The sequence below is a fragment of the Diadema antillarum genome, unplaced genomic scaffold (assembly GCF_040938485.1).
Source record: "Diadema antillarum isolate AM-2024a unplaced genomic scaffold, OU_Dant_1.0 scf00000028, whole genome shotgun sequence".
NCBI classification, from domain to species: Eukaryota; Metazoa; Echinodermata; class Echinoidea; order Diadematoida; family Diadematidae; genus Diadema; species Diadema antillarum.
The window spans coordinates 143,652-267,884 of NW_027270917.1; the positions used below are offsets into that span (position 1 = coordinate 143,652).

A 124,233-nucleotide genomic window follows, 5' to 3' on the forward strand; every position below is an offset into this window, starting at 1 on the left:
TTAAATTTGAAATTGACACAAGTACAAACTGAGTGCACCCATACTTCTACTAGGTGTTACAAAAAACATTTCCCACTTTTGATCCTTAATAGTTCAAAAACTAAACATCAGATAACACTGTCATTGATACGAATAATAGCTGAATAATGTATAATTTAGTTGGAGGTGATTTGAACATGAGAGCATGAATCATTTTCGTTAATTCATGGACCTATTGCACACATGTACTAGCAACAAAGGTCATTCTTCGATCCTATCATCACTGCCGCCACCTGGGGGGTGTTTCACAAAGCTATTCGTAAAGTTACAAACAACTTACGAGCGACTGGTGATCAGTTCTATGTGCTATACTTACCAGAATTTCCATAATTCAGCACAAGAACTGATCACCAGTCGCTCGTAAGTCGTTCGTAACTTTATGAACAGCTTTATGAAACACCCCCCAGATCATGTGCATCTTCATAAGTACATTCAGGTGCTTGGATAATGACGATTGTGACATCGTGCATCGTCATTGACAAAAGAACCATTTCCCTCATTGCTGTCTTTTTTTGCTGAGGTGCCTTTTCAGACTCAACTGCCTTTGAATAAACACCGATGAAAGGGAGCAGCAAACTCGAAAACATGACAGTTTTCTTATCACAAAATTGAAAATTACTGACACTTGTGGACAAGCATGTAACATGGCTTAATGATAAGACATATATGTCATCTACGGTTACTATCCATGTTTACTCTGGAATAATGTGCGAAAAATGGGAAAAATTAGATAACAATTTACAACCAACCTGACAAAATCATTGCTTTCTCTTGTAAAGTAAGTGCATTTCACAAATGAAATTACTTGAACGCTAATTTCCCAGTGTACACTACAACTGCACATGCATTTTTCTTGGATTCAGAGAGTAATTAAGTTCTGTGCATGTAGTTTTTAGATTTCTCAAAGCTCCATCTTGTTTTTATCCAGGATCCAGGCTGGCTGTCGGAGGTGATGATAAGATCAAAGCAGGAAAGTATGTTTAAAATGCTTTTGTGCCAGTTTTGACAGAAACAGGTGCATGAATGAATTAAAGAGCAATGAATGTCCATGTATAGTAGATCCATGGTTAAATCCATCATTAATCTTTAAGTTAAGTTCCAGAGTTTGATCAAATGTGACCCCTCTGTACAATATTGAACTTTACACAAGAACCAATGATGAGCATGTGAGTGTGTGCTTACAATGACCCTGAACAATAGACATGAATATCACGAATACCACCTTTTCAGAGCACTGCTGACTAGGCTCTCTTGCTCCAAGGCACATGAATGCTTTATCAATAACTCATGTGAATTGCCCTGGGCACTGCTAGTCTGAATTCATGGTAAAGGGTGAAATGTATGCATTAGACAAAAATAAGCAAATGTTTTCATGTGCTTGCATAATACTACATTTCAGGATGAATAAAGACTAGCTGTGACAGTGTAATTCTCTTGAATATGTTATAGGGTATTCAAACCTTGGCCATTGTTCAGGACCATTGTCTGGGTGTTAACCACACACTCCCATACACACCAATTGACCCCTGTGCAAAATTAAAATTTTGTACAGAGGGTTGAAAACAGCAAAATCTGAAACCTAACTTAAAATTAAATCTTGAATTTAATGAAACTGATTTATGCTATCATTTTTAGATTACCTCCAACAAAATTGTACACTATTCAGCTATTGCTCATATCAATGTCAGTATTATCTGATATAGTTTTTAAACTATTAAGAATCAAAAGTGGGAAATGTTTTGGTTTTTTTTTTGTCACACCTAGTATACATCACATTGATCAGTATGATCAAGGAAGTGACAGGTACACACATACCACCAATATCAAATCAAACCATCGGAACATTTCACCAAAGTTTGCATCTTTTTCCTGCAATTCTTTCCAAGTCTAAAGAAAATCTGATTGACAGAAACTTTGAGGAATGAAGGGCCATACTAGTGGGCACACAGGGTGCCCTCCTTCTAATAACTCCTGCCAAATCAAAGGAAAATCTGACCATAAAAAGAACAGAAAATGCATAAGAGTTTACAGACAATACAAACACACACACAAAAAGAGACAACACATTACAAACGATAAACACAAAGCATTAAAAGAGGATAAAAACTGCAATATTATAACTTTTGCGAGATAAATATTGCATGATACTGACTCATAGAATAACAGTCATTTTTGTATGGCACCTTTGACTACTACCACAATGATACCTGTACAAGCAAGAGAAGAAATAAGAAATGGTGGCTTGACAGTATCACTAATATATTCAAACATTGTCTCTCAATCTATCATAGACATATGACATCTACATTCAAGTAGTTTGGTATTTCAAGAACCTTCTAGGGTACCAGCTTCATAAAATTCTTTGTCACAGCCATATTTCTCTCAATTTGAGTGAAATACAGCTTATAGGTAGGATAGAATAACTTATGTTTCTGATGGGGCACTTTCAGAGGATAACACACCAATTACAGTCTCCATAATTATGCTAACTGAACACTAACTAGAACTGCAATGCATGATATTGAAAACTTGAAACATCTATTTAACGACTTACACATCATAATTTTTCCCTACATTTTTAAACACTGACAAACATTCAACAATACTATCATAATTTAGTATATGACCAGCATATTGACATTTTATTCTTCAATAAATACTAAATCACAAACCTTTTTATGTTTAATATTGTTCTACATAGTAGAACCGCACCAAAATTTCTTTAAGCATTAATATTTTCCCTTGGACCTTAGTTCAAGCATGATGACATTTTGCATGACTACACATGGCCAAGTTTGGCAAAATACAAAGGTTAAAATGTGCACAAGATGTAGGAGGGACATCCACTGAACTTTCTTGAGAAATTTAGGAAATATTATTATCAGTTTCTATCTGATTTCATTAGCTGCATATTGTGTTATATTGTTAGATCTAAAAAAATATATATTCAAGATAACACAGCTGGGTCATAAATAGTTTCTCCTTGGCATTTGTTTTTCATTTGTTATTACATATTTCTTACAGAAAGGATTTGATCAACATCTCTTGTAATATGCAACAAGCTATTTTTTGATCAAGGTTTACAACTATACACAAAATTGAGAGATTTAATTTGACACAAATGATACCATTGTTTCTTCATCTTTACTTTCATTAAATCCATTCCTGGATAGTGTGACATAGACAGAATGCTTGCTGGAAGGTGATTTGCTACCAGACGACTTGCTTCCAAGTGACTTGCTGCGAGGCCTCTTGCTTCCACGTCGGCTAGACTTGGGACGAATAAGGGGTAAATCATCAAAACGAGGGTTGTCCATGCTACTACTGAAGAGAGACCAGTGCTGCTTTTGGTCAGCATAAATATTGTCTTGGGTGGCAGCCTTTTTTAAGAGTTTGCTGAATGTTGTCCCTGATGGTATTCTGTGCAGAAAATGGTGTTCCAGAGTGGCTGAAGTTTTTGCTCTTGCTCTATTCATTGCTGGAGGTGCACATTGTTCCTCCATGGCTAATATGCATGAGTCTTGTGATGTTGAGGGACAACTTGTAGTAGAGGAGAGAGATGTAGAGGGTGCATTTGATGAAGAGCTAACGAGAGATAGGCAGTTCATGTCTGGGTCTGAATTTGCCCTTGATCGTGATCCACTTGGACCGAGTTCATATGTTGGCCTTGTTAAGTTGCATTTGTTAGATCTACGTTTTGATGCTCTGAAGATATGGCCCACACTAGCCAGGTGTCCAGTCAGAAACTCTTCATCATGGTCGCGACGAAAGTCTCTTCCCATAGGCATATCAACACTGCTGTTACTACGAGTGCTACGTTTGTGAGCAGGGTGTTTAATATTTGAAGGACTAAGAGGAAGACCTGTGCTGTTTAATTCCTCTGGAGGAATGCTTCCTAGAGGTGCACCAACACAAGGAGTTATCAAGTTGGGTCGCTGGCGCAAAATATCTGTGACATCCTTAGCTGTAGGACGATGGTTGGGTTGGATGGCCCAGCACTGCATCATTAGCGTTGCCCTGTCAACCAAATAGAACACAAAATATTTCACCAAAGTTGCTGCTCTGCATTCACTGTTTGACAAATTAAACAAATGGTTAGCCACTAGTGTGGCTGTTCCTTTAAGAATATTCCAAACAAACATGACTTAACCCATCGAGGACGGGCTGATATTGCTACAACACGCATTTTCCACAGACACCTGCCCAAACATACTCGGGACTCGTCTTCAATGGGTTAATAAACTACCATGACTTCTTGGTGAGACTTGCCTGCAAGGAAATTTGACAAAATTATTCAGGAAGTTAAAGACAACACATATCTATCTGCCAAATATATTACAAAAGAAAACTCAAAGCAATAATTTCTGTTGAACGTTTTTTGAATAAGTTTAGCATTGATATTTGCTGCTTTGTATAACTGACTGCCGTTTGTAAGTCTTGAAGAGTGTCTTACACAGGCAAACACTGATTGCTACTTACAATGCTGTGCTACATCCATCTGGTGGCTGGAGAGAATTTTGGGCCCTGATGTATTCCAGCACCTCAGAGTTAGACAGCTCTTGGTAAGGAAAGCTGCCCAAAGTCACAACTTCATATATGACTACACCCAAACTCCAGACATCACTCATAGTGGTAAAGATACCTTCAGTCAGACTCTCGGGAGCCATCCATCGTACTGGAAGTTTGCCTGTATCAATCAGAGTGAGGTATGGGTTACAGAGTTTTTACAAAACATATATGCAGTCATTTCTTAGCTTTGGAATCATTCCAGTTTGAGCAATTCATCAAGATCGATAATTGTACCTGTCAGGAGTATCAAACTCAGTCTATTTTAGTACAGAATGAAGCATAACACATAAGACTTATGAAATCATCGATAATTTTACCTACTGAAAGTGTGAACTTGTGAGATGTGAAATAATCTTACTTCTCTTTCCAAGTCTGTAGTAGTCCGAATCATAGAGGGCCCGAGTCATTCCAAAGTCACCAATCTTAACAACATACATTGCATCCACCAAGCAATTTCTACAAGCCAGATCTCTGGGGGAAAAAAAAGAAATTGAATATCATAATCACACAAGGTCAATGACATACAGCATTTCATATCAATATTTCATTTCTCATATGCAAGCTGAAGTTACAGAAAAATATCTATAGTGCTGCCAAACAGCAGCCTGGAGTTACCTTCGTAACTGTTCCTGTTTATATTTCGGTCTCCTATAACAACTAGTCATATAAATAATGGTTGTATCACAACTAGAATCTATACTATGAAAGATTTTTATCTGTTGTCTTTCAATGTACAAATGTATTTGTTAGATTGCAACTGCTGATCTATATCTGTTCCAAGTTCATCATGTCTCTTTCATCAGCCAGGGATAGCCTGGTGGTAGTGTTACTGCCAGGAAAGCAGTTGATGACAGTTTCATATCACGAGTTCCTTTTTCCGACACGTTTGTTAAAAATGTAGATCAACTGCTGCGATCTTACAAACACATTTGCAAAGACAGAGACAACTAATAAAAATCTTTCATGGAATATCTTCACCCCCCTGCTTTAATAATCTCTTACTTTCATTTGACTAGAATGTCATTTTCTTAGTATTTGGAAATACTGCCCCTCAATATTTAAAAGGTAAGTTGCCCTTTTAGAACTTTTCAAACAATTCTGAAGCCTATAACTTCCCTGAATCATATGCCCTGTTAACTGTCTCAAGAATTAATGGAATAGAATAAAGTTTGTATTCAATTAAAAAATGTTTTACACTCTGATTCTTCAATCTGTGACATCAATTTTCAAACAACACAGGTCACGATGTTGCTAATTATAACACAGGTCTCTTTCCATCACATATGACATAGATCTACATAATTTCCAAACCTGGTTTAGTTCATGGCATAAATATATACCTCAGCAAAAAATGTGGATATGTTAGGCTGTATGGACCATTTTCTCACCTGTGTACATAGTTGATACTGGCTAGATAGCTGAGACCACATGCAACATCTAGTACCATTGAAGTAAGAAGCTTATCAGTCATTACACTGCCCTCACTGGCCTCTCCTACAAGGTGGCGACGTCCTAACAGAAATGTTTTCAGATCACCTACGTGCAGAGAGACAATGAGAAATATTCTATTATTCATAAAATACCTATCTATCCATCTATCTATCTATCTATCTATCTATCTATCTATCTATCTATCTATATGTGTATGTGTGTGTAGAGTTACATATCCTTCTGAAGTTGATAATCTCCTCTTTCAGAATTTGACCCAATCAAAAAAACAATCTTTTTAAGCTACTTTTTTGAGGGTTGGTCAAACAAGATCCAATTAAATGTAAATCACCAGAGGACTATATTAACATGATGGGAGAGATAGAATGGTGGCGTCTTGTGACCTGTAGTTCTTTTCTCATGAATTCAAATACTCGTAATGAACTTTGATACAAAGATATATATGACAAGTAATCTTCAAACATTCATATGAAACATTGATATTAATATTCTGCGAGGGTTACTGAATCCAAAACTTACCATAAAGCATAAACTCCATAACTGCATACATTGGTTCACCCCGTGTGCAGACTCCAAGTAGATTCACCACATTTCTGTGACTGAAACGTTTCATCATTTCTGCTTCACTGAGAAAATCCAGCTAAGACAGAGAATAAGAGACTCTTTTATTTATTTATTTATTTTATTTATTTATTCATGGTTTAAAAGACAACTACCATGGCAGCCTAACAAGGCCGAATTGAGGTAGTTTACACAGTGATACAACATAACAAAACAATATCACATACAAATTGCTTATAAAAAATTAACTTACATTACGGAACAGATACAATCATATGATAACATTGTAACATTGCTTTAATGAACACCTACAGACTAAACAGGAGAAACCGATTTTACGTCACTCATGAATACACATCTGTTTCAACAAGTATCTCTTACAAAGATATGTGTGAAAGTAGGCTCTAAAAAAGCTATATTCTCGTTAGTTTTGCACACATACATTTTGCATACAGTTCTTTGTGAGACTATCAATTAATACAAATTGCATCTGCCATGAAACACACACACACACACACACACTGTAACAAGTTAGTAAGTGTGGGTTCAAAGTGTTTTTTAAGTTACTTAACTTCATGTGATGGAGGATGAAGTGAAACCCTCAGATATTTGAATCTTTGTTTATGATGCAGTGAAAACTGTTGCATGAACATAATATTTGTGGCTAGGTAGCCTTGACACATAGGTATATGGGTTTTACAGGCATTTCTGATAACTGTACAAAATATTTCAAGGTCCTAGCTTGAACTCCTACCATTGAAAACTTTCAGGAATGGGACAGCTAATTTAGAATTAAAGATTTTGTGCAAGTAAAGAATCCAGTCCACCCACACATTATATATCGGAGTTAGCATGACTCAGGGTTTTACATATGACAGAATGTGAAAAGAGCCTGTGAGTACTCAGAAGACAATACAACTTGTGTGTACAGCTCATGAAGGGGAGACACAACAAGTGGTGTGGAATGCCATGGCAATAAAGGCTTCATCTTCTGTCACTCTCGACATTTTAGACTAAAAAGCGGAGAGGCTTTCTTATGCAATGTTTTTTCTCATGCTCAAAATATTGGCTGTACGAACTTGACAATAATTTGTGAAATGTAACAGTTTTACAATGGTATTAGGGGAAGACAGAGCTCGACAGCTATCAAAAAGATTGCTTGACCTGGATCCCCCTAGTGGCATGGAAAATATTTCTCAATAGTTGCCTGTACTTTCCAATAGCTGCATGTATTTATTCTCAATGGACTTTTAGTTGTTTGTATTTCTCAAAGTTGAAAGTAATGAGGAAATGCATGCCTTTCACACAAATTTGTGCAATTCCTATTGTATTTTCTTCTACAGTACTTGCCTATAACCACAAACCATTGTAGATTTCCCGTGCCGAGAATAAAAACCTACAAAACATTTGTAACTTTTAACAGATTGTAAGTACGATTTCCTAACCCTTTTACTGAGTATTTCATTAATCTTTCTGTATTCACTGAATTCACATGTATGTTCATGTAACTTTCCTAGTCTGTTGAAGACCCCAGCTGATAGTATTAATATCAATACCTTTAAATATTTTGCTTCACAATCTCCTACCTTTTCTGCCACAGTTGCTCCAAGCTTCAGTGTCTTGACAGCGACTGCTGCCCACTTACAGTTGCCTAGCAATGCTTCCCCTCCATAGACAGTACCAAAGGCACCTTCCCCCAGCTTACGATTGAGGACTACATTCTCTCTAGGCATCTCCCATTCATCAAGAGTAATGAGGGAGTCCTCTCCTAGCCCCATCAACGTCAGCTGCTTGATATGCTGTTCAGTGCGCTTCACTTTCTTGTCATACCTTGTAAGAAGACAAGAGTATCACATCATTACTTGTGCTGAATCTACTCAGTACTTATACTTTTAAGTGAACTGCATATATAGATATTGCATTAATTGCTGCAATTAGTAGATATGAACATTTCTTCAACAAATTAAAACTCAAAATGCTATTCGGTCAGCTCAAAAACACATGTTGCGTTCTTGAGAAATTCTATTAAGATCCATTAAAGTCTGATTAATATAAAGACACACTCTAATCTTAATGCTCATGAAATTCTTACTATGATCCTTCAAATCTGCTTCTGAACTCCTACCACCCTCCTTTCGAACTTGTACCAAACTCCTATAATATTTCTTTCATACTCAAACTATATACCCCTACCAAACTTTCATCATACTTCTTTCAAACTCCTGCAAAACTTATCTCAGATTCCTACTATAATTATGTTCATACCATACTCAAAAATACTGCGATCATACTCAAACTCAACATACTAAACACTTATCTACCAAATTTCACTCCATTAATGTATCTCTTAATGAATCAAAAGGTCATGCTAATTCTGTGCACTAATTATATTCACCAAATCCCTTATTTCTGCAATTTCGATTTGACTCTCCTGTTTCCATAGTTTAACATTCTTTACTCACTAGAATGGTTCATGTAGTCCTCCCTTTTTTGGCAAATGAACTTCTTGATTTGCTGAATATGGCACAATACCTCACTCCTTGTAACTTATGGCACAAAAGCAAGTGCAATACATACAACCCAGTGTTTTCTTTTCTCACTCCTACACTTGCACTGAGCAGACCTGTAACTTCTACTGAAAGCAAAGCTTTGTTGTCATTCACTGAGTGACTGACAGGATAGACAAAATTAACTCAGCAAATGAAATCAGGTAATCTTTCATATATCAATCTGCAATGAAAAAGCAAGTTCCTGGTAACTCTATAAGAATTCTTTGTTGCTGTTTTGTTTTGTTTTGTTGTTGTTGTTGTTTGTTTTGTTTTGTTTTTTTTTTTGGGGGGGGGGCATGATATGACAGCAAATTTCATGTTATGAATGCCCCTTAACATCAGATGTTATGCACTAAAATTATCTTTAAAATGTCTCTCTGTGTGAATGAAGGTAGCTGATTCACAGCTATGGCAAACTCTGTCCCATTAAACTCATTGGTATAAACACTAACAGTCTATGTAGAAGTCTGAAGTTTCATGGCACAATGTACATTGAGTAAATTCTTGTTGTGTGTGTTTCTTTCTATGGTAAATACAAGTGCTATGACTTTATGATGTATGACAATCTCTTCTTGTTCAATGCCTACAAAAATTGACAGGCCATATAGCAGATATAAACAGGAAGTTCAAGTAAATACAAATTCTAACCCCCTTTTTCTTACATTGTGAAAATTATCAGTGAACAAGAGCTTTACTGGAATACACAGAAATAAAAAGCATACAGATATATGACTGATTTGACTTTAATACTATCAGAAGTTGAGCGTGGGGATAAATCCTGTGGTACCTGCGTTTTATGAAGACTGCCAAGATAATGGTTGAGATGAGAATGATGATAAGGAGCATAGTGTTCATGAGAGCTATGGCAGTCCTGCAGTCTGATCCTAAGGCTTGTCTCAAGCCTTCTACCATGCACGTTGGCCCTGGTCAGATTAAAGGGGGGAAAATGACAATCAAAATCTGCTAAAGAAGAACTAATACTAACTCTGACTAATATCATTGTCATCATACTGTTAAGTATGGTTATGTACTTAATTAAGTAAAATACTAAAAACACTGTACAAATATCACATTCAACAACAAAACACTCGGGCTCTGATTTCTTTCAAATTGTGTTTCATGATTTGGTTGTTGTTTTTTGTTCTCATATGAGTGTTGAGCATGGCCGCAAGTAAAATTTATAAATAGACACCCCAGCATGTGACACTTAATGCTGTTACAAAGTATCTGCACACAAATGATGCTTAAAAATAAGTCTGTGTGATCTCTGTATCATTACACATCAACAAAATCTATGCAATAGAGTTAAATCTTTATATGCCATGGTGTAAACTCCCTGTGTGCCACATTATTCTGAGACAGCAACGTAGTTATGCTTTGGGGAAACATTCTGCTTTTCAAATCTATGTAAGTTCAATAGATTTTCGTTACCCTGGTCATGTAATAACCAAAGTTGTGGAGAAAATGCCAAGCTTTCCTTTGATGTAAATTGTATGACAGATCTATGACTGTTTTTCTTTTAAATGACCAGTAGCTACATTACTGTAGAGGCATGATTATTGCACTCAAAACAGTTCCTGAAACTTAGAATTTATTCGCAAATCCAGTAGGGAACACCACTCGATAGCCAATCATCACATAAAATGAAAGCCACATGTGGCAGGAATGGAATCGCGAGAAATGCTTTCATAGTACTGTGGCATCTGGCTATTTATCAATCGATTTGGGCGGCTTTGTGCATTTGAGCAGAAAAAGCGAAGTTGGCACGCCGTCGACTGAGTCTGGCGTGCGAACGTGGCATATAAAGAGTTAATAACCACAGGTACTGTTCAGTATACATGTTGACGTGCAAGCAAACTAAAGAAAATATGTAAACAAACAAGTTCAAGTGTCTTGTCTCTGGCATATCAAAATGTTTCACTCAAAATGTTTAACTCATATACTATATGCACTTTGAAAAGTGAAGTAGATTTCCATCAGAATTTGGTGTACTGGAGGAGTTACTGCATACCGCCATCTATCGGCTGGCTGCCTGCAGCCCATAGGATCCCTGTTGTATTTACTGTTAGGACACCCTCATCCGTAGTGTCCATGTCAGGCATATATGTTGCAATGATCTGTGGCATAAGAAGAAAGAAAAACGAAAACATAAATAAACATTTTGATAAATATCTAAAAATCAATCAGCTTGGCTAGCATTATAAAGAAATATCTTCAAATTCAGATAAACTACCTTCCCCTCTGCCATTGCACAACCTTCAGATGACTTGAGACAGGAAAGTTATGGACACAATGTAAATATTCAAAATTGTTGATAAGTTTGATGCAAATATTCAACATTACATTTGTGCATATGCAGAACATTGAAAGAAAGTAATACTTGATATTCATTAGAAAAAGCATGCAGATACTGGAGGCAGTCAAAATTGATTCATTCACAATGATCTGGTGACAGCTAGGGAATCTCTATTTCAAAGGGAAAAGAGACAGGCCAACAAGTTAAGTAACAAATAATATATCTTTACAATACTGGATGTTCATTTACTGAACTTTTCTCTAATTCTGTCACAAATGTCTGTGACTATACTGTGTTCATGAAACTGTTACTCAGTCCCTTATGAGACTAGTTTGAGGCAATGACAAACTGGAATCTCATGACCAAAGACTGACCCACATGTTCAGTTGTCCAGCCTTCCTGAGACAAGGTTGTTGGCTAACTCTAAGCAGGATGACCGCAAAGAACCAGACTCTTCCAATTAGTCAGATGATTTCATAAAATGAGCTTTTCCTCCCTAATAGAGCGGATTATGGTCTGTTCAAGTGAAATCTGAGACCTACCCAGGAAAGAGTAAAAATAAGCAGTGGGCATACGGCTGCCTTCCATTTAAAATACAATCTATACAACTGTCAATCTAGACACTCTGTGGTATCTGAGAAGAATTTTATATCAAACATTTTAGAAACAGAGAAGAGAAAGTTCTGAGTCAATGTGTGTGAATGATGAAGCTCATTATCTTCCAAGGCACCAGCAACAGACAGTAACAAAGCAAGGTCATGTGGTTCCACAAAGTGAATTAGACATACAGACAGCCACTCATTCCGTACCATGAACTCTAGTCATTATAAACTTCTGATTTGCTTACTCTGGATTGCAAATTTAACAACACACAAAAGTGTCCCATGCGCTAGGGGAGTAGTGCATTCATCATAGTCAATTAGTGAAAGCAACATCTCGTGAAAATGGCTGTAACCTCCTCATTTGCAAAAATATCTGTATGTGAAAATAACAACTTATACAGTAGTTCAGATCTGTTTTCATGAACACATAATTAGACAGGAGAAAGGGTGGAGTTAGGGAGTGAGTAGGAACTAAAAGGATAGCATGATTATTATGATATCTCAGACATAGGGATTCTTCTCTTTGTGTTCAAAGGATGATGAATAGTGAGTCACATCATTAACTAACCAGAGCTTTTTACTCATGGCAGCTGACAGAACCTCATCCCCCCTCTCCCCCCCTCTCTCTCTCTCTCTACTTGAATGACATTTCTTTCATCATTTGCACATAAGATTTCCTTCATTTTAAGGGTGACTGCTATTCCATACATTCCTTGTAGCTCACATTCAAGAAGTTCATAAGATGGCACATGTTGAGGAGGTATAATATCAATTATCCATATGAGACATAGTGAAACACAAACATAAGACATCAGAATTCTGAAGGGCTCAATATCAAAATCTAAAAACTTCAAAACACATCTAGACTGAAATATTCTGAAATAATTCAAATATTGAGCCCTTCAGAAATCTGATGTCTTATCCCATTACCATAGTAACAAATAATCTTTCTGAAAAACATATAATCTTATTTCCTATCAAACCATGCTAAAATGTAAGAAAAAAAGACTAAAATAATAGATTTGGAATTATTTGTTCAATTGCACTTAAAGTCCTAGTTCTTCTCAGATGTGTTTTCCTGATGCAATCATGAAATATTGTTTTTGAAAAATAGACATATTTCCCACTAACTCGTTGAGGACGGACTGATTTTGCTACAACACGCATTTTCTATAGATACCTGCCCGAGTTTACTTGGACCTGGTCCCAACAGGTTAAACAGTACTGAAAGGTAATAAAAGTAACTAGATCTATAGATTTAGAATTACTCATTCAATTGCATTTAGAGTCCTAGTCAATTCTGGTCTTCTCCAGTTGCCAGGGGAAAAAAAATTGCTTGAAAAATAACACATACTGCTAATTTTACAGTACCAATAAGACAAAAGTGACTAAATCTATAGACTTAGAGTAACTTGGGTCATGGGAATTTAAAAAAAAAGTCTGTCGCCATGGTAACACCTGAAAAATTCAGAAACTAAAACATATATATATATATATATATATATTGAAATAATGTAAAAACATAATAAAATTGAGTATGTCTATTTCATGTTGAAACTTAATTTGCTATTCACACCTTGGTCAAACAGAGTCACATTTCCTCTAAAACACGGCAGTTGCTATGGCAACAACTTTGCAGAAATTGCTGTTGGAGAAATAAGAGCATTTCTATATCACAACATCACACAAATCACTAAGTACACAAAGTTGGCTTTACTATCTTATCTGTCCATTTGCTGATAAATTGGTGATAGGCAATGGTCCAAGAGGTATTGTCAATGGGGACAAATCAATTAAATAATAAATTCTGATTTGAAAAGGAAATAATTGTGCCTGTGCAAAATTAAATATTTTAACAAATAAGAAATGTCAAATTTCATTTCTTTCAAGTAACACATAAAAGGAAACTCTTCACATTCTTTTTTTTATTGTTTACTCTTTCTTCAGGTAGGCAAAATATGCATGAACTATGGTTGCACAAAAAAATTGCAACACAAAAGCAGAATATGTCTATTTGATGGGAAGCAGCAGATATGATATGAACACATCTAGCCAATTCTAAACAATGAACCTATATCATATTAGAACAAACATTCACATTCATCAATGAACAACTGGGGTTGCATTTGTTATACATTCATTTTACTGCCTTGTCAGTATAAATGCAAATAGAAAACATTTACAACTCTTTTGTCATCATAAAAGATTGAAAAGTTGCCAAAATATGAGAGGTATCTGAATAACACCAGGAGTCATCTGCATGTTAAGAATATGAAATAACGAGATATCAGAGAAGGGCATGACATTGGTTGGCCCAAAGTTAAGAAGGGATTTCAATCAGTCATAAAAACAATCTACACAGTTAATAAACTATTTTGAACAGATATATCATAATGCCCGAAACACTTCCAGGCACAAGCATTTACTCAAAGGAAAAACACACCCAAAATAAAATGAGAATAAAGAGACAGTTAGCATTTCCATTTGACATCCTCTCCTGGATGTTTATTTAAAAAGCAACATACATACACACAGACTGACAAACGCACACATACAATCTGCACACTTTCAGGAAAAAAAAACAACAACAACCCAGATTGTGGCCTCGGACTTGCAAGGGTCACACAAGTTTGATGATTTTTTGCCCCCTGAATTCAGACCAGAGGGAGTCGGTTCGTCTACTTTACCTCATTTCCTGGACTGATCTGTTTTTCTCACGATCCCTTTCCATGTTTGTTTTAACTACTTCATCTCCAATGAAAAGGGGATACCTTTCCTGAATGTCACCAGCTGTATTATATTCAGCCTTCTTCAGGGCCAGTCAGTATTTAGGGACCATGATCGTTATCGATCAACTCCTCTTGAGATTAGACATTAAATAATATCATGTGTCCCACTCATGTGAGAAACATCCATCTACCCTAACAGGTTTCCTTGGAGGATGTATCATTGCAAACAAAGATTATGTGACTCTTGTTGCTAATAAGAATGTGACCTCACAAAGTATTTGACAGCAAAGATCATCCTCATGATAAACATACAAACACACACACACACACACACACACACACACACACACACACACAGACTATTGTCTTTTCAAGGGACATCAATGTCTGAATGGTACATGCCTAATACCAGAGATTTTTCTGAAAAAAAAGGAAATACAATTGGTTTAATAGCTGAATGATTATTTGCCTGAGTGTAGCTGTCTGAACAAGTCACTTGTGTCTAAGCTTGGCTATCTCAGTCAACAACATCTACTCATGTTTGTCCTAACTTGCCTGTCTGAATGACTTTATGTCTAAACTTTGCTATTTGAACAGCTCTTGTGTTCTGGCATTGGCTATACGTGGAATACATCTTAGTCATGGTATACAATACTTCATCAATAAATAGCTGGAATAAGCCCTATATATTGAAAAATAATTCTTGTAACATACTACACTGTCAGACTTTAAATTCAGTAAGAGATTTCCTGGTTTATGAACTTTCATAAATCTTATCTTATCCACTTAAGAATATTTCATGCTGATGTCCAGCTAGTTATTGCCAGCTCCTATCACGTCTCTCCTATACACAGCAGAATACAGTATGCAGATATTGACATCCTGGCCAAAAAAATAAATAAATAAATGAATAACAATAACAACAACAACAACAATGACAACAACAACTCACACACAGAGAAAAACACAGAAAAAACACAGCATGAATAAAAAAAAATCACCCCTTAAAATGTGTGTTTCTTAAACTCCATAAGTCTTTCATTTATGTTTGCCAATATATCAATTTGTAAATGTTCACTCATCTCTGACAAATGACCCCTAGCTGGGTATCACACAAAGCATGATATTTATATAATTTTTAACTCTTATTTACACTTACATTGATCTGATTGGAGAAGAGACCAGCATGTCTCACAACACGGAGCAGAATGTGAGAACATAATATACAGTCAAACCTGCCTTAACAGCCACCTGTCCACAGTGGCCACTCTTTCATTTCCCTTAGGTGGTTGCTATAGCCATGTTAAGGACCCTGTTTACAGCAGCCACCTGTCTATAGTGGCCACTCTTTTCATCTCCCTTAGGTGGTTGCAAAGGACCCTGCTTACAGCAGCCACCTGTCTATAGTGGCCACTCTTTTCATCTCCCTTGGGTGGCCGCTATAGACAGTTTTCAATGTACATACTAACAACCTAAAAGTTTTAAGTTCAAGCAAACTCCCGTTGGTTTTTCTGCCAGCCTAAACAGTGGCACAAAAGCCAGGTTTCACTATATTTGGCTTACACTGATCTAATAGAGCCCACTAAATCCCAAGATTCCTTCATAACTGCACCTAAAGTTATCTAGTAGAATAGGACTCTCAAATTAATCAGTACAACACAGAAGACAAGTGAAATGTAAGTATTTAATACTGCCATTCTCTCTAGTATTGTATCACAAAGGATAGAGGTTTCAAAGGATGGTGGGTGCTGAGAACTCTCTGAGTGGGCAATGGGGGATGGAGCCTGTCATGGACCAGACATCACCCACACAGCTTCCAAACTTCTCTCTGAATAGAAGGGAGTGTGATGCATACAGAAATATGTCACAACCAGTTAGTTACAAATCTCTGGCAGATCCCAGATGCTAAAAGATAATGTTGTCATTAATTTCTGGTTTCTTCAGGCCACCACTGGCTTCAACATCCTAGCAGATCAAAGCAAACTCTGAAACCCATCACACATAAACACTCCTTACATGAAGCTAAATCCAACACATCTGCCAAATTTGAACAAGAACTACAGTGTACGATCTGCTCATTGTAATTTTAGTGAATAGTATTATTTGCCTTCCACTGCACACTGTGAAGGCTTTGCACTCAGCATCTCATATTTGCTATTACATTTAGCATTGGTGGAATACATGGAGAGTTTTGTGCACTTTATCTGATTAGAACATAGACCCATATCTGTTTCCTGTGTTTACTATCTATCATGGTTGGTTGTATATCACACACAAGCCAACTGAAGAACAAAGAATGGGAGTCTGAAGCAGATACCACGTTAAAATCGAATGAATTAGATGTGATTTTTTTTTCATATCTTAATTTTTGAGGTGTTGTTTGATGTTTAAATCAATTTTCATGAGGTGATGTCCTTTAACTATAGAGCCAATGCCATCTAAGTCATGACTTTGTGCATGAAATACTTTTGTGTATGTTTTTTTTTTCTGCATAAAACCTATCAATGTATCTAAATACATGTACATATTCAACTATAATTAATAGACTATCACAAAATCTGCCTTACATTTCTGGAATGCCTACTGGTGCAACTATCAAAAATTAAATTTGGTAAAATGTATGGCACTGCACTGCCACAACTCTGATGAAAAAAGGGAAAGGAGGATAACAGCATCACAGTTAACCTGTGAAGATTTGAGACAGTCATGCAAGGTTGTTCTCATCTAAATTGTCTTGATCCCAATGTCAGCCCCAGATGTCTGGTAGAGGCTCCCCCTTCACCCTGTCCTCAAATCAAGATCCCAGTGATAGTACCTTAACAATTGAAGGTTATGGTCAGGGGAGTTTCAAGTCAGCCTCTGTTATGAGGTGTAAAGCTCTTTAATTGGTATGAAAGGGGCAAAGCCCACCTAAGAGGTACCTGGAGTCCCTAGTTACCGTATCACTTCTCTCCCACATGCCATCCCCATTCCCTCTCCTTCATGTCCCTCACATGTAGCTCTAGAACATTCTGCAAATCAAACCTGACAAGCATCATATCCAATTTTGACAAGTCTGTTTCCGAGAACATTGAAGCAGGATGACAAAAAGAGATGAGAGGAGACGAACGGGGCAAAGAGGGCTCCCTTGCCAATTACTTCCCTTCTTCATCTCTTACCATCATCTGAAAGAATTTTTTTGATGCTGCTTGACATGCATCAATACTTATTTTGGCTCAACACAAGCAACTCCTTTTACTGTGAGCACAATGTTCCGTTTCTTTAAGTCTAATATACCAAAGTCCAATTTTATTATCATCTGTTGTAGGTGATCTTATATGTTTCATATGAATAACATTGCACATACATTTGTACTACTAACAGAAAAGCAATGGCTTGAGTAATCATAATAATGGTGTATACATGTTTTCTTTTTTTCTTTTGCTTTCATTCTTTCTCTCTCTCTCTCTCTCTCTCTCTCTCTCTCTCTCTGTGAAGAAATATAGCATACTTTTGAATAAAATCTACTAAAAGTGTAGCAGATAAAGCACACCAGAAGTGTGACACAATAGCCTACAATGTTTGGAACACAAAAGGCAACATTACCAAACACTCTGGGAACCTACAGGAGCCAGCTATACACACACCTCCATTACAAGCTTGAATTAAAGGAAATCAAAACCCATATATAAATGTGGATTGATTGAAAGCAGCAGTATTAGTAGCACACATCAGTGAAAGCTTGAGGAAAATCAGGCGATCAGTTCAAAAGTTAGTGTTGTCATCGTTGAATAAGAAGATTACTGCAGTTCATGACAACATGTATAGACAACAATATAAGAAAACATAAGGAAACTTCAATATATTTTTTTTTTTAGCATACAATAAAAGAGTTCTTGATTTAGCTCTTTCAGAAAGCCGGGGGAATAATATTACCATAACATATGTCATTAACAAGTTGATGGAATGTGTACTTTTCATGAAAAATACATTTTTTAAAACTCTTCTTATATTTTCTTTATAATGCTGTCAATACATCAAATATCACATTTTAAGGCAATAAAAAATAAAGAGGAAAAAGGTAAAGAAAAGGGGTAAAGGAGAGAAGGATGGACAAATGCACATTTACTTTTTTGGTTGCTTGTTTTTCTGTATAAGTCACATTTATATGTCAGACATGATACTCTCATCTGACGTAGCTCTCTCTTCCCTACTGAGTCCCATCTGTTTCTCATATTCAGTGTTCCGACACAATGCTACTCAGCAAGCTTCATAGACCTTGGCTTTCATTTTAGTTTCTAGTTTTCTCTGAAAGCAGTGAGGCCCCTTTGTGACATCATAAAAACCAGGGCATGCAACAAATCTGGAAGCAGACAAAGTTCAAAGCATTGTTTTCCTCCTATGGCTGTGTCAGGCCCTAGCAGCTCTAAAAAGAGTTGAAAACATAATGATCATAAATCATAATATTTCTTGACAGTTTGATAAAGGAAGACTTATCATCAACACTTTTTTTATATGACTGGTTCCATGCTTGGCGCTATTTCCAGTTTTATTTCGTAGTTCATGAACATGAAATGAATGCATTCAAATATATTAGTAACAAGACTCCAAAGAGATTATCTACATAGCAAATATGAAGCTTCTTGCGAGGTGATAAATCAGTAATTTCTACTAAATTCAAGCATGCAGTGACCAACATGTGATTTAAACAACAAGAAAAGAATGACAATATGCTTGAAACAAATCTTTCGATGTTTGACAAAGGACAAGTAAAACAAGAAAACATTGTCATTTTCAAGACTCATTTGAAATTTGTCTTTTTTTCATATCCGACATCCCTGCATTACCCAAAGCTAACATAAATACTTAATGTATACAAGCTTATCAAATAATTCCTCATTTCTCACAATGGATATACAGAAGTTTGAGAAATAGGGTGTATTTATCAACTCACTTCTGGCATAGAATTAAGGTTTCCAAACAACTCTCAGGGAGATTTGGGCAGTTGATAAACACAATAGGTTTCACTATGCATCTCAATATTACGAGTTATTATATTTTCATGTCAAGATTCCTTAAGATCTGGTTTTATCTACATCTCAAATAATTTTGATTATAAAATCTTGGTAAAAGAATTTCACAGTCCAATTAAACACAAACAAAATAATTAACTCAAAACATATTTTGATTATCACACAACAGAGAAAAAAAATAATGCTGGCATCAAGAAAAAAGATATTGTATGCTAAAGGAATATAATATAAATCTTAACTTAAGCAAGTTAATCTATTAATATTTTAATGTGAAACTAACAGGATCTGGATGAGAATTTGTGGCTGGAGTGCTGAGGAATTGCAGCTCAGATTGGAGTTACAGGTCTCTGTCAGGCCATAATCCATGCCTAAGCTCTGCCAGACTTGGCTCACGTCCTGTGGTGGAGGTTGATGAAGAGGCATGCTGGGAGACTAATTGTTGGCCAACCACATTCTGATCTCTTCTATCCGTCAACCAACTTTGGAAAGCAAGGAAGAGAATCTTAAGCCCAAATGTTGCAGAGATACCAATACATTGCCAAATGAGTAAGTCATATTTGTCTCCACCCTTTTCTCTAGGTGACTGTCAGACATGTGGTTGTTGAGTGTGCTTGGATCATCGAAGGTCCATAGCCCAATCAGACTGGTAACTGTTTTACCACAATAGGCCCCTGGTGATGCTGTCAGGGCTATGCTAGCTAGTGTGGTTGATGCCACTTTCTTTCCATGCCAATGCTGTGGTTTTCAGACATGCCCAGGGTGTTGCACCTCACACAAGATGCTGACTCCTGTCAGTGTGTGGGAGGCAGGTGGCATTAATAGCAGGCCAGCAGGGTAGGGAACACTCTTTTCTCTTTTGTCAACCAGTTCTTGCAAGTCATGGGGTGGTTGATCAACAGTCAATTTAAATACCATTCCAGTCTCTAGCTGTCTGTAAGAGGCAACATTCATCCTACCAGCAGGCAGGTGCTGGTCAGATTCATCACATTAGCTTGTTTCTATGTAACACATGCTGTTCCCAAGAAATTCATGAGACCAAGCTATAGATTCATTTTGTCAAGAATCAATACAATATTTAAGTCGTGAAACAAGTAAATAACTTCAATGCTGATAGTTTCAATAAGTATAAGGCATACCTACTTAAACAAGAAATCCTATCAGATATATCATGATTTCAGCTCATAACCACACTGTGAAAATGCAATATATACTTCATGGAGTTTTTACTTTTCCAAAATTTCATGAGTCAACTGATTATTGCCAAATTAACAACTTGAGAAAAACACTGTTTCATGCAACAAAAATGAAATGTTTATTATGAATAAGGGAAATCATTCCTTTTTATCTCAAAGATGGAAGATACTTGGTATTAATGTCTTCACTGTGGCTATTGAAAACAAATTCAATAACTTACAAAATTTATGCAATTGCTTTTTCCTGAATGATATGGTTCATGTAGTATTCAAATCTATCATTTATTCTTGATGGTCACTGAACAGTAGCTGGTTAGCTTTAGAGAATAATTGGGAGTCAAAATACACATCTCCCTCCTACACTCACAGAATACATCCAAGCCAACACGAGTTAAGCATTGCCAAGTGCTAAGGATGGGGAAATGTCTGTAATATGCAAATACTCTCCAAACATTTTTCAAAAATTTTAAAATTTCAAACTCACGACCTTTCAAAAAAAATTAAAAAGAGCTTTGGAATTCTTACATAATGTCACCCTATAAATACATACCTATACAACTGACAATTTGTCCTAATTTCAAAGAGTAGCCTGCCTATCTATAGTGGTTTCGGGTTGGCCAAGAAACCGATAGCAAGGCCTTTGGTAACGAGAAGGTATACATAATATGTGACTGTGCATCACAAAACGAACAAAAAGTCGCACGCACTGATTTTGTGTGAGAGCGGAAAATAGGTGAAATAGGTCAACCTAGCCAATCTTGACTTTTTCATATTTTCTGAAAGAGCAAGTCTTCTTCTACATCATACTAAAGTTTGGTATCATAAAACGAAAAGAAAATTTGGTTATCAGCAGTTTTTCTCAGTGGAACACTTTTTAGTGGAATAGTGTGATAAGGTGTTTCTGAAAGAGTCCTCTTTTCATTTGTTAAAAACCCTGTCCATGCCTATCACTTTTAACTCCAATAACTTTAGAAGGGATAACGCTAATGCTTTAAAAGATGACATTTATCATCAACAGAATGTGTTAATGAGGCATGCACAATTTCAGCTTAATGTGGTCATCCCTTAATTGTTATTGCTCTGGTGTTTATCATCCTGTTATTTGTTCCATTCATCGCACAGCTAGCGCAGCTTGGTAGAGATTAAACGCTTGAATAGACCCTGTTCTTCAGAGCGTCTTTTCTCAATTCACACTTATCCAGGGTGTGTACTTTCTTTCCAATATTTAGATAGGTTAGGAGAGTCCATTTGGATTGAATTATATATCATTTTAAAGCTTAGAGTCTGCTCTTTCAGAATCTGACCTTAACTAAAAAATCCATGTCTGGCGATTTTTTGTTCGTTTTGTGGTGCAGGGTCACATATAAGAAACTTGTACCAAGACATGAGCTTTCACTGCTGGAATGACATCTAAAGCCCATTTGATCTTTATCAATATATGTGTTTACTGTCCATGAACTGTCTCCATGAACAACAGTGTTCAACTCACTGATGGAGCAACCCTGTGAAAACAAGACTAACTGATTAATTAATCAACAAAATCTGATGGGATTGACCTTGTTCAAGACTTTCACTTGCAAGAAGAGTTGGTTTAACCCCTGCTATGACACTTTCATGTGTATATGTATGCATACCTTGGAATGGTAAGTTTGAAAAATAAAAGGACAAGAAGCTTCTTGATATTACTGTATTGTGCATGGTATACTGCAGGTGACCATGAGCCAAATGTTTTGACACATGTACCTCCATCTTACTATGTCGAATAACAGTGAGAAAAATATTAAGAGTTATCTACATCTCATGTTAAATAACACCTGGCAACAGAAAAATATGAAAACAGAGAATTGAAGAAGTATGATAAACATATCTGTCATATACTCTTTTTGTTCTTTTTGACAGACAGTACCATTTTCCTGGTATACTTTCATTTGTTTTGAGGCTACCATCCTAGTCAATCTTTGCATCATATGATGGCCTACTCCAGCATTTGTTTCTTTAGTGCTGCATTGGTAAGATGCTATGAATTGTGATATAGAAGAAGTTGTCAGATGAAGTTACAAATCCTGAGTTCAGATGATACTCACTTTATAGCTGTGTTTAATCATACAATCAATCTGTGTGATTTCACTGTTATGTTTGTATTCACATTTTGTGAAGAAAAAAAAATGCAATGATAAAGCAAACAAATTCATAGCCTTGTAACTTTCAGATCACAGCATGATCACAGCACGAGTATCAAGAGTCACAAGACAACAATAATTGATTTAATGAAATTATGCTAATAATGTCAATAATTAAAGTATTTAATAGCAATTATGAGGCTGCAAATAATATTGTTGAATCTAAACCAGGAAGGCTTTTGAAGTGTTCAAACCATCATCCAATATTTCCTGTCAATTTCATTGTCTATGGTACCCATTTGTACCTCTGTGTTCAACAGGGACATGGCAAGTAAATATATCACGCATGGATACAATTCAAGGGAGAATCTGGTGTGCCTTGGATCTCTTGCTACTAGTCTAATAATAATAAGCATAATAAGCATAATAATAAGCATAATTACTAGCATAATCTAGGATTCTATCTAATGCACTATGATATTTCCATTGAATTCAACACAAAGACACACACACACACACACACACACAAACACTAACAAGAAACCAATGTGAAAAATCCATTGAAAAGTTACAGAAAAATCCTGATGACTTGCATAAATGGTTGCTAATCCCTTCTTCAAAATCATAAACAATCAAATCTATCTACAATGACCACTCACAGGAAACTTAAATGTGGTAGTTAGACAGAAATGTGGTAGTTAGACAGATGGGTATTACAGAATAGTTCAAGGTTAAGTCATCGTGATAGATATTTTCAATGTCCCATATAATTACATGTACCAAGATACCACTTATCGATGGTGGCTTTACGAACTGGATGTTTGATGTTATGAATGTTCAAATTTTGGTCAATTTTTCAAATTTCACTTTTTCCCATTCTTTAAATGTCCATATCAAACTCTATCCATCACAAAAGTAACAGATCATGAAAATCACAAAAATACATAATTGCAGTAGTGGCAAATGGTAAAAAAAGCACAAATGTTGCTATTTGCCATTTTTTGTGGCAATATGAGGTGGCAAATGTGCCTATTCGCCCTTCGTAAAACCTATTAGGTGAACACTTACACACAGCTCCATAAGAATACCGGTCTGGCAAATCTGGTGCTTTCACAAATATTTGTGGAAGGGATGGAGACTGGAGGAACTCACAATCTTGTGTTACATTTTGTCACCTTAATTCATTCCATGTAAAAAGTGAGTTTATATGATATTACCATAATGTGTTCATTGTGATGAGGTAAACTATGTTACGTATTTCCTGTGAACACCAATATATATATATATTACGCGCAACATTCATGGGCGAATGATGCATTCTTCGTTTTATGTAGTGCTCTCTTTAGTACTCAATATTTGTACAACGCAAAAACGTGTGGCTTTACGAATCGACGAATGGCTTTTGCATCAGTACCAGAGAGCAGAACATTCCACTTTCATCACTCTCATAAAATAAACATCACTGGATGAATGTAAGACACATTATTTTATGTTTAACAAAGTCATGAATCATTGAATGCAGTTAACTCATAATCACATTTCTGCGCAAAATCTTACATTTGCCAATTCATAATGTCAGCGATGATACAATGCTATCTACCAATTGCCTTGCCCTTTCAAACAATCACCAGTTGCTTTGATGAGCTGAAGACAAGTTTTAGCAGCATTTGTTGGCTGGTCACTCAGACACTGTGCTCCACTGGGCAAAAGTTGTGTATACTTTTGCTTCATCCAGCATGAAATCTAAGTTGTGGTTGCTGGTCACGTTACAAAAGTAGTTGCCATGCACAGGTTCTCAACTACATGTTTCTTTCTGCTGAATTTCCATGTGGTCACACTGGGCAGACGGTAGTCACAGACAGCTTTTAGAACAGGTTCTAATCTATATAATATCACATGGGTACTGGCAAAAGCAGCTATGTGATATTGCATAATTTTAAAAGCTCACTGACATGAACATTGGAAATATTTAAGAAAGGATGGATATACAAGGAGATAGACATGATCAATGTCTTCATGACATTTGCTCCTGTGACAATTGCTCCCATGAAATATCTGCACACTAAGCCAAACATAAATTCTACCCACAAACATAACCCTAACTCTAATCCTAATCCTCACATCAAACTAAAACTAAAACCCTATGACAACCCTTACACTAACCCTAAGTCCTTGGAAAAAATAAGACAGCATCAGAAATTGTTACAGAAGCAAATGTCGTGTCACTAGGATCAACAGAAGGAATAAGAAAATACCCAAAAAAAATACATATATACAAGCTGACATGCACAGAAACTGTATAAAGACATCACTGATGATAAATACAGGGAATTAGAGACATATGAGATTGAAAAGATGAGAAGGGAAGAATTTAGAATGGTTGATTAAGGATAATATTGACCCGTTGAGGACGAGTCCCAAGTATACCCGGGCAAGTGTCTATGGGAAATGTGTGTTGTAGCAAAATCACACTGTCCTCAATGGGTTAAAGATTACTGAAAAATGCTGTATGTGAAGAGCAAAAAGAGAGGCTGGAATGAATGTATAAAGACATAAGAGATCTTATGAATGTCTTCCATACAAAATATCTAATAGTCAACATAGAAACAGGAAAATAAAGGAAAAGGTTTTGGGGGAAAATGGCTGATTAAAAAATATCAGTAAAAGACAGGAAAGGAAGGAAAAAACTGCAAAGGAGAAAATGACAAGAGAAAGTTACATAGAGTCATATTAAAGATACTGAAAAGAGAATAGCAGGAGAGCTACACCAGAAAGAAAAAAAATGAGCAAAATTAGAAACAGCAGATTCAATGATATAAAAAAAGATATAAGGAAAATAATATCAACAGATTATAGCAGACAAACCAAGAAGGAGACATCTCTCTCTCTCTCTCTCTCTCAAGCTCCTATAGGATCACTTGGGAAAGAAGCAAAAACAAGGTGGAGAGCAATTAAAAATAAAATTAGTAAAAACTCACTGTGGTGCTTGGAGGATGATGTTGATGGATGCTGACTGGTCCTCTCCTATCTTGTCCAAGGAAGACAACCTGTCCTGTTACTCCACTGAACGATGTGTTACTCAGATGTTTCATGTACGCACTGTAGCACACAATAGAGCATAGAGGCCAAGTTATGCTCTGAGTGAAGATGTTTTATCACCTTAACCAACTACTTCCTGAACACTCTGAATGACGTACTTTCAAGACAAGGGTTCTGAAGTCTCAGCTTTGATTGGTTAAAAACTTTATGCAGGTGACATGAAAGTTTATACTTGTTTTTGACGGTACATGTAACTACTTCTAAACACTTGCAGAATTTTTTAAAAAGGCCATTCTCATATCAAAGAAAAACAAGGAACTTGACAATACCAGGCAAATATTCCTGTACCTAAATCAGAGATGGAATTTATGCTCAAACTTGAATTTCTTGGTCAATAATTACCATGAAAGTAATTCACTGTGCCTTTGTCTATACTAGAAGCTTCACACTCAATGTACACACATATACAAAGTGAATTTCATATATTCTGTCACTTTGTAGAATCAATGTCATGGTGAAATTGAGCACAGGAAAGACAGGCCACTGGTTTTTCCTCTTTGATTTCGTTGTTTATTTCTCAGGAATCCAAAACATTCATTCTAGGAACAAATATCATAAAAAATAAACTATGACGTTGATATCCCACAACTCCACTACATCTTCAATGCTTTTCCTTTCTGCTTTCACAAATCAAATGAGAATACATGTTTTTCTATGTTTCTTTCTATCACATTTTACTTCAAAATTATTCTGGTTTTGTTGTTGTTGTTGTTCTTAAGTTGCTCTTCTTTACCATATTGAAAACTTTCGCCCTAATTCACGCAGAAAATCCGACGTAGCAGACGCTGGAGAAAGTGAGTGCGTGTGGGGCGAGTGGCTAGTCGACACGTTAATGGGGGTGGCCTGCAGCACCGTGCGTGGAGGGACATCATGTTCACATAATTTCACGCGTATTGTGTTGTGTGTAGGCGGCAGAAATCGGATTAATCTACAGTTGAGATATAATCTAGGACCTTATCATTCCTTTACAACATTATTTCAGTTGATTGCCTGTGCACAACACGTGTATATAAGCACCCAATTGCAGACAGCAGGTGGCAAGCGACCGTTGCAACTACTTACATTATTACCACCTCCGAAGAAAATGCACCAGTCCGACTAGAGCCATCATCGAAAAATGAGACGGAATATGAAATATATTTGGTTGTTTTTGCTCCCAAACTTAACAGTTATGTTGCTCATAAGGCTGCTACGTATCTAGATAATGTCTCACATACAACTGTATCTTGATATTGCATTGAAAATGATATTTGGCTAGAAACAAAAGCTTGAAATCACAGGAATTCACACTGCTGACGACGGCAGACAGTGAAGGTCAACGGCTCAAATTTTCGTTGGTAGTCTCGTCACGTGATAGCTCTGTGTGGATTGTACACGTTCCCTATGACAGCAATTGTGACTGGGTAGTCTAGCTTTACTGCTTATTTGCGTCAGGACTGCCCAACCAATGAACAAGATTATTATATCACAAAAATGGGCAGAATCTCTACTTTCTAAAACCGTGCGACTTTCCGTTCTCGAGATATCCCGTGTGGAAGAATTGCAAGACGGCAAAATATGCTCAAATTCGTCAAATTTGGACTGTTCGCCATAGACAAATCTACTCATAAGGTACTTTTCTGATCAAATTTGCGTCACGACTACAAATGTTGCAATAATGATATGTACACATAAATAATCCCTAAAGTGTCTACATTCAGAATCCGGGCGCCCCAAGTTTGCTTCTTAAATAGTTTAAAAGTTATGGCAGATTTTGTGGAAAAATGCATCGATTTTTGACCCGTTTTACGTGTTGTAGCGTTCGCGCGGAAGCGCGGCTTCGCAGATGACCGAAAGTTTTCAATATGTCTCTCCTTACTACTTTTTACCTATCTCCCTCAAATCTGGGTTGATAGTAGAAGTTTCTCATCAAAATTAAGCCTTTAACTATGAAAATTCTCTTTTCCTGGATCAAAAATAGAATACCACAGCATAGGCTTAAACTTACAAGACATAATGATAAAAATCTCATCATTCTCTTCCTCTGCATAAAAAAAATGTATGATGCACAGAAAGCCAGAGGACATGATTTATGTTGCATCACATCGTATTATGCTGTATTGAGATTCTTTCTCTTCGTCAGTATATCCATTACAAGGGATCACACTGAATCAAAATCACTTTGTTGAATACTGCATAGGAAAGAAGGGTTCTACACATATCCCCTCCTTCTTCATCCACCCTTACTGAGACTACTAGCTGCCCTAGTGTAAGGTAGTGACTATTGTCCGTGCTAAAATCCAGCCAGCCTGTGCCAAGCAGACCTCATGATGAGGGAGTCACTGAGTCGCAACACTCACACCCCCCTGGGATCCCCAGGGGGATGGGGATGATAGATTGGGGGGGGATAACTTGGCCCCATTATGTTGAAACATCACGAAGCCTGGAGAGTACGGGTGCCATGTGTTCACCAAATTCAAGGTTACATCCGCCCATCAAATAACATGCTAAGTGGGTTAGAGCAACTGCAAGGGGAAGGCTCATGTTACATAATGCAGTCTTTCCTCTCAGCTCGTGCAAGGAGTGACAGATTGATCTTTTATCCTACTCAGCTACAACACCACTAGACAGAGACCAAGCTTCCAAGGACAGGCTGCCATCCTGGCACATCTCTGATTCTGTGTAATTATGAAGAATGAGTTGCAGTCCTCAGGGAATCTGTCAAGCTATATGATACAGATTCACTCCCAATGCACTTCCCTACTTAGAAAGATCTCCTTTGCTACACCTGACACTCTGTTACACCTGACACGTTCGGTGCAGAATTAGAGAATCTACTGTCATTATAACATCATGCATTCAGAAGGAAAGATATACTTAGAATGTAGCAATTATACATTCTTTGGAATCTGTTTCATGCATTTTATGGACTGTCCCACTTACAATATCAGTGGTTGGGGTGGTGTGTGGTGAGCCACGATGAAATCTTACCTCACTGTCTGCTGAGATGACAGTGTATCCAGGGCTGCTGCATCATGTCTCAGAAGTCTATCCAAAGCAAAGGCATATGCCCAGACAGTATCATAGGCATAGGCAGCATGGGTGGCTGGTTGCTTGCCCTAGAAGTATAGACCAGAAATCATGTTTGATGTCGTCATTTTGAGTGATTTAAAGGAGACTGTTGAGTCCCTACCTGCACAATTTTATGATCAGCTTGTCATAAATACTATTAATGAATATTGCTACTATAATGACATCATACATGATTTTAAGCTTTCTACCTCCTTATAATCGACCATTGAAAACTATTCATGATAGCTGATTGTGCATCTTATTACACACAGCATTTACCAAGAGATCCTATGAACTTAATAGTGCATGAACCACAAACTTTCCTTTCTTGTGGCCAATTATCACTCTGATACATGTTATGAAACAGGCTGTTTATGTTAAGCTCTGCTTCGTCTTCATAAATATAGTAGGCATAGTATTTACCAGCACAGCTTAAGACCAAATTAATCCAAAACATTTTTTTTGTTTTGTCTCAGTATCAGCTAATTACTTTCTAAAAAGTTCACTTCCATGGATGTCAGATGGCTAACAAATGTGCAGAGCTACCTAAGTCTGTATAGATGACACTATCCTTATTCATGTAAAATGCAGATAAAAAAGAGACTACAAGATAGTAATAATCATGTCAGCAGCACAGTTTGATTAATGCTTCATTCCATAGCCACCACCTCCCTATCTGTTCCTTGTTTCTTATCTCTCACCTCTTTCTCAATAAGAGAGTTATATTGGGTAATCCATTGTTCCACTGTCAGTCCTCCAGGCACCTGCTCATCCCAGCTGGCGATGTATGCTCGAGACAGACTGATGTAGCCTCTAATGGCTTCCACCATCTCAGCAGTGGAGCAGGTGATGTTGTATGAGGAGGATGGTGTAGTGGTATAAGGAAAGGAGTAGGAGGAGGAAGAGGAAGCTGCAAGCTTGTTGTGGTAGTCTGTGTCCCACCAGCCATCCTCATACCAATCTGGCAAGAACCACTGATAGCCTTGTGTTCCAGTCACACCCTAATCAAAACAAAATGAGTCAGTTGTGGTTAATAAACCACAGCAAATAAGTTTCTTAATACATGGATAAACACTAATAGAACAGACTCCTGGGTTTTGTAGAGTCATTGCAGCAAAGGGTCATGTATTGTATAGATTAGCTGTGCAAAGGCAGGCATATTATGTTATCATACTTGTTTCACATTTGGAACCAACAATTTTGAGATGGATGTTTCAGATTTTCTAGGGATGACTAGGGTCTAGGGGCTAGGGAAAGTTTATCTCGGAAAAGTTATTCATTTTTTTTCAACTTGATTAAATCAAAGCTTTTATCACTGATATTAGATGGTTTAAACAGAGCTATATCTGCAATGTTTAAGAAGTGGAAAGATCATATGTGAGCACTGTCTTTGGTGCTTAATTCTAATATGAGTAAATAACTTCATTTGCTTGAGTTCCAGAGGGCAAATCTCTGTATTCTTTTAAACTCAATTAAGCAGGGTATCTCTGGCCTCCATTGATCTGTACATCAATTTTCCCCCAACCACCATCTATAAACTGCATACATCTCACCTGCTTGTAAGCTTCACACAGTAGGACCCGTGCCTCATTCTCTGGAAAGAGACCTACCAGGATACGGGCATTCCTGGACAGAATCTCTCCCATGTACGACTGGGCCACATGCTCTTCCCCGACATCCCCTCCGATGCGGATGTTCATGACGACGTCGATGCCCCCGGCTGCCATAACCTCCTGCATGTTGAAAGCAATCTCCAAACTGACCTTGTCACCTGCAGAGAGCATTGCATAGCGCCCCCATCCAAAGTTTTGAAATAGTTTCACCATGGCATAGCTGTAGAAACAAAAAATACGGTTGAATTGGTACAGATGCAGCCTTAGCCATAAAACCCATCATTGAATCTTTAACCCTTTCATCACCACATGTATTCTTTTTTATGTCTCTTGAGATTCAAATGATTCTACATTCTGCCCATATATACAAACTAAAATCACAATAACATGCTTATTCACAAAGGAAAAATTCATATTTGTGCCGCAAGTGAAAAGATAAACTTAATAAGACCAATGTTTCCTACATGTGTGTTTATATAATATATGAATGTTCAAAGGAAAGAGTGAAAAAAAGACATTAGTTGATAACATACTCAATTCATATCTTGCTGTAGACATCAATGACAAAGCCTCAATGATAATTCCTTTCACAGTTGTGTCAAGACAAATTCACAAACATTTTGACCAAGTAATCGTATCTGAATGTACACTAATTAAGCTCCAGTTAATCGTGACAAATACTTTGGATATCATCATGGTTTGTACCAACAGTCAATTTAGTTAATAAAGCATCTTATCAGTTAGCATGCAACTTGCATGAGTGAAGAACTTTTCAGCCTTCACAAACACTACCCTTAACCCACTGCAGTACATTGTCTTGCCATCACTGAACAACATGGAATATTTTACTTTTGATTTTCATTAGATCTGCCCTAAATTCACTACAGGCAATTGACTTAGCTTGGCTTATAGTTTTAGCCAATTGAACAAATTAAAAAAAAAATAGAGAGAGACTTTGTGCTGTTATCTAAACATTGTACCATATCCCTCACCTAACTTTTGAACACGTAAGCCACAATCTCAAGTGTCTTCAGTTCTACCCATGGTTGCAGCGAGAAAATTAATGAGGGCAAACATTTCTGTATATCTTGCACAACAGTTCTACTGTATGCATGATTATGTTCTACTTATAGATCTAAAATTTAATTTCATATCATTTTGTTTATCCAGTTTCCCACAAATAACATTGGTATCATACATCTGAAGATCAAACTTGAGTAAAAAGAATATGAAAATCCCATTTATACAGAATGAACTTGACAAAATAATTAAAGTTACAGGATCCACACTTAAATCAGTCTAAAATAAGTCATTTTTAATGCTATTTCAATATGGTAAAAAAAGAAGCCCACCATCAGCCTTAGGGATGACTTATATATAGTGTGGCCACACAGCATAAAACAATGTATAATATATATATCCACAATAAGAGAACATATTGGCAATGTGAAGGAATACTAGAGCTTAAGATAAAAGAAGTACATATATAAAGCAACAACAAACAATAAATACAATGAAGAGGAACATAACTATTTGCAGTATCATAGATCATGTAACACTAAATTGTATCAAAATTAATGACCTGAATACAAAGAAATTTAAAAAAATCATATTTGAATGAATGACCAAATTTCACATTACAAATTAAAACACTGTGTGGAGGAATCTACAGGAAAGATGCTTATGATGAGGGTAGGTAAGTCCCAGAAAAAGAAGTCAGCACACACTCACACTCACACACACACACACACACACACACACACTCACACACACACACACACACACACACACACACACACACTCACACACACACACACACACACACTCACACTCACACTCACACACACACACACACACACACACACACACACACACACACACACACACACACATACCCGGACATGCAGGCATGCAGACATCAACACACAAGAGAGATGAAAGAAAAAGAACACAGAAAAGACCATCCTAAAGATAGCAGCAAAGATAAAATAATGTGGGTATTCGAGAGAACAGAAAACATTGAACACTAGGAATTAAAGAAGAGACCTCATGGACTTGTTTAATAACCACACCAAGCAGTTATCAATGGTACTGATTTTGAATAATTTATTGATTTATGCTGCCACCAGAGCACAGTTAAAGTAGTTCAAATCTCTGAAGTGCAAAGACACTGGAGGTGTTATTAAAGTACTAAAATTTGATGAATGTGAAAACAATACTGGTCCCAGGCCCAGATGCCCCAGTTGGAATTTGCAAAAACAAAGCTTCATCACCTTGTCTCTAAAGTTTTGAGAAATACCCACATGATGATTACCTGTGGCAGGTACACTGACATACATGTAGAAATGTGATGATTCAAAAAGCAAACAGATCAAAATCACCGTGAAACCACAAAAGAGGAGAAAATTTCATCAGGGTAGCCCACTTTTATCTATGCCAAAGGGTGTCATGTTTCAATCCCTGTAGGGAGGTGCCTAGTGGGGAGCAGATGAAGAGGGTACTGTAGTGACTAAAGAGAAGGGGGAAATTTTTGAGCATGTGTGAGGGAGAGAAAAAGAGGGGTGGGAGAAAAAGAAAAAAAGGAAAGAGACATGCACCTATATACAGTTCACGACATAAGATAAGTGATAGGCCAACAAACAAACCAGAAACCTTCAGGTAGATCAAGAAAACCAGCTATGACTGTGGAACATTTCAAATGTAAGATATGGAAAGTATACATCTGAGGAGCAAGCATAGGAAAGACAAACAAACTATAGATATGAAAAGAAAAAGGCTAAAACAGCTACTCTCCCTTAAAATATAACATAAAAAAATGACATGAGTTCCCTTAATATTGAATATTTACATGTGCACACATATCGAAACTTGACATGGACAGAATAGGAAAACAATGGGAAAGACAAGGAAATGGGGGGGGGGTAGTTAAGAGCACATTAGATACAGGGTGAGTATATGAGAAATTGTGAGCAAAAGAGTTTACATTGATATATCCACAATAATTCAACACAGATACACTGATGACATAAAGTGCTTTGGGAAGGAACTAAATCAAGCATGGAAATAAATGACAAGAAGAAAAAATACAAATTGACAGAATAATTTTTACTTTAGAGAGGGAAGGAAACATAGTATGTATTAGATTGTAGAAGAGAGAGAGATAGAGATAGAGAAAGAAGACAACTAGGATGAGATAGAGGAAGAGAGATCTAAGGAATGAGACATAAGAAGTGATGACATACAGTCAAGCCTCTCTGTGCTCCACTCATAGCAAGCAGCTCAAGATCTGGAAAGTTTCAGGTTGCAAAGAGGGAAACACTCACTTCCTGAGAGGGGTGGGGCAGGTAGAATGTCAGCCTTGTCATGGGAGGGTTCAGGCTGGCATGACAGGTTCCTATCCAATGATGTCAAGCCTTTCAGACGACTACTACCTGTTCCTATCAACTCATCCACACCTCCAAATCAAACCAAGTCTGCCAGCTTTGTATTGCCATGGCAATCAAATTGTTTCAAGAGCAGTAAGTCAAGTGTTTCTAATCATCGTCATTAGAGTGATCACTTATCATTTCCATAATCACTTAGATTTTTTTTTTAATGTACAATCATAAATGCTAGTCTCTATGGCAGTAGCCTTTTGTCAAGGCCCTCTCGCTGTAATGGTTGAGTGAAGCGAGCCCAGCCGAGCATGAGGGCCTTTTGAGATCTGTTTCACACACTATTATTAATGACACATGAACCCTACTGAATATTCATATCAACGGGTTCCGGTCGACCAATGAAATGGCGCGCTCCCCACATCCTCCACCTTGGCGTTGTCATGCTTATTTGAATGCATCACTGACCACCCGTGGAGGTCTCAAATCGGGTTCGAGCAGACAGACACGCTGATTGGTCGACTTTTGCTGCCAAACTCGGGGAGCAAAAGTCAGTAATTCAAAGGGCTAACAAAAGGATGCGAAGAAAATCTCAAAAGGCCCTCGAGCTACCCCACTCAGTTGGGCTCTCTTCACCATACAGCGAGAGGGCCTTGACAAAAGGCTACTATGGCAGTTGAGGACACACACAGTCTTTGTTTATTTTCAATATCCCACAGCCAACAATTAATGTTTTATTGCCTGTGGCTACGGTAAGACAACATGGCAGAGCAGCTGCCCTCTCTGGCACCCTTTGTATGCGTGGCATTTAGCAGTGTCTAAATGCAAAACCTTACCCTATGGATACAAATTACTATTCTGTGAATCAATAGATTCAAGTCAATTCATTTCATACCTAATCAAAGGTCAGAGTGGGTTGGTTAATGGTAATAACTGATACATTAGACAATATCTTACAACTAATCTAGCACACAAAAAAGGCTATGTGATTTGAGTTTACCTTTTCCAGGACAAACCTGAAAAGCTGTATCAAGCAATAATTTATGTATTTATGTAGCATTAAGTATACAACAAATCCACACAAAATGGGATTCCAATATCTTTGACAGTAAAGAGAGCTGTTGTACGTTGGCCGAACTGTGTGACTAACTACCAACATCTTCTTAGATAATCTTTTAAAACATTCAAAATTTGTAACAAACTCACAAACAAATGACATTACGTAGCATGCTGCTACAAGACTTATCTATAAAAAAAAATGCTCTTAATCACAAGAAAACTAAACAGGACATGATGCTTTTGCTGGTGTTATTCATTTAATGTTTACACAATATAAAAGCTGGCCATCAACCTGGATATATATATGTAATTTTCCTCCATGATCTAGACTTCATCATGAATCTATATTAAGATATTCCTGACTTCGGCTTAAGACCTTCTCATCGAAGCTGAGATAAATCTGACAGTAAGCAAAGAATCCCAACCTGATGTCTGTTATCACTATTATCATGACCTCATCTAATCCTTGGTATCATCACCATGACGTCTTGGTCTCTAGGGAACCAGCCTCAATTTTCATTGACACTCATCCAAACTGTATCAAGACTCTGTCTCCTCATCCCAGCCTTTGTTCTACATACCCCAGTACTCCCTTTTGGCTTCTGATACTTCCCATTCATCTTTTCACACGACCCAATTCAATGTATTTACCTGACCTACTCATGTTTCACAATTCCCTCTAGTTCCTAGTTTATAGTAAAGCTGTCTACTACGGTCACAGAGTGGCATGGATTCATAATGACAAGAAATGAGAGGCAAACTTTACCCTCCTTCAAACATGTCCTCAGGAAAGTGAAGGAATCCTGACACAAGATTAAACCATGTAACTATATTGAAAATCCATTATGGTCACAAGAAATATATAAAGAGGTGACAAAAAGAAGAAGTATGATAAATACTGATAATGGGGAATAGTCGGTAATGAAAAGGCATGTATTGTTAATTCTCTGTATTTCGGATAGTGCAGATTATCATGAAATCCAGTCAAAATCCCATAACACCCATGGCATTGTGTAATAACTTTTTAGCGCACCTACTACCTACTACATGCATATTTCTCACCACAGTGACCACTGCTTCAGTGTTGAAGAGGCCCACTGATTCTCATACTCAATGATATATGCCAGTGGTGCATACATAGCACACAAGCACAATCATGGCTCAAAATGAAGTTATGCAACGACCAACAATGTTTCATGGTTATGCTACGTCAATCTAAGGTTGTTGGTTCTTATTCTCTAACTTCATTCAGAGCGGTGACAATGCCCACGTGCCACATACGCACCACTGGCATATATCATGGAGTACAAGAATCAGTGGTGAAGTGTCTGTGTTGTTCAGTTGTTCAATGCTTAAACTCACCTTTCTTGTGTTGTATCTGGATAAGTACGGAAGAGGAATGGATATCGGTCCTTGCTGGACAGACTGGGTGAGTCTGACCGGTAGCTGACCACCACTGTGTTGAGAAACTTGGACACACTTGCCACCACCTCAGTCTCTGCAGAACACATCGGACCAACTAGTCCTACAGAAAGAGAGCATTGAAGTCATTAATACTATATGTTGCAGAATTGACTCTGGTTTGTGAGCAATTACAAATAACCACCCAGTATTGATGACAATTCACATACCTCACAGACTCAAGAGCTAGATTTGAGGGAAAGGGATTTACACATTCATTTCTATCATTTCTATCTCAAAACCACACAGACTACTCATTCTGAATTTTATCCAGCTTTACTATCAGGACCCATTTCATTTCTGCACTATAAGACCATGCTTCTCACTATGACCACAATCAATGCAGTAATTTAAGAGAGGTAGATTAAGCTGCTCTTCTCTACATTGAAAATGACACTCATTATTTTAATGAGCGCCTCTAATACAGAGACTTTGTGTTACATGCCTGAAATTAAAAAAGGAAGGAAATCAAATGTAGGCTATCTGATGAGCTACATGTCATGAGCGTTCTTGTTATCATTATTTACAATTTAAATGACCGACAAATTGGTTTGATGTACTTGGATTCTTTAAAGAAGTGAGTCCACTTTGACTCAACTGCCTATCCCCCCCCCCCCTCCCCACAGATTACTACTCAGTCAAGGCCACATTACACCTACAATTACAATCATGAACTCAGTAGTTAAAAGTCAAAATCAATACCTTGAACACAATTTTACGCTATGTGATGGATTCTCAACACAGCTGTACAAATAAAATGGTTTCAGTAATAAATCTAGTCGTCTTGAGAACTGTAGAAAAGCTATGTACCCTTACAGATATTGCAAATCACAAAGCCACAACAGTGTTACAATCATGCATTTCCTGCCAAAAGGAATGTTTTCAATTTTCTAAAGGAAATGATTGGTGGGCAGTAGAGGTATCAAGTTTGGCACAGTGCTTTCTACTGATGAGTGACTGGCAGGACCTTTAGCTTTCCTTACCTGCAAGAGACTGGCCCCTGTCTTCATAGAACTTGAAGTAGGAGAGGAGAGATGTTTCTGGATCGCATCCTGTTTCCATGGCAGCAAGCTCCAACTTGAAGCTCTGGAGGATACTTTGGTCAGCATTGACGGCCTCCACTGCCATCCTGGCTCCTGGCTCAATGCCAGAGTGGCTGGACAGGGGGTTGGTCAGGCTGTTAAACAATCCGCCCAGCAGAATGGTACGACGGATACCCACTGTGCCTGTGATAAACGTTTAGCAATGTCAAGGTTACTACAGAACCAGAGAAGTGGTCAGTGACATACACCATAGCCACTAGTGATAAGAGATTCCTTCTCTGATACAACCTCTTTTCTCATTCCTTCATTATGCTTACTCCAGATCTTCAAGATGATTTCACCCCAAACTATTTGGGAGAATTACAATTCTGATTCATCAAAAAAATTATAGACAAAATGGTAATGCCCAAAAATCTGAAAGTGGAAGATAGAATTGTGCATCTATGGGCACATGAAACACTACAAAGAATACTACAGAGATATGCATTCCAGGCATGTGGTCTTAAAATGTAACATACAGATGCAATGTTAGAAATCCCCCATGACATTTTTTTTTCTTGTTTCTATGACTCACAGGAAATTCCAGGAAATTTTAAGAACGTGTTCCCTTTCTTGTTGTAAAAGCCACAATCTATGCCATATTGTAACATCAGCTGTCCTCATTTCAGATGTCATTTTCAGCTGGAATCAGAGATCAATTGATATTACCTCAGGAGAAGGTTACTTCCTAAAATGACAGAAAATGAGACAAAATTTAAAAACGGGGCTGAAAATTATCTGTTTGCCCAGGTTTACCCAAGAGAAAAATATCCAAGGTTAAAATTAAAGGAAATTAAAAGTTTATTAGAAAAATATGGACATCACTGAGTATCTGCCCATTATATGTCAGGGGCTTGAGAGGATGGGCATGGTTTAACCCATTGAGAACGAGTCCTGAGTATACTCAGGCAGGTGTCTATTAGATGGGAAATGCGTGTGGTAGCAAAATCAAACCGTCCTCAACAGGTTAATGGCAAGTTCTGTATCATACATTGTAAAGGGAGAAATCTTGATAATATTAAGAAAGGTGTCTGAATCAAAGACAGATGCAATATAAATGACACTGATGAAATCAAAGAAAGCATTGAGATGAAGTGAATTTGGATAGACACAGAAAACAGTCCCACACTTTAACCAGGAGTATGAGGCTTTGTACTGGTAGATTTCAGGGTCACATGACACAAACAGATTCTCTCAAGGTACCCATATATTCCAGCAGCTATAACTTCCCTTATGTTTGCTTAATCCTGATGAAATTTGACTGACTGATAACTTTGAACTTTTACAAAGTTTGGTTACAGTTTCTTATTCTGAAGATTTGTAATTGCAAAAATGACATAAGGTTTGTTATTCTGAAGGTCTGCTAATCTGAAAATGTAATAAGGTTCAGTACTTGTAAGATTTCTTAATTAGAAAAAATGAAAAAAAAATGTTATTCAAAAATTTCATTAATCCAAAAAGAAAATAAGGTTTGTAATTCTAAAGGTTCATTAGTATGCACTATTTTGATTTTTGGATTTTCAAACTTTACAAAATTTTTGGACCATCAAACCTTCCATATTTAATTTTCATATAAACTAACACTTCTGACGAACCTTCAGAAATTCGAACATTGCCCACAAATTTATCCTTTGGTGTTTTCTTCTTCAAATCACATATTATAACTAGCAACAATGTTCGAGTGTCAAAATATGTTTATTATAACTGTCAAGTTTATTTATTTCACCATAAGGCTCCTTAAAGGCTATGACAGTTATGGTGGTCCCTATCTGGCATTGTAACATTACTAGCTTTATTCTGTGAGAAGTAAAAGTACAAAAGCTTAGGAAGAGTCCATGATCTCACCACTTGGTATCCATGGTTCCCAGGTTCCTTCGTTTCTCTGAACCCACTGACACGCAAACTCAGTCATATCTAGCCGACTAAAGTAAAAGTTGTACATAATGGACTCCATGCGAGAATTGGAAAATCGCACATCCTTCAGGAGGTCATAGACGTATGGAGCACCTGTCACCAGAGGGCGCCACACTACTTTGTGTACGTTCTGCCACGGGGCATCACAGCCGCCAGTATCTTCCACTAATTCAAAGATTTGTAATGGGGAAAGAACAAGCAAATGAACATGATTATGATAATGTTGATAACTGATCATATAACCTGTATACACTGGCATTCGATCTAATAACATTTCACAATACTTTTCATGCTTTTGCAGTCAATCAGTATACCTAAATGTGTTGTGATTTGTTGGTTGTTGTTGATTGTTGGTTGTTGTTGGTTGTTGTTGTTGGTTGTTGTTGTTGTTGTGGTTGTTGTTTATGGCTTTTATGAGGTTAGCATTTGTTACATTACATTGAACACCATTGTTCATACATATATGGACTCCTTTGACAATTGGCCTTTAACTGAAAGGGCAATCCACCCTGTGAATAGAAATTAATTAACTTTCCAAACAAAATCTTCAATGATTTTGCAAATTGCATGCTTTTTGCATTTCATATTGGTATAGCAGTTCTTTGTTGAAATCTACAGGCATCAGTCATAGGGAGGAAAACCAAATGTATGAAATGAAACAATAGACAAAAAGAAATGACTTACTAGTTTGTTCCTGTTGGCATGATGGGAAGGCAATGCGACTAAAGGCACCAGCTGAGGTGATGTCATTAGGTGTCCAGTTGAAGAACAGTGTAGGCTGACCATTCTCTTGTCTCTCCTGGATTGTGGACACAAGGTTGGCTCCAATCCATGCCACGCCCACCATCAAACCAAGACTCTGGATCTGGGTTGTTAGCATCTCAAAGTTAGACTCTAGGCATCAAATGAAATCAAAATGAAATGTATGGATGAAAGAGGGCAATTTGTTCTACACACTTTTGCATTTTAGGTTGGACGTAATATACCAGTGGCGGATCCAGAGGGGGGCGCACAGGGCACGTACCCCCTTTTTATTTGTTGGTAAAACAAAAGAAAATAAAAAGAAAAAGTGAGATGAAACCCAGAAGTAGCACCAATAATATTGTTTGCACCCCCATTTACGGAATTCCTGGATCTGCCCCTGTATACCCACAGGCATTGTACCCTTCATTCATCTCTAAGGTGACAGGGAAGTGTCACAAATAACGTCAAGGCTATATAGAAGAGACAGTTATACAAGCTCTAAAGAAAAAAAAATGGAAAAAATACAAGATGGCAAATTTTATGATATGTATAGACATCAAATATCTCTAAACTTCACAATCAAATTCCTTGTAATTATTGCATATCCTCATAGGTTATGTCATCACAAAAACTGCATAGAGTCACTAGACATGAACTTTCTGAATTTGATATGAACAAACTTTTTAGAACCTGGGATTTTTTTCCCATGACATATTATATTCTGCCCAGATACCGAAATGGTATGTAAGCTTCTAAATAATAAACACAGCTTTGAGAATCGGCTATAAAGTCAAAATGCTCACAAGCTCAGTTTCAGTTTCAGTTTGATTTTATTCCTGGTTTGTTTGTTTTGTTGTTTGTTTGTTTTTCATGCAAATAATAAATGAATTAGCAGTACATGTATTTAAACAAAAATGTACAGAACAAAATTCAGTGTTATGATCAATCTTTAAATTTTAGAACAAAAAAAAATGAAATCAAAGAAGTCGACACTACACTCTTTGACAGAGAAAAGAAAATAATGTAGTCTGCTATCTTAAGCACGTGCTTGAAGTGATGATAGCCTCAGAAAAAAACAAGATAAAAGGAAACATGCACAAAAATGGAAAATTTGCCATTAAAACTTGTCTTGTGCTAATCTAAACCACCAAAACCTGTCGTAAGTCAATCACTTCATCTTGCAATTTCTTAGCTTTGATTTCTACAAGTTGACAGTAATGTGATCATACTTGATAAATTATAGCTACCATGTCCTTAAAACCAGAGGCCTACAAACTACAGTCATGATTAGTGGCCTGGGGCAGACAGAAATCACTGCAAGGGAAATGTGAGGACATTTGGCACATATATTTTACTTGGGCAAAAGGGAAAATGTTTTCAATACCACCATTTCTTTAGCTGCTCATTTCCATTTATTTTTCATTATATTTTTTTTCCTTCTGAATATGCTGTAGCTGCTAAATAGATATAAAGGTAACACATAGGGGTGATATCTGGCAAACTTATAAAATAGGCCGACACAAAAACAAAATTGCATTTTGATGCACATTGCATGTGAATAGTTATAAACAGTTATTTTTTAAAATTCTCTGGCAGTAAGCCCTATACCTTTTTCTACCTGCATAAAAATCTTCCAACAAGTGAATACACACACACACACACACACACACACACACATGCACACACACCCTACTGCCGCTATGTTAGTTGGTGGAAGTCCTGGTATTGCTAAGGTTCCTTCCACCCAATACTATTGCTTCCTTTTCACCTAATTTGATTTTCCTCCTAGTTATCGGCCCTCCCTTCAAGCCGAGTTTGAGGGGAAGGAGAAGATCCCTCTCAATCATCCATCTGACAACACTTTTCTCATTCTCACTTGCCTGCCTCATTTCTGACTAGGTTTTTCTTCTACACTTGACTGAGCTGTGCTCTACACTACTCACTATAATCACAAAAGTATGAAGTTATTATTGAAGAATGAAAGAAATGCCATCACTTCAGGTAAGGTTTTGACTGAAAAATTACTCATTATAGATCTGATATGAAATGAACATCATTCCCTAAACTGAGAGAGAAAATACAGATCAAATAAAAGAAAACATTAAACATATTGGATTTTTTTAAACATTAACTGTAGACTCAATGTTACCAACAACTTGTCTAATACTGGTATACGGGTAGATGATCATTTACAACAAGAAATATTTATTAGTGGAAAAATGAGCAAAGAAAATGGGATTCCATCGGGATCTATGTGATATAACATGAGCACACGACATACCATGGTAATTTTTTTTAAATAAAAGACAAACACGCAATGATGGGGAAACATGTGGCTCATTTCTTGGCTCAAGCACTGTCAAACTTTGTTGTTCATGGCTTCGTGCCAGAAAGAGACGACACAATCAAATTGAATTAATTACATGAGACATATGAGACCAATCTATGGCTGACAGACTGATGAAAACCTGGCTAAAATACAAAAGGTGTTCCCTTTACAAAGATATCCAGGCTCACCACATCTTCGCTTAAACAAAGACTTGTCCATTAACACATTTGTTTCATTTTTAACAATATCATTGTCAATGTCCTAGGCATTAGCAGTCAGGGCAGATAATAGTTTGTCTGCTGAGAATGAGAAGGGCATTAAGGTGCCTCAAACACTATATGGCTTTAGTGGCAATTTAACGCCCTTATCAATCTCAACCGATGAGTTGAAATTTATTCATAAATCTGTTAGACTGTGTATCCTCTGGAACAAGGCAGCTGGAAAGATGGTATTAAGAAGTTTGAGAATACACCCAAAATAGATTAGTTATAAGTGTGTAGTCTGTGAAATACAGTAGACAGTATTTCACTGGAAATTTAGCAACACAAATAAATAATAAGAAAGGCTTTATTGCTCAATCTTATTGTTGTTCTTTGATATTATGATTTTTTTATGTGCTAATAATTCATATTTTGCTTGTTTGACTGTTTTTAATGAAAATGTAATTAATATGAAGAGATTAGTCAATTTCTATACCTGAAAGTCAAATAATTTGCGATGATATATACAAAGGAACAGTTCAGAACTGACATTAGCATTGACAAGACTAGCTGTCAAAGACACCTGTTGGAGATGTGAGAGAAGTGTGAGTTGAATCATAGACTGAAATTTATTGGTGGATCCTGCTTTCTTCATAAGGATGGCAATGGATAAGACTGCAGTATTATTTCACAGCATCATTAAAGGACAAGTTCACCTTCATAAACATAAGGATTGAGAGAATGTAGCAATATTAGTAGAACACATCAGTGAAAGTTTGAGGAAAATCAGACAATCCGTTCAAAAGTTATGAATTTTTGAAGTTTTTGTGCGGTAACGGCTGGATGAGACTAATGAAAGACTAATGCAGTGTATGTATAACTTAGATGTCACATGCGTACAACAATATAAGGAAAATATAAAGAGAATTTCACAAAATTCCATCTTTTGAAAAAAGTACACATTCCCCTGACTCGTTACCGACAAATGTTATGGGTAATATTATTCCCCCCGCCTTTAGAAAGAGGCAAGTCAAGTGCTCTTTTATTATGCGAAAAAAAGTAAAAATATGTTGAATTTTCTTTTACATTTTCTTTATACTGTTGTACGCATATGACTCACAAGCTGTAGTAGTCTCCTCATCCAGCGGTTCTAACACAAAAATTTTCAAAAATTCATAACTTTTGCATCGATTGTCCAATTTTCCTCAAACTTTCACTGATGTGTTCTACTATTATTGTTGCATTCTCTCAATCCTTATGTTTATGAAGGTGAACTTGTCCTTTAAATCATATTGTTGCTAATGTTGAGTGCTACCTATAGAATTACCATAACATTGACATGTCTTAGCTTAATACACAGCTGTGTGGTGCCTACACTCAGTTCAATGACTGCAAATCTCATCAAAACTAATCAGGGCATTTTGACAGAAATCAATGTAACTCTCTTTTTCTTTACACAAATCTTTGCAGCACAAGTCCATAATTTTCAAATTTGTCTAATTTTGTTATTAAAGAAGTACCAAGTAGATTTAAAATTGAGCCATATTTGAGGACATGTTTCCAGTTACCTTGTCAGATGGCTGTAAGCTATGTTAGTGTTAATGAGAAGGGAATTCTTTCTGTGGAGAGACTAGTGAAGGCACAGAAGGTTGTTTGGTTGGTTGGTTGGTTGGTTGTTATTTTTTTTGCTCTTTCTCTGTGTGAATAGATTGTATACTCAATCTATATCAGTATGAAAACCAAGTGAAAAAGAAGATATTACGTTGGGATTTGAATCCGCATAACCTACTGCTTTTCAGCTTGGCGTTCATAAATAATACAGATTGCTCATACGATGTTATTCACAGAGAATAACAGCAGCAAAGAAACCAATGTGTTGTAATTGTTAATATTAAATATTCATGCAGAAAGAGCACAAGCAAAGGATGATAATATTTTCATGATAGTGCTTATAGACTTCCTTTTAAGACTGCCTGGCTGTCTTAACAGTTAAAAATTACACCACAATCATAATAATTCACAGGTATGCTGCAGGACAAAGTGATAACTATCAGGGCTTTATATTTCTGATCTAGATCAGTTCTTATCTCTGCTATGTTGCTATCCTCTCTGTGAAGAGATTGATATGCTGTACCCTGACTTGATTCTTGTATTTTGATCGTTACCTCTTTCAACTTTTCATTTCTCAATATCCAGAAGCGAACCTGTGCAGAAAAGATGGTATCTTCATACAGTGTATGTCATCCAGGGCTGTGTCTTTCAGTCAGAAGCTAAATTCTCCGGTTTTCTAATTACAGTACAAATCACAAAGTTTTTTGTATTAATGTAGGTGAATGGACCAGTGAGATACTACCTCCAGTCTTACCTGGGTAGTCTGCTAAGAGCAAGACACACTCTGAGGTATTCTTGCACCAAGGAGGATAGTACACTCCATTAGTACACTCTGGTCGGTCACAGTATTTCTGACCGCGGTACATGGCAGTGGTCACAGGTTCACGGGTCAGTATCTCAATCTCCTTAGTGGACACGGTCACATAGCTGGCCATCTGTGAGCCCTGCAGGATCCTCCAGTGGTCAATCACTAGGCTCTGTGTCATCCAGAGATTGCTGACCAGAGCTGATGTCACGTACCAGCCAAACCTAAGATGACAATGATGGTGAAGTGTTGGTAGTGGTAGAGTTCATGACCTCAAACATCGTAACATCTCATGCATCTTTTACATCCTTTTTGGTCTATGCCCTAAAGATGATAACTTCTCATCTATACAGGGAATATATCAATGTCAGAATACTTAATTCTATTAAGCACTAGTCTGTCATACGTGTTTCAATGAAATTATTGATGGTTGATTCCAACAGAAAGGATAAAAACCATTTGTTAATGATGGTGATATTAGCAAGAGTGTCAGTAGTAGAGCAATGAGAGAAAAGATTAACATCTGAAAGGGAAAGAGAGTAGGAGCATGAGGGTGACAATGACATTAATCAATGCATCCAACAGTTTCTATCTGACCAGGAGATTCATTGCAAGCATGTTTCAATTTCATGACACTCATTCAATTCACAGATGACACTTTTATTTCATTCAATTTCTCTTTCTTCACTCTGTGTAGACCCACTTGTTAAAAAAATACATGGAAATTGTTCTGTTCACAAGAAGAATGAAGATCATCATATACATGATATGACATGAAGACATGATGACATAGACAGGAATGTGAACAGATTGCAAAAAAAAAAATGAGATGAACGGCATAGTACTTTTAAATCCATTATTACTCAAAATGTTATGCTGTTTTTGGTGACCCAGGATACCAAATAGAAATCTACACCTTGGTTGAAGTATTTTCTTTTCAGTGCTGCACCCTGGGTTTAAAATAAACTAGAAATGTCACTATGGCGACTGGTATGCCTCCGCCATAATGCATGATTCTCCTAATAGGTCTAGATCATACATGTGGACAATGTGAGATTACATTTTCAAAAAATTGGCAAAACATTACAATGACAAGTTTGTCACAAAGGTGTTGAATGTTCACCTTCCTTGACCTAGGTTTAATTGGATGAATAGGAGAGCATGTATTTGGGATTTAAGGGTTTTAACTTGACTTTGACCCATTCATATGTTTATGCATTGAGTAATTTTCAAGGTATGGAGAAAAAGTGCAATTTCTGTATTGAATAGTAAATTGTTACCATTTCATCTGGCCTTTGACCCTAAAGTTCATAAGATAATCACTGTAAGGCAGAAGATGCATAAATATGTAGTACGTTTTAAGATAACTTGAGCCACTTCCGAGATTTGGAGGAAAAAATTAGTTCAGCACTTTCACTTGATCTTTGACCTTTTGATCTTTGCGGCAAAAGCAAAAAAAAAAAAAAAAAACTTTCCAGAGAATCTCTTTTAGGTTATACATGCATACACCAAGTGTAAAAAAAAAATAATAATAATCCTGCTGGCATTGCATAAACATGAGGGAAATAGTAAAATTTTGAAGCGTTGCCCTTGACCTTTGACCCCTGACCTTTGACCCCATAAACCCTGAATTCTCTAGATAATCACTGCTAGTCAGTACATGTATATAAATAGTATGTTCCAGGAAGATACCTTGAAAAATTTCCATGGTACAGAGAAAAAAGGTGAAATTTTCATATTTTTACTTGACCTTTTGACCTTTTACCTTTGACCTCATGACCCAAACTTTCACCAGAGAATCTTAATTGGGTAATACATGTATACACTAAGTTTCAAGAAAATATCTTCAGGCATTGCATAGATATGGTGGAAATAGTGAAATTTTATGTATTTGACCTTGACCTTTTGACCTTTGACCTTGAGCATGTGCACCCAAAAGTTGATAGGCACAACTTCACCCCCTAATACACATACATGCCAAGTTTTATTAGGATACCTCAAAAGGTTTTGATAGTTACCCTGTCCACAAAATTCATTACGGACGGACGGAAGGACGGACGGACGGAAGGACGGACGGACGGACGGACAACCCGAAAACATAATGCCTCCGGCACCACTTCGTGGCGGAGGCATAAAAACATTTGGTAAAACTAATTTCTAGTGCACTGTGGAAGAAAATTACTTTACAAAGATGAGCTCAGCAGTGCAGCTGCATCATAACATTGGCACTTATCAAACACTCTCCACCAGTGACCTCAGTGTCACACACAGATGACTACATCGCACTATGCATTTATACCAATCCATGGGAGATGTACAGATAAGTAATCGTACGACAGGTTTATGGTTCCAAATGACCTCATTCTGAAATAATGTTCAAAATTGTAATAACATGGTTTGAAAACAAAATAAAAGTATCATTATTATCATACTATTACTATTGTAATTACAGTTAACCAAAAAAAAAATCTTTTTAACTAATAGGCTGAATATAGCATTGGGATCATTATCGCAGAGTGATAATGGCAGTGTGTAAATATATATCTTACAAACACAAGATGGCACCATACAATGCAGTACCCTGGGGCATGGCGGTACTCTGGGGTACCACCTGGTGCATCATTTGATTCATTAGATAAACTTTACATCTCACCTGGCTTGCATCCCGATGGGTCCTAGGTCCAAGACCTCTTGAGTGTCTAGCCATGCCTGGAGACTAAGGGGGTCATCTAGCCACACCTCTGGGTTGATGGAAGGGGAATTAGCCCCATGGGGGGCATGCTCAGAACATCTAATATAACAAACATAAATAAAATGATTAGTCAACCAACATTTGATATCATAATGTGTAAGGCAACACAGCTGACACCACGTCATGCATTAACTAGATGTGGGTATTGCCTCATCCGAAACATCCCATTGGTATTATCAGTCACTGAATTTCATTAGAAATTGTTGTGTCTAAGTTATCAAATATTTAAGCTTTGTATGAAGATGCATGCTGAAGAGTAAAGCTGGGTGAACTGATGGTTAATTTGAATCGGGTTAGGAAGCTACCAATTGTCTCTTGTAAGGCCAAAGATAAAGTCAGAATAAGCTCACCATTATCTTCACTCATCAAATCATATAGGATCCTTTAAGAATTGCCTCCTCTATGAAAACAAGCCCCAAATCGTAATGCCACATGGGTAGAAGTAACATGAACAGGGTCACTTTGAGCACCATGTCAGCCAATTGTTTCATTCAGGTATCCCCTTGCACCCACTACAATACCCTTTCATGTATTGTTACTACTTAAAATGGTGGAAAAGGGATTCTCACGGGGCAGGTCAGTCCACTCAATCCTATTCTTGAGGCAGAATACTGTAAAACACGATATATTCGCGGCACAAAATTTTCGCGAATTGGAGCCGACGGCCTTTTTCGTCGCAAGAGATTTTCGCGAATTGCCTCTTGCGTTCAATGCATATAGTGTAGATAAGAAATTTCGTGTGCATTTTAATTTCGCGAATCTTGGCACTCGCGAAATTAAAATGCACACGAACATTTCTCGTTTTACAGTACCTCACACTTCAAACTGTCACTTTCAGTGCAGTAAGATGGGATAGGGAGGAAATGCAAGTATATATACCATTGACTTTGGTGGATACTGAAGCTTGTTGAAGGAAATGAAATTATAGACAACTGATTTCGGTGGATACTTGAAGCTTTTTTTTTTTTGTGGTATTGCTTGTTTTTGTGATAATGCACCCAATGGCACTTTCAAGAAAACAATAGAAAATTGAAAAAGTAAAAAAGAAAAATTGATCACACACTTTGCCCGATTTATATTGTTTTTCTTGCCCTTTCTAGACAAATTGTAGCAAAAAAAAAAAAAAGCTGCTGAAAACTGCTGAATATCCAATAGTGGAGAGCCAATGGAGTTCCTTTCTAAACAAGGTACTTCCTACTGCTGAATATATTAATGTTTTGAGGTGGGAGCAAATATAATTGTAAAACAAAAGCCATGATCACAATTCAGTGAATTTTATTTGTGCATATGTGATAAGGCTTTTGTATTGTTAATCCATAAAAGATACATATTGGAAATCATCTTGCCTTTATTACCTACTAGCTTAATAAAGTGTCTGCACGTTAAGAGAAATATTTGATAGGTCTACCAGAAGATCTGGTTTAAAAGAACATAAAACTGTCTTGAGCACACTTTAACCTCACAGAGAGCAATCAAGCCAAAAAGACTTGTCCTGGCTAGTAATAACAATAAATGGATCAATCCAGGTTACAGTCAAAGACTTTAAAAAAGAAATTAACAAAAGCAGCACAAAGAATGACAAATTACTGGAAATCACATGAAAGATACACCCATACTTTTGAATTCATTGCAAAATTTTTCTAATGATCCCTTGTGATGTATGTGGTGGACTTTCAGTCACATTGCAGTGTGCAGAATAGCTTTCCTGGCATTTTTTTTTTTTGCATATTAAGTAATGTTTCTATATTGATGTTGCATGCATTACGAGGTGCCTTTGAATACTACTTCATCATGAACATGTGTCAGTGATATGATGCACATGGAATCATTTTTTAATTTCATTGTTTTCTCACCCAAACCTGCATTAAAAGGTTTTCCATTTTCTGCTCATGAAAATGACGTCAAATCCCAATACTGTCATAAAACGTGTTCATGGAAGCAATGAAGCTCTTTCCATCTAGCCCCCTGTCATTACCCAGTTTCCTCTTTTCCAGCAGCTTGTCTGGAGTGACGTTGATGTTTTGGGGAATACGAGTTCTGACTCACACAAAAGCTACTCAAGTGGAGATCCTTTGTTACTGCCCAGTCTTTGATCCAGACTAGTTTTGAAATGAAGCCTTGCAGGTGAGTTCCAAGGTTAGGACCAGAGGAGATGGATCCCAATAAAAAAAGAAAAAGCTCTTATTGACCACATACAACATACTACTCCCTTACCAAAATATCAGAACACACTTGCTTGAGAATATGGTTTGATTTTCTATTCTCCCTCTCTATGGTTAAAGGGAAGATAAACCCCAAGAACAATGTGGATTGAGTGAAAGCAGCAACATTAGTAGAACATATCAGTGAAAGTTTGAGGAAAATCGGACAATCGATGCAAAAGTTATGGATTTCTAAAGTTTTGGTGTTGGAACCGCTGGAAGAGGAGACTACTAGAGGTTATGACGTATGAGTGGACAACAATGCCAAGAAAATATAAAGAAAATACTACAAAAATCCATTTTTCATGAAAATTACAAAGTCCATCAACTTGATATTGACATATGTTAAGGGTAGCAATTATTCCCCCTGCTTTCTGAAAGCGGTTGGTCCACTGCTCTTTCATGATTCTAGAAAAGTGAATTTTTGTTGAATTTCCTTTATATTTTCTTTGTATTGCTGTCCACTCATACGTCATATCCTCTAGTAGTCTCCTCATCAGCGGTTCCGACACCAAAACTTTAAAAATTCATAACTTTTGCATCGATTGTCCGATTTTCCTCAAACTTTCACTGATGTGTTCTACTAATGTTGCTGCTTTCACTAAATCCACATTGCTTTTTGGGTTTACCTTCCCTTTAAGCTGAGGAAAGCTTGATTATTCTAGGAAGCTGATTTTGCTATGACACACATTTTCCATAGACACCTGCCCAAGTATACTCGGGACTAGTCATTAACAAGTTAATAACATCAGGAACATTGTTTAGATGCAAATATCACCAAAATCAAACAATGTTGGTCCTATATTTGAATAGAAACATAAATTCTACACACTTCTTCTGTTTACTTTCAGAGTTACGGAGGACATGCAAATATTGGTAAAATAGTGGCTTTGGTGAAAAGTTTCAGTAGAATACAGTAGATATCGCAATGTAATGAGATTAATCTTAATTTTCTGTGTGGCAGTTAGAAATATATACCACTGGTTGATAACCAGAAAAGAAAAATTACTGTATTAATGTTTAAACTGTCAGCTAAATTATCATTTGTGTTGTTATGTAGTAAGATTTCTTCTTACTGTAACCCGTTGAGGACGGGCTGATTTTGCTACAACACGCATTTCCCACAGACACTTGCCCAAGAATACTCGGCACTCCTCCTCAACAGGTTAAATGATCATACAAGAAACCTTTAGGGCCCTTTGATATGATTTTAAAACTGTAAAGCCTGAATAATGGCTATGAATGTTATATTGCTCATTATCAAGGACCTAATTAATGATCATATGTATACCTTATGCATCATCATTAAACTGTTGTAAGCCTACCAGTAATCCTTACAAGGTTTACAATGTCAGGACTGCTTCTATCCTCACAGCTAACTTTTTTTATCTCATAGCAGTACAAATGTATTTCAGTATTACATCTATGGTAGCAAGGTGACAGAGAGTAAAATGGAAAATGTCCTTTCCCCTTGGCTTTTATAAAAGGACAGGGCATATATATAGTGGCTGTAAGCTTCCTAAATCTCAACTTTATGGATACAATTGTTGCCCTTTTGTCAAATTTTCTACATTTCAAACACTCTTCGTATAATATACAAGTCCAAGCTGAAAATGAGACCTCCTTCTAATGGGCACAACTGTTTTGACCATGACACAAGGTACTAACAGCAGTCATTGTGAAACAAAGTAGTCACATATTGTTGATTCAATATGATACCATATATCCAAAAGCTAGAGAAAACAACCCACAGAGACATGATGCTAAGTGTATGAGCATTTCAACATGATGAAACAAAGTATCTAAGAAGTAGGCAACTAAGGTAAATTGAACTAAAATAGTCTAGAAAAGTTAAATCAATAGTCACAGGTTTGCGCTTTATGGGTCCTGGTCTTCAGCCTAATGTAGACTAATGTATATCAAATAACTTTGCATCTCTCTCTTACAAGATGATTCCTACTACAGGTATATCATATAGAAGTATTGATAAAATTTAATCATGTTCTTTTCAGTCCCTAAACCCTTTAGACCCATTATGACCAATAGGGCCCTGCATTTTATACATCCAGATCCAGAACCAGATCCAGATCCAGATTCAGCCCCCTCCACTCCCCTCCCCTCTCTCCTGGGGCCCAACCAGACCATCAGTGACACTGTCATAAACAACTAACAATCACAGCCTTTAATAAAACTGTTACAGATTTAGGACATTAACACTCGCTAATAAGAGGCAGGAAATTACTTGCGGTTTGCCAATAGTTACATACATAGCAGTCTAATATCTTGTGGTTCATTCCTCTGAGGTCATTGACTTGCCTACTAAATACAAACATTTGAATCAGGGCTGCATATGAAATTTCAACCTGACGTGCTCATCACAAAAATTAAGTATTAAATGGTATAAAAACTATGAGTTTACGAATTATGATAGGGGCATAAATTGTTTCTTTTAAAAGTGTGTCACACAACAGCACCTGATTTGTAAGCTTCCAAATTTAGACAAATTTGCTCTTTGTCAATGCAATAGATTTTTGAACGATAAACATTTTTTTTCCCCACACATTATTGTTATCATCTTTCTTTTGCAAACTAAATGCTCCATTAGGTAGCATTCTATTGTAAATTCTCAAGAAACCCTCATTACCAAACTTATCAAAGGACCACTTACTTTTATGGCAAAACTAAGTTTAATTTCGAATTTGCATTCAACTGAATAACAAAGGCTAAAGTCATCTTGCTATGAAGAAAAAAAAATCAACATCATTCATTTCAAGATTAAACATCACTCACCTGTAAAGGGTATGTTTGATGAGTTTAGTAAACCACTATCAGAAATGAAATTTGGTGGGTTTTTTTTTTAAGGATATCAATTTATTAAGCAATGAAGGACACAATCCATCTTGAAGGTGATAAATCATCTGAAAATTTCACACCTTCTTGATGAGTAAAGCCCTCAAATCTCAACAGACCTATTAATCTGAAAGTGATGCATGCTTGTGGTTTACTTTGACCCATTTCAATTTGAAAAAGCATTCTTAGGTGCCTCAGTCTTGAAGAGAATAAACTGCAAGTCATCACATCCATTTGAACTGAAGGTTATTTGTCAGCCAACACTTATGCCATATGGATAGGAAAGATTACTCCAACCTTTGTCTAGTGAATGCATATAATGCTTTGAGAATAATGTACTTATCAAATTAGTTAATTAGTAACAGTTACTTACAATTAGTGAGATAAAAATATAGTAATTTCTTTAGAATTTCCTTTACCATACATATCAAGTTTCCTTTCGAGCAAAAGTCATGATGATAATTGTCATCACATACCAAGTAAACAAGTAATTCATTGGTTATTTCATCCACACATAAGTTAACACTCACTTCCACATATCTTGAATTTTTTTACAGAAGAAACAAAAAGCAAAAAAAAAAACATGTTTAAGAAAACTGTTCATGCACATTTTTGAACTGAATGCTTGTGTTTGTAGAAGTGCTTGATTATCTCAATAAATGTACATTAAATGAATCATTGAAGTGTATGTATACATTGACAAAGCACTCTGTGGAAGTAGTTCAAGAGGAAATGTACCTGCATATTAAGACTGAACTTTACTGACATTTAGTAAATTGCTTGGGAGAAGCATTACTTTATATATGGACTTGATCAGATAATGAAAGGAAAAAAGAAATTAAGGAATTATATGTCCACTTATAAGCAAATAACAAGATGAAAATAACAAAAATGCAGTACCCTACACAGTATGTTTGGCACATATAAAGCCCCTGCACGGCACATTATGAAATATATTGGAATACATTTATAGCTTTGTCTTAGCTTTGTGTCTTCTTCTTATTGTTCATTCTTCACTGAGTGGACTAACCAACATCTACCAGCAGGCTTTCTGACCTTGTGATGTCATGATGCAGCAAAATGTTCTAAAACTTATTTATTCACTTATCTATCTATCTATTTATCTATTTATTTATTCATTTGTTATTTATCTATCTATTTATCTATCTATCTATCTATCTATCTATTTATTTACTTATTTGTTATTTATCTATTAGTCTTGCTTTCACAGGGTTGCTCCATCAGTGAGTTGAACACTGTTGTTCGTGGAGGCCCTGCATATGGACAATACACACATGTATTCATAAACACCAAAGATTCCCAACAATCACAGACAAGCAAACTACAGCTGAGGTAAGTAGCTTATTTGTATGTGTCTATGAAACCAGGGAGGTGGGAGATTTAAAATATGCATACTCTTCACTAACAATGTGTGCAACTTTCATAATTTGTCATAAAATACAGCAAGTGTCTGATCGCAGATGCTGTGAATATCTCAAAGAACACAAAAATTAAATGTTGGGAAAAGCCCAAACTGAGCTTGACACGTTAAGTCTCTTTAAGAATGGCAATGACTACGAAGCTGAAGCATCTCACTGTGTTGAAAGATACTTGACACTCTCTGAACTTGGCAGGTTTCATGGAAGACTAAGTCACTGCATGCCATGGTTGCATGCTTGGTTACCTAGTGTCCTTGCTCTAGCAAAGATGAGGATGAGAACATCACCTGTGTGACAGTTGCCTAGCAACCTCACAATCCTGACTGAAACTGTACACTGAAGTTTGCTACCCATAGTTAAGCCAAAAAAAAAAAAAAAAAAAAAATATGTTGCAGTAAGCTGAATCAAGCTGAATTTCAGTGCTTTGCAATTGCATAAAATCAAATTTTACTGGCTGACTCTTGTAGTATCTTTAATTAACCCGGTAAGGTTTAACTGCCATTGTCATACAAATAATAATATTCCTGCTCACTTTCAGTTCTACTTTAATGGTTTCAAGTACAGTAATTAAAAATTTCTCTGTAAGAAATATGTGCTCTCACGTGACATTTGCAATCTCTATAGATACTGATTAGTGGTCATTTTCCATTCAATATCAAACATATGGATATTTCCAAGGATATGATTCTTCGAGCAATTTGATACTGATACTCAAGTAGATTCTTTTCAACTCACATTACTATGCTACAGTTTGTATAGCACATTAGCCTGCATCAACAAACAATATGTGAGAACAATATCAGATGGCTTTCTGTGATCTACTATCACAAAAACCCTGGATTGCAGTGTCAATATTGGGGTATTTTCGTACACCTCTGGATGTGATCCCAGACAAACTGTATTATCTAGGCTACTTCTTATCACATTTGTTTGCTCATTGCAGATATGCGGTGGCCTCTATAGCCTGTCTTTCAGTAGTGAATAGGCTACTAGGCTGATGCAGAAGAATGAAGTGTATCAAACTAAACAAAAACAGATCGGTGTTCAAAGCACTGCAGTAACTTTAAACATTAATCCATACACTATCTACCCATGAGACTTCTAGCTATTGATTTCCATGCAGCACTTCTTCTTAAAGATGTAACAGTTCATCATTCATACTAGTTTTGTACACTCTGTAAACCAATGCAATCTCAGCATAATGAGAACAGGACTAACTAGATTGAATAACATGTCATATCCTGCATGAATTAAAATCATAGCATAACTAGATTTGTATTGCATACTTCCATGCCTAAGAGAGGCTACTTAGAAGCTAGCACTAATCTACTGAGTAAGACCATCACCTCACAACACATGCCTACTGTCAACTCTGCATTTATGCTCATAATGAATTCATTTCCACAAATTGATTTCATTGAGATCAATAAATAATTCTTTTGAATATTGGGAGGGGATTTTGATAGTACAAACTCTGGAAATTCTTGCAGTGTTAGAACTACAAGAGATCTCATGCTTTCACACTAACCCAAGTATCACATTTCATCTTCCAAGCACTCTTGAAAATTATACAACAGCTATTTAGAATGTAGCTATCCGATTGGTCGATTGCCCATCACGTGACATTTAGTGAAAAGTTCCATCGCACGCTCTGGCTGTCAGCCGTGCAATTTTGTTTGAGCAAAAATGGATAGCGCATGGCTGACGTCACCCATTTCCATTGACTCCCGTGTTAAACTCAAGATTGACTCGAAGTTTTTGTTCCATCGCATGGCTCTGATGTCACAATAAACAAACATTCGCCGTGCGCACTCAACAATTACAAGCGCGCTAACAAGCGCGTACTTTTGTCACTCATTTCTGTAAACAACTGCGACTGAGCGGCTACTCATTCATCTTTCATGGAAAATGGTTGCCATTTCTGTGCTAAATTCAAGAATCTGTGAGTACCAAATCTGTTGATGTTCGAGGTGTTGTATAAAACAAATAGTGTATGGTTAGTATTTGTATAATATTACCTTAACCCATTGAGGACGAGTCCCGAGTAGATCAGGCAAGTGTCTATGGGATATGCATGTTGTAGCAAAATCAGCCCGTCCTCAGCGGGTTAAAACATAGCAAACTTGGTCTTGAGGACTTTGAGGGCATCAGTGTCCATTTATCACAATACTACTCATCAAATTTGTGAAAATAATAGATGAATAAATCAATATATATATATATATATACATATATATATATATATATATATATGCATTTTAAAAATGAAGATCAAAATGTAAAAATTGGCTCCTAATTATCCAAGTCCAAATGGGAGCTTCTCTGGATGTACCATTAATACCCTTGAAAGTACATTCGCTAATGTGTTCACTCAAGAGTATTTGTGGTTTCAAAGAATTTTCTTTTATATATATACAGTCAACCTCGCATACCTCGAATTAGTCAGGACTGAAGAAAATGGTTTGACGTACGCGAACTTCGAGGTCCGCGTACATCGAATTTTCTTCGACTTATCCGACGTTTATCGATGTTCAACATGGTATCTGCTATAGTACCTACCAATTGTTTGCATGCTTGTCGATTGGAATTGAATCGACTTTAATATGACTGAATTGAATGGATATCGATGTTCTTCTTTCAACACTATTTTCTGGTGGACAATGAAATCACCTATCACCATAAAAACAAAAAGAAAATACCGTTGGTATGTAATAGAGTGCAAGACGGGGTTGCAGAATATGCGTGCTGAATGTACATTGCGTGTGGATGACTGTGGTGTGTCTACAGAATACCATGTATGCATTTGCGTACGTAATACTCGTACACGTCATGTGGAGAAACCCCTCGAAACACAAATTAAATTTACCAAGCAGACAGTTACACAAGAATCACACGAATCACATTCTTAGCTTTGCAAACTTTTAATATTTCGCACGACTATTGGTGTACATGTAGCTCACCAAGAACATCTAGAGCTACAGGGAGCGACGGCAATGTCGCACCGCTAGGCACCGGTCTTCTGTGTGTCTACCAGCAGCACTCACAGTCAGCGAGCAGTGCCTAGCTAGCTATGCTGTTTTGACGAGATGAACACGTGGTTATATATGGATGAGAAATTAGCGCAATAAACATTGTGTAGAGAACGGCAACGTGCACGTGGCGAACATCATACAGTGTATGTGTATGCGTGCACAGATGCGTGATTGGGAGAATAACGGTCGTGTAGAGGGTGACTCATGGCCGACAGTACAAAGCAAATTCAAACAAAACCAGATGTATTAACATGTGATAATACAGCCGCAATCAGTAATAAGTGCAGCACACGAAGGATGGGCTACTTGGTTGCAAAAAAACAGTATTGAGTAATATCGCAAGATCAGATGCAGGCTACGGCTTCTGAGTACAGTGCTATTACTGTAATCATAAACATTTACCAAAGAGGATTGTTCACATAAAAAGAAAGAGAAACAATCTTAGGGGGCCTATAGGATTGTGCTAGAAAAGAAAAACTTTAAATTACCGAAAACTCAAATAAGATTCAAGTCAAAACAGGGGTAAAGTAAATGATGATTTTTTTTTTGTCTGAAAATCGTAAAGTGTATCATTCCGTAACATCTAAATTTATCAGAATAAACTGTTGTCAAATCATATCTATTCTTTATATACTAGGCCTATACTTCAAGATCATAAACCACACTATTTTCATAATTGCATTGCTGGAAAAAAAAAAAAGTATTCAGTGCTTGTGTTCTCGGGGGAGAATTAATGAAACCAGGGAGGTGGGAAGAGCCCACCTCCCTGATGAAACAAACTTCGTGAAAGGAAAAAAGTTACAAAAGCACTATGCAGGAGATTGATGTTTGGACAGTGGACCATGATTAATGCCAAAGATATAACTGTCAACTCCTAAGCAGGTGCGCCACGATGGTTAAGAAATCTACGCGCATGGCATGACTATCACGATCACAAATCAGAACACAGTGGTTAAAGAAAAGAAGATGCTGGGGCAGAGCGTAGTGCTATCGTAAGCACTCCATTGGCATGGGTGCTATGTGCATACCGTGTACGTGTGTAGGTAGGTGTTGGGGATTTTTCTTGTCAGCTGTGTATCAGGTATTTCTTTGGGCGCACGATTGTTCTGGTCTCAGAATATTTACAATTGAGTGTGAAAAGATTTGTGACATGTCTTCACTGTTCACGCACGCTTAATCGGAAATGCTGAGTGATGTTTGCAATTTCGATTTGAGCAACATGCTGGGAAAAACAATAAGTTAATTAAGATCGGGACATTAGATTTCCCTTCGAGGTAACCGAACTTCGAGTTAGTTTTTTCGAGCTACGCGAGTTTTAATACACGGAAACTCCATAGGAACAATCGGGACTTTCATTTTGCTCCCGAGGTAAGTGATATTCAGCTAATCCAACTCCTGAGGTAAGCGAGGTTGACTGTATATATTTCTTTTTAATTTGGTAGTCATGGGGGGGGGGGGATCCCCAGGGGGATGCAGCATGGTACCCATTCTTATAAACAAATATTTCATCACCCTAGTGACAATGCCTGCCAAATTCAGGGACAAATTTTACCAAAGTTCAAGCATACAAGTGGAATTGACATTGGTATGTATCCCCTCTAAAACTGTACCAAATATGTTGTATCTTCTTAGTATTTAATAGTCAAGAAAAACTGCTCATTGCAAGTAAAATGCCAGGGTTACCTATGGCTAATAACAATTAATACATCAGTCTGCAATACTTACGCAGCATCCATACATCCACTAATTGGAGAGAGTGCTTGAGTGGTACTGATGACTTTCTCTTGATCTGTTGCTATGGAGACATTGGCATATCCCATGACTTCTTCTATAAGAATCTTGAGAACATTGTTGGTGAAAGCCTGTGATGGCCGCCATGATGTTGTGCTGCCCCCCAGCACTATTTGATGCACAGTTCCATCCACCACAAAATACTTCTTGGATTCAAAATCTGTAGATGAAAAGGCAATGAAACATGATTTACATATTCTATCTAATTCTCTGATTGCAAACACTGCTGCATTTTGTCGCACGTCATCAGCCTCCTACATTCTAATAAACAGCAATGTCACATATTTGCTAACCACATGACACTATCAAAATTCAATGGCCGTCTTTTCAACATATTAAAAAAATTGCAATTATACAGAGGGAACTATGGAGGAACTACAAAATATTATTACTACTTAGGAAAGGAGTGCAGTTTTAGAAATTCTTGAAATTTAGAGACGTGACAGATTCAATTCAGGCAGGAAAGTTGCTGTGTTTAACATTTGATCATGAGCTTTCTGGTCGATACAACCTGATTTTATTACAAGAACAACTGGAGCAGTCTCAGTAAATTGAGATGATGGTGTGAATCAAGTCACAGCATGCTAGACCCACAGGGCCTACAGGAACTGGGTTTCTGTACTACAGACCTAGATATCATGATGATGGATTCTCTTTACATTGGGGGTTAGCTATCCATCTTTTGTTTTTCCTGCACCATGCACTTCATGTTTGCCTGTTGGTGAGGAGTTACCAGCATCAGACAGACTGTCATGCCATAGGGAACATGATGTCATAATTGACAGTATACTAAAGCCACAACACAAAAATTCTGAAAACAATGGAGTGCACATGAGTTTTATGTACTTTAGTATCCACAGGAGACTTCTGACTTCAACCATGTCGGGATCTTATTACTCAGATCAGATGTGCTTCTTTTTGCTTCTCTGAGTTCTTTAACTTTTAACAATAAATAGAGTTATCGATGCAAACAGCCCGACATTCACTTAGATATGTATGCGGGAATACCTTCATGAATTTTAAGTTCAAGTATAATCATGGGAATTCATGCATTCAGTCATGTTTATCATACAATATGAAATGATACTAGTCCACAGTATATCAAGGAATAAGTTACCCCATGTGTTCCCACTTTTGATCACAGATCCAATCACTTAATCTTACTTCTTAAAATTAATACTAAGTTTTATGGTTATAGGTGCTTTTAAGTTGCTGTCCCAAGATAATGGAATTCAATACCACAGCATATTTATCAGTCTGCCACACTGTCTTCATTCAAATCCTCACTGAAGAGTTAATTCATTTGTACATTAAGCATTTCTCTTCAGGGGTCCATTTCATAAAGTCATCACATAAAAGTCTTTACATAAATCTCAGAATGGCCAAAGTTGTTCATTATGAAGCTATGAGAGACTTTCAAATCCATTACATGAAGTCTCTCATAAGTGTGTCTTATGAGCAAACAGTCTCTCATAGGACTTTCATGAAACGGACCACAGGTATATTAATTCATACAGGTTTATGTTGTGTGTTGTATGTCTAACATTTACCTCTATTGTCACCTTGAATGTAATTTGTCACTTTAATACTTCTTTGTGTGTGTGTGTGTGTGTGTGTTTGGTGTTTGTGCAAAATAGATGATTGTAAAGCTTGTATAGGAAGCATTAATTTGTTATAACATGTTATACAAGCTGAACTATTATCATTACGATATAAAAAAACATAGAAAGTGTGATATAAGAATATCATATGCCCGAATTCAAGGATTAATCAATATTTGCCAAAGTTTTAAATTTTCCTTAAGTTACAAACCATACAAATGATGACAAACATTTCATGCATTCATTGGACTGACTTGTCGATAACTTGGTAACTGTCTAAACCATTTTCCATATACTCATCCCACTGAAGAGGGAATACTCAAGAAGATGACTCATGAAACTTGTAACACGCAGGGATGATCGTTGTGAGAGGGATGGGATAGCTGACCTAAATCTCCCAATAGATGAGAACAAATAGTGTACCATCCATATGAATCTTTCATCCAAAATGTAGCCTTCTTGTGTGGATAGTACAAAACATGATGCAACACATCTTGGAAGTTTCAATAATTGCTACCATATTGCTTCTGGCTAGCCAAGAGTGTTATTCAGCTGAAAGCTTAATGAGGCACAGTAATAGGAATACCAATATTAAAAATATGAGTTGATGTCATCTCAGATAATTTGCTTATAGGTGAAAATTGTGACAATTATTTTGAACTTCTGTAACTTTGTTTTTTCATGTCTGATTTTGAGAAAACTTAAAGCATTCTGTTGGCATAACTGAACAATCTATTAAAGTCAACTTGATCATAAAGTGGAATTGTACTCTAAATATCTGTCCACATGATGAATCCAGCTTTTTTCCTTTCAGCAACAAAAAAACAGGAATGTTAAGTCTACAGACAAGAATTATTTCTTTACGCCCTTTCTTGCCCGTACTGTCAGATGTGCATTCACACATCAAATAAAATATTTCCACATTTTCAGAGAAAATCCACATGAAAGCCATCTCACAGTTGATTTCTTCTTTTATTCATACTCAGCTTCTAGTATGAGTGAGATAAGTATTTCAGATGGAGGAGTTGATGTGAGATAGGTATTTCAGGTGGAAGTGCAGTCTACAGTGCAAACTAAGCTCTGGTCAAAGGGGAAAGAACACAGTACCCTCAATAAGGACACACCTATAAGCCTGGCTTTTCACAATGTCCTGTTGGGTGTAATCCAATGATGTGCTCTCAAATTGGCAATGATGAGTCACATTTCCTCTGTTCTCCTGACTGGACATGTAGGGACAATCACTACAATGTCACAGAGCAGTGGAATTGATGACAAACTCTTCATGGTCACAGTAACCAGTAATAAAAGAAAATGCAGCCATCATCATTCAGCACAGTATTGTGTCCAATGATATCTATGTCATATTTCACACATGTTTTGTGGACCCGTTCCGTACGAGAACCTGGTGGCCTGTGTATTAAGACTATGGGGATTTCAGAATTCAGTATGGAATGGGTTAAACTCTATTTATAGGGACAACTGATTTCTTTAGAGAGAATGGAGACAAAATACCAGATTACAAAAAATTTAGATCTGATTTCTTGTTTCTTTATTTCATTTTAATTTCAGTTACTTTGAATAAAATCTATAGCCTCAAAATTTATTCTCATTCTGTATAACTGAACATAAACTATTGTTCTTAAACATATTGCAGCAATATGTACCAGATATAACTCCAACAGTTTGTTGGTAGTCTCTAAGATCTATGATTACTTCAGAGCATTTTTAAGAAAATTCATATAATGTACATCTGCAACATGAAAATTAATAGTCCACAATTGTCTTTATTATGTCACCTTTTGCAGCAAAAGAAATGAAAATGAAATGAAATAAGCAAAAGTTTCATGTTGAGGGTCAGTCTAAATTGACATACAGTCAAAAATCAGATACAGGTAATAGTACATCATTTTCACACACTCAAATGGAATCTTCTCTCTAAACTAACCACTCTGAATGGCTTGGATCTTATTCTGCAGCTTGTAGGTGACAAAGAGTTATTTTGGGAATTTCTACCCAATTAAAGTGAGTTTTGGGGTCAAACATAGTGGTAGTCAGAGTAGAGAGAGATATGGAAAGGCTGAAGACTTTTTGTGAGTCATGACAGGTAAGAAAGGACTGCAGTGCAGACAGATGGTAAGAATTGTGCAGTGTCTCACCATCTAAATCAGGATGACTCTGCTTAAATTTCATGGATAAATCATCTTTAATCAAGCAATCACCAACTCAATACATTTTTTAGCAAACAATACAATGTTGAAATATGTTAATTTGTACTATGTGCTGCTTTTCATTGAAGATAAGAGAAGAGTGGAAGTTTGCTTTTATAGTGTAAGATGTGCCTAAACATTTATATGTCACCAAAAACACCATGCTTCATGGAACAAATAAAGACAAGTTTGGTGGCTAATAGGTTAGGGAGAATGATATATCCCTGCAGGGCGGTGGCTAGGTTAGGGTGGTATACCCCTACATGGCTGGTGGCTAGGTTAGGGAGAATGGTACATCCCTGCAGGGCTGGTGGCTAGGTTCGGGCGGTATACCCCTACATGGCTGGTGGCTAGGATAGGATGGTATACCCCTACATGGCTGGGTAATCGAATGTGTGGGTAATCGAATGTGTGGGTAATCGAATGTGTGTACGAACGTGTTGTCCTTGTCATATTTTCCCGGTACACGTGGTTCAGTGAGCAGTGTCCGGGCACTAGCATTGGTATTCTATATTTTTTTCCCAACCGGTGTATCTCAAAATAATTACATGTATATTATTATAGAATAGTATATAATTTACTCATTATTTATCTAGCGATCCACATCCGACAAGCTTTGCTTTTTAGTGGATCACTATTTTCCATAATCGAATTTATTTTCCGCTCGCCCACGAAGAATTTATACAGTGTTTTTTCCTAAATATTGTACATGTTATATGTTGTTCTATAATTTGTCTTGTGAATCTTTTGCAAACGTTTGAACCTTATTTCATCACATGTATACTTTGTACTATGTTTTTTGATTTTCGATGATTGGAAATAAACTATGATTGAATTGAATGGCTGGTGGCTAGGATAGGATGGTATACCCCTACCATGGCTGGTGGCTAGGATAGGGTGGGTGGTACAGCCCTGCAGGGCTGGTGACTAGGTTAGGGTGGTATGCCCCTACATGGCTGGTGGCTAGGATAGGGAGAATGGTACATCCCTACAGGGCTGGTGGCTAGGTTAGGGTGGATAGTACATCCTTGCAGGGCTGGTGGCTAGGTTAGGGAGAATGGTACATCCATGCAGGGCTGGTGACTAGGTTAGGGTGGTATACCCCTACATGGCTGATGGCTAGGATAGGATGGTATACCCCTACATGGCTGGTGGCTAGGATAGGATGGTATACCCCTACATGGCTGGTGGCTAGGATAGGATGGTATACCCCTACCATGGCTGGTGGCTAGGATAGGGTGGGTGGTACAGCCCTGCAGGGCTGGTGGCTAGGTTAGGGAGAATATGGTACATCCCTGCAGGGTGGTGGCTAGGTTAGGGTGGTATACCCCTGCATGGCTGGTGGTTAAATTAGGGTGGATGGTACAGCCCTGCAGGCCTGGTGACTAGGTTAGGGAGAATATGGTACATCCCTGCAGGGTGGTGGCTAGGTTAGGGTGGTATACCCCTGCATGGCTGGTGGTTAAATTAGGGTGGATGGTACAGCCCTGCAGGCCTGGTGACTAGGTTGGTGGTATACCCCTGCATGGCTGGTGGTTAAATTAGGGTGGATGGTACAGGTACATCCCTGCAGGGCTGGTGGATAGGTTAGGGTGGATAGTACATCCTTGCAGGGCTGGTGGCTAGGTTAGGGAGAATGGTATATCCCTGCCGGGCTGGTGACTAGGTTAGGGTGGTATACCCCTGCATGGCTGGTGGCTAGGTTAGAGTGGATAGCACATCACTTTCAGGTGGTGGCTAGGTTAGGGCAGATGGTACATCCCTGCAGGGCTGGTGGCTAGGTAAAGGAGAATGGTACATCCCTGCAGGGCGGTGACTAGGTTAGTATAGGGAGAATGGTATATCCCTGCCAGGCTGGTGACTAGGTTAGGGAAAATGGTATATCCCTGCCAGGCTGGTGACTAGGTTAGGGAAAATGGTTATCCCTGCCAGGCTGGTGACTAGGTTCGGGTGGATGGTACATCCCTGTTGGGCTGGTGGTGTATGTTAGGGTGGATGGGACATCCCTTTGAGCTACTAAATGTTTAATCAGATAATGAATATACGGCTACTTGGATACAGCAATTTCTCATCATTTTTTGCTGAGAAGCTAAGAGTAGACAAAATGAGGGCAACAGATCAGTCAGTGGGCACCTACACATACTTCATGTGCAACATGAAGAACTGCCAAGTGCAATATAGAAAGCTGTTTAATTTTTCTTTCCAACACTTTTGTAATGACAGCAGCATACATCACAAGTGCTTCGGATAGAGTGTAGCTTAATCAATCATAATAAACTATCCATTTTTGCTCACTTTTTCAAACAATTTAAACATCCCTGTACTTGGAGTAGATTGACACATGCAGCACTAAAGGACAGTAAGAAGTACAATGAAGATTGATGCAGTAGTGTCATTTAAATGTCTGTGCACCACTTTTTGTAGATCAACTTAACTAGAATTGGCATTATGTAAAGCATCAGGATATGTGTATCATAATTATTGAAGCTAAGACGCCTGTCAGTTTTGTTTTGTTTTGTTTTTCTCAAATAGCAGCAACTCTCTGTTCATGAATGTATTGTCTTTTGTCATATGCTATGTGACACAGGAGTAAAACACACACTCACACATACACAATATCCATCATATATACTGTACATCAAATTAGCATCATCAATATCAGAAACAGTGTTGGGTGATTGAATGTTAGAACCATCTAAAGAAAAATTGACACAAAGTTTTACAATCACACACACACACACACACACACACACACACACACACACAAATAGACTGGTGTCTTGATTTACAAATCTAGAAGTCAGACAGCATCTTTACAGGTCTAAATTTTGGTTATGACATTTTGTGCCCTTGTATTACATTAAACATTATGTTCAGGTTCTTCAGGAAACAGTTAAAATGTTAAGATTAACAGTATGGAAGTTATATGCTAATCCAATCAAATAAGACTCGGATCAAACATCACTGTCTATTACCAGTAATTTAGTCTTGAATAGGGATAACTTCAGAGCTTATATACTTCCAACACCATAGAAAATGATGTCATGGAGAATTTCTAAAGCAACACAGATATTGGTTTTAGTCATGTTATTCCTGTGTCAGTTATTCCTTCCTTAACCTGCAGAAAATTGTCTCATTCAGCAAGTTAGTTAGATCTGAGCATCCCCTCTCTTCTCAGCTCTCTGTGTCTAACCCCCAGGAGAAGTATTCCAGTTGTGATTTCCTGTCAATGCACAGCTTGATTTCATTCTGTTCCTGATGAGGCCAGCCATCATGGGCCAACAAGTGAGTATCTCTATCGCTATCCTCGTTTAGACATCCACTCAGCCATTGTCAGAAGAGATTCCCCACTGAATCATGGCAGCCTTGGTGACAGAGATGTTCAGAGCAAGTCATTGTCATCAATATAAATTTAGATAGATGAGAAAATGGCACTTTAGAGAGAGGAAGAAAGTATCTAGAAATGGATAAATTATATTGGTAGACGCTGAACAGTACATAATCAACCAAACATACATGTGTACTTCCAATTTCATTTCTCCACTCAATTAATGCTTCAGTATCATGTCTTTTTTTACTTTTCAAACTAGCATACAAAATTCATGAACAATACCTTCCTATCAAAGAATTTGAACTAGTTCCATTCTTGCAAATGCAATAGGAATACACATTATACTACCATCATTCAAACCCAGTGGAGCCATAGTATCATCATTCTTTTCTTTTCCATTTTGAGGTTGGTTACCTTGACTAACAAATGACAAAAAAAAACTCTCCTGTCTTAAAAGAAGTGTAGGCGAATACTTCCAAAGATAGAAGGAGAAATGGTACAGTCTTGAAAGAAAAGCTTGAGGGGTCAATAAACTGGAGGTGCCATAATGAGTTTGCAATTTGGAGTTTGGTTGGCTTGCATCCTTCAATCTCCAATGGAGGCATGAAGACCTGTCAGCATTATCAGCCGGCCACCAACTCTCAAGATAGATGACATTTCACCAGCAAGTTCTTGCACATGTGGTTCCCTGGCCTGTTCTTGAGAATAGTGACATTTTATTTTCAAATGGGAAGCAGACTGTGACATTTGATGATTTCTTGCAAGTTTTGCCTCTGAACACACTTTAGTCTTGGCAAGAAGACAGTGTCAACTCAATTGCCTACTCAGTCCCTGTCACTATCTCACCAGGGGACGGCTAATCCAACATCCTCTGACCCTGACAGCTGACCAAATCATCTCAATCACAACTACATGCCAACTGGGTATTGTGTCCATAGGAAGCACATGTGTGAGTGCACAGAAGCCATATTGTCTAGCAACCATGTTATTCCACTCAATGACATCAATTTCTACCATGTATTATAATAAAAAGCTACAAGTCTTCATTGCTGAAAGATATCCACTGATAAATGAAATGTAATACCCCTTTCATAAACTCATCCTCCAATTATCCGCATAAGAATAATGCGGACAATTCAATAAAAAATGCGTTCACAAACTCTGAAAATTATCCGTATTATTTTTACGAGCACCCGTCCTGAAAAAGGCGGATAATCGTCATGGTGACTGCACACGTCCCTCCTGCAGGAAAGACAGGTGACGTTTGACCGCACCCCGGCAATTATCTGCATTATTTGGGTTTGCGTTCATAAACTCCAAATCTGGTCCCGATGCTGCTATTATGCGGATAATAGAAGGGTCGAAATAAAGCGCATTATTCTTTCCCCGCTCCGATTTTACGACCAAATGTTGCGGATATTATCCGCATATTATCCGCATTATTGAGTTTATGAAAGGGGTATAAGAGAAATGATGAAGCCTTAGTTAGTGTTACTTGATGTTAGTGACTGCAGAAATGCCAGTAAAGGCTATCTGTTCAACAGTTATGAATTTGTTCATCAAATCTATGTGGTGTCATTGCTAGAGACACCAGTTTGTGATATCAAAATAGTGCAACACTATAAAGAAAATATAAAGAAAATTCAATAAGATTTCATATCTTATGACAAGTACAAACTCTTTCCACTTGTTGCTGAAATATGTAAAGGGTAATGTCAAGTCAAGTGTTTTTTCACTACAATAGATAAAAATAGAATATGTAGAATTCTCTATAATTTTCGTTATAGTATTCAACTACTATGATGTCACAAACTGCTGCATTCTTCCTATCCACTTAACTCGCTGAGGACTAGCTTATTTTGTTGTAAGATGCATTTCCCCTAGACATTCACCTGCCCAAGTATACTCATGACTATACTCAAGCTTCACCAAGGTGTTCTACTAATGCACATATTTGTTTGTGCTAAATCCTCCTTTAAATGAGGTATTCCATCTTATTGCAAATTATTTACTTATTACTTACTGATCGTAAACAGTTAATGTGTGTTAATGGCACAAACTCTATTGTTTTGCCTTTAATGAGTGGGGTGCCTCCAGGCAGCATTTTGGGTCCTCTTCTTTATTTCTTTGATTATATGCATCAAATGGTATTGTACATACATCCAAACTTTTACAATTCATTCTGTATGCAGATGATACAAATATATTGTTCTCACATAAAGATGTAAATATTTTATATTGTACCAAGGAGGTACTAGGCAACCTCCTTGATAGTACTGTCAACGCTGAATTGATGTACATTATTTTGTGACTGACTTTGAGCCAATAAGCTACTAGTATTAACCTGTTGAGGACAGACTGATTTTGCTACAACATGCATCTCCCATAGACACCTGCCTTAGTATACTGAGGACTCGTCCTCAATGGGTTAACAGAAGTTTTCAACAAGGGCTTTCACTGATTTGCATTCAGAAATTAAGATAGACAACTGAATTATTGATGGTCAATTGTATTAATTATTTAGGAGTTTTATAAATGATAGTTTGATTTAGACTAAACATGTAAATAGCATTTATGGGAAGATTAGTATGTCTATTGGTATGATCAGTAAGCTCCGCTCAATACTGCCATTGAATACTCTTTTTATAATATGTGACCCTGCACCTCAAAACAAACAAAAAGTCGCCGGACATGAATTTTTAGTTAAGACCATATTCTGAAAGAGCAGACTTTAAGCTTTAAAATGATGTATAACTCAAATCAAATGGACTCTCCTAACCTATCTAAATATTGGAAAGAAAGCACAAACTCAGGAAAAGTGTGAACTGAGAAAAGAGGCTCTGAAGTACAGTGTCTATTCAAGTACGCTTAATCTTTACCAAACCGTGCTGGCTGTGCGATGAATGGGACAAAAAACAGGAAGTAAACCACCAGAGTAACAACAATGAAGGGATTATCAAATTAAACTGAAATTAAGCATGCCTCATTAACACATTCTGTCCATAATTAATGCCAACTGTCAAAGCAGTAGCACTATCCTTTCAAAAGTTATTAGAGTTGAAAGTGAAGAGTGTGGACAAGGTTTTTCAGAAATGAAAAAGGGAATCTAAAGACACACCTAATCACACTATTCTACCAAAAATGTCGAGATAAACTGCTAAAAAAAACACACTTTCCTGCTCGTTTTATGATACCAAATTTTAGCATAATGTAAAAGAAGACCCGCTCCTTCAGAAAATATGAAAAAGGCAAGTTCGGCTAGGTTGACCCATTTCACTTATTTTCAGTCCCCACGCAAAATCAGTGTGTGCGACTTTATGTTCGTTTTGAGGTGCACGGTCACATATGTAATGCCTTTATCTTGTCTCATCTTCATTATTGTAGTCTTGTATGGTCTGGAACCAGCTTAACTAATTTGTGTCATTTGTTTTACAGAAAAAGGCAATTCAAATTTGTTCAAATGGCAATCATTTTGACCACACTGTTTCATTTTTTAATTGAATACCCACACACTGTTTGATAGTGTCTCAGTTAAACTTGGTCTTTTTATGTATTTACATATTATATATATTTGAACGTAACTTTTCCTGATATTTTCTATGTTATGATTGAAACTCAAACTAAGGATTATACTGCATTGCCATTTTGTTGGCTGAGTATAAAACAAAAGAATTCTATTTTATAAAAAAAGTGCTAAGTTCTGGAATGATTTAGACTCACTTTTTAAGAATGTAGGCCTATTCACTCAAATTGCTTTTAAGTCTAGATCTTTTAATCTTTAATATCTATAAATATCTTTGATATTTTAAGTACCTACTAAATTACACCAAATGTATCTGTCCATCTTTGTTTTGTTCTGTCTGTTTTGTTCTGTTTGCTTAATGCACAGTAGCATATGTTTCATATTTCAGTTTATTTGTGTATGTAATCTGTAACTGTCATTAAGTACTCTAAATCTAACTCTGAATCTGTATATGTATATCTTCATGTATTCATCTCTACAAAGGGGATCTCATTTGGCTCAAGCCTTTGGCTTTCTCTGGGAACTCCCCGACACATTTTACACAGTACATATTGCTGTTTTTATGATTATCAGTAAAATGAATGGAATTCAATGTGAAATGAATTGAATATTTGTATCTTTTTTATAAATTTACAAAGTCCTCTAAATGAGCTGAATATCATAAACATCTCCTTGAAAATAACAAAACAAAAAGGACAACACTTGCTATTAAATATATTGTTGTTGTTTTCCTGTGTATCCATTAAGGTACTAGTATCATCTGCTGCAGTGAATGTGTTGTCAATCCTGTTCCTAAAAACTTAAATCTGTTTGAAAAGTTTTCTTGCAGAAAATAAAGATCTCATAGCAAAATCAAGGCCCAAGGAAAGGCTGTAAACTGTCACCATCTTGAGTTGATTTGCAAGATATCCTGTTTTCTGCCAAACATTTGTTGTCTGATTTCTAGGTCATGATCAATGTCTGCATGGTCCTTACCCTGATTCATCACTTCCTCCAATTCATTGTCCTGACAATATATCAGCTTTGAAATCACCAGACAAGGAAAGAATCAGCTATTTAGAAAAGTACTCCTAATGTGGAAAGTACCAATATATTTTCTCTTCCTTTTTACTTTAAGAATCTTTTGTCAATTTCAATTAAGCATCCCTCTGAAAAAATAGAAATGATATTCATGCATGTGCAATATGACTTCACTATATGATTGATATGTACAAATATAATTTTCAGTGGCAACATAACCTTCAGTATAAATCTTGTCGAAAATGAATATACTGTCAAACCTCCCTGATGTTCCATCATTGCAGTTATGTCAATGACATTATTTGTAGCTTGTTCTTTCATATGCAAATGTAATTGTATCAAACTATAATTACCTCCACCAAGGGAGGAGGTTGTTTTTTTTTCGGCATTTGTTTGTTGGTTTGTTTGTTTGTTTGTTTGTTTGTTTGTTTGTTTGTTTGTTTGTTTGTTTGTCCACGTGCAAAATAACTCAAAAAATTGTGAATGGATTTGAATGAAACTTACAGGAAAGTTTGAGAATGACCAAGAAATAGATGATTAAATTTTGGTAGTGATCTGACAATTTTTGTGGATTTTATGAAGGATTTTCGATATTTTGGCAGGTAGGGTCAATGCACTTGGGAGTTCAAGTTGTGCATTTTTTAGGTTTTAATACGTGCACTAAAGTGCGTGCTCTAGTTTCTGCTAAGGCGAGGCGTGCCATGATGACAAAACAATAGGCTTCTATATTGGGAAATCGGGCGACTTTCAGCACACATACGTATGGGTAGAAATGACCGATCTCTATGGAAGAACAAGATCAGTGGTGGAAATGAGCTGCTTGGCGGAGGTCTGCGCTCTTAGAGTACTTCTCTAGTTGTAGTATACTTTTGTTTGTAAAGCACTTTGAAAACCTGTCCTGTATTGAATGTTCTACATAAATATTTCATATTATCATTATGGTTATTGCTATAATTCAAAAATTTTGCTGACTGTCAAGAGAGCTGCAGAATAGAATACTTTGGAAAATTAGAATTTCTTGGGGAAAATGTACTTCTGTAGGGAGTGAAAGAATATGGAATAAGTACAAGCATGTGGAACACTTTCCTCAAGAGTAAAGTAGGTTCTATCTTAGCTGTCAGATCAGAAAAAACTAGCTGCAATTGAATGAGATATCATAGAAAAGATCACTTGAAAGGTAGACAGAAACATGGAACATGGGACCTTCAATGCCAATGTACAAACATTTAGCAAGTAAAACATTGATTTAAAAAATAAAATTTTTTCTGTCACATGCTCTGTAGCTAGCGCGGTGAAATCACTGACTCAAACATCAACTGTAAAAGTGGAAATTTTTGCGGTGTTGAAATTTTCACGCATTTTGCACAACCAGAAACTAGCATGCAAATAAAAGCACACAAATATGTTTGCTTGCCATATGTTCTAGTAGTTGATGTCTTGATTCCGTGAAATTAAAAACCAGCGAAACTGTTATTTACCCAGCCAGGCACGAAAAATTAGTCGCGCCAAAATATCCAATATTTTACAGTACCTGTATAGATTTATGGTACCATGCAAGGGTGCCATAACAATCACACTCATCAGCTAGAAAAAAAATCATCACTAGCACTGGTGTTAAAGTAACATCACAGTTGCACCAGTGTGAACAAAAAAACAGACATCAAATGGTAGTGTACTGGAAACATTGAGCTCTGAAACAAAGATCTTTCTAACATAGAGAACAGTAGACACGTTCACTCACTGTGTCACTCACTCAACTCTGGTTGATAAGAGAAGGCTGGTTTCCAACAACCTGTCGCCATGGTGCTGAGGAGACAGAAGTTTGATTCGCCCAGACTCCTTCCATTCCTCCCCTGAGCAATTAACAACTGACAATATTATTGAGGTGTTGGTGATCTTGGTGAACTGATCTCTAACTTCATCAAGCCCTGGCGACACAAACGTAACGCTTGATTGGTTGCCTCATCGGCTGCATCCTGACCCTTACGGCAGGTCATGAATTCACTGCTGCGCAACCACAAGCTTCTCCATATACTGTCTTGAGTGAAACGCTAAACCGGAGCCAGCCTCAGGACAAGCAAGTTAAAACTTGTTGCGGTTTGCCCTGCATATCACTACACTTGTATCACATTTGGTATGTAACATAATTTCACTCTGACTTCACGAGCTGAGCTCATATGAGCGCAGACTCCGAGTCTACCTATAAACAAAGCCATTCTTAAGCCTGCTCAGGATTTCATCATGAGACCTTTTTAGCATCCTCTATTCAAGCTCTGACAACACTGTTTCTATTCTTCTATCATTTGTTGCTTTTAACTATGGGTCAATACCACTAAGACCTTCTACCCCTGAAACAAAGGGCTGCAACAAGACATCCTTTCACAAATCTTGCCAAATACCGTGCAATTATTCCATCTTTAACCAGGGCTAAATTAGCAAAACATGTCTCCTTCCCAATGAGTAGACAACAATAATATTAGTGTGCTACTCAGTGTCTACTGACATTATTATGAAATGCAACCATGCACATTAGGAACTACATACAAGTGATTCAATGGACTTTGTACTGTATTAATGACCTTCTGCTTCTGAGATGCCACATGTCAAAAGCAGGCACATGGGGAGTACTGAGTGAATTCTCCTCCACATCTGTCAGGGAAGGTCATACATCATCTAGATCCTTGCAGCATAATATCACATAGTATTTGACATTGAACTGCCTACAAGCGATTCAGTGGACTCATCGTACTGTATTAATGACCTTCTGCTTCTGAGATGCCATTTGTCAAAAGCAGGCACACAGGGAATACTGAGTGAATTCTCCTCCACATCTGTCAGGGAAGGTCATACTTCATCTAGATCCTTGCAGCATAATATCACATAGTATTTGACATTGAACTGCATACAAGCGATTCAGTGGACTCATCGTACTGTATTAATGACCTTCTGCTTCTGAGATGCCACATGTCAAAAGCAGGCACACAGGGAGTACTGAGTGAATTCTCCTCCACATCTGTCAGGGAAGGTCATACATCATCTAGATCCTTGCAGCATAATATCACATAGTATTTGACATTGAACTGCATACAAGCGATTCAGTGGACTCATCGTACTGTATTAATGACCTTCTGCTTCTGAGATGCCACATGTCAAAAGCAGGCACACAGGGAATACTGAGTGAATTCTCCTCCACATCTCCCTGGAAAGGTCACACATCATCTAGATCCTTGCAGCAAAACATCACATAGTATTTGACAAAGTTACATCCTGCAAACTCTGCATGACATTTATCTTTTGTTTGCCTCTTGGCAGTTCATTCATCTGTTCTGACTAAAAGTTCATCTATCTGTTCTGACTAAAACTCTAGGCATTAAGCATGATGTATTTTGATCAAATATTCCTTCATAAATAGGCATAACAAAGGCACAGGCAAATCTTTTTTTTTATACACAGTAGAAGAATTTGGCCCTCTGTCTCCTGAAATAGTCCCCAAAAGAGACTTATATTGGGACATTTTAATAGCTGGCATCTTCATAAGATATTGACATAGCTAAAACATTTGAGTATATGAATATAAGAACGACCCAAGTCCAATTTTTGGCCAAATTTAGTTTGACATGGGAAATTGTAGCTTATGCATGGACTCATCTTGTGTGTAAATGATAAATCGTAATTACCCCCGGAAGTGCCTGAAATGAATGAGTTAAATCTTATATTAATGTAAGAATGAAGGACTTGGGTCATTCTTACATTCATATAATAGCGCCCTCTCTCATCCTTCTCCCATCTCTATAGCAGAATATCATGTATATGAATCAAAGAACGACCCAAGTCCATATGAATCAAAGAACGACCCAAGTCCACCACACAAAATGGCCCCTCCACAATTAATGTAAATGTTAATTGTCATAATAATATACGTTCTAATTTGTATACAATGTTGCCTTCCCATCACAGTTAAATAGAATATTATTGGACAAATAAAAAAGATATGAAGTTTTTTTTAGTTTACTCGAAATGATCTTCCATGGACTTGGGTCGTTCTTATATTCATATACTCATTTGTAAAGGCAAACAGTGATTATAGAGTGCTAAGAAAATAATGTCTTGCTACAGAATAAGCATAGATATATAAAAGAAGTTTTTTTCTTTGACAGCCTTGATGAAAAGACACTATATGTACACAATATAAGCATTTTAAACAAGTATTGCAGTTACAAAGTGCAGTATAAAGCATTGTCCTGAATACTTTCTTTTACTTGAAAGTAACAACCAAAATCTCCACTAAACATAATTCCACTGGCTCTTATTTGATTCTTTGGTTCTTCCTGAGGGTGAGCTGGAAGCTGAAGGGTTACTACATGTATGATGCAACATTGGAATTTTTCTTATGAAGATTGGAAGCTACAACACAGCTGCATCAACACAAATTAGCATTCTTAGGGAGACAACTTTGTAACTTTACTCCTTTGCAGGTAACATGCTCTGTGAGCATGAAACAACTGAATGTACTCATCTTTAAAACTTATGAAATATTATGTGGAGAGTATGAAGGACAAGATTTGTAATAACTTGAGTCGAACATTATTGCTAGACATTTCTTCAGGTCCCTGGTGTCTACTCCCAATTCAGTGTCTGTCATCAGCATTACATTGATGTGACTCAGAAAGGGAAAAGACACCAACATGCTTCTGTGTGCCAACCTGATGTCAAGAGATATAGTTGCAAAAACAAGACAAAATATAACAAGACAAAAACAAAAAACATTGTGGAGGCAGCAAAATGGGACAGGGCACATCATATGAAAGACATTTTCAGGCTTTATAAAATGTGTTAAAACTAATAATCATAGTTTTCTCAATTCAACTACATTGAATTGACATGCCTATTTCTCAGAGATAAGATATTGCAAAGAGAGAATCAACTTACACTCATCACATTAATATGCAATATCTGAATGGACTTCAATTCTTGAGCATTTCAAATGGTGTTTGTGTGAAATCCTTTCACAGCATAATCTAATACTTTAAAACATGATGAGATGTCCTTGGGCTTGCTGCTCCTTTCAGCTTCAATTCAAACAACAATAAACTGAAGGACCATTATGCCTGCATGGATATTACAGGCTGCATCTGAGAAATTATTAATCTACCCCTGACCATGTGACTGGGTGTTGACCAGCCCTGAATAGAGCCAACCTTGAATACAAATCTCTGCCTGAGACATCCACCTTCCCTTCCAAGATGGGTGGATGTGAATAGCAACATGCTGAATCACCTGTCACTTTGAATAGTTTGTCAAGTTTGAGGAGGACAGACTAGTGAGTGGAAAAGGAGTGGCAGTATTCACTCTATGAGGTCACTCAGTAATCAAGGTCAATGTACTCTCACACTCAGGTATATCACTGTTGCTTCATATCAACTACAGGTTAAATTACTCTCTTTTCACACTGCTATTGAAGAGAAGTCAGTTCTGATGGCCCTGACATGCTCTTTATGTTCTTTCCTGTTGCTACAAATAAAAATTATCCATTCCATGGACTCTTCACTTGTAACTACTGCAAACAGAAGGGAAAGATCCCTGTGGCCCAAAAAAAAAAGTAGTCACATGATTTTTCATTGGAAGAGTGATAATTTTTTTTTCTGTGTTAGTAAAAATTTACTTGACTTTTCACTTCCAGATCTGTTCAACCAAGGAGCTATTAACAGCTCCTTGGTTCAACACTCTTTAAAAAGTTGGCCTCATGTATTAAAAAGATATGCATAGTTTGGATGCATTTAGTTCTATCCAAACTTTTTTTTTCTATTTACCTTTATTTCAGAGCTCAGGTATTCTCAGGAGTTTACTAAAACAAATAAGATAGAGCACATTGTATGACATTAAAACAAATATCATAGACTAGAATACTCTTCATTTGCTCGGTATCACAGTGCCTACTACCGGCAGAGAAATCAGACCACTACGATAGTCTTTAAGGTGTATTAGCTGTTACAAAATTGCCATAGAAAAAGAATCTAGCCAGTCATAGTAACCAGCACTCATGTGACACAAGAAATGTTTGCTATCCCTCTCATGTGTCTTTGTCATAAATTCTTGTAAAATGTTTTAAAAAAACAAAGTCTTTGGAGGACAGGTCATTCAACTGATTTCATAAATCAACCCTAACCCATAACTGTCATGTTGGGAAATAGACTATTTGTTAGAATGAACATTTCTTTGGCAAAAAAAAAAGAGTGATCAGGACATGTATCTACCTGTACTGTGGCCTGCTTGGGAAGAGTAATGCAGTAACTTTCATTTAGCATTAAAGCTCATAAAAGATTGTTTGCCGATATTATATCTACACAGCTTTGGCATTTATATTCACTCATGCACAACATTTATCAAGTAATGAAAACATCATATGAATGAACTGAGTTCTTTATTCATAGGAAACAAATGCACTCCTCAGAAGTGAGTAACATTTCATGTGGCTCAGCAACATGGCTCAGAGCAGGATGAACCAATTCAAATCTTTCAATTATTCCCACAAGATTACTCAAATCAAAAATACTAACACGGCATTTTTAGGCCAGCAAAGGTGCCAGAAAGAAAGCAATCTATGCAAGGATGTGGTCTCATTCTTGTCTATAGATGGCTCCCAGCTGCTTTGTGAAAAAGGAAAGGCAGGCATGTAGGAGAACGGTCGGACCTGTTCTCTGTTTCCTGCCAAGCAGGTCTGCAGAGAGTCTGACACAAACCATAATTAGAACACATAACAGCAGGGGAAGATTGTCTCATAGCTGACCTCATTTTAGGTCTTCTGGCTTTTCATTATGCACAAATACAGTATTATTTGTGAAAAAACCAACAACACTTAGTTAGAAGTCATTGGGAAATTGCACAGGCTCATGCAACAGCATACTATTGAACTGATAATCACTTTTTGAATTTTATAAAACGGCCAGACCATGAAAAGTCCAGAGAAGGTCATTTGGAGTAATGTATGGATCCATGACATGGTAGATATAATCTACATGATACTATTTCTTTCATACCAGTATTGCATGTACTGTATTTGGTGCAAAGATGGACTCAAAATCAAGAGAAAGGAATTACCTACAATCAGATGTCCCTTTTTAACCCATTACCCATATTTGCCAATCAAGTAAGAAGTTTATGAGCTCTTGGTGCCAGTGGCTATTTCGTGCATGTTCACTCAAGTGTGCTCTCTTATTGTCAAATTGATGTCACTGACAATTATGAGAAAAAAATACAGAGAATTATATAGGGTCTATCAATTAAAAGAGAAGATACTATTTGTTTCCTCGATATAAGACACAAATCAAAGTCCTCTAATGAATTATGTTATGAAACATGATATGAACATTTACTTATGAAAAGCACATTTATGAATGATCATATCACTCATTAAAAAGAACCCACTTTTGAACTAGAAATGTCGCTATGGTGACTGGTATGCCTCTGTCATAATGCATGATTCTCCTAATAGGTCTATAGTACGTGTGGACAATGTGTGATTACATTTTCATAAAATTGGCAAAATATTAAAATGACATGTTTGTCACAAATGTGTTGAATGTTCACCTTCCTTGACCTAGATTTAATTGGATGAATAGGAGAGCATGTATTTGGGGATTTAAGGACTTTAACTTGACTTTGACCCTTTCGTAAGTTCATGCATTGAGTAATTTTTATGGTGTGGAGAAAAAGTGCAATTTCTGTATTGAATAGTAAATTGTTGCCATTTTCATCTGGCCTTTGACCTTTAAATTCATAAGAGAATCAATGTCAGGCAGAACACGAATAAATATGTACTAAGTTTTAAGATAACTTGAGCCACTTCTGAAAATATGGAGGAAGAAGTAATTTCAACACTTCCACTTGATCTTTGACCCTTTGACCTTTGACCTTTTTGGCAAAAAAAAAACAAACAAACAAACTTCCCAGAGAATCTCTATTGGGTTATACATGCATACGCCAAGTTTAAAAAGAAAATAATAATCCTGCTGGCATTGCATAAATATGAGGGAAATAGTAAAATTTTGAAGTGTTGCCCTTGACCTTTGACCCCATGAACCCCAAATTCCCTAGATAATCATTGCCAGTCAGTTCATGCATATACATGTTCCAAGAAGATACCTTGAACAATTTCCAAGATACGGAGAAAAGTGAAATTTTAACATTTTTACTTGACCTTTTGACCTTTGACCTCACGACCCCAAACTTTCACCAGAGAATTCTAATTGGGTAATACATGTATACACTAAGTTTCAAGAAAATATCTTCAGGCATTGCCTAGATATGGGGGAAATAGTGAAATTTTCAGCACTTGACCTTGACCTTTTGACCTTTGACCTTGAGCATGTGCACCCAAAATATGATAGGCACAACTTCACCCCCTAATACACATACATGCCAAGTTTCATTAGGATACCTCAAAAGGTTTTTTAGTTACGCTGTCAACAAAATTCATTACGGACGGACAGAAGGATGGACAGACAGAAGGACGGACGGACGGACGGATGGACGGACAGACAGAAGGACGGACAACCCGAAAACATAATGCCTCCAGCACCACTTCGTGGTGGAGCCATAAAGAGAGAAATAGTCTTAATATGAAAAAACAATCATCATTTTTTTAATGTTTACGATACAAGCTTTTCAATGGTATAACTCATAAAATAAAATGTTAACAAATATGATGAAATATTGACAAGAACTGATAGCTGCTATGGACTAGTGTGGTCTAAATTATTTACCTATGGATTGGACTAAAGTAAAATACATACATGTATGGAATTATTCAATCTCATGTAGATTTAGACCTATTCGGATGACTCTAAACTTTAATGCCAGTCAAAGCAATACGAAAAGAGGCAAAGGACTGAGGGATGTTTGGTAGATTTCAAGGGCTACAAAAAGGACTATGAGCAACATCATTGTCCAAGTTATTTCTGCTATGGATTATTCTGTAGATCAGTGATTGCAATGTTCGTGTTGACTACAGGATATCCCTTGGAGCAACAGATATGGGTTGAACTCCTTCATGTACGATGCACTTATGTCAATACAACATCATCATCATCTCTCTCTCTCTCTCTCTCTCTCTCTCACACACACACACACACACACACACATTCTCTCTCCTTCTATGGGTATTGATATCTCTGGTGTCCTTGACAAATAGGATTATTTTTAATTACATCTAAACTTGATATATGATGCACTACCTCCATTACCACATGAAACAAAAAGTATAAGCTGATTAATGGCAAGAAATCTTGATTTGAAGACACTGAAAAGAAAACATAAGAGAGGAAGACAAAGTAAGATAAGTTTTACTTGTAATTATACAGAAAAGTAGAGTGGGAAAATGACAAATTGGGATCTTCATATATCTTCATAATATCAACAACAGTTCTGACTCCATAATCTATGAAAATACTAAATCCATAAAAAAAGCTATGTTGAATTAATTGAACACTTCTTTCAAGACTCCTTGTCATCATTCAACCATGCTGATTACACAGCATCATATGTCATCACTGGTTTTAAAGGGACTGTACAGTACTGGTTGAGGTAGGGATTCATGTTTTGAACATTCCTAAGTGAGATAATGAAAAGCCTTTTATGAGATATGAAAGAGCATGTAATTTAAAGAAGGATTTAACGTTTATTTGATGAAAATTGGTTTTCAAATGGCTGAGATATCAAAAAAAGTGCTAATAATAAAAGGCGACATGCCCCAACTTTATTAGTATCTCTTTGTTTCACCTTGTTTTTGGATATCTCAGCCATTTCAAAACCGATTTTCATCGAATAAACTTTTGATACCCCATAGAACTGCATGCTCTTTGACATCTCATAGAGTGGTTTCTGAATATCTCACAAAAAGTTAAAAGCTAAATCTTCACCTCGACCAGAACTGTACACACCCTTTAAGTACCGGTACGACAAGCAATGGAAACTCTTGTATGGTACCCAGCTACTGAAAGTGGAAACCCACTCCATGTTCTCATGATATTGAAAAAAAAAACAGAATTCAAGCCAATTATAAAAGTTTCATGAAAAGCAGACTTTTGCTGTGGAAATACATTAGTCATATGCAAATTTGATGAGATACTGAATGTCATGATCTCATAACACCACTACAGGTTGGTAAAATATGGCAAAGCTCATGTGCTGGTTGATAACTCAGCTAAAGCTCGCACTACTTGAAAATCAGTATTGCTAAAATATTACAACTTGACATCATTTGGTGCAAAGGATGCACTGTATATTCCTTTTGAATTTATCAAGAATAGAACATAGGTAAAAATAAGTATTCAGTGTCAAATCAAAATCAGCAATATGATAACAGATTACAAACAGACAGAGTCCAACCAATGCTTTCACAGATCAGTACTATACACCAAGACACAACCATGCCATCCATTAGCAGCTAGATTATCATCTCCAGCACTCATTGATCACCAGGCTGGGATTTCAACAGGTGTTGTATAACAAATTCTGAAGAGATAATAGTTACCACGCTCTATCAAGAGGTTCTAATCTTCTGCACGATGCAGGTAGACCAAAGTTTTAGAAACATAATAAGGTAAAGGTCGCTCAAATTCTCAATGGAAAACAGAAATGTATAACAAGTTGTAATTAGTGACTTGTTATCAAATAAGACCTGTGATGACTGTAGAGGGAAGCTGATTACACATTATATGCAACTCTAATGAGTTTTTCTCCTGAAATCAGGAGAAAACCTAAAGGTGATTTAATGCAGACTTTCAGATCACTGTTGAATATTGGGAAATTTAAGAACTTAAAATTAAAACAAATATGGGCATATTAGAAATCTACACAACATATCCTTTAAAACTATGATGAGCAGGACTGATGGTGATGAAAGAAGAAAACAATTATTTCTTAATAGTCAAAAGTTCATCTCAAGAAAGACATGTCAGTTTTTATATAGGCAAGTCACATATTGGCTTCTGGAAAGGTTTCTGTAGAAACAAGAGCTGCCATATGACACGAGATGTGATATGCAATATATATTTTGTGATTCTCACAATATTTCACAAATGGGAACAGAGGCATTATTGGTCATTTTGGCTCTGACAAAGAATCTGCCAGGATCAAAAGCTCAGGCCTCTTTAGACATAAATTGAAAATTGTAAGATGATTTTATGATTCATTATTATTTATGGTCGAGTTCAGTATCGAAACCCATATTGACATTGGTTGAGGTCAGTATTGAGACCCATAGTGACATTAGTTGAGTTCAGTATTGAGACCCATAGTGATACTCGAATTCTGTATCAAGACCCATATTGATGTTGCTCAAGTTCAGTATCGAGACCCATATTGACATTGGTTTAGTTCAGTATTGAGACCCTTATTAGGTGATCCGAGTATCCTCTCGGATCACCTTCTGTATCTGTACGGATTCTTTCTTCTTCTTTCTTTATTTCTCCCCAAAAGTTGTGCAGAGGTTAGCTCAGAAAGTGTTATGCCTATCAAGTTCAAACTTATACCATGTATGTATCGTGTCACAAAGACGGCAATCGAACTAAAATCAAAGTGATCAGTCGACCGTGACGTCACTATGACGTCATTATATGAAAACACATTCTCAATTATATCTCATTAATGGAATGGAGTTTTTCAATGAAATTTACGTCACATATATTTCAAGTCAAACGCATTCTACTCATATTCTAAAAAATTCATCTATACCTTAAAACGTGCGCGTACGCGCGCGTTGAAATATTTGTATGCTCAAATCGAGCTCAAAATTTTTTTGCACACGTTTCAGAACATTTGGAGCATTTTTTGAACAATTGAAAAAATCGGACGGACGCGTACGCGCGCGCGCATATACGCACGCACAGCTCATATGCAATAAAAATTTCCAATTTCTTCACACGGATCAGATGTCTGAAATGTCAAGGTATATTTTTACCAAGTTTCAAGTCAATCTGACTCAATATGACGTCATACGGGCCAATCAAAGTTGAAATTCCGCGCGCGCGTCAATGGCGATATACAGTGCAACTATGCCAAAAAACCGATGATTTTAAATCTGATTTTACTCGTCAGGATGAACGGTGACCCCCCATTTTCTTTACATATTTTGAAAGCTGATGAGTTGTACATGTCATTTCATGGGCTGGCTATGCTGACAAAATGATTAAAAGATATCAAATTTCTTAATAAAGTAAAAAAAGTAAATTTTCAAAATGACGTCATCAAATTTCAAATTCACTCGAGCGTATCTCACTTAAATTTCGCCAATTTGCACCCAGATTTCAGTATGTTGTAGCTTATGAAATGTTCTTTCATTAATGTAAAAACAACATTTTGATTGGATAACGTCATCACCTCGTAAAAATGGATTGAAAGCATCCTTGTAAAATTTGACCAGTTTACGTGTTATCTCTATGGGAGAGCAGTTTTTCTGGCAGTGAAAATTGACATGACTATTTTTTTCGAGCACTAGCTCACTTATGCTTCGGTGAATTTTTCCAAGATTTTAGTATGTTGTAGCTGAGACTTTGGGCTATCGTAAATGTGACCTCCATTTTTTCGTACGACGTCGGCATCACGTCGAAAAACTTGGTTGAAAAATGGCACGTGGCTTCGATGCAACGTCATTTTGCTTAATACACAGGGCCTATGGAGCATGAAATAGGTCATAGCATAGCGCATCCGACTAGTAATCCTAAGGTCCCTGGTTCGAGGCTCACCCCTGCCAATATTTTTAAAATTTTTTTAAACACTTTTTTCTTCTTTTTCTTTAATTAGTCTTAATCTCCTTTCCTAACTTAACCTTTTTCTGATTTTTTCATGCTTCTCCTTCAAATTTCTATAAGATTAACATATTTTTTCTTTATTTTTCTTTCTTTCTACTACTTTCTGTGCAATAGATAAACAACAACAATGGTTATTAATCCCATATTTTGCACATGTTTTGTTCATGTCACGTACATTATTTCATAAGATAACAATTACTTGATCGGACACCATCTAGGGTATGTAAATTAGGGTCAAAGGTCATAAATGTTTCATCCTGTATCTTGGTGAATACATGTCCTATCTCTCCCATATTTTGCACACGCAAAGACCATGTTACAAGAATCATTTCACAAAATAACCACTTTTTGCTCAGATGCCATTTTGTCTGTGCAAATTGGGGTCAAAGGTCATATGTACTTCTTTCTTTATCTTCGTTATGACGTGTTATCTCTATGGGAGGGAATTTTTTTAATGTGACAATTAACATGATTGTCTTTATCGAGCACTAGCTCACTTACCCATCAGTGAATTTCTCCCAGATTTTATTATGTTGTAGCTGAGACGTTACGCTATCGAGAGTGTGCCTTCGTTTTTTCATACAATGTCGGAATCATGTTAAAAACTTGGTTGAAATTAAAGCTTATCTTCGATGTATTGAGATATTTCTTTCTTTGTGCAACTTTCTTTGCAATAACTCAAGAAAAACAGCCCCTACCACCTCCATGTTTTGCACCTGTTTAGTTCATGTCACGTACCTTATTTCATAATATTACAACTACTTGATCGGACACCATCTTGGGTATGTAAAATAGGGTCAAAGGTCATAAATGTTTCATCTTGTGTCTTGGGGAATACATGTCCTATCTTTCCCATATTTTGCACACGCAAAGACCATATTGTGAGAATCATTTCACAAAATAACCACTTTTCCCTCAGATGCCATCTTGGGAGTGTAAAGGTGGGTCAAAGGTCATATGTATTTGTTGCTGTATCTTCGTTATCTAGTGTATACAGATTTAGTACCAAAGATGGCAGACATGACTCCCTTTTCTAAATGAGAATCCAAACATGACACGGCCAATGTCTCTAAACACAGATGAAACCTGTATGGTCTTGCCTATTGCGATCATGATTCGAATCATTGATTTAAAAAAAATCGGATCACCTTAATTTGTCAGTAATGACAAATTACAATCTCTAGTTGACATTGGTTTAGTTCAGTATCGAGACCCATAGTGACATTGGTTGAGTTCAGTATTGAGACCCATATTGACATTGGTTGAGTTCAGTATCGAGACTCATATTGATATTGCTCGAGTTCAGTATTAAGACCCTTACTGACATTGGTTGAGTTCAGTATTGAGACCCATATTGACATCTGTTGAGTACAGTACAGAGACCCATATTGACATTGGTTGAGTTCAGTATTGAGACCCATACTGACATTGGTTGAGTTCAGTATTGAGACCCATATTGACATTGGTTGAGTTCAGTATTGAGACCCATATTGACATTGGTTGAGTTCAGTATTGAGACCCATATTGACATCGGTTGAGTACAGTACAGAGACCCATATTGACATTGGTTGAGTTCAGTATTGAGACCCATATTGACATTGCTCGAGTTCAGTATTAAGACCCTTACTGACATTGGTTGAGTTCAGTATTGAGACCCATATTGACATTGGTTGAGTACAGTACAGAGACCAATACTGACATTGGTTGAGTTCAGTATTAAGACCCATATTGACATTGGTTGAGTTCAGTATTGAGACCCATAGTGACATTGGTTGAGTTCAGTATTTAGACCCATATTGATATTGCCTGTGTTCAGTATCAAGACCCATAGTGCCATTGGTTGAGTTCAGTATTGAGACCCATATTGACATTGGTTGAGTTCAGTATTGAGACCCATATTGACATTGGTTGAGTTCAGTATTGAGACCCATAGTGACATTGGTTGAGTTCAGTATCGAGACTCATATTGATATTGGTTGAGTTCAGTATTGAGACCCATATTGACATTGGTTGAGCTCAGTATTGAGACCCATATTGACATTGGTTGAGTTCAGTATTGAGACCCATACAGGATGCTACATAACTTTATTTTACCTCTTGCCCTGTCAGGCAAGCAGATGTTTAAATTTGCTGCAAAACACTTGCCCAAACATTAATTTTACTTGCCCTCAAAAGAAAGTCCATAATATAATGAAATAATGTAGAAAATCATGTGTAAGTCAAGGGCTTAATAAAACACAATTATTTGAATAAACAGCACACATTGATTTGCACTCTTAAACAAAATGGGGTAACAAACTCTGTCCGATCAACTGTTGTTGTTTTGGGCTTCTTTACATTAGTGTTGGAAAGTTGCTGAAATCAAATATAAAGTATGTTGCATAACTAAATAATCTCTGGGCTTCTGTGTGGTTGACTCTGTGGGGTTGTTGGGGGGAATAAGTGAAAAAAAAAGATGGCTTCAAACCTTTTTGCTTGCCCGATTCAGGCAAGCATTTGTTACCATTGTTCAAAAACACTTGCCCTAATTTGATTTTTCACTTACCCCAGGCAATCGGGCAAGTGCTTGTAGCACCCTGCCATAGTGACATTGGTTGAGTTCAGTATCAAGACCTATATTGAGGAATGAGAGAGATATTTTGTCCCTTTTTAAGTGAGAAATGAGTGATTTCCAACCTTGGAGATGATATGCTAGTGTATGATGGAAAACCATATTTTTGCAAGTTATTAATATTACAGAGATCAGTCTGCTTATAAAACTTGAAAAAATAAAAACACTGTATAATTCCGTGTACATAGTAGCTTGATTTTTTTTTTTTTTTTTGGGGGGGAGAACATAAATAACTTGATAGATTTCTCATGCAAACTGTATGAAAATCATGGTTCCATACATGCCAATAGTAAAACAACATATAAATGTCGCTATGGCAACTGGTATGCCTCCGCCATAATGCAAGGTTCTGACAATGAGTCTATGGTACATCTTCATAATATGTGATGAAAGTTTCATGTAATTGGCAAAAATGACATGTTTGTCACAAATGTGGTGATTGTTCACTTTTCCTGAATGGCTATATTGTTTAGGAGAGCAGGTATTAGGGGATTTGATGATTGCTGCTTGACCTTTAACCCTTTTATATGCATTGATTAATTTCCAAAGTATGAAAAAAAAAGATTAATTTCCAAAGCATGAAGAAAAAGTGTAATTTCAGCATTAAATAGTAAAATTTTTGCATTTAACCCTTTGACCCTTGACCTTAGACCCCATGATTATAAAATTACCCAGGGAATCAATGACAGGCTGTATATGCATATGTACAAAGTTTCACGATGATACCTTGAGCTACTTCCGAGATATGGAGGAAGGAGTGACATGTAACCTTTTCACTTGACCTTAACCTTTTGACCTTTTGGCAAAAAAACTTTCCCAGAGAATTTCTATATGGCAATACATGTATACACTGAGTTTCAAGAAAAATCTTTCAGGCATTGCATAGATTATAGGGAAATAGTGAAATAAAGGAGTTGACCTTGACCTTTTGACCTTTGACCTTTGACCCCGTGACCCAAATATTGCCCAGAGAATCAGTGTCAGGCATTACATGCACATGTTCTAAGTTCCATGAGGATATCTTGGACCATTTCCGAGATATGGATGAAAAAGTAAAATTTTAGCACTTTCACATGACCTTTGACCTATGAACTAAAGTTCAAAAACTTTCTTTAAAGAATCTTTCTTGGGTAGAGGGAAATAGCCAAATTTTGAACATTTGATCTTGACCTTTGACCTTTGACCTTGAGCATGTGCACCCAAAGGTTCTGTAAGAGATATAAAATGTTGGGGTGTTGGCATGCCACCTTCATTACATCATTTCATGGGTGCTCAAAGTGCCAATTGCAGAAATCAAATATTATAGTAAAAATACTGTATACAAGTAAAGCTCTGGTAAGGTTGCTTACCAGTTTTTATTGGTATGGCTCTTGTTATTGGCATAAAGATAGTTGAATTACCTCTTACACGTATGCTTGAAATATGATATTAAGGTCTTTACTTTCATGTAACAAATATAACTCAAGAGTAGCAGTCAAATATCTTGAGTTCATCAGGTTTTTATGAACATAAATAGGAAATGAAATTAGTAATACAACCCATTACCTATGAGTCTGTTTCATTTCTTTCCTAGTATTTCACTTTATAGGTTACTGGAGGCGAGGCATGATCTAGTCTGATTACTAAATGGCCCAAGTTTTCCCTTCACTAGCCCAAGACTTTTACTCCACTCTTGCTATCTAGTGTAGAAAAATATGCTGCACCACAAATATTGTTTTTAAAAACCCTTTACTAGGTTTCTTGTGTTTGTTTCCATACTTGCTTTAACCTTCAATATTTTCTGTGCTAACCATCTTTCAATTATTATTAGTCAAATTCTCATTCAGTCACTTTCCATTCAATCACAGCCTGTATCAAGTTCTGGAAAAGTTGCATTAATTGCCTCACACTTAGAGTGAAAGAAAGAAAAATGTACACTTTGTAATCAACAGATTTCACTATCTATGAGATTCAGATGTCATTTTATTTCACTTCTTTTTTCCTATTTCAAAATATTTAGATAGTTTTGTTTAGTTTTAGAGCTTTCCTGGAAGTTTAAGTCCATATTCTGAGTAGAAATTCTGTGGTTTCAGTTTTCCCTGTAGTGTTTCAGCCCCAATCCTTTTCACCTGTTCTTGACTCACTCCACTGAGGACAAAACCTGGCAAGCCCCTCCTAATTACCCCACAAACAATGACAAATGCAGCCAAAATGTGAGGCAGATGCCAAGTCATGTTACCTTTGCTTGAATGCATGGTGAGTGAGTAGTTTGGATTCCTGGCTCTCATCATTTCCAATCCTACTTTCCTCCAGGAGTGATGGTCTCACAATAAAGACAGACAAAACTTTCTAACTATGTCAACGAAAGTGATGACAAAATTACCATGGGCAATATTCAGAGCTGCAGATTGATTGAACCTATCTGAGAGTATCTCCGTGGCTTAACTCTTTTGTCAGTGCTTTTTGAACAGTTCTCTCTGGGCTATAATTTCTGTCACTTTCCCCTCTCTCCTCAATTCTGGTCACACTGATTTTCTTGAAACATGTTGAATGGAGACAAGTGACATGAGTCATCAGAAATCAAGTGAACTACTTCATTATCATAAACATCAGACAGGGATGCAGTTGGAACAGACCTAGAATATACTTTCTTTTTAAGAATTTGTATTATGATATCCTATATATTGCTCTCAGGTTGAAATAGGGCAAGTTTTGTCAATCCATGGCTGTTGTTTTTCCTGATAATAGAAAGTTGATTCATTAGTATGAAACACAACAACAACAAATCTAATCTTTCTGATTTTAATAAAGATATCAACTTCCCTTGTCTTTGAGGATGTATGACATAATATCTTTGATGTATCATGAGCACAGTCAAAGAAATATCTTTTGGGGAAAAAATGTGAAAATCAGATAACCTTTACTGTGCATCATGCAAAATCACAATCATGTCACCAAACTAATAAAACAGAGTTAGCCACTTAAATACCTATAAGTTTATGGAAATTTCAATGCTAATAACTCTTGAATATTTGTCTAAACTGTCTCCACTTTTCACTATACACTGCTTTTGCTCAGGCACATAATTTTCTGTCTTAAAGGTACCTTTCACCTCCCATTTCAAAATGCAAAATATTTGCTTAAACTTACAAATAGTTACGGAAATAAAATCATGCTGTTCTGACAGTAATTTGAGAGTTGGAATAGGGAGACACTGTTGCCAGAGAGATTCTATGGACTGAGGGAGAAGGGTTGATGGAGAAAAGTGGCTTGCAACATGTAGGCAAACTGTCCTGCATAAATGAGACAGACATGTGTTGGGAGGGAAGCTGTGTGTCTGACAGGTGTAAAGGTTTGTGTGGCAACAGTCTTCTCATTTGTCACTACCAATAAAGGCAATGGTTGCCATGACAGAGGAATGGGCTCCACCTCATTACATCATCAGTCTAACAACTAGTGGTACATTACAAATTGCTACATCCTAGAATTTTGCTTACCCAGATATCTTACAAGAACCACAAAATAATTTGATGATTTTGCTCTATTCCTTGCTTGCCTTACTTCCATCCAGGGAGGTGAGGTCTCACCTCCCTGTTCCATCACACTCTACTTCATTCTATGTACTCATGCATCTTGCTTTCAGGAGCCCAACCCCTTTACAGACCTGTTCCAATGCTTGTCTCTTGACGTGAAATCCCATTGGTTGTTGTCTTGCCAACTTGGAGACTGCATTCAGCCTCCGTATTTACATTTACTTTTTCATGACAATGTCTTTTTTTACATTAATCCAAGTCAGCTAATTCTCAAACTATGCAAAAAGTAAAAATAAAAAATAATAATAATAATAAATGAAATTATAATACACAATTGTTTACAAACACACACACACTCCATTACACAAAAACAAAACTAAAGGAGAGACAAAAAGCAAATGACAATCATACAGTAGGTATTTGAAAGGTAAACTTTTCCAGATATCTACGTCTTTTAACCCGAGTCCCGAGAATACTCGGGCAGGTGTCTATGGGAAATGCATGTTATATCATAGCAAAATCAGCCCATCCTCAACGGGTTAAAATAATTTCTTGCCTGGAAAATATTTCGGGTGTAACGAACATAGTTCTCATAACGGTAGAACAAAGGTAACAGCGGATGATAAAAATTTGTAAGCTTTTTTTTTGCATTCATGTAACTGACATGATATAGGCGTGTACACATATACACATACATAAGTAGAATTGGGGTATGCATGTAGTCATATGGGGTATTGATAGTAACATTAGTTTCAATGGCTACTGCATTGAACCTGTCTATAACATCCACCTGTCTAAAACAACCACATTTAATACTCAGCAGTCATTGTAGACAGGATTGACTGTACATTCTAAACTGTCATCATATGATCCTGATAAAGTTGGAGACCACAGAGCTGAAAAAAAAAAATGCTAACAGGGTATTTTAAAACTTGTAGGTGAGAGACACAAAATCTGAGATTTATATTTGAACTATTTCCTGTCTGCCTTTCACAGTCTTGCTTGAAAATCCTTCTTTTTTTTCTTTGAACCTCATCACAGATTTGACTCACAGTTTGATAGAATATTATTGAAAACTGCTGAACAGTCTCAAAATCAATCCTAAACTGGTCTTATCATTTCATTTATTATTGAAAATGGAGAGTAATTTCAAGAGATGTGTGCTTTATGATTGGTATAACCCCAAAACTATTGACATAAGAATATTTCCTTGTTTTATAGAATAACACATAGTTTGATACCATGGTTTCTACCAATCTTCTACCTTTTGATCATTTGTACACAGCATTAATGCATTTGAATGCATTTTATTTTCAAAGCCAGTTTCTTCAACATGTTCTTCATCTGCTAGATAGCTCTCTCACTTTGTCTAATGTACAATCTTGTTAAAGGAAGACAAATTAAGTCTGCAGAATTCAAACACATCAAAACTCAGAAACTGACAGAGCTCTATACAGGCTTTCATGCTTTTCAATTACCTCTGAAGATGCTGGTATTTATGTCATGAACTTATACTCTGTTCTCAACTATGTCTTGCATCTTCCCTCATGTCAATATTTGCGTGGATCAAGGTGAAATAAGCTATGAAATCTAAAACTGATTATTCAGTGTTTTAGTAGTAGCAATGATTAAAAAAAATGAGCATATTTGGGTTAGCAGCACGGCTGTTCTAAAGACAAAATGAGTAAAGAGATTTAACGACAAGCTGAAGGCAAATCCTATGTAATTCACACCTGCAACTCTAGAAATCTATCATTTACTGTGGCAAAGGATTTAGCCACCTTGGCAGAATCAACATCCCCGCCCTGCATGCTGCCTGGAGGCATGGGATGTTTACTCTACAAGCTCCCTAGGTAACCTGCTTTATGACCAATGATCTTTTAGGTGCTTTAACAGGGTCCTGGTATGGAAGCTTATTAGTGCCACAGAAAAAACAAGACAATTCCTACCCTTCGGTCCAAGAAGGTGAGGAAGTATAGATCTGAGATCTCATCTTCTCAACTTTACCTTCTCAGACCCAAGGTGTCAAGAAGACAAGATCGCACAACACACCTCCTCAGATAACAAGAAGCCAAGTCTTGGATCTGACTCCAAGAAGAGGTCAAGAAGGCATTGAATTATCTCATCTCATCTCATCTCATCTCTGTGGCACATTTTGTATACTCATCTTCCAAGGACAAGGGTTTAACCTATCCACTTACGAGAGTTTTCTGTTTTGGATTGCATTGATAAATAAAAATTAAAAACTTCAAAAATCACTTAGCTACAAGAAAAAAGCTTTAAATCTCCCAACTGTGCATGCCTACACAATGACTGCAGCATGATCCTGGGCATCATCATGCAATATTATGGGGATTACATTTGTAGGCATTTAAAGGACCAATTTATCCTTCTCTTCATCAATTCATCCATCTCTTCACCTTCCAAGCCATATTATTGTTTCTACTGCTAAAATATTCATGTAGAAACTTTCAGGTGGAAAATGACACATCAAATTTTTCAGGTACAATTGCTTATTTTCATGTGTTGTAAAATCTGTTGTGATGTAAAACAGAAGTATAATATTGTACATTTTCAATGGAATTAGCAATGTCTAAAAATTGGTTTTCATTTGACATATTGCTCTTTTCCTGGTTACTGTCCTAGCTGCAATGGTATGACTCATATAATCTTACAAATTTGAGATGTCATTAAGTTTTACAAGGTCAAAATTTCATGCAATTATCATATTTCCTTGTATTATATGATGCCTACATTCCAGGAATCTGAAGTTCCATTTCTCTTACTAAATGTTTATAACATTCACTTTATCAAGGTAGAATTTTTAGCCCATGTGCAGTGTTCATCAGAGTAAACAACTTTGACAAAGTATGTGGTATAATCAAGTCAGGAAATAGAATCTCATACCATTTTCCTTAAATGATTTAAGGCAGAGGCCTGATTCAAGGCAGATATTATCCTCCCCTCAATATCATCTTTAATTCTTGTGGTCTGCAAATCTCTCACAAATCTTTTTTCTTCACCAGTACTTTTTTTGTACATGCACATTCTGAATAATTGTTTCACTTTCAAATACTTCTGTACATTATATGAACCAGTTAAGTAAAAATGTACATCTGACTAAATATTACATAACTATTTCCCCACAAAAAAAACACATTCAAATGCTTTCCTCATGTTGATGTTTGTCGGTATAGTGTTTGCGTACTAAGTATACAATATATGTGAGGATATGATCTTTTTTAGGCTACCAGTACTCTATAACATCTCTGAAAACAAAAATAATTCATATTCTCTATTCCATGTACAGACAGTAATACCAAGTACCAAAAGCAAAATGAGTAGACCCTACTATTTCTTTTGATATATCCATCATGCTAGGTTATTTCTAATTTGAAGAAAAGTTCAAAAACATTTGCATATATAAATCATTATTTTCTTCCACTGAACCTTGGAAAACTTCTTAAGGGCTTTTTACACTTTTCATTCATTCATTCATTCATTTATTTTTCATTTCCAACAGAGACATATAAATATATTACAAAAATTGAATACAGTGCATAAATTTCATCATACAAAGTAAAGGATAAATTTACAGAAAACTTGTAGGTATAGGAAAATGTTGGAAATGGGGAGGAATGCTAAAAAGCTGAGCTTGTAGGCTGCATTCCCCCCACACGTAATACAAGAAATTATATGATCGATAGACTGATAAGCAATGAAAATGGATGAAACAAAGAAACTAAGACAAAAAGACCTATAACCTAACTTATCCGAAACAAAAAACTAACTTATCCGAAACAATTGCAAATTTTTGCTTAGTCCCGTACCAACGGTGGGGCTGGGGGGGGGGGGGGGGGGGGGGGGCCTTAGCCCCACCGTTGGTACCGGACTTTCCTTAGCCCACTTTCTGTTTACACTTGTTTTTGCCAAAGTGGGCTAGCCCCACCGATAGTCCCGTACTATCTGGCCCTGCAAAATAGCAGGGTTAGCACCGCAATTGCGGTGCTAACCCCACAATTGCGGTGCCAAGCAAGCGAGTGTAAACAGAACGAAAAAATAATCCGGGGCTAAGCGACGGAGACGAAGTCCGACCCCCACTGACCAATCAGAAACGAGATAATCAAGTGCTGCCGGTGGGTGCGTGTACGTGTACAGTGCACAGCGTAATCATGAATATTCATGTGGTTTGGAAAGTAGCGGACTAAGAAATATGAGCGTAAAAAGGTCAATTTTCTCCTTAGCCCCGGACAAGAGCTTAGTACGGGACTTATTGGCGAGTGTAAAAAGCTGAAAAAATTGGTACAGGACTAACGATAGTCCTGGGTCAGAGAAAGTACAGGGTTAAGAAACACAAGTGTAAAAAGGGCTTTATAGACTCAACTTACACCTCAAATGGAAAATAAAAGCAAGCTACAAAACCAACGATCATGAATTACCTCCACTACTAAATTATGTCACGCACTCCAAGTAATCCTTCCAACCACATTCCTAGGGCAGGCATCAGCCTGGATCATAGTCTTACCAATCAGTCACTCTTATGACACATATCCATATGCATTTACAATAATATACTCTGTCAGTTCAGCCCTTCTCTTCTCCTCCATTTTTTTTTTCATTTCCTCTCATCTTGCCTTTCTCCTGCCTGAGTTTTGATAATTTCTCATCCCTTTTCCTCTCGTCTTTCACTTCTTGCTTACTTCTCCTTTTTCTCATCTTATTTTCATCCTATCCTGTTTCAGCCTCCACTTTCTGCATCCTCCAATTCATCATCAAACATGGCTTTCTTCTCTTCATTCTTTCTTTAGGAATCTTTTTTCTTTTCCTCCTTCATTTCTTCACTTTTCTTCTTTTCCAAAATTCCCTACCTCATCTTCTTCCCTCTCAAGACTTGACATTCTTTTCAGTTTAAAATGTTCAGTCAAGGATGGTCAGAAATCAACTGATTAAATTTAATGATGAGACTGTTCAATGGACATACTTCTCATGAGGACTGTATAGTTGTAATGATGTGATGTGTGTGAAGTAACTACATTTATATCAAAAACATAATACATTAAAAAATGACATTGACTCTGTTATCAAATCATTTTTATACCATAATTATCAGCCTTGTCATGAATATATCAGATCAATAGCTTGGAAAAGTGAGGTACTGTGTCTTTCATTAACAAGCAAACATCGGACAGACAGCTTCAAACTTAGTTTGATGGGTGGGTGGAGAGTGCTGGTGAACAATACTAAAGGTGGCTTGGTTGATGTAAATCTCGAATGACATGTCCGTATGGATGATGTGTAAAGTGATCAATCTCCTCTTTCATTCAAACTGTGGATATTTAAATGATTAAGCTGAAGGGGAAATGGGGCCCCTTACTGTGAAAGACTGCCAGTGCCAGGTCACTGTATGATCAGGCCTACTGAGAATTCAAGTTGGCACGGAAGCTTGTCCACTTCTACTTTATTTACAGCATGCTGCTGCAGAGTCTGTCTGGTGCAATAGAAATAAACAAAAGACTATAACAAGAGATTTTCTGTAGAGACTTCACCAACTGGTTTGCTTCATAATAGAGTACAGAACTGAGTCACACTGTCCATGATCCTGTGGCAGGCTGCCTCCCTTTACAGAGGCTGTCATCATATGAAGTGGTGCAGATGTCCTAATCTTCAAGAACTCTTCTTGGAGTAGACAAGTAAGGTTGACACTCAGAATTTCAAGTGTGCTTTATTGTAACTGCAATAGGAAGACAATGGGAAGCCTGTCAAATTGTGACTCGTCATTCATGTGTGTACGTTTGAAATTTGTGGCAAATGTTGCCTTGATTGGCTGGTTTCAATCCAGGGAATTGAGATTTTGTTGAGGAGTTCTAAGAGGCAGGGGACCAGGGCTTGGTGCATTTCCTGCCAACTCTCAGTCAGATTAGGAGAACAGCTTGCCTGGGTTAGTAGGATTAACCTGATGACATGACAAATAACATCAAGATTAACATCCACACTCTCTGACAGGACCTGCAGATATAAGTTTCTTGATTTAGACCAGCATCTCCTTGCATCCTTTTTCACCCACACCATTTCAGTTTGTCTGGAATATTGTATTTCTGCATGTGTGTGTGCCTAAAGTACCCACTTCTACTTCTACATGGCTGACTAAGAGGGATTGTTTATACTCCCTGTCCAGTTGAGGGACATCCTCACACCTTTTGACAATCTTACTGATTGGTGCCTAGCAAAGCTCTAGCACTCCAAACATCATCAGCTTACCACTAAATCATGAATCATTATCCAAACAACTGAAAGAGAAAATTATGCTTGCACAATGTACACCCATGATGTTCATGAAAAAAAGTTTTGCATGTCAGATTCTTCAAGTTTCAAGAAGCAAATACACAAGCACATGAATGCATGATCAATTGTTATTCCATTCATGTGACAAATCTTGATTTCAACTGGCTGCCCACCTTTCCTGATTACAATTATATCAAAAACAAGAAAGGATCAACAGATATTTCTGTGGTTTTGCTCATCAATATTTATATCAAAATGACCATCAATATCTTGTTAGTTGAGACTGATGTTCATTGATGCTGGATAAAGGACATTAGATGTCATTGCTACCTTATAGTATTATAGTTCCCTGCTTTCTAGTTGGCTGCACTAGCTACCAGCTTTAGTACTGTGGTTTGATCACAGGACAAACTTTTCAAGATAGTAACATTATGCTGACTGTCAAACCAACTGCCAGTGTAATGTACAAGTAACTACCAGTACAGTACAACAAAACTAACAGTGTTGACTTCAAATTATTTTTCATCTTCTTCATATTGTCTCCTAAATACACTAGTGAAACATGTAATCAGAGGAAGATGTTCTGTTTAGACTTTTAACAAGCTCTTGCTGGGGGAAAAGAAAAACCCTGTATATTCAAAGTATCACCCCAAGACGTAGGTGTGGCAAGTGGTCTGCATTAAAGCATTAAGGCAAGAGGAAGAACGTTTCACCAAGCCTTTCCTAAGTGTTCCCAGATTCGATTCTATTCATCATTTATATCATGTCATCACAAGTCTATCCTCATTACTTCCATGGTATATCCAAGAGTCTGATAGTGAGACTACTCAAGAGTGCTGGAATTTCACAGACTTTCCATCTCTTCTATATATGATGAAAATAGAAGAGACAGAAAACATGAAGGGGCCTACCACAGCCACAACAACAAATGGTAAGGAATTACTGGCATATATTTTACTATGATTTATGGTCATTCATTCAAATAATGGAGTGAATTCCATTTGTTTTTTCTTAGTAGAACTTGCCTATTTTGATAAATAATTTATCAAGAGCCCTGTTTTGTTTAACTGACTTTAGTTACGAACATAACTGGCGCCACTTTCCCCAAATAATCCTCATAGGCAGCTGGTTAAATATAAATACTTTGATATGTTTCAGGTAACTGTTGCACTCTAAATGGTTCTCACTTATTGAGTTTTCCTGTCAATAATTTGTCAGTAATCCAATTCAAACAACCAAAGCACCAACCCAGTGTCATCCTTTCAGCCTGAAATGACCCCCTGAAGTTCATGAAGGTGTTCATTTGTGGTGCTTCCTAATTCCATGGCTGTGGAAGGAAGTGATCCATTGGAGCACATGAAATATCATCTTGCATGTCTCCCCTCCTAATGATGACAGAGCTACCCCAACCCAACCCCTCATGGTGACTAACAAATTTACTGCAGCTTACTCCCAGCAAGGAGCTTCAAACACAAGCTCCTTGCTCTCAGTCTCTAGCAAGGATGTCTCTTGTCTCTCCCTCTTGGTCTGGATATCCTCAGTTTTTCCACCAGCCTCCATCTGAGGTGTCTTTGGCTAACCATGGACCTACATTTCATTGTAGGTCCATGGGCTAACCCTTCCTCACTCCTTCTTGAACCTTTTTATAAGTCTCTACTAAAGGTGTTTCTGTCATACAGCCTATTCCCAGCTTTTTTAACAGCCTTTACCCAAGGTGTCTACATTTTACACTCAGTCTAGTATGGCTTTCAACCAATTTCCACCAAAGGTGCTTCCATCTTATAGCCAGTCTATTCTCAGCATTTGTATCAAAATTTTACCCAAGATAGTCCAGGGTACAGCCCCCAAGGATATTTGGTAAGCTGTTTGTTAATCAAGGGAAAATGAAACCCAAGCATTTTATATATGGATTGAGTGAATGCATAACACACAGTAAATCTGAGGAAACTTAGACAATCCATTCAAAAGTGAGGAATTTTTACAGTTTTGCTACCATATTTGCCAGATAAGAAGACTACAAGAACTTGCGATGTTTTTACATAAGACAATGATATAAGGAAAATATCAAGAAAATTCCACATAATTTGCTTATGAAAAATCACATTACTTACGCTTGTTGCTAGCATATATGTTGAGGTATAATATTGTTCCTCCTGCCTTCTGAAAGAGGTAAGCCAAGTGCTTTTACATTATGCTACAAAATAAGAAAATATATTGAATTCTCTTCATATTTTCTATAATGTTCATGTGTGAAATCACTCATTATTGTAGTCTTCATGTCCAGCACATGTGATAAAAGTTTGTTCGATTTTCCTCAAGCTGTACTGATGTGTTATATTTCTGCATTTTCACAATCCACATTGTAATACATTTGGGTGTCATTCCCCTTTAATTAAGATGCTCTCAAGGTAAATCTTACCTGGAGAAGCCAGATGCCATAACACCTTGGTTGGAATGCTAAGAGTCGAACAGTATCAATTTCTGGTTGTACACGATGCTGCTGATTTTATTATTATTATAGTATATATTACAACTAATAATATCCTTACAAAACAAGCAATAAGTCAAGAAAACAGTGCACTCATAGTTCACCCCATTTTTGAATTTTAATTATCTGTAAAATGTTACCTCTGTGTTTTATTTCCAGAGAATGCCTGGGAAACATCCCAGAAAAGTCTGTTAAGATGGGGTATAAGTCTATTTCAACCTTTCTATAGCAAACTCCACCAAGCAGTAAAAATACAGGGTTCGAAATTGGCGATGGTCCGCTGGCCATTGGCCACCCAAAATCACATCGGACTAGCTAAAAATCATAAAATTCTGAAGTTACTAGTCCGTCTGGCTAGCCAAAATATTGCTTCAGTGTCAAAATTGATTCTAAGTAGTCTGCCTGGCTAGTCAAAAAAAAAAGTTAAGTGCGACCCCTGAAATACCTCTTGGATACCTGAAAAGCTGAATGAATTCAAATAGAAAATTTACAGTACAGGGCATGTCATTTACACACCACTGCATAAAAAAGAAAGAATAATCTAAAATCATTGATTTAAATGGAATGTACGTATGAGATGCATGATATTTACAGAAAGTGAAAAGAAAAAGACATTTCATTTTGTATACAGGAAATAATAACAAAAAAGGAAAGCCAGTAAGGAAGAATAGAGATTGAGAGATCAAGACAAGCTCAAAACACAATATCCAGGAGACAGTCTACGCAGCATTGTTTTAAGTTGACTAAAGCCCTTTTTACACTTGTGTTTCTTAACCCCGGACTTTCTCTGACCCAGGACTATCGTTAGTCCCGTACCAATTTTTTCAGCTTTTTACACTCGCAAATTAGTCCCGTACTATCTCTTGTCCGGGGCTAAGGAGAAAACTGACCTTTTTACACTCGTATTTCTTAGCCCCGGACTTTCCAAACCACATGAATATTCATGATTACGCTGTGTACTGTACACGTACATGAACCCACCGGCAGCACTTGATTACCTCGTTTCTGATTGGTCAGTGAGGGTCGGACTTCGTCTCCGTCGCTTAGCCCAGGATTATTTTTTCGTTCTGTTTACACTCACTTGCTTGGCACCACAATTGCGGTGCTAACCCTGCTATTTTGCAGGTCCAGATAGTACGGGACTATCGGTGGGGCTAGCCCACTTTGGCAAAAACGAGTGTAAACAGAAAGTGGGCTAAGGATAGTCCCGTACCAACGGTGGGGCTAAGGCCCCCCCTTAGCCCCACCGTTGGTACGGGACTAAGCAAAAATTTACAAGTGTAAAAAGCCCTCATGGGGGCTTTCGTGAAGCAATGTTATGATTTGACTATTGAGGGCAGTGCATTACACTTTCAATTCTTGTATCTACACAGTGTCATTGACCCCAAGGCACAAAGTCACTAACTGTCATGTCATCTATTTGTTGGGTGCTGTGTGTGCAAATAAATGCTTCTTGGCTTCCTTCCCATTGTAAACTAATAAGTATTAAAGGGAGTAGCTACAAGGCATCACTTTTTATCTACAATGCATGCAGTAGATTTGGACTTAATATATCTTTTAAACAAAACTAAAAAATGTAGCAACAGTTCATTAAAGTAAAATTCTTTTATTTACAGAATCTACATCTGAGAGAGAATTATCCAAATTAGTGGTACTAAAAAATGCTACAAGTGCTGATGGAGATAAACACAGTTGCAAAATTCATAAAATATTTCCCAAGCTCAAACAATGATGAAGCTTGAACTCAAATCTAACAAATAATACTCAATACAACATTTTTATCTGTGCATAAAATGTATAGAAATCAAAATGTATCAGGACTCAAATCTTAACCCAGCTACGCTCCTGGAATTTCACATGTACCTTCAGCCATCACTTTGCATTACTCACTCAGTCTGAGCAGGTGAGCTTAATCAATTTACAATGTGTCTAGTCACCATGGACATTGCCTGTAAGGCAGTTAGAGACATGATCCCTCGATAGGCTTGTCTCTGCAAGGTTTACATCGATGTGACAAAGATTCACTTCTCACTTTTGACATGTCACACTAACAACTTGCATATACATCACTGGTATTATCCAAGGGCTACCATCCACAAAGAGTCAGGATTTGCTAATTGTGACTCTTATAAACAAGTGCAGAAGCAAACTTGCAGGCTGACAATATTTACAGACATTTGGTATTCAATTCAATTCAATCTTTTTTATTTCATATTTTGACAAAAACAAATAGACATCACTTTTTTGGAAACAGAAAATAAGGTGCGTAAAACTATGTAAGACAAAAAGAGTATACAATAATTGTAGAGCCTTACGTTAATTATATATTGTCAGAAAACTCAAGTGATAACTCAAGTCTTACAGCTTTGCTCCCACTTGACTTGCATAGGAATGATTAAAATTTACACATTCTTTACAACACTTTGTTGATATATTTTCAAAATAAAAATAAAACCAATGTAAGGATATCCCTGTCCAGATAATCTTCTAAAAGCAGGCTAATGTCCTTACTGTAACTTAAACAAGTGGGTGTTCTTAGGGGTGGGGGTGAGAGAGAGGCATAATGAGATGTCATAGATCTGTAAGCTTGGAAGATTACCCAAAATACCTTGGGTTAATCTACACTCCTTTGTCCATCAAAAGCAGACAATTATTTCACTTCCTGTACTTCCACATCTCCCTGAGTGTGAGGATGCTTCATACTCATCTCCTGATATCAAGTCAGTTCTCCACACAAAACTCTCACTACACACTTGTGATAATTACATCACTCTTTATGTTGACGCACAGGTGAGCAGCCCTGGAAGAGGGATTCTGACATGATCAAATTAAAGACATAAAAAGGCTGATGCAGAATCAATGCAGGGTGGTATCAACATTTCTAAGCTGCTGATATAAGTAGGCCTACTTATACATGACGACTACTTCTGACAAGATAATGTAGGCTCCTGTGGCAATCAATACATAATGTAATAGGGTCTACAGATTACACAATCCTAATCTTATAAAGTTACATGTATATTTCCAGAGTTGTCTTCAAATGACCAGAGAGCTCAGACAATGGTTAAAGCCATGCCTCTTAGTCTATATTTATGTTCAAATGACTAACTTTCCATACCCCAGATTTGACTTATTATACTTCCCTAGATTATGGCCAATATTCTGAGACATAAGCTAAAAAATAACAAATAACAAATTCAAATTTTGATAATTAATTCAGTCACTTTCTTCCCTTACTCCTGTACTTTTCTTTACCTCATGTCCCTCCCTTCTCTTGTATGTTCTACTTCTACACACCCTGATTATCTATAGGCCTTCATCTAAATCATGCTGACACTAATTCTCCCCACATCCGGCTCCATGTCATGTGAGGTTAGTGATAAGCATTGGTCATCTTTCATCTTTGTCACCACCGTCCCAGCTGACAAGGCAGTATAGCCATAGGCATTTCTGCTTTTAGCGTGAAATTAATTAGCACTGATAGCCACTGAGCCAGTAGAGCACACTATAGATCACATGCAGAGATCAGAGTTTCTGGTCTTTTTCTTATGTCATCTATTGTATTTGGTGTCAAGTGGAATAGTAATGGAAAACAGCTGGGAAGATGTCTGAAACACTACACCAATGGCACAAGAAACAGGCACTAAAACTTCATCTATTATAACACCACAGTTACAAGCTCATAGTCACTTTAAACTTCAGATTAAGATATGTATAACAATTTCAATTTGACACAAAAGAAAATTTACAAACAGGTTTGTCTTTGATTACGTAATACAAGGGACAGCTGGTCTAAAAAAGGACAAGGTGATCATGTTGCTTCACAATCTAGCCTAAACCTCTGCATGATTGCATTTTCCTGGCTTTTATGTCCTTGTCACTTTCTCAACCACACAAACTTGCCTTTCTATCAACATTTCTATAGTATTTCAGTCTAATAAAACAAGTGGCTGATTTAACAAAGGATTGCATGAGTCTTAAAGTCAAAATGGTTCGTCATAGAACCTCACTCAGTATCAGCCAGCCAGACTACAACTGACATGAGAGTAATCACGGAATTCAGTGATGTCATTGAGTGTGTCTCTGTTCTTTATCTGTTCAGGTTTGAAAGAATCATTGCAGAGTTGCCCTCCTCTCTCTCTCTCCCCCACACTGCATCCAATGACATTCCCTATCCTCTACAGTTTGCACCTGTTAAAGAAACATAAAGTGTCAGAACAAAGACAGCCATATATCTATCTGCACTGATTTGTCACATAAGACTGGCAAAGCACTGGAATGATTGGGAAGAAAAGGCCATCAGAGCCACTTCATAAGTCATAGAGATTACTTGCTAAGCTTCACTGTCAGGGGCACATTCTGTAGTGAAATTTAGAGAGACAGCTAGAAGTTACAACCAGATTATGAGTTGTTCTTCGCATTGGATTTTATGATTCAGTTTCAAAAGTCTGCCTGCATGACAGCTGGGAAGATCTGTCAGGAGTAGATTTTCAGGGCTTGATTTATTACTGTTGGTGCTTTTTAAGTCAATGCAACTACATTTTAGTCCTTTCCTATTTTCCTAAACTTCATTATAAACTGTCTAAGGTAAAATACTCAAAGTTAGAGACTAAGGGCTCTGTTAGCTCTCATGTTTGTAGCAAAGTCAATAAACAAAATTTATTTCTTCAGCTAGACTGAAAAATTAAATGTCCCAATAAGAAATTGAAGATTTTATGAATGTAGTTCCAAAGAACAGGACAGCAATGAAACTAATAGAGAAGAACGATAGAGAGTTATGACCCCTGAATGTCAGTAAATCATGACATGGCCTATTCTGCTCTTCAAGATTTTTGTTCTGTTTATCATGAGGTGATCATTTTCATAACAAATTCAAACAGAGTCCTTTCACAAAATTATTGTTTAAAATTAAAGATCATGCAACAGCAGTTGATTTCATGTTTGCTTTAGAATTTTAAAGCTAATTAGCAAGTCAAATGATTAAAAGTTCCTGTTTGTTGGTGATGCATCTCACTGAAATGTTTTTTAAGAGATTTCAGTACATGAAACAAGAGAGTCTGATATGCCTCATAGTCCAACAGATTGTTGAGAAATGTTCAAGGCATCAATGAAGAGTTTCAGCTAATTAGTATCGGATAAGGCTTGTGACGCATGTAATGCGATGAAGCTTTTCAACCAGGCTTAAAAATACTCTCTTCAGGTTTAACTAATAACCAAGGTTGTCATATCAGTGTAACAGTCAGCATTGCAGACATTTCCTCATTCTTGTACATGTGTGTTTAAAATGTAAAAATGTCATATTTTTTTGTTCGTGCATGTTTGAAAGAAATTAAGACACGTATCTAATAGTAAGGACCTCCTGCATCATCTTTCTCTGAAAATCAAGAGGAGGAACTACTTTTTCTTTTCTTACTTGGTTTAATACTTTATGTACTGTATGGTAACAATTGAACTTTCTGCAATGATGATTTTAAAAATAGAGAATCAATCAAAATACAATTTCAGGGTATGAAACTATGACCTGTTACCTACATCTGCAGTTCTACTCACTGGATTTACTTGGAACAGCGATCATGGAGTAATGAGGATCTCTGTAAAGTACGTCAGAAGTCTCTTCCCTCCAAGTTTTGTAAGGGGACATGATGTTCACTGTGTTCAAGTCTTGCAATTTTGAAGCTGTTGTTTCGTCACACAAAATCATCTCTTTTGCAAAAGTGACTGTTTCTTTTCTTTTTCAACTAATGAAATGGACGATGAATTACATCAAAAAGGAAGCAGATTTCTGAGCTTTGCATTTATGTTCGAAGGCATAAAGATGATTAGGCCTAGTCAAATCTGCCTAGGTAGTGACCACCTGTCTATAGTGGCCACCCGCCATATACAGCCACTAAAAACAATTCCCCCAAGAGAAAAGCCATGTTAAAGACTCTGTCTATATAGCGGCCACCTGTCTATAATGGCCATCTTTTCCATTTTCCTTGTGGCTACTATAGACAGTTTTGACTGTATTTAAAGAAAAATATCAAATGATTAATTCATGGAAGGCTTGATTGAGCTCTTCCTCCTTTTTGTCTTTCTGTTTTCTTTTTCTTTTTTCTCTCTTTCTTCTCCTGATCAGTGCTTCATTTCCTTTACATCATCCCTTTTCCTTGGTGATGTTGGTCACTGCAGCTATCTTGCCCAATGAGCAAAATATCATTCATTCACATGGATGCCACGAACATCAGAGTGCCAAATTTGGAAGAAGCAGATCCATGACATACATTTTTGCAGTACAAAGTATCTTTATTTTTTGAATTATCATATTGAACAATCAAGACAGTTCTTTCTCTTACATAATTTTCCTAACATTATGTAATGTGTTTGTACCTTTGCGGAACTGAGAAAAAGCAAATTTTACATCATTAGTGCTCGTATCAATTTGCAGTGAGAGACAGTTTGATTTTTTTAAGTATGAATGATTGATGCAAAATGCCATGACACAGTACCAAGCTTCCTTCAATCAGAACATCCAGAGCACACCATTAATAAAATATTTAAACTAGGTGTCCATTCTTGAATTTCTCTAGTACTAAGTAGTAACCAACTGTCTGCAAGAAAACATAATCTTGCCTTTAATATTACTTGATGCATGATAAACTGGGATGACAACTGTTGTGTGACCTTTTCTGTCATTGTTGAGACAGTTGGAGTGAAGGAAGTTGAGGTGTTAATTGAGGTATGGTGTGCACTGATCGGCCTTGGGCCTTCTTGGTCTTGTCTGGACAGTCTAGACTTTGGACTTGAGAGAGATGTATACCACATACAAATGAAAAGATTGAGCACACATTCAGACAATTTGTGAATTAGATTTTTAAGCCTGCACAGAAGAAGGCAGAAATTTGATATAGTCTCCTTTCTTTTGCATCATAGCATAATAACCACTTGAAGTCATCAGGACAACCAGATAAAATCTCAGCAAAGATCAATTCTCATAGAAGACAGAATATTATTTTTTCTTGTCTAACTCGGCAAAAATCTGTTAATATTTGGTGTGATTAAGGGTGCGTTCATGCGAATTTCGTAACCAGAATCACATGAATCATGATTCAAAACGGCGTTTCAAATCATGGTCTCCGCAGAAGAGCATTCATGCGGGCTTTCGTCAACGCTGATTCTGGCTCAGCTCATCCATTGCCATTGCGCAGCGCACTGCGCAGTTTGTCCTTGTCTCTGCAACTCGAGCCTGACCTCCTCTTAAATTCTTCTTCTGCCAACTGATCAGTGAGTTTATTGTATACGTTTTTATTTCGGTGAATACCTTCCAATTCGCTGTGGCATTCAAGCTCTGCCCGCAGATCGAGGAATAATCTTAATTCTTCGTCTGTCCAATTGTTTCCTTTGGTAGAACAGCTGCAGCAGTAATTACTTGTATCATTATAATAAACAGCTAGATACTAGCATAGAATCCATGTATGGCATTGGCGTAAACAAACTAAAGTGCAGGTATGGTACCGAAACACACGTTTCGTAAGACATGCACAAGCGCGCGAACAGAACCAGAAGCTGTGTTTTGTGGGATACCCAGTGAGACACGCATGCGCACAGCGCACAATGATGTCATAGAATCATGATTGAAATCACGGTTGCGTTCATGCGGTTTATGCGATTGTGATTCTGGCAGAATCATGATTCAAAACGCCCTTTTTTCAGCATTTCAGATCGGCGTTTTGAAACGCATTCAAACGGAAAAATCGCATGAACGCAACGCAACTAAACACGTTTAGGGACTAAACGCATTTAGGAATGCAATTCTAGTTTCGCATGAATGCAGCCTTAGCCATGCATCCACTTTGTGATATTAACCAACTGTATGCAAGATGTTGCCTATGATTTCCAATCACCACAATACTCCACTGCTATCAGTTAGCTTTGTTTGTCCATTGACATCACAGAGGAATTCTTTCCTCACAGATAGACAAATTACATTTCTTTGTGACTACTTGTCAAAAGATAGAGATAACTTAATCCCTATTGTGTCACCATGGCCTTCCCATTGGACTGAGACACATTGCTACACCTGAGTGGGTTTGCTAATCTACAACTAGGTCGGGTTTGGATGGATTACTAAATTATGCTGATGAAAAAAACAACAACAACAAAGTGCCTGGACATGTAAATGGTTAAAGAGCAGTGCTAGTGCTGGAATTACAAGTAGTGGTGAAAGTAGAGGCAGAAGTAGTAATAGAATAATAGCAGCAGAAGTAGTAGTAGTAGTACTCAGTAGTTGTATCATTATATTAAAGGTCCTATTTACCTTTGGGAGCAGTGATATGAAAAATGTTCATGATGTCACATTTGATGCATATGTGTAGGTCAGTTGTATCACAAAACATCCTACTACTCCAAGTAAAAGATATTTTTGCAATAAAGCCTAAAATATCATTAAACCATAACTGTAGACAGTTTAGTCTGGAAACATTTTATTATAACTAATGTTCACATTTTGTATATTCAACAATACTTAATGGACAAGTTCACCTTCATAGACATGTAGGTTGAGTGAATGCAGCAATATTAGTAGAACATATCAGTGAGAGTTTGAGGGAAATCGGACAATCCGTTCAAAAGTTATGAATTTTTAAAGTTTCTGCTCAGTTACGGCTGGATGAGAAGACTACTATAGCTTGTGATGTCACATGTGTACAACGATATAAAGAAAGAATAACGAAAATTCAACATATTTTCACTTTTCTCGCATAACAACAGAACATTCCACTTCTCTCTTTCAGAAGGCAGGGGGAATAATACTACCCTTAACATACGTCAGTAACAAGTCGAAGAAATGTGCACTTTATTAAAAAAGTAAAGTTTTGTGAAATTCTCTTTTTATTTTCCTTATATCGTTGTACACATGTGACATCATACACTGTAGTAGTCTTCTTATCCAGCAGTGACTGCATACTGCGCAGATACTTTAAAATTTCATAACTTTGGAACGGATTGTCGGATTTTCCCCAAACTTTCACTGATGTGTTCTATTAATATAGTTGCATTCACTCAATCCACATGTATGAAGGTGGACTTATCCTTTAAAGGGGAAATCCAGTCAAAATATAAGTTAGTCTGATAAGAGAAAGAGTAAAATATTACAAGTTCAACGGTATAAATTTGATCGAAATCGGATGAAAAATAAGGGAGTTATGACATTTTGAAGTTTCACTATTTTGGGGGGAAACAGTTCTTGAACAGTCAATTGATATGAATGCAAATGACAAAGTGAGCATGTCATTCCCTCACAACTTACCATATTGTTTGTACATAAAATTTTGAAATTTCCAGTTTTTCATTCAAACGCAGTTATGCCCAAGGCTCAAATCCTCATGATCTAACTGATCACTATTCTGAAGTTATTCAACCTGGAATAACGTCATGTTTCAGACTTCGAGAACAGAAACATTCAATTTTCGTCATTTTTTTTTGTACACAATAAATGGAAAATTGTGAGGGTATGACATGGTTAGCTCACTCATTTGCATATTCATACTCACTGTACAAGAACTGTTTAGGAGAAATTATCAAAACTTCAAAATTTCATAACTTCCTTATTTTTACCATTGAACTCGTAAAATTTTACTCTTTTTTATCAGACTAACTTATATTTTGACTGGATTTCTTCTTTAACATCGATTATACTGGTTCAAATTTTTACATTGGTTGTTTCTATCCCTAACTCACATTTTAGAACTATTTTGAAGCACTAATGCTGGGTTTTTTGTTTCATCTTCAAATGGTAAATCATGCCTTTAAGTAAAAGAAGAATGATGTTAGTAGAACTAGCAATAGTAGTAGAGTAGCAGCAGTACTTTATACCCCTAGTAGTAGTTGAAGTTGAAGTTTATTATCTATATATTCACATGTGTACATGGCATAATACGTCTCAAAAGACACATGCATGAATACAGGATAAAAGGTACCAGAAAATAGCATGAATGCTAATCAAGTCCGATACCTGTCTTAATACAAAGGCTCTAAGATGGTAATAAGTACAGTACAATGAGTAGCCCTACAAATTGTAGTTTGGAAATACATGAAACATGAACATACAGTATTTACAGCTTTCTACATCATAAAAGATTTGAGTTGAAAAGTTGACATGATAATACATCTTCAACTATAAGTGTTAATAAATATGTGGGTCTAAAACAATGTAACTATAATAAGCAAGAAGGAATATATAGGCTATAGTGACATCAAAGGACTAAAACATGAACATGGCGGAGGTTGCCAACAAAACTTGCCCTGGAGACATAGCTGCAGTGTTGAGTTGCAACCCCTTTTACTGAGCTTTTAGGCTAATTGCCCTTTGTCAGAATCTACAATGACAATGTGTAGCAACAACATTCAGCCAAATATATATATACATATATATTCATATATATATATATATATATATATATATATATATATATAATGTGTTACTGTATGATGTAGTAGTAGTAGTAGTAGTAGTAGTAGTAGTAGTAGTGGAAGTAGTCAAAGAAATGATAGTGGCAGCAGTGAAAATAGCATATAGACAGTAATAAAAGTACTAGCTTAGTAAACTTACATTGAGTTACAAACACAGGGTAGTGTTTGCCATTGTCGTTATTTAGGAAGTGTCCACACCCAGGTAAACACAAGTAAGTAAGTATACGTGTAAGTAAGTGATGATCGATGCAGCAGCACTGGAAATACAATAGTAAAGGGTAATGGAAATAGGACTACAATTTGTACCTCAGAAAGTATATCTAACTAACATAACTGTTATAAGAATTCCAATAAAGTTGTACCATTAATAGTAGAAGCAGTGGTGGTGAAAGCAGTAGTGCCAGTAGTAGTAGTAGCAGCAGCAGCAGTAGTAGAAGTAGTAGTAGATGTGGCAGGAATTGTAGAAGTAGTTTCTATGGTAGTATGATACTGAGTTGTAGCACTGTAGTACTTAGCAGTACACATACTTAGTAGAAGCATGGAGACAATAGTATCTCCATGGTATGAGCAGAGCTACACTGGTGCATTTCAGCAGTACCAGCAGTATATGACAATAAAACAATGAGTAGCAGAAGTCAAATTAAATGCATATTTGGTATAGTAATCATAATATACTATAAACTGTTCTTGCAATATGCGTAGCAGTACAAGTAGGCCTTTAGAGAAGTAATGGTAGTAACTATACATGCCTAGCAATACAGTAGTACCTTACTTCTAGTAAAAGGATTAGTACACAGTGCATAGCATGCACACTGAAAATAGTAGTAGCAGAAGTTTTAGCAGTTATTTGTGTAGTAATGGAAGTGTTGTAATTTATAACATACAGTACTGACTCTTTCTTCTTCTTTTTATAATATGAGAAAGACCAGCATGGTTAAATTCCCTTTAAAGTATATGTCAAAATCTATTTGATTGATGAAGCTAGAATCTAGCACTGGAATTGTTCATCATAGTCAAAGTTATACTATACTTGTGGGTATAAAACTCGGCCTAACAGGTAAACTCAACCCCTTGGGACCGTTGCTTACAAGTTAACAATTATAGTAACTTTGCCATCCAATGGTAACTTCCATGGAATTCTTGATTTTGATTGGCTGTTGAGTATTGTTGCCATGGTAGTTACCATTGGATGGCAAAGTTACCATTATTGTAACTTTTATGCAACGGGCCCCTTGTGTTGCGGTCGTGAGGGGCCGAGTTTACCCGTTAGGCCGAGTTTACCCACAAATACCGTACTACCTTGAGGTGTGGCAGTGAAAAATGAAAGAATTTTTATTCTGAATATAACATCGCATTTACACTACAGCCTTTTATGAAATGGCTAAAGCTATAGCACAAAGCATGGTTATAGTCTGTATATGTTTGTTAATAGGCAGCCTTGTTGATAAGTGAGTCTTGTAATGGTGTGGTTGTTTCACTGAAAAGTGATCTCAGCTCAGTGTTTCAGTAGATATTGGGTTGTTCATGCATAACCATCTATAGCATACTGTGCTTACCTGGAATCTCTTGTAAACATTTCTGTGATGACAGGCACACACAAAGAAGAAGAATCACTCCACAGAAAGAGATATATCTCACGAGGACCAATGAAGACATGGTGACATCAGAGTCTGTACGGCTCGAGGTATCAGGTGGTAGAACCAATCAACAGGAATTTAAGGTCAGATTAAAGATACGAACAATTAATTTTGCAGCACACAGTTTACCTCCACTGATAGGTTGCTTTGCACTCTTTGAATTGCATTCTGGCAGCACACGTAAACTAGATTTGGGAGATCAGTTTGAGACCGGACAAAGATGATCTCTACTGTACATGATATCAACCTTTTCAAAATGTGTCTGAGGGTGAGGGAAGCATTTGACGAATTTATCACTGTTTGATCACCAAGAAAAAGAAAGAGGGAAAGGAGGATGTTCCCGTTGTCCAGCGATGTCGAGAGTTCACTGTTCAGGACGACAATCTCTGTCGAATAAGTGATCTCGATCCTTTCTGATCGGCGTTAGAAGTCAATGCAAGCTCATGATCTGCCACTTCGTAGAGTCTGTTGAGAGGAAAGGAAATAAATCCATGCATATGAAGGCAGTCATGAGGTTAGTTCGTCATCCACTCACTTTTCGCTTACTGACAGCCGCGTTTGATTGCAGGACAGTTTTCATGATGATGGCAGCCGGCTGCGGGCCGCCTCTCAGATATCTAGCGATTGCTATACCTACAGTTCTCGGTCTTTTGTTTCTTTCCCCTCGCCGACACGTATGCAATACGGTATACTGCGTCGGACAGTGCGTCCGATCACTGGGCGCTCTGCTTTCGTGGATACCGCTGATCAAAATCCCCGCGTGAAGTTTAGCGTGTAACTCGTTGATGACATCACCAGTCGGGTAAGATGAGATGTGCCGAGAGTGCCCGCGGGGTTTCATGTAAAGAGGGAAGTAGTTGCCATTGCGTTCAGGTAAAACATCGAGTACCGGGACGTGAATTATCTCCCTGGGGTGATCTAGGCCAGGGTATGACAATGAAGGCAAGGTGTATACATACGCTGCATCCATCAATTTCATGATACATGTACACAAGGTCGTCTGCAATGATTTTCGATATCATCGGCTTTTATCGTCTTTTGGGTAATCCAGTCCGTCTTCTAGAAGTGGAAAACATGAGATAGATTGACATAGGCCTATAATTCATATGATATTTTTTAACTTATAGATAAGTAAGCAATTTTATTTTATCATAAAATCATTGTATAAAGTTTTTCAATATCGTGGTCATCTATAATTAAGTACACCAGAATGAGGCATTGATTCCCAAAATTAAGAAGGCCTATTCGTGAAATATGGGATATATCTTATTTGATTAAATCTGACAGGAAGTACAACACTGATTGCAAGTCAACGAATCTACAGAATTAGTCCAGTCTTCACATGATTTATAAGGTAGCTGCAATTTATCATTGCTTTGAAATGTTGTGGAGACATTCAAGGCGTTTGATTTGCTTATTTCTTTCTGTCAATGACAAGTACAATTGTATATGTATAGTCATGTTGTTTTACGATAACATTTCTTCTTCTTTTTTTCTAAATTTAGATATCGCCATTACCGTCTCAGGACGTCTTTATGTTGTCTTTGTCTCTGCCGTGTTCAACCTATCTCCCTGTCCCGTTTTTTGAATCATAATAATAATGATAATAATAAGCACAGCATTTGTAATGCGCCATCGATCTAGTGGCCTATTCTGAGGCGCAATTATCCTTGAAATCTACCTCTTCGGAGGGCGAGTAAAGAGATTCATTTCATTATCTGTGGTTGAGCATAGAGTTCTGTTTTAGAAACAGCAAAACACCGTGTAAAACTGTGATGAAAGTAAAACCACTACAAAACTCAACCAGGGAATCAGAAACAAAACGAATACGATGATCCATTTGAAACAAAAAGACCCGGAAGCGGCAAGCACCACTGGAGAGCGCATCCACCTAATCGTCACCCACTTGAGGTCATTTTTACACCCTGTAGAGACCTCACGCACCCCAACCCACGTGCTTTGTGGTGATCTTATCAGACTCCGTGCGCCGACCAACCTGTACACTGTTTCACCTTACAGCAGAAAAAGTCACACATTTACTCGTATCATAAAAACGGATCCCAACAGATTTCTGTCTTTAGCACGTTGAGTGTCTATATTACATGTGTGCCTGTGTAGAGTGTGCGTGTTTGTGTGTACTTTACCATTGTTGTTGGTTTTTTTTTTAAGTTTAGAAGCTGAGCTCGCAGGTCAAGTGTATCTTATGTACAAAAATGGCCAAATCATTTAAATCCTCTTCTGCTAACGATGCCTCCGTTCCGAAGTTATACCTGAGAGGAAGAAGTGCTGCTAATTCCATGTAAGAAAATTGTACATCATGAAAGCCACATAATGAAGCGTGTTTGTATGTTTACGCGGGAGAATACCCATGCCAGCCGGACGCAGTTTCGTAATAAATATTGCGCTCCTTTCTTCTCTCTCTCTCTCCTGGTGCGTCAAGTCGTGTATCCGCTGTTTTGTCCATCTCCATCTTTATTTCCTCCACGTCACATGAAATATTATATGTACTCTAATCTTTCGCTCTCCCTCTCCCTCTCATTCGTTCTCCCGCCCCTCTCTTCGTCCCGGCCCCGATCCCGATCCCGATCCCGATCCCGATCCCGATCCCGATCCCGATCCCGATCCCGATCCCGACACATCAAACCGAAACCGTAGAGAAGAGGACGCGTGACGCGTTGGATATTTTATTGGTGCAGCCATTGGAAGTTGTTGGACACTCATCTTTCATCTTTTACATTATATTTATGTACTCACTCCCCCCCCCCTTCACTCTCTCTCTCTCTCTCTCTCCCTCCCTCTCTCTCTCTCTCTCTCTCTCTGCTGTTAACCCGCTAGTTTCTTCTCCATTTCCCGCTCCCGCTACTCTGACATCAGGTAAAAACTTCATACTGTCATCGAGTACCTTGTCGTAAGGCAATGACGTGTAAGAAGAGATACTAGGCGGGCTTTGAAGAGGAGAAAGTAACAGGGGAGGTGGGCAACAAGAGACCATGTAATGCGTGATTCAGCATTACTAACAAGCCGTGGTCCACGCCTTGATTAGCTTCGTCGTGAACAATGCTGACAGTTTCGTCACAATGTGCGTGGAACAGGATTTGCCTGCTGCACAAAGCTCGCTGGAGAAGGCGCTCTTGAAAAAAGAAAAGCTAAAACAAAAACAAAACAAAATGAACTTGGAGCATTACGACTTCCAGAAATGGGAGTGGGGCAGAGAACGACGTGTTCTTATGGTTTAACTGGGTAAACTTTCACAACATGAGATAAAGGTGTTAGACAGCACTCAAATTGTCTTCGTGATCACAAGTATAACAACAATGATGCCGACATCAATTATTATTTGTGGTTTCAAAAAATAATTGTAAGACTGATGATAATTGTGATGGGGATGGCATGACGAGATTGAAATCAACACTATTGCTGCATCATTATAAAGGTGTGGGCTTTACTACAACTATCTGTTCAAGCTTTGACATTAGCCTACATAATGTGTTGTTGTTCTACTGATATTCCTGCATTCATTCACTCCTTATAGTTATAGATGTATTTGGGGTAAATCCTTCAAAACACGGCGATATCAAGGACTATCTATACAGGGCTCTATGTTAGCTGTTGGGTTAAGGAATTGTTGATTTCTCTGTATTGTGATGGCATTGGTGAGAAAGACCACATGTTAGTGTTTGTTTTATCGTTATCACGTCTTGCGTCATTCTTCTTGAATGTATTGTCTCTGTATGATGACCGATCCCGTGACAACAATTAACTCAATATGGGTACAACAGATGGTCTCCTCTTCTCAAATTCATGTCATGTTACTACTATAGTGCTATAAAGTTTAATTATTAATGTCAAAAACTGTGGCTTTTATCTAGTGTTATCTTTCTGTTTGCCATGCAATGATGGCTGATTACTGTGAACTTTCAACTATGACAATGACTTCATTTGGAAACGGCATGATTTAGTGGTTTTTAGCCACACTCGGCACTCACTGAAACACGTCGGTGTTGATTATGAAGCTATACTGAAATCCTCTCACGAGAAATGTTCTCGAAATACGACAGAGGGGAGTGAAGCAAAACAAGATACTAGTAGTGCAGATTGGCAAGGGAAATATCAAGGTCGCTTCGAGAAGAAACAAAACAATGACAGAGAATAATAGTAATTATAACCATAATACAAAACGTTTGTTCTTGATACGGCACTTCGATTCAAAGGCATATGAAGGGTTACTGTAGGTTAAAGACAGAACAAAATGAATAACAGAGTAATTTGTTGTAGCTAATCGACCGAAACAAATAGAAAGAAAGTGAAGTCAGTCCACCTACCAAAATGAATGAGGATAGATAAAGTAAGGAAAGCAGAACAAGAAGAAATGTTAGCCGAGATGTTCATTATTATGCAGAAAATTAATGGACTGAAGAGCTAATTAAGCAGACAAACATACGTCTTATGCAACAATTGTATAAAATCCTGAATGCGCAGAATGTCCTATAGCATCAGTTTATCGTGAATCATGTTTTAGAACATCGTGGTTCTACGCTCCTTTTCATACAGTCCTAGATAAGTTAGATGATTACAAATTTTATCAAGGATTCGATATTGTGAGATATAATTTGCTACGGTTACAAAATCAAAATTGTATACCCATAACAAAACTACGCGGTGTAGAGGGCATCTTCAGAGCTTTTGTTCACCGGTGAGGGGAAAATGATATACAAATAGAGAAGAACAATGTATATAGGATAATACGTCCACTTTACATGTTCTGTAATCAATTCAGTATTTTGGTTTCTTCATAGTTCAAAAAATATTATATATCATGTACTGCGTTTTGCCGCTTAGGTCTCAATGACTGTATGCCTTCCATCTAGAAAACAGATTTCAGGTGAAATGAGTCAAAAGTTATATTTAACCCTTTAACTGGTTGCATGGTGTTTCATGGGAGATTGAAAGCGGTTGCGAGTGATCACCTAGATTTGCCAGTGGCAAATGTTGACTGCAGACTGACGTTTTTTTAGATTAGAAGTGAAACACATGTCATATTTCCAAAGAGTCAGTGGATTCGATTAGTTCTCACTATTGTCTGTAGAGCTGTGATCGCCACAGTGGCGAGTCACTAAAGATTTTCGCTGAACCTTGTCACTGAGCAAGATGCCCGCACTTCGATGACTTATCCACCGTTAGTTTCACTTTCCCGTCTGCACGCCCATTCAACTATCAAAGCGAATCACCTTTGCTGTAAAGCATCGCCAAATGAGTCCAACTAACGAGTTGGTTTCGAGAGCAGGTATCATAGAAGATATGAAGCACATCTCTTGGGGAAATGTGCTCCCGCCTCGCCCCCAGCACTCCGGCTGATTGTACTTTAATCATGATGTCAGTTGTTGGGCTACAACCATCATGGAAATAATTGAATCGACAGCTGACCTACTCAGGTTGAATAAGAAGAGATGTGTGAGAAGACATGACTGACAGGGTTCAAGCTTAACGCATATTTGACGGAAATCACTTTACCACAAGATGTCCGACAAGGCAGAGAAAAGTCAGCTGGAGAGTTCGAGCGTGCCAAATGAGATTAACGCCCTCATCGTCGATTTTTTTTTTCTTCAAGAGGACACTTACGACCGTTCCCATTGAAAATCAAATTCCCAGGTCCATCTGGACAACATGAGTGAAGGTGTGCCCTCCCCCCCCACCCCCCCCCCCACCCTTTCCCGGAAAAAGAAAAGAAGGAAAGGTATGGTCAACCTTGCGTTTAGCCTGTGTATTATTACAACCACGCAAGTTTTTCCTGTGGTCGAAGAAACTGAGTAAACTGGATGTTACAGGTGTGTACAGGACGCGCTGGCTTCAGGATTCATTTTTACACGATATTCAGCACTCTTTTCGTGTCAGTTTCACGTTTACGGGATGGAAAACTCTAAGACAGCCGACTTCTTTTAGATTCTAACAAGCTTTCGACCATCTGTGAATTGTAGTGAAAGGTAATATCCACAACCAAACCGACAAAATTTCAAACCAAAAAAAAAAAAGTCATTTCAACCACAGTTAATTCATTTAATGGACAGTTGAAAGGAATGCAGCTTATAATTTTGTTTTAATTATGGTATTACCGGTAGTCATTCCAGTGGCTTTATACATTGCTTCGCGCGTTGTTTTAGCGATTTTCAAAGGAACGGCACTTATACAGGCCTACTTGTTTAAATTTCGGAAGAGTTTTGAAAAAGGAATTTGACTCTCAGGAACTTACTTGAAGTGTGGGGCTTGCATCGAAAGGATGGGTAGCGTCGCGTCGACTGGAACCCATCAAAGCCCCCATCCCCTTTCCCCCTTGTCCTCCACCCCCCCCCCCCCCCCCCCCCCCAAAGTTGCTTCGAGACCGTGTCGGATTGACAAGTACCTTTTGTTAACAACTACAATAATAGTCAGAATAACATAAAATTATTAGCTGTACTTCCGAAAGAGAAGACAATATGAAGAAAAAAAAGAAGAAGATAGAGAAGAAGAAAGATTAGATAGAAAAGAAAAAAAAAACAGAAAGAGAAGACGAAAACTTAGAACACTATCAGTATTTTTGTTACTTTTATAACAAGTAAAATCATTGGAAAGCCAGCACGCTCTCACTGCACCCTTTCGGCAAAACTATAGGGCTTTGGACGTGGGTTTCCACTCGACGCAACGCGACGCGACGCTGATACTCGCCCTTTCAGCGTTGTTCGGTACAAGCCGACGTGTGGCGATAGCCGGAGTGCCTGGACCAACACCGAATATGATAATGTTTGGGTTGATTAGTACACGTAGAATTCATAATTGGGCAAACATTTTCATAGGGTTATCAATGCGTAGGTCTTTATGCATTTGCCGACAGGACGGTCACCAATACTTCCCTAACCTTATCGTTTTCATTCATTTGCAAAAAAGTTTACGTGGCTGTTGCCGATATCCGTCAGTGTATACATTTTGCTTTGACGAGTAACAAGCAGCTGAAGAGGAGCATTGTTTTGTATAGAAGCTCAAGTAAAATCAAACAAAATATTGCAAACGTATGAATTTCAGTAAGTCAAAGAACATGGTGCATGCCCAACCAGCATCTCAACGTAGACGCCATTATCATGTGATCCTACCTATTCCTTTTTTTTTTCTGAAAAGAGACATCCTCTCGTAACTATGCCAAAATATCACAAGATATGCTATGCCAAGATCGTTATGCTATTATATCAGACAACTTGCAGACTTCACACACTTTGGAATAGTCCTTTTCTATAACCCCCTCCCCCCCCCCCCCCAAAAAAAGAAGAAAAAAACAGTCTCGTGATCAACAAAGCCTACACGACGACATGCGAGATGATTTTGATAATGACAATAAGAGGGTATGTACGGAGAGTCTAATCCTTAATTGAATGGGTAAATTTTACTCAATATTGAACGTTAATAAAGAAAATAAAGAGGGATTTTGAATTTTCCCATTTTTACGAATCAGTAATATCAGTCTAAACCACATCATTATCATTGAACTTGGCAGAGATTATGACGTCATGATCTCAGTATTCTCACATTTAACTGTAGGGCCTACACAAAAATCTGAATTTCTTTTGACACAACGTCAATAAGAATACCATGTATCCTTGGAACCAAAGTACACGTGTATTGTAGTCCTCTGATACTCCAGCAACATTTGACGTTATATATATTTAAAAAAATCATCAACCAAACCATTATTTTATGAATAGTTTTGTCAGAAACCACTGAAGTCATTGTCTCTTCCGTATTACTTATGTGGTTGCATGCAATATAACTATCCGATTACAATATGTGAAACTTTCGCATTACATAACTTTCTTATCTAATTCTTAATTTCACTGTGATTGAACTTTCCTGCATTTTTTTTTCTTATTTTACTCTACTGAAGGTACTTAATGTTCTGGACTTCAACTTTTTGAACACTTTTCATTACTGTTGTCGTTGTGAAATATGATAATCATTTCATGATTACATATAATTTGACCATAGATAGCTGTAGAATGGATTACACACATTCTAATTAACTATTCAATTAAAGTCTTTTCGATTAATCTTGTCCTTTATCAACCCACTGCACTCTAAAATGCATAACATTTAACTATTATAGTATATTTACGTGTTACAGAAGGCAAATTGTTTGGTGAATAGCACAATCATGTTCTAATGCCTGATTTCAGAAAGAGCTCCAACCCTCAACCGACTTTGATAGCTGTTAAAAGTCCAGCATCATCACCATTTTGAGATCTATATTCAACGGGTGAAAATGGAAATGCGGAATCTTTGAAGAAAGCCGCCCATAAACCTGGTTGCATGTCTGGTTTTGACTTTCCCTTTAATTAGTCAGTGTGTATATTCAGATTTGGTGACGGTGTGCTCCGATGACTTTCATGAATGACTTTTCCCTTTGGCAGAGCCAAGAGTAGATTTGAACTGATTGTCCCTCGGATAGGACTTAAAATGGAGGTCCCGTGTATGAGAGAGTAACAACTCATGCACGTAAAAGATCCCGCTTCATTCATTCATCGCAAAGAGCAGGGTGTTTAACCCGGTGAAGTGGTCCCACCTCACATCCAACTGGACCCCATGGAAGACCAGCTTGACGTAGCTGAATATGGGCTATCCAGCCATCTTCTCAGATGGAAAATGAACAAACAAACAAACAAACTGAGGGAAAAACCGACGTGTGAAATCAAAATGGTTAGCAAGAAAGACATCTTTCGGCCCACTGTGTGTTTTATAGATTGTCGTTTGATACTACGGAAAATAAAGTCATACTTTTTCATGCATGCTGTTACAAAACAATTGTTGATGCAGTGATCGAGTTTATTGTTCGCAAGGCATATTGAGTGACCTCATTAAGTCCATACCATAGACTGTGGAGAAGTTTATCGAATGATATGTGTATGAAGGATGTGAGTTCTTCCTCAATCAACAAGATAAAGTGCTACTTTCCGTAAGAACGAAAATTCAACGAACACTTGGATGAATAATCATGTTTCATTCCAAAATCACAGAAGCACTCGCGATAGAATGCTTTGCCCACAAAAAATTACCTTACGTTGACACATCAATATAATATAAAAAGACCAAGTATTTGAAACGAGAAGAACTGTGTGTTTAGTTTTGTTTCTTTCTTTAACCATCTAAAATAGACGGTGCACCCGATTTGTAGCGATTCGATGATAGAGGGGGCTCTCCAACAAAACAGTGTAGTAAGGATGGACGTTGCGCGTCCAGTTCATGAAGCGTCCGAAATACACTTCTCGGATGTGGCTGTAGTGGTTACCACACATGCAAAGTTCAAAGAGCTCTATACTCTTGTGACAGCTAGTAATGAGGTACACTGTATATATTTCTCCTTCTTCATGGTACATTATATAACACTACATTATATAGTACTGCTCCCATACTTCTACCATGTACTATCAAGTACATGCACAGTATATATTCCCTTCTGGCGTACTATACAGCGTCTTGTATACAAAATGTCTCACCCTTCCTTATCCACAGGGAATGGCAGAACGCTTTGTAGGTTTTTGTTAAATGTAATCCGTACCCTTCCCTATTCATTACAAGGCAGGACAGGAAGTTTATATGTGCAAACTTGACCATGGGCCAAAAGATGAGTCATGACTCAAACTAATAGTCAGCCTTAGCTTGAGTCGTGAGAAACATTCTCATTCTTAGCTTTGCTGCCATGAGGAGAGGTTGGTAGCAGACAAGCCTGCTGGTGACTTCTTTGTCACATTTGTACAACTTGGTAGGAGTCTGACGCATCTTGTTCTTGTTCTTACGGTACCACCATGCTCACCTTCTAAGGGCAACTCTTTTCTGTTATGCTTTAGTAGCATTCCTCAAGTAGAAAGTGATAAATTACTGTCTAAGTTAAAGTTCGAGAGAGCGTTGTAAGAGTTTCACGAGTTATGATACGTCTGTTTCTATAAGGAATGTACAATGTACTATCATGACCGTGTTCGACTGATTGTCATTTAACCGTATGGTTGACTGATGCTTTATTTGATGTGTAGAATAATTGCTAGTGTATATGAAGTAGTGTATATAAGTTAGAGTGATCCGACAGGCTGGTGTAATTGACTACGCCGGTGTTTGGCGATACTTTGCCCATGTTGAATGTTATTCATAGATATGTTCCATTCAGTTCTAGACCAGTAAGTGAATGTGTTACCATTAAATCTTCTTGGATTACTATACATGTACAATGGAATAAATATATTCCTGACAATACTGTGCCGACTAACTGCAAATTCCTTTTAGAGTTTACATCAGTTAGACAGGTGAATTATGTTTTGGATGATATTTTACTGTGTGCAGAACTCATGGCCATGCATCAATTAATTTCCCTTTTTGTTGAGGCCAGTGCATGCCCTCATGGTAAATCGCCCAATCGATTTCATTTTGAAGACTGTATAGTCGTATCTGTTACCAGTGCTGCGGTAGAATGTTGGTTTTCTAGTGTATGTGCAGGGAGTGCCTTGCGACGATGTATCTGTATAAGATTTTGTACTATTCTATTCTACTCTATTTTATTTTATATTATTTAATTTTATTCTATTCTATTCTATTCTATTCTATTCTATATTCTATTCTATTCTATTTCTATTTCTATTTCTATTTCTATTTCTATTTCTATTTCTATTTCTATTTCTATTTCTATTTCTATTTTTATTTCTATTTCTATTTCTATCTCTATTTCTACTACATTATATTCTATTCCATTCTGAGCTAGTATGTTTCTCCTTTCGCAGACTCTGTCACTGTGATATATACCAAGCAGTCTGGTGTGTTAAGTATACATGTTGATGTAAATTGTAGGTACATTCATACCAGACTAGCATTTGGTCTTTACGTGTATATACGATAGGAATTGGTTGCATGATTCGCACATACTTTCATACCTTAGTAATGTATTTCACAAGTTGAAGTATTTTGTACAGCTTAACTCTAGTATATTTGTTGTATTTCGTGAAGGGATTGATGGTTTGCTCTTGGAGCAGATGCGCAATGCATTGCTTGTCATAAGCACCACAATTATTATCAAGAATACCACAAGAAGATCTATTCGTTGGGCAACAGTTAGTAATGCAACTATGTAGTGACGGTATGTCTGAGCTACTTGCTCTATACTTACATTCAGCGTTGTATTGCTTGTAGGTTGACAAGATGGATGATGATTATTGTATTGGGATAATTCATGGAATGTGTGTTTGTGTGTCTGTCTGTATTTCAGGATTTTTGTTCAAGATTTGCTCTCGCAAATAAAGATATATGCATAATAGCAATCCAAACAACTTGGAAAGTTTTCGTGCAGTTTGTCACGTTACACTCTAAAGACCCCAGAAAGTCGAGTTATCTTTTTACTTTTTATGAGGTAATCCATATGACTCGCTTTGTTAAAGCAGCATGTGTTCATACAACCGAGGGATTTCGAATTACTAAGTATGATGCCATTGACTGTCATTGTAGACGATAATTGCTTTGTCGCAAGACATAGGCCTACAAAGTTATCATGAACAATGAGCGTAGTTATTTGGTCCATATATAATTTGATGATTTACTAGCATTCACTTCAAACGTGCTTTTAAACTGTGATTCATTTTGTGATAATGGTCATAATGACGTAGCACGGTCCAATATTCGATATCCCTCGAAATTCTCTCACTCTTTATCACCTTCGTCTGTTCAAGACGTGTAGCAGCTGTCGTATGTTGACTTGGGTTTATCATTCATTGTGCTTGTAAAAATAGACTATGAGAACATACCACTCTCTGGAGAGTTCTTGTTAGACCTGAGCTAAATGTTTCATAATCGTGGCCGACCGGTTGACATTTCTTTCGATGTAAGCCCGCACAAATACAAACAAATACCCCAATCGCTTTAAAAAAGTAAATGTAAATCTAAGCCAAAACATAATTCACCAAATAACCTGCAATTACACTCTCGGTAAGATCTCGAGAACAGATATTGTAGGTTATTGGTATAGCTGTGTTGTTCATTGTATTTATTTGATACACTCAGTAATCATTCATCAATAACCTTTCCTTGTATATTCAGAGTAAATGGCACGAGTAATAGACTAGTTTTTGTTTACGTAATGGAATAAATACACTTGTGTTTCTGTAACCATAGTACGAGTTTAAAGTGTTGGATGATTGTGTTCTACAGTCTACAGTCGGCGACCGCCTGTCCTTGGACGGCAGTAGGATCAACCCTTGTTGACCAAACATCTTAAAAGAGTCTCTAACGCAAGTAAGCCTCTTACATCCTGAAACTACACATGGTGTGTCATGTTTATTACAATCTATCAGTCTTAACATCTGCATTAGATTGACACTGCCGGCAATTGGATCATAGGCTCTTTAAACAAACGAAAAAGATTAAATACGTTGGACTGCACATTTCTCATTCTGTCGCGGAAGGCAGAACAATAGTTCGGTGAAATTTATTTGTTCTAATAACTAAAGCAAGATTTTGACAAACTACTTTGTTGCTTATTCCATTTCTTACTTTTCAGTTTTCTCTACAAGCAACCAACGAGACACAACAAAATATGTTACATATGAGTCAGCAACACTATGGGCATCCATTTAATTCTCAACTGTTTCCATGGCAACCTGGAGGAGCGTCTTGTAACTCATCTGCCCTACGTCTTGGCAGCATGAAGGCACGTAACACCAATGAACTTGAAATCGAAAGTATACTTGCATAGAATTCGACTTGAGTCTTGGGAGGTTTGTGCAGTTTGTAGTTTTGTTTTTGTTTTTGTTTACAAATACGTTGAAATATTTCTGAGATGATCTACTTACACAAGGGTCTACTGGAAGACAAAAAGAAATCTTAATACGCGTACCTTTAGTTCCTTTACACTATCTACAAGGAATTTACAAATTTCTGCTAAATCACATATCAAAGTCTGAGACATAGAATAAGGTACGAAATAATGTGATTACTCTTTATCTTCTTTATAAGTACAGTCAGAAGATTATTGAGATGTTTTCGTGAGGAACAACACGTTAACAACCCAGTGAAATAAGTTTAGCCCCTAAGACAACATATTTTCAAAACAGCCCCAACATTTATACATACTTACATATGTGTATATGTTATATATATATATGTATATATATATATATATATATATATATATATATATATATATGTGTGTGTGTGTGTGTGTGTATATATATATATATATATGTAT

The 124,233-nt window shown here is 37.1% G+C and overlaps 1 protein-coding gene across 1 annotated transcript; it reads right to left on the bottom strand.

The window, feature by feature from the left end:
* Positions 1-3,146: 3,146 nt before the first annotated feature.
* LOC139735510 (uncharacterized) lies at positions 3,147-111,043 on the bottom strand. The gene is made up of 20 exons (XM_071646269.1): positions 110,916-111,043; positions 59,461-59,686; positions 48,115-48,252; positions 45,411-45,685; positions 40,453-40,666; positions 39,704-40,002; positions 37,760-38,002; positions 36,678-36,840; positions 30,823-31,102; positions 29,971-30,270; positions 29,189-29,316; positions 26,098-26,218; positions 11,179-11,284; positions 9,955-10,090; positions 8,205-8,448; positions 6,577-6,697; positions 5,997-6,144; positions 4,967-5,079; positions 4,519-4,726; positions 3,147-4,056 (listed from the first exon to the last, which is right to left on the bottom strand). Exons 1-20 carry the CDS (start codon positions 111,013-111,015, stop codon positions 3,147-3,149), a joined length of 4,473 nt encoding a protein of 1,490 aa, XP_071502370.1. The 5' UTR covers positions 111,016-111,043.
* Between the last annotated feature and the right edge of the window lie 13,190 nt (positions 111,044-124,233).

What these genes read in the sequence shown, in the direction of transcription:
- LOC139735510 (XM_071646269.1), bottom strand. Translation starts at nt 111,015, where the DNA reads ATGTCTTCATTGGTCCTCGTGAGATATATCTCTTTCTGTGGAGTGATT. An exon ending in CTACAGACTTGGAAAGAGAA is followed by an intron (nt 4,727 to 4,966) that starts GTAAGATTATTT and finishes TGATTGATACAG; the next exon opens with GCAAACTTCCAGTACGATGG. An exon ending in GATGGATGTAGCACAGCATT is followed by an intron (nt 4,057 to 4,518) that starts GTAAGTAGCAAT and finishes TTTGGTTGACAG; the next exon opens with GGCAACGCTAATGATGCAGT.